This window comes from Channa argus, chromosome 9 (assembly GCF_033026475.1).
Source record: "Channa argus isolate prfri chromosome 9, Channa argus male v1.0, whole genome shotgun sequence".
In the NCBI taxonomy this organism is placed as follows: Eukaryota; Metazoa; Chordata; class Actinopteri; order Anabantiformes; family Channidae; genus Channa; species Channa argus.
The window spans coordinates 8,922,149-9,065,871 of record NC_090205.1 but is presented as its reverse complement, the minus strand read 5'-3'; the positions used below and the strand labels follow the sequence as shown (position 1 = coordinate 9,065,871).

General features: G+C 40.1%; 8 protein-coding genes across 13 annotated transcripts; 3 read left to right on the top strand and 5 right to left on the bottom strand.

The window, feature by feature from the left end:
* Positions 1–25,092: 25,092 nt before the first annotated feature.
* Positions 25,093–27,341, bottom strand: LOC137133071 (protein DVR-1-like). Its single transcript, XM_067516210.1, has 2 exons — positions 26,708–27,341; positions 25,093–26,171 (listed from the first exon to the last, which is right to left on the bottom strand). The coding sequence occupies exons 1-2, from the start codon at positions 26,996–26,998 to the stop codon at positions 25,329–25,331; spliced, it is 1,134 nt and encodes a 377-aa protein (XP_067372311.1). The 5' UTR covers positions 26,999–27,341; the 3' UTR covers positions 25,093–25,328.
* Positions 27,342–29,928: 2,587 nt separating this feature from the next.
* On the bottom strand, positions 29,929–34,243 carry LOC137133028 (protein DVR-1-like). Its single transcript, XM_067516134.1, has 2 exons — positions 31,970–34,243; positions 29,929–31,218 (listed from the first exon to the last, which is right to left on the bottom strand). The coding sequence occupies exons 1-2, from the start codon at positions 32,268–32,270 to the stop codon at positions 30,365–30,367; spliced, it is 1,155 nt and encodes a 384-aa protein (XP_067372235.1). The 5' UTR covers positions 32,271–34,243; the 3' UTR covers positions 29,929–30,364.
* Positions 34,244–34,392: 149 nt separating this feature from the next.
* Positions 34,393–54,173, bottom strand: trappc10 (trafficking protein particle complex subunit 10). The gene is made up of 23 exons (XM_067516133.1): positions 54,000–54,173; positions 50,732–50,813; positions 49,536–49,671; positions 46,349–46,548; positions 45,875–46,070; positions 45,388–45,499; positions 45,022–45,269; positions 43,875–44,021; positions 43,573–43,687; positions 42,231–42,307; positions 41,933–42,024; positions 41,186–41,326; positions 40,767–40,876; positions 40,137–40,666; positions 39,870–40,011; positions 38,931–39,089; positions 38,284–38,513; positions 37,704–37,804; positions 37,286–37,409; positions 36,342–36,506; positions 36,027–36,186; positions 35,495–35,689; positions 34,393–35,099 (listed from the first exon to the last, which is right to left on the bottom strand). Exons 1-23 carry the CDS (start codon positions 54,058–54,060, stop codon positions 34,852–34,854), a joined length of 3,771 nt encoding a protein of 1,256 aa, XP_067372234.1. The 5' UTR covers positions 54,061–54,173; the 3' UTR covers positions 34,393–34,851.
* A 777-nt stretch (positions 54,174–54,950) lies between these two features.
* Positions 54,951–60,541, bottom strand: cnga4 (cyclic nucleotide gated channel subunit alpha 4). The gene is made up of 8 exons (XM_067515665.1): positions 60,440–60,541; positions 60,125–60,158; positions 59,888–59,989; positions 59,686–59,792; positions 58,365–58,945; positions 58,009–58,254; positions 57,512–57,677; positions 54,951–55,988 (listed from the first exon to the last, which is right to left on the bottom strand). Exons 3-8 carry the CDS (start codon positions 59,929–59,931, stop codon positions 55,249–55,251), a joined length of 1,884 nt encoding a protein of 627 aa, XP_067371766.1. The 5' UTR covers positions 59,932–59,989; positions 60,125–60,158; positions 60,440–60,541; the 3' UTR covers positions 54,951–55,248.
* A 1,751-nt stretch (positions 60,542–62,292) lies between these two features.
* fhip1b (FHF complex subunit HOOK interacting protein 1B) lies at positions 62,293–84,024 on the top strand. Of its 4 annotated transcripts, none has more exons than XM_067515664.1 (13): positions 62,293–62,837; positions 66,790–66,962; positions 67,093–67,284; positions 70,212–70,616; positions 70,781–71,011; positions 73,393–73,638; positions 74,277–74,444; positions 75,002–75,081; positions 76,123–76,292; positions 76,479–77,834; positions 78,418–78,596; positions 79,052–79,214; positions 79,606–84,024. In XM_067515664.1, the coding sequence occupies exons 3-13, from the start codon at positions 67,156–67,158 to the stop codon at positions 79,902–79,904; spliced, it is 3,426 nt and encodes a 1,141-aa protein (XP_067371765.1). In that variant the 5' UTR covers positions 62,293–62,837; positions 66,790–66,962; positions 67,093–67,155; the 3' UTR covers positions 79,905–84,024. The 4 variants fall into 4 exon arrangements, with proteins under 4 accessions (XP_067371765.1, XP_067371764.1, XP_067371763.1 ...); XM_067515663.1 differs by adding an exon at positions 64,016–64,128 and having other exon boundaries at positions 62,294–62,837; positions 66,790–67,284; XM_067515662.1 differs by adding an exon at positions 64,004–64,128 and having other exon boundaries at positions 62,294–62,837; positions 66,790–67,284.
* Positions 84,025–98,894: 14,870 nt separating this feature from the next.
* ankrd50l (ankyrin repeat domain 50-like) lies at positions 98,895–114,616 on the bottom strand. Of its 3 annotated transcripts, none has more exons than XM_067516379.1 (4): positions 114,413–114,616; positions 109,921–110,746; positions 104,122–104,339; positions 98,895–103,896 (listed from the first exon to the last, which is right to left on the bottom strand). In XM_067516379.1, the coding sequence occupies exons 2-4, from the start codon at positions 110,346–110,348 to the stop codon at positions 100,379–100,381; spliced, it is 4,164 nt and encodes a 1,387-aa protein (XP_067372480.1). In that variant the 5' UTR covers positions 110,349–110,746; positions 114,413–114,616; the 3' UTR covers positions 98,895–100,378. The 3 variants fall into 3 exon arrangements, with proteins under 3 accessions (XP_067372480.1, XP_067372479.1, XP_067372481.1); XM_067516378.1 differs by lacking the exon at positions 114,413–114,616 and adding an exon at positions 110,836–111,640; XM_067516380.1 differs by lacking the exons at positions 109,921–110,746; positions 114,413–114,616 and adding an exon at positions 108,421–108,733.
* A 7,008-nt stretch (positions 114,617–121,624) lies between these two features.
* On the top strand, positions 121,625–125,780 carry LOC137133454 (hemopexin-like). The gene is made up of 10 exons (XM_067517116.1): positions 121,625–121,683; positions 122,659–122,798; positions 122,895–122,972; positions 123,143–123,300; positions 123,702–123,855; positions 123,950–124,156; positions 124,427–124,522; positions 124,683–124,813; positions 124,892–125,039; positions 125,536–125,780. The coding sequence occupies exons 1-10, from the start codon at positions 121,625–121,627 to the stop codon at positions 125,763–125,765; spliced, it is 1,401 nt and encodes a 466-aa protein (XP_067373217.1). The 3' UTR covers positions 125,766–125,780.
* A 5,817-nt stretch (positions 125,781–131,597) lies between these two features.
* Positions 131,598–136,633, top strand: LOC137133376 (hemopexin-like). The gene is made up of 10 exons (XM_067516924.1): positions 131,598–131,756; positions 132,301–132,386; positions 132,483–132,560; positions 132,731–132,888; positions 133,289–133,442; positions 133,537–133,749; positions 134,049–134,144; positions 134,272–134,402; positions 134,490–134,637; positions 136,122–136,633. The coding sequence occupies exons 1-10, from the start codon at positions 131,698–131,700 to the stop codon at positions 136,349–136,351; spliced, it is 1,353 nt and encodes a 450-aa protein (XP_067373025.1). The 5' UTR covers positions 131,598–131,697; the 3' UTR covers positions 136,352–136,633.
* The last annotated feature ends 7,090 nt before the right edge of the window (positions 136,634–143,723 follow it).

Here is a 143,723-nt window from a genome sequence, read left to right as displayed (position 1 = left end):
TCTGGGAACGTATATTAAGTGACCTTTCAGGCTGGTAGAAAAGAAACCAGCAGCCTATTCATGTCATTTTTTATTGTGTGAGACATATTATGTCTTTCTTCTTTTATTGTTAGTTGACATTTGGCTGTGTTCCTCTTAAGAGGTCAGGTCTTAAGTGGCCTCAGTGTTCCCTGTGAAAATCTGAACCACTGAAAAGATTTTTTTTTTTCTCGTTCTATTCAACTCTTTAACTCAAATCTTTGTTACTCCGTTTTGCCAAAAAAAAAAAAAAAAAAAAATACAGGCAAGCTGTGATTTATTGTGCCCTGTAGTCCCACAAAATTTGTTTTAGACTGTTTAAAGACGGCAGTGGTGGAAATATATGTGCCACTGTTCGTTAGTAAAGTGAAGACAATTGTGTCGTATAGTTACATAGTCACATAGTTAGTACTCGCCCTTACACTTAAACTTAGGCAATTAACAATTACATGTTCTAATTGTCTTTTGCATATTAATGTGAAAATCCCAGCTCTTAGACCAGAGTCTATCATGAAAATCTTCCTTAAGCCCTTAAACTCTCTGCAGGAAAAAGCCCGGGGCATCCTCAGTCATAACCACTTCTTATTAGACGAAGTCAAGTGTGAAGAGGGTGTAAATGTCAGGACGCAGATTTCAGAAAGTTGCTGTAATAATCTGACACTGGCGTCAATAATATGACGGCTTTTTAATATGAGTCCTGTGTGTTTAACTAAAAACATCCATAACAGCCTGATGATGATCTGAGCTGCAGTTTCAGCACGATAAATTTAAAAAATGTGTGCACCCTCCAGTGTTTTAAATTACACAGCGAGCACAGCATTAAATTCTTTTAAAAGGTTGAGTAATCTGGTTGGCAGCCAGTCTCCATGAACAGGTTGATGAGTGTGTTTTACTGTTTTTTAAATTAATTGGTAATTGCTCATCCAGCCCTCCAATCTTCTCAGTGCAGTCTGCTGCTGTTGGATCTAGATGTTTCCCTTGATGCTCTTTCGCTCGGCACATTTTACATCATCTAGCCTTCCCTTTGACTTCTACACCGCAGACCGTTACTTTAAGTGACTATGGTCATAAAAAGAGGAAGTACACGGTCCGACCTACCACGTAATTTCAGGCTTACGCTTTCTTCTGATAAACGATTTCATTTCAGTTTATCAAAATATTTAAAACCCAGTAATTTATGCCTTTTCATTATACTATATGAAAGTAACCATGGGGCCTATCTGTTATTGTTCAGACTTCCCTTGTAAATGTTACTAGGCCCGACATAGTAAGATCCCAACATTTACTGAAAAGTAACCAAGGAGGTCATTTGGACATAAAGCCAACACGTTCAGATGCTGTCAGATTAATGCTAAGCACTGTGAATTTGAAAGGGACCGTAGTTATAAGTTATGTTTCAATCAAACCTGACTGTCTAATTGTTTGATTTCTGAATAAAAATTATTCATGGAAATTATAAAGCACCTCTACTAGAGCCAAAACATTAGTTCACGTTTAGTGACAGACCATTAAAAGTAAAATCCAATCAAAATGTAACAGATTGGACATGCTGCAAGATGTAACCAATTCCAAATCCTTACAATAACTAAGCCGTCTTTCCTCTATGTGGTTGAGATGAAAGACAATGTTCTATATGTGAATCAAACAGTCTATACTTGTCGAGCCCTTTAGTGAACACACTTCAAGAGATCTTTGCTCAGAGAGTCGTGTTCATGATGAAGGTTGGTGAAATAGCATTAGATGGACACCTGGAGTGCAGCGCGTTCTTTCATGACACCATTAACATAATGCTGATCATTAATGTGGAAGACTTGAAGAGGCAACAAGCAATAAAGCAATGAATCAAAATGACCTTGAGCTGTGCTGCTCAGACTTTTTTCATTGATGCATCTCATAACACAAGGTCTGAGCTGGCTACCTGTAGCTGGCTACACCCCCCCACCCCCCTCCCCTTGAGAAATCCTTTTCATTAATTCGTTAGAAAGGTCTCTTCTCTGAGGTGTGATTATTTGGTTTGCTGTTCAGTCTTCTGCAAACGAGTTGCTGAAAATTTCACTACAACTTCTTTGATTAGACTAGAGACCACACTACAGACAAATCCATGTGACCCTTGAGTGATAACTGAAGCCACAACAGTTAGTCAGGTGGGAATCTGATACTTTATACTTTATCAACATGACACATGGACACTCGCTGTGTTCAGTGGGCTTAGCTGAGACTACACCCCTCTGTGTAAAGTCTGCTGGTGTTGGTCCGTCAAATTCACCTTTATCCTCTTTGTGACTTTGAAAAAAAATTAAAAATTCTACACCCGATTATTAGATTTGTGCAAGTAATATAACCTTGCAAAATCATTTTAAAGACCACAAAACCAGGGTCAACAGTTAAACAGCAGACACTGGAGCTTTGGCAGAGGAACACAAATTCAACTTTTTTTCTGCCACTGCCATTTGCAGTTTCTCAGTCCCTGTAGATTTTTAACATTTTGCCCCTGACCTTTACAAAATGACCAGCAAATGGGAGGTGTATTCATTTCCCTCTTCTCATTGTTGCTTCTTCTCCAAATTATCATTTGACCTTCACTGCTGTCCGACGGCTCTACACACAAAGTTGAAAGACCGGGCACCAGGAACAACAACTAGTAAGCGTATACACTTATAAAATGCATATATTCTACACTTTATTTAATTATGTTTTATTGCAGGCATTACTTTGTGGTATTTTACAAGAATTTAAATATTTGATGTTACTCTAATAAACCTGCCTGGGCTTTACAGTATTTTTACATGAACATAAACTGATCATTGTCCTGTTTAAAAGGGGAACTCCCGACTGTTGGGTGTGGTCAGTTCCGTCATGTACATGTGGACACACACACAGTCACAGTGTACTGTTGTACTGTGATGTACTTGTGAAGTTCTTTAATGGCACAGGGTGTGTCCAGAAACAAGCAGGATTATCATCCCAGGTGTGGTTGCACAATAAATCCATTATGATCCCCAAACAAACAAAAGGCCTACGCCCAGCTCAAACACTAAAACACCGCGGCAGCAATAGTTCTAACTTACAGTACTGACCATGCTTTCTCGCAGATCTGTGGAGATTAAACATCTGTCATTCAGGAAACAACCGACTTGTCCAACAGGGTTGCAGCAGAGGTAACAGATAAAAAAAATAAAATAACACTAAACTAACACTCAGTAAGATTGGTAAGATGCTTCATTGACTTTGTGCACGTCAACGCTGTTTTGATAAACAGAGCAGTTTGAAGTATTGTGAAAAAAATGTATCCTGTACAATATGGGGGGGGGGGGGGGGGGGGTACAACAGTACAACATCATGATACTTATTTTCTTATTTTCACTATTGTAGCTGTGAGCACTGACCCGGAGATGTAAAAACAGCTGCTTTTTGTAACAAATGTTGTTCTCTTGAAGCTGCTAAAGCAAAGTTATTTGGTTTTCAGCTAAATATTTTTGCCTAACCTGGAATTACATTGATTGAAAAATACAGCCATAAAATAAGCTCTAAGTGTTTCTGGGTTTAGCTTCACCTTGAAAAGTAGTTCCCCATCCCCACAATTAACCAAGTTATGAGACAGCCATTGGCTACTGTTCAGTCAGAGCTTTCAGACATGTCTGCAATTTCATTAACTTTTTTTGATCTGTAATCCATTAATTATCACACAGTGTAAAGGTAACTTCATTCTTTTGTTAGTTACTAGAAAAACTGTGTTACATGACTTTTATTGTTATTATACATTTCTTACTCAGCCGTCAGCTCTGTCAAAGGTACCTTTGAATAATTAACCTAAAAATAGAAACCAAAACAGGCTCTAGCATTTCAGTGATACTTTTTTTTTATCGCGGTGATCTAGCTGCTGGTTGGAGAGTGAATCCTGCCTGGTGAACCCATGCTTTGTTTTCTACAGCCTTGTGTGAGCAGAAGCCACGTAGACTCAGTTTACTACCAACGTGAAGGAATTATGAACTAAGAGGACAAAAAGGTTGAGGTGTCAATTTACCCATTATTAACCACACATTTAACGCTTTAGGTAACATAAGTTACCAGGACAAAAAAAACAAAACAAGAACCACTTTATCGTTGGTGTCGCGTGGTGGCAGTTGGGTCCGACAACACCTGCCTAGTCAGAGCAGAGCATGTAAATATTGTGCTCAACACACCCACAGAACTGCAGCTTTGCCAAATCGGAGCTACAGGCAAATAATTGGTCTTTGTATGTGTGAACACCACGTCAGAGGATACTGCACTAAGCTGAGCTTTTCTCCCGTTTCCTTGTAGTGTAGCTCGGCTCTTTTTGAATCTTATTGCCATGCCAGTCTTCTGAATTGGTTCTATTATGCTTTATAATTTTAGTTATTGTCAAAAAGAAAAAATGACTCCTGGATGTCCAAATACTTATGGCAACCATCTGCCACATCATTCACCCAAGAAAGCACATCATCTAAATAGGACTAGTTAACTGTAACACGTCGTGTTGCCTTACTGCCTCAAGCTGGTAAAGAAACACCACAGGCAATGCCGCATTCCTCTGTGAATACACATACCGGCACCCACAAATGCATGCATGCAACATGCACACATCTCCACGGCAACTGTCGGGCTACTCTTCTCTGTCTTGTTCTGCCTCCTCTAATATCTGTTCAGGCTGTTGTGTCTGCACCCACAGGAATCATGTAATAACAGCTTGTCAAGGCTTTTTGTGCCAGGAAACATTTGCATATTCAAATGTGCTGAAGAGTGAAGCTTGCCATGGCTGATTCTCTAATGTGCATAATCACATACTGGGTTTGTGTATATGCTCCGCTCAGCTAATAAACGCATCAGACGCGTTGTTTTTTCTTTTTGTAATTCACAATAAAATAAAAGAGAGAGCTTCCCTGCATTTTTTGGGTTCTTACCTACATATTTATGCTTATGCTTGTGCATGTCTGAATTCCCTCATACCCTTGCACAAACACAGTTCTGATTTACAACCGATTTATTCTTTGCCAAAAGACACTATCGGCCTACAAATAAAAGATAATGGACGCCAAGTAAACACTGAGTGCACCGAGGCCAGTCCAACTCTGCCGCTTTATCACATCCACACACACAGATGGAAAGATTTCCTTTAAGGGCTTCTAAAAATCACAACAAAAACATTTCCCCCACTTAGTCTTAGTGGTATCCAGCCAAGCATATATGTTTAGTTTTATTTGCAGTTCTCAGATAACCATCTGTGAGGCTTCTGCCACTTCCCCAATACATTGGCCCTAAAGAGATTGTTATTTTTAGCATTCAAATTCAACAATTCTTTAAAAATGACATCTACAAACAGGACAGCAATGTCTCTTTCAAAAAAACTATAATTAACCTAGGTTTTCAACTATACATGAGATACTACTTCTGGAATCACAAGTTGTTTTTCTTATTGTTTTTCTTTTAACAACATGAAATTGTGCATTATGTGTACAACTGCACTGCTTCTTAAGCCCGTTTTCCACTGCACTTTGCCTTTTTTGCTTTTCTATTGGACAAAAGTTGTGCAAAGCACCTGCTGCCTGTTCCTTTTTTGCATCAACTCCGCCACAGAACCAAGCAAGCTGAGGCAACACACAGGAGATGTGAAAACACTGCAGACTCTCAAAGGGTCAAAGAGAAGCTTCCCTACCACTTTGTCCATGTTCACAATGTTTCTAAAACTCTTCTGTTCTGTGTTGCTGGCTTCAGCCTCTTCTGAAACATAGTCTCCTTGCTGTGACAAACAGGCACATACAGAGTAATGGATTTAACAGGATTCCTTTTAAAATTCGCCTTTTCGCTTTGTGTCACATTGACATCGTTGTCAATGTGACACACTTCAGACAGAGACTTCATGCAGAAGTAATGCATCTACATTACGACCATGTGGTAACTCTAATGTGGAGTGGAGAATGAGCAGAGTTGAGCTGAGTTGAGCCAAACTGAGCTTGTACTATTGCAAAAGCAGCTAAAGATTCACCTCAACTGGAACATTTCTTTATAGATTTATCAGAAATAGTCTATTAAAATACAATTTCAACTTTGCTTTGTGTCATCACTTACACAACCTTACTAAAAGATGAACACTTTAGCTTCCAACTTGTATCAAGGGTTTTGTTGAATTATCTTTCTCGTTTCCACATGACAACAGTCTCATTCATGTCTTGCAATAATTGAGAAACAGAAAGGGGGGAAACATTAGCACAATACTCCTCATGGATTATTAGCAGAAAAATCATTATAGTTTTGAAATGAATGAATTCACATAATTTATACATTTTGTGTTAATTTTGGACGTCCACATACATCTGGCCACAGAGTGTGTCAAACACCATTATACAAAGAGCCCAGTGTGTCATTCTAACCCTGGTGGGGAGCTGCTTCAGAGAATTAGTTGTGGCCTGTCAGGTCTTTGGAAGCAGCTTTAAATGGATTTGTCAATGAGAAAACACATAAACATTTATACTGCTTAAGGCTGAAATATGGAAAGCAATGAGCCTTTCATAAGCCCAATTGCTCTCCTAGTGTTGAGTCATCACACACATGACGGTTTCAATACTTTCATTAGCACAAGCGTGTGTGCACAGACACACACACACACACACACACACACACACACACACACACACACACACACACACACACACACACACACACACACACACACTAACAGTAATGACCGTACAATAGCAGCAGCTCTAATATTTCGACCCTAATTTTAATGGGTGATGTGACTTGTGGCAGTTTAGAGCTATTGACTGGCACTAAAGACACACTGTTTGTTTAAGTCATCATTAACACAGCCTTCAATAAAGGTCACCGGCAGCGAGCATAACACTGATTAGTGTGCGTGTAGAGTGCGCTTGAGTAAGAGAGCGCATGAAAGAGAGAGAGCGCTTAAAGCACGCATGGCTTTGTCTCTGTGTGGCTGTAATGCAATTCAACTTGGTTGCATTCATGTAAAAAAGAGGTTTTATAAGTTTTAACAACGATTTTAAAGTTTTCTTCAAATACCATGTGAGACACGAAACCTGCAGGAAAACAGTGCGAACTGTCCTCACTGTCCTCGCAGAAGTGTATTTAGTGCCCCAACCTGATAAACAGACATGCCCCTGCATACTACGCTTATCTTCAGCAGGTCCAACCTCAGAGCTGTCCTACTCTACCCTGTGTGAGCCATTTTGTTGTTTCAAGGCAAATGCACAAATACAAAAGTGTTAATATTTTCATATTTAAATTAATGGAAACGTAAGACTGTGTGAAGTGGCCGCTGGACAGAAATGTCAACAATCTATATAGGACAGGCCGCCTATGTAAGGGATAGAACTTTACATGCATCTGACATACACTATACTGAAAATGGGATAATGTCAGGTTGTAAATGATGTATGGGATGCAGTGCACGGGATTATATATATAGGCAACTGTAAGCCGATCAATACTTATGGTTTCATATGGAGGACCTTGAGCTAAATTGATCCAGTGACATTTTTATTGCGTCCTACTCACAATGCATTAATGTTGTAGGATTGTAGTATGCTGAAATAATTGAGGGGAAATGAAGTGAGGTTAGTAGCTCAGCATCAGTTCCAATGACTTATAACTGGAAAAAAATCAAATGTTGTTTCAATTAGAACACGACTATGCTGAACTACTTTTTCCTCTTCATTACTGTACAGCTTCAGTGCTACAAAGTCAGTGTAATGTCTGATTGAAATAATATATAGTAATCAAGTGCCTGTGCTGATGACATCATGTTACTGGCACAAAACCAACGTGCAAACTTTTTGGTCCTGTCCTGCTTCTTGCATGCTCTAAACAAATGCCACCCAAACAAAACAGAGGATTGTCAGTAGGTGAGGAAGCATCTGGCACAGACAGCTTAATGCTGTGTGTTTTTATATAAGCAAAAGGCTTTTCACTTAAAGCCCTTTACTATCACGGGGACCTTTTTGATCATTTTGTGATGACAAGTAAGCGGGAGAGTTTCATGATCACCTACTGTAAGACTCCCCATGTGATCCAGCTCCTAGTCACTTAGTATAGTCTATATCACAAATGAAGTCCTACTGTAGATTCTTGGATACCTGAAATAACTCCTGCTCCTTTCCCTCCACAGAGTAAGTTAAATCAAATAAAAGCCTCTCAATCTCTGCTGTGTCCTCACTCTGGATGTGCTGTTTTCTGCCCAATGAACTTCTTTCAGCCTCCTTGCCTCCTCTGTCATTATTCTTCTCCCTCTCCTTGTCCCAATTCTCTCTCCGTAGCTCTGCTCTCCATTCCCTCCCTCCCTCTGTCGCCTCAGGAAGAATTCAGCACCAACTGACAGTCTGATTTAGTTCCAATAGCAACCTCCAATCTCTCTTTCTCTCTCTATGTCTCTCCCTCTCCATTCCTCTCTAGAGAGAAGGTGTCGCACATAAATCTCTTCTGTAGCCATCTATTACCTTCTACATTCAAGCCTTGACCTAATTCCTCCCTGTCTCCAATGTGTCAGCAGGTTCAGGATAGAGAGGCCCTGATGTAGTCCATCTCCTCTCTCTGATCCAGACTAAGTCTCCTTAGTTCTTTATGGTTAATAATTTTACTAACACTATGTAATATTACCTCACGGCAGTCATATAATAAGATGAATGGACTATATATATTCATTTTATTTCAATAATGACCCTTTTTTTCTTCAGAAGCACTATGGCGCATATGTATTTCACTCCTACTGAAGATGGCATTATTGAAGAAACAACATTATCCATTTTAAAAGAGCTCAATTGATCAAGATTTATTAACTTCTTCCACCTTCCTCTGGGATCCATTGGTGTGTAGCAAAACTATTTGAACCTCTGGGGTTGTTCATTTTAAGGGGAAATTAGAGTTGGGTGTTTCAATCAATGGGATGACAATCAGGTGTGAGTCTGGGAGGCCCTGCTTCATTTAACGATGAGAGAAATCTGGCTCTTGAATATCAAACTCTGATCTTGACGACACAGGTGTGTGGAGGCACATCGTGTCTCAAACAAAGCAGATTTTCTTAAAAGGCATTAGAGGAAGAGCTGTTGTATACCAGGCTGGAGAGGGACACATAATAAGAATGAAGATTTTGATTCAGATCAAGTACAAATGAAGAACATTCAACACCAGTTACCCTCCTAATCAACCAAACAATAGTCCTGGGGGGTTACAGGAAATCACAGGGTAACATGTAGAAAACTAAAGATCTCGATTACGTTGCCTAATATCAGTGTTGAGATGGTCGTGTCTCTGCCATGCAAGCAAGGAGGAAGTCTGCTGCCCATCTTCAGTTTGCATAAGAATGGTTTACAAACGGATGACACCAAAGCAGAACTTAATCTACAGCAACTACCAAATTCTCCAGTGCATCGTATAAGTTCCAGCTTTATCCCACCTGTGAATCATGGTAGTTGTAGTATCATCATTTATACCTGCTTACTGCCTCTGGACCTCGGCTGTCTTTGACTAATACGAATCCTGAATTTTCCATGCAAATTGCACAGGAAAATGCCCATGGTATTCATTTGTGAACTGAAGCTAATCAGAAGGAGGTCCATGCAAAAAGACAAGCCTAAACATACAAGTCATTCTACCAGACAAAGAGTGAAATGCTGTAAGAAAATGGAGTGATTTAGAATCAGCAAGTTAAAGTCCTAACCTTAAAGCAACAGAAATGCTGTGGATGGACCTGAAAGTCAGCAGTTCACGCCAGGAAACCAAGCATCAACTTTTAGTTGAAGATGTTCTGTAAGAAAAACAAAAGTTCTTAAAAGAGGTTGTCATACTTTAGCAACACAAGAATCATCGAGAATGGATCATTTAAAGATTAATGTGCAATGTTGTGTCCAAATAGTTTAGCTGGGTTCACTTTATCTAGTTCTTAGTTCTAGGACTTGTGAATACCTGTTCACAATTTATGCAGTTGTGGTAAATCAGTATTTATTGCAGGATCTGGCAACCCATACCCCAAACAGATCTTGTGGTAAAAGCCTTTTCTTACCTATTTGGACACACACACACACACACAAAATAGTTGTGCTGAATTAGTGATAGCAGCCCTTCCCTCGTGATGACTTTTCTTGTACTTCAGAGACTGCGTACACAGTCTACTACAATTTTACTTAATTAGACTATTAATTTTAATTAACAAGTAATCATCAGTTAATAAGAGGAATGCAGTGGATCAGTGGTTGAAACTGTCCTCTCGCTGCTAAAGTGGATAGTGTTACTTACTCAGGGGAAGATGATAGAAGTTGTTACCAGCTATAAATACCTTAGTGTTTGGCAGGATGTTTTTTTCTTTAAAGCAACATGCAGAAAATCCTGAGAATAAACTGAGAGCGAAGTTGTATTTTAGACCCAGGTTGTGCTTTACCTTTAAAGCCAGTAAAGGACCGGTTGCTGCCGCTTTCATGCACCTGCACATTGTCCTCTCACGCAACACTCTGTCTACCACAGTGCATTAAACATGTCACCATTTCTGTCCCTAAGCTACAAACAGGAACAGCAACACAAACTTTATGATTTGTGTAGCAACCCCTTGTAAGAAGCTATGAAGGGAAACTGGAGAATCTGACAGCTGAAATCAAGATTATTCTATGATCCCTTGTAAATTACTACACGAAATAAAATAGTTTCAGGTTGACAAATCCTTGGATATTGTTCTACAAAGGTTTTGTCAAAGGTGTTCGTCAAGTAAGCAGCCTGTCTGACCTCCATAAAAACAACTACTAAACAAAGTACAGCGCATCTTGTCTCCCATCTCCTGTATTTAGACTTCCATGTCTCACCTTAGCTCTCTCTTGCCACTTGGCGAATACATTCTTTCATACCATCTGCCATCACTGGTGAATTTAGAGAGGATACGGTGACGTAAGTTTCATGGACCATATCCACACAACAGCAATGTTCATTTGTGGTGGGAAGTTTATCACACCAATAATGTGCTAGTGCTGGGTTTCAGGTTTGAAGTCCTATGAGACGGACCAGACATCACCACCCGCCAACCCGTCAAATGCGGGTGGATTTTCAAGCAGTAACACAGTCGTTCCCACCAGCCACTGTGGCGGGTTGAATTTTATACCATTATTTTACAGTGTTGTCTCATAAGCCATCTGAAATCATTTCAATGTGACACTAAAACACAAAAACTACCATGAGCACTACCTGCACACAGTGCTTGCTCATTGGTCCATGATGAAGCATATTATTGATCTAGTGACCGATGCCAGACAACACTGTAAACAAGACGTCCCTCTGGACAACATGGTGGAGATGTAAACCAGAGGAGATAGATGGTGGCACATAAAATGTCTAACAAATCCCAGAAATAGTCCTGTCAAAATAATTATGTTTTCAACCTATCATACAATATATGAACATGTTTGATATTAGGGCACAACAGTGGTGGAGTGGTGAGCACTATAGAGTCACGACTAGAAGGTCCCCAGTTCGAATCCCTGCCAGCTGTGGCCTTTCTGTGTGGAGTTTGAACAGGCTAAGTGGTTAAAGACAATGGATGGATGGATCTTTGATAATGGTTTTGTGGAGCACCTCAAGCCAAATGATGTTAATCAGCAAGTTGATCAAACAGCAGAGTGAATGTTTAGCTGTACTTTAAACCCAAGAAGATAGTTGGAGTGGACTTTTCCTCTTCTATTGTTGTGACCGGACTGTAACTGAGCCACTTCTCTTTGTGCATGGAGTTCACATTAAAGAAACACTGTGCAGCATCTGCTTGCATGTTTAGTGACACTGTGTTTCATCAGAGAAACAGCTTTGTGGGACGTGTTCTCCTCCCTCACTACAAATTGTTCTGCAACGATTGCAGGATGTAAGATGATGAACAAGGAAACGGGGTCTCCTTTGAGGTGGGGTTTTATATCCGAAAAATCTCCATCCAATTGCTGAGTGGGTAATAACACTGGAAAACTCCCTGCCAAAGTTAATGTTCAGCTCTGCCGCAAAAACATGGTAAATCTGACAAAACGTTATAATTTTCCTACTATATGAATGATCACAAGCTAGAGGAGACAGGAGTGCAAAAATCGCGCCGCAATTTAAAGTAGTGCAACATATTTTAAAAGGTATTTGGTATCTTCCAAGGTATTGTATGTTGCTTTGTCCAGTTTTTAAGTAGCGCCAAACTTAATACTACAGTTTGATAGTCTTACTAAATTTGATGAGAAAGATGTTAGTTTCATTCTAAATTATTATTGATCATGATATGCATAGATGTCTTGGTGTCTCTTCAATCAAACTTAAACTCAAATTTAAACGTGTTCCGGTAAAGTCAGTAACTTTACGTGACATTAGACGCATTGGAATCACACAGACATGAGGGCTTGAACGAAAAAATACATTTTGCCTCTAACTTTTAATCTAGTTTTAAACTTGGCCAAATCAATTACAGTGTGAAGAGGATCTAGACACATGTGTACAGCCACTGGACTAAAGGATATAATCACAACATTGGAGGTAAGAGGCTGATTATGTCAATATCTGGCCAAAAGTAATGTTAGGTTTTTGAACTAAATTAGCTATTGGTTACATTGTTTTACAATACAAATGTTGACCAATTGTCTCTCCACTATCATCTTAGTGATTTTTTGCAAAGCTGTAAAATTATAAAGTTTTGTCGTATTTACATTAACATTTATCGGACTAACAACCTGGAACACAGCTCTGATAAATTATGCTTATCAAAACCTTTCCACCCCGTCGTAACATTTGAAGAAGCACAAGTATCTCAAGGGGGATCCTTCCATCCCTTATCCACTGCACACCACCCAGGTTTTTAAGGACTGCTGGAGCTGACGGCTCTGTCCAGAGTGTACTCTGCCTCTCGCCCACTGACAGCAGAGGCCTCAAGAAAGAGTACTGCAAAAATCATCACATCTTTTATGATCTTTTCACACATTTCAGTTTTTTATCAACTGTCTGATATGTTTTTACGCTTGAACTGATAATATCCATAAATGCGGGGGTAAACATGGCGTGTGAATTTTAGTTAGCGGTAGTATCAGTGGTGACAGGTGGTATGTCAGAGGATGGGTTGGACGATGGGGCATATTTCTGGACTTTCTGGGGAAAAGTGCAGAGATGGTTGTAAAGTGGCAGATTAGAGGACAAAAAAATGGGTGGACAGATACAGAAGATTAGGTAGATAGGAAAAAGGACAGATAAGAGGATCTGGGGTGAAATAGGAAGCAGGGAAATGAGAATTCCCAGTGTGGAGAATAATGAGGGTAAAAAGGGAAAACAAATTACTTTTGTACTTTATATTACCATATTGGTTTGAATATGAGATGATCCTGATTCTTATAATTTCTAAAACTGCATGACCATCGCATTTATGCACTTTCTAATATTAACATTTGAATGTTAGAGCAATTAATTACTATAAATGTAATCTTAGCAAATACTATAATCCCTCATCCAAAAAAGGGCATCTAAATGCCAATTCACATTTTTAGACATGTTTTAATATCTGCAAATCACCTCTCGCATCAGATTTAATTGATACAATTTTGATGCGTTAATCTCCACTGCATGTGACACGTGCTCACTACATGCCCTGTGCACGTTGTACCCTCCATTCTTGTTGCAACTCTTGTTTGTGGTGCAAAGAGGAGCATAAACATGGGTTTATTCAACAGTGAACTCACGGCGAATTTCTTGGCAAATAATCTGCTGTTATAACTATGTAATGAGGTTTCACCCGCGGTAGATTCAGGGCGACAAAATTTATTAATTTAATTTTTGACTATACTATGACCCCCATCTTTTGGAAAATGTAATTTGTGAAAACAAATATGCTCTTGTTCTGTGACCGTTTTAGCTTTAGACCCTGATGGCAAAAATTGCATTCACACTTTGCTCTTACAGATGAAGGTATGGTTAATTTTAACATTTAGGTTTGAGGTGGTGACAGAGCTCAGAAGAATACAAGTACAAACACAGCTTTTAATAAGTAGTATTGGGATTAAGCAAAAGTGACAGTTTCTAATTTCATTCACTTCTACTTATTTTTGTTTTCCATTTTCTCTCCTTTTCCCCCTTATTTTGTCCTCACCTCTCTGTTTCCTTTCTTCTCTCCTCTCAGCAGGATTATTGATAGCCCCCTATTCTCTGTGGCTGGGCAAACAGGAAACAGAGACCCCTGCAAAAAGTGAAACAACATCACAACCCCTCAGGCAGGTGACCAGGTGAGTGACTCTGTGTGTGTGTGTGTGTGTGTGTGTGTCTGTTTGTGAGTGAGAGAGACAGAGACAGAAAAAGAGAGAGAGAGAGATGGGTTTTCGCCCATGTTGGAGGCATAGCATTCGCGCTGACAGAGGCAAAAAGAGGGGAAAAAGAGGAAAAGAATTCATTTTCTTCTGTAGGATGAGAGGGCCTGTGTGTGTGTGTGTGTGTGTGTGTGTGTGTGTGTGTGTAGAATAACAGTGGACTCCTGCTACCTCCAGCCCCGCAGGCCTCTCAGAATAAATGGATTTTCTTTTTCTATTCTAGGACGCACTGGACCCTATTTCCTTCTCATTCTCCTCTCTCTTTCAATCTCTGTCTCCATCTCTGTTCTCCCCAAGCTACAAGAACATGCTCACAGATGTTTCAAGTCCTCAGCTTAACTGTATTATCTCATAAAGCACCATTAATAGACTTTAATTGAATTGAATAATACTTCATTACAGTTGGCTATAAAAAGGAGGAACAAAAGCATGTATCTCACTAAACCAGAAACTTAAGTAAGTACATAAAAGAGCAAAGGGGGCTAACCATAATATTAGCAATCAACAACACTACCATTACATCAAGTGCCTCAAATGTCCAATTTTATTTTGAAAGGCCATTTTTTATTCCCTCTTTCCCACCATTATAGGTGTGTTATAAACCACGATTGTTTATTAAAGGTTTGGATTAGAAAAATAATGCTGCAGTGAATCATTGTGGAGGTCAAAGGCCAAATTGGCAAATTGGCTTTTTGCATTTTTGGGTCTGCAGCTGTTGAATTTTGTAATGTTGTGACAAGATGAATGTTAAAAACGGTTATTAGTGATGACTTTTAAAAACATTTTCATTTGAATAAAATGCAACAACAGTATGGCTCTGACGTCCTTTTGCAGCTGTCTCTATCTGTTATGTTGGATTTTTCTTTTCACACTGAAACTGGTCTGGGACTGGTCACGATATAGTGGCGAAGCAAAATCATTTGTGTGCTGTTGACGCAAATATAGGAAGTAAAACCGACTAGTAACAAATAGTTAAAAACAAATGAACACATATTGTAAAACTAAAAGAGGGTACGACAACGTACGTCAACAGCTACGTTTAAATTAACACTAAGCTAAAGCTAAAAGTTGGTTATATTTTTGCTAACAGTGAGCTACGGCTAACAGCTAAATTTAAAATAACAGTAAGCTACTGTTTGCTATGTTTGAACTAATAGCAAAATCCTCCTCGTGTCAGGAACCTGATACACTTCCAAACAACATATTTTGAACCTTGGTGGCTGCTGCTTGTTTTTTATTTATCCACAAAATGGAACATTTTAATCAGTAACAACAGTATGCAGGTTTATTAATTTTATTGTTTTTTATATCTTAAATTATTTATCTTAAGATAATTTACTTCATACTCGCTCTAAGGTTATATGCTTCTCCAACATACAGTATATTAGTACAGTATATTCTTTTAAGACACTCTCTTGAAATGTCTGGCCCTGAATGTGACTAATGAAATTCTCATGTAGTTGTGTCCCATCTGCTTCTGCAGAGACGCTGACATTGTCCAGAGTAAAAACTGCACCCTGTTACCTCTTACAGCAGTGAGGAAAGCTGTTTAAATTCACCAGAGGGATCATAGAAATTCAGTGCAATGAACAAGGAAGCAAATGATCATGTAAGTTTAATTTGTGCATATCATTAGCCTCCTGCTAGGTAATATCATGAATTTTAATGAGATTGTTGTGGAAAGCTGATATGTTTTTCCGTAGATTTCAGAGGTGTAAATATGTGGGGTTTGGACGTCTAGGTGAGATATTGGTTACAGTATCGTTTATGTAAAATGTAAGAAACAGTTTCCGTCTGTGGTACATTTAAGTCTTCATATCAAGGCACTTGACTTTTGTATTTTTATTGCTGCAACTTTAATAAGAGATTAAAAAAACCTTCCATATCTTTCAATTCAATTGTATTCTGTAATTTACGGTAAAACTTAGTTTCGAAAATACTCACATGGGTGTAAAATACAGTTTCTTCCCCTTTAATTCTGACTGCATCATGATGGTTGGTCCAGTCACTGCCGCCTTTCTTTACTGAACCCCATGTACATTTCTTGGTGTTCATTGTATGAGCTCATTATTTCAGTGAATCAACCCTATCAGACACACACATACAATTTTATCTTAAAGGGTGGTGGGAAAAAACATCCCATATGCTGGTTGATGATAGCATTTTGTCCTTAGTGTGAGAGCTTAGTGTGTACAGAAAAGAAAAATAAAGGACAACATTTAATGGGGTAATAACATTACAAGTCAGTGGGTCATAAATGTGGTCAAGGGTGTTTCTGTAAAACAGCTTTGTCAATATTCCCTGGAGAAATAAAAAAAAAAGTAAAAACTACAATAACCTTTAAAAAGTGTGGACGGGTGATCATCCCCTGCTGCAATTTTTCAGGAGTCTACAAACTAGATAAAACTTGGGTCTCACGGCGAGAAAGGAGACGTGACAGATAAATTAAGCTGCAGAAATTACAGTGTTTTGTTTAAAGCACATCGTATATGACTGAGCCTCTCGTGAATTTGCTTCCCAATTTCAATGTCTAACCTAACTGACAGAAGTTCACAAATTTCATCGTCTCTCTCCAATAAGCCATTGCTGTAATCGTCTTCGGATGTTCGCCCACTCACCCACATTGAAGTATTTACTTGCTCTATTCAAACATGTGGGCCATCGGATATTATCCTGGCTTTGTACTATAAGGAGCTGTCCGGGTAAAATATCTGACTGAACGATACATGTGCGTTCTCACATGCAGCCCCTCTGGATGATATCAAGGATAAACTCAGGATTCCAGTGCATAGCAGAAAGGAGCTTTAGTTGAACTTGGTATCACTGCAACCTGAATATGGATAAGTAGAAGATGTGGCTGAATGAACTAAAGCTGTATTTACTGTGTGATTTCATAGTAAGCAAACTGTCAAACCAAACCAAAAATGTGCCTAAAAATGGCTGTAACCTGCCGCCGGTCAGTGACCTGAAGATTTTGATGTGTCTGGATATGTGATAGTTATTAGGTGCTCGTTAAAATCATATTTACATAAGAATAGCTGAGAATTGGTGGAAATGAGTGTGAAGCAGGAGCCCAGACATATGGTTTGTAATTAAACACTCTAACTGCGGAGACCTGTCCAGCTATGAACGCACCCACCTGGACGCGCACACACAGATGCAGGTTGGCGGGTCAGGGGTAATGGTGTCACCTCTGTCCGCTGTGTGTCCATTTGAGGTATTAAAGTGTGTGTTGGGAGAACCTGCTGTCACCTCATTACAGGACACCGTTGGCCACAACTCACACTGACATCCAGGGGACATATTCAGAGAGTATTTTATTTCACCACCAGGAGTTCTTCTAAATGGCACAGAAAAGTTCTGAGCTAAGAGTTTCTCCTCTTAAGACCCATTCACGAAGCTGCTGGGAGCAGTTTTTTACTGAGGAATGGGGAGAACTGTTAAAGACGCTGCAATAAAAAAAAGTATTTTTTATGTTCTTAAGCTCCTATTCTTGCAAAAGTGTCAAAAAACATTTTAGCGTATTTAAATAGCAAAGGCAGTGTCTTTTTACCGTCGGTAAAAGGTTACAAATGAGACACGTCCAACACTCAAAGTGATGTACAGCACATTAAAATTGGCTTGTCTTATGGTTTAACCAGACTTCCACTCGTTCGTTTCTGCCTATAGCAGAGTGATGTCATTGGCTAGAAACTTGTGTTGTGTGTTCACATAGGAGTTTCACAGGTTTTAGATCTGATTAGAAGCTGCGTGCAGTATTCTGTTCCACTGCAGCTGGCCTCTAATAAGCGTGTGTGTGAGTGTGTGTCAATACGAAAGACATCAGTGCTGAACTGGGTGTGGACTGTGGCGTCCATGCAGAAGCAGTAGAAATACATAACCTCAATACTCAAAAAAAGTGCGAGTGCCGAAAAGAATACCCCAGTACAATTGGAAGTACAACATCAAATTCTTTATTCAAGCTGAAGTACTAAGTCTAAAATTGACTTTGGTTAGCTTAGCACACAAAAATACGAAGGTTAGGGTTAAGGGAATATTCTAATCGAATGAGCTTCAATACAGAAATAACATTAACTCACAACATCAAACAGGACACAAACTGGTGTCGCTTGTTTGAAAGTCCTGTGTTTCTTTTTAACCACCCATCCACCTCAACCTCTTCTCTACAAACACTTTCAGCTCTAATTTCCTGGAACAAAGTAAGGTCTAAACCCAAGCCCAAAGTCCCTCGTCACAAATGCGCGCCCCAATGAACATTTTGCGATTTTTGTGACCATTGGCATCATTGCATACCGAGCGTAAGCAGGTACTGCAACACTGAGGGAGGGAATACATATCATTACTGCACTTTATCATCATGACCTAATTGCACTGTTTCCACACTGAATCGTCCAATAAAGCACTACAAATTTGTACTTGGTTTTAGTATTTGTGTAAATGTTCTTCTCCTCTACCTGCAGGAAAAAATATATGTTGCTGTTCGGTGCTGTCAGCTGCATTCGTATCAGAATTTGGATTGTGGAGACTTTTGAGAGAATTTACACATGACAGGATGTGCTGGAAATCCAGCAGCCATCTTTTGTACTATATTTCAATTACATTTTTTAAACCTAAGAAGAACTTTATTTTTGGTTTCAGTCTACAAACTGTCATCTCACACCAAGAAACAGCAAAGTAAATTCACTGCACACGCTTCCACAAAATATAAGTGGTGCTGACACAGTGACTAATTGTGGGTTGTACAGCACAGTTAATATGCCAGCCACTTCCATTTCAGCATCTCAAGTAAATCCACTGATCATGATGATGATGTTGAAGGTAATTGATTTGAGCAAAGAGATTTGCTGTTATGAAGGCTGCTGTGACCAAGCTATAAATGACTGGAATTTTTTTTTAATTTCTTCCTCCTGCACCAGGTTTGATCCAAAAACATAGATGCGAAACACCACAGTTGGAGGCAAATGCCTTGAAAATGTCTGACTGTACATACGCATTCTGATGCTCCGCCACGCGTACATGTGTGACCAAAAGTACTGGTTAGCATGTTAATGAAACTGAAGCTTGTGTTACCAGGCAGGATACACTATGATTCCATTATCATTGATTAGGAGACTCTGTGTGTGTGTGTGTGCATGTGTGTGTGTGTGTGTGTGTGTGTGTGTCTGTGGACGTGTGTGTGTGAGTGAGTGAGAGACAATGACTAAAAGCATTAGAAATGTGGGAGCCAAGAACTGTGTGTGTGTGTGTGTGTGTGTGTGTGTAAGTGCTTGTCATATCAGATGTTGTATTGCATACTTCACTCTGGAGGTCAATGGAACAATGAGTTGCTGTGTGTTTAGAGAGAATAAGTGTCCCCCTGTTATAATCACCTGCTGACTGTAAATTGTGACTCGTTAGTAACATCTAGTGGCGGAAGTGCACCGACATTTGCACATATTCTGAGATTCGTGGGACCTGATACATTTTAATGTCGCCACCTATTAATTAGCATAATAACACATGTGGCTGCGTGTGAGAACAACGTTGATGTCGTTTGTGCTTTGTGAATAGTAAAATAGCTTAACAACCAACACACCAGCAGCATGCTCATTTCTATTTTGATATACAGTATGTTGGTGTTAAAGTGTTTGTTTTCCCTTTTGGTGCTGTCTATTTTTATTATGCTGCAGGTGTTTTGTCTATCACACTTATATTAACCACTGCATGAGACAACAGACACACCTCTCTCTCTCTATATATATATATATATATATATAGTGCAGCAGAGTTCAAGGTTTATTGCAGGACTGTTCTATTAGACCGTGTTAGTTTTAGCGAGCCGTACCTAATAAAATGATAACCTAGTGCATGTTTTTGTTATTTTTTTCCAAAAACCTCCTTTTAGGCATGTTTGGGTTTGTCTTTTCGATAAAATATCCGAATAATTTTCATTTAAAAATATATTTGCATGCCTGCTGTAACAAACACTAAAGCTAACAGTTCCGCTCTGCTCTGTCCAGCCTTCGCTCTCCCTGCTTCACTATGCGTTTCGACTGTCTGCACAGTCAGCACAAATGCTGGTTAATTTCCAGGGGTAAGGCTTCCCCAAAAACTTTTAGAAGAGAACATTTCTTTACTGCAGACGCTTTTATCTAAAATCCCAGTTAATTTAGTTCACCTCAAGTTGCTCTTGTTTGTCCCTCGCTAGTAAATTGCTTTGGATTTCTTACAAAGTGACTTACTTACTTGTAATTCGACTAAAAACTTAACAAGCTACAGATGCAACCAAAGGTTCAGAGTCTTGACATGTGGATTGGAAGAGCTAGGGATGGACCTGTTCTCTCTCCTGAGCCATGGGCCTGAAAAAGTGACATACTGCAGCTTTAATTATGATGTTTCTCAACATTGTATTTATGTGTATGATGTGTCAGTCATTTTTAAATGATGATAGGATTAAATCTTCTGTTATTCTATTGTATCAATAGAACACATTTTAAGTTTGATTGTGTTTTGACTAACTCTTGAATCAAATTACGAGTAATTAAAAACTTGCCATTTTGGTAACCACAAAAGTACACATCCCCACATACACATCCTCCCTCACAACTGAGCTCTCTACAGCTCAACAGCAGCCACCTCATGCTGAGAGGACACACACACACACACACACACACACACACACACACACACACACACACACACACACAAAATAACTGCTGGACATTGAGCTGATGCCACATTGCCCCCTGCTGGTTGACAGAAAAAAGTTTTCTCAGAAACCTCTAAATCCCTGTCTACAATAAGATCTTGTCTGAGATGAGTCTGAACGTTGCTTCCTGTGGGTTTTTTGAAATCTATTTATAATCTAAGTGAGAGAGAATTTTTCCTTCAAATGCAAAATGCCTGTTTATGCTGGCGAAATGCTACATTCGCACCTCAGTAGATCTTTAGACCAGAGCTTCATCAGGAAGCTGTCCCAGCAGGGAACACATAGGAGACGAGTGGTCTCAGATACTTGCTAATTCGATTCCTGAACAGTGTGTGTATGTTCTGTAAGGTTGATTTGCATTGAGTCATTCCTTTGTGCTTTTATGTAAATTCAGCTGCTGAGCTGAGCCATAACCTGTAAAACCTTGTCAATCTGATTGACCCACTCATGAGTGTAGTTCTGTTCTGCTCTTCATGTTTCTCTTGGTGATTAAACTCACCATGACCAAGACTTTGAGCTGCCTTTTGCCTCCTTAACTTGCCTTACAGTTTTTTGCCAGGACACTAAGCTCATTCAGACCTCCCTACTTACAAAATTTTTATTTGTGAAGTAAAAGTATAGATTTGAAAAATGCATTGTTGTTGAATAAAAGATGCAATATTCTCCTCTGAATTGTAGCAAAGTTGAAATAAAAACATAAAATGGATGCATCAAGAAAAAAGTACAAGTATCTTAAAGTTCTTTTATGTTTCAGTATCTTGGTTTTATAGCAAGTGGGAGCAGCAGTGTCCAGTCACTCCATCAGTTAATTCAGCTCTTTTCTTAACAATATGGTGTGTTGGTGCAGAAAAATCAGCTAAACATTACTAAATAGTTTCTGCCACAAAATCAAAAACAAAGTTATTCTTCTAACGTAATTGTGATTTTTACATCTGAACGTTTAAAGATCACATTTAAGCTTTGGAAATAAACCACTGATTTTAGTAAATAAATTTCGATGATGAGACTTCAAAAGCTCAAGTAGGAAAGAATACATTCTCACATGCAGTGAATTTTCGCAACTTGGTTGCAGGTTGTTGCTCCCATTCAGCCACGTAAGATCAGGCCTCCCGCAAAGTGTTACTGCAAGTTGCACTTACACCGTTATCTCATACATGCATTAAAACGACATGGAGAGAGGAGAACGGAGACAGAAGCAGACAGCAATTGGAGGAAGAGGCCACATGCAGTCAGTATGGCTGAGTCACTCTGGCTCCGTAGCCTCCAGCTAGACTGGTATTGATTATTAATTTCTCAGTGACTGTGTAGATGTGGGAGAGTGAAACTGCAGCAGCAGGAAGAGAGAGAGACGGCTGTTATCCACTGTGTCCAATAACTGAGCTATGGCTATTAGTTCTTTTATTCTCTTTTCTCTAGTTAGTCAGCTGTGAGTTGTTTTTTGTTATGTTTTTTGTTTTTTGCTGAAAAGCTTGTTAAGTATGAAAATCTATGTATCTAATGATCAAGTTTTTAAAAAGGTAACAAACCCTTATGAAAGATTTGTTTTCTGTGAGTGGAGGCTGGTTTTATATAATAACAATAATAATTTTGAGTGAATGCTGCCATCTTTACTATTTTTTTTTATATTTATATAAACAATGACAGTAGAACATTGATGCCATGTACTCACCTCATTTATCTCAATGTCAGCGCATCATAATACCACAGTACATTAGTTTATTAATCAATGTTGTTGAGGTCTGCCTCAGTGTAAAAAAGAGGCTGGCAGCTGTGTGAGGCTGTCCTTTGGCTAAATGTCACATATGTCAACGTCATGGTCCTTCAGATAAAGTAGGGATAACTGAAGTGGTCAAAAGGTGTCACTATCTTGTTTTCTGAGAGGGCTTCAGCAGCTCAGGACGTCCCCAGCCTTAGTTAGAGAACAACTCATCTAACGCTTAATAAAGATCATTTGGCTCTGTGTCTCATCTGTAACTGAGTGAAGACTCACTTGGGAGGAGGAGAGAGAGAGATCTAGTTTTAGAGACAGGAAGAAAAACACTTCTATGAGTCTGACTGTTAGAGATAGAGAGCGTATTGTTGGCCCCAGAGAGTAAAGCGGAAATGACTTTGCCTTTGACAGCAAAGTACTGTTGAAGTGCCTGAGGCTTCTTCCTTTCCCTGCCTATCTCTCCTCTAGCTTTCATTCGTCTTCTGTTTCCGTTCTGTGATGTTACACACCACAGAAGAATGAGAAAACAATACGATTCCAAAAACTGGCAAAACAAAAAAACAGACATGTCATTTGGATTACTATATTTTAATGTGAGGTAACACCAAATACAAACGGAAATTATAGAATTTAAATGCTACTAAATAATTCTTTAGTATGTGTAAAATAATTGTTACACTTAGTGTGTGAATTCACTACTGCTCTATTAATTTTTTTCTTATGCTCTGACGTGTCCATTGTCAACACTTCGTTTAGTTTCCTAAAACCTGAAATAAAAGACACGTGTTCTATTTTTGCAAATGTGATTTTGTCCTTCATACACAGCGGGACTTAAATTACATTTTGAATACCAAATACCAAAGCTATGAAAATAATCGGAAGTTGTACTTCGGGGAAAATTTGCATAAATTTATGCAATCTGCAATATTTCAATTTGACTTTGTGATGTAGTAATAAACAACATCCTGATTATCAGTGACCAAACAGAAGACATTTATGGCTTTTTTTGGACCCATTGGGAGCATTAGGGCCACATGCTGAGATTAAAAACCTGCTCTCTGGGTCTGCTTCTTCTTCACAACCCAAACTCTCTCACAGCATCTCCCACTAATTATTACAACCTGTCAGCCTCGCCCGGTTGCTGTGGCGACCAGACGTTGTCGTGGCAACCGCCAGTGACCTGTCTGGCTCAGTGGAGGAGGGGCGGGAGTGTTATCAGAAGGTGACATAACAGTTAATTTCTCATTGAGTAGATTAAAGAGTAGCTGGTCTCTTTCAGCAGAGATATTTAAATCACAGGAAAGCACATGTCTCTCATACAGATGGTTAGTTTTGTTAATATTTCCCAGTGCACGGTCAATATATAGCACTTACCAAAAAATTGGACCAATCTACCGAGTACTATGAGTAGAATATCACCCAACAGAAGGGGTCACTAGACCCAGTGACAAATTACACCAACTCAAGTATTTTGTAGGTATTATAGCAGCACAACACTGAATACATTTCAACCCAGGAATTAGTGTCTTTACTGTCTCACGTCTTATACCACATCTTATTAATAATAATCATCATTGTAATAATTGGGGCAATTTGTCCACAAGATGTCATAAATGTCCCCCACAGTATAGCCATATCTGTTTTTATATAGAAATCAGGAACATGTAGATATGGACAGTTGCACAATGTAAATAATGAGGCTAAGGGTGAAGCTTCAGTAACATTCTGCCTTGGTTCTTATCGGACAGAGCAGGCTGTATACTGTGATCTAATTTATCTCCATCACATCTTTTTTCTCACGCTGTCAAATCCTTTCATTCATTGTATCTAGCCAGTGACCAGTTTGCCAGCGTCCCACAAGACAATCAACCACTGGATGCATGGTTGCAATATGAGTATCAACTCCCAGTCTCTTTCAGAGACACCACTGCACTATCCACACCAAGAGACACCCGTCTAAAGGTTTACATCTACCTGCAGGCTCTGCTCCACCACCACTGTCCTGTCAAATCTGTCTTTACATAGACCAACACTTAGTGAAGATGATTCATGTTGATGAAGACTAATTACCAGAAATCTCTGAGTTGATTACTTCCATAGTCACTGTCTTCCAACTGATCTCTCACGATTGAAATGTATCACAATCCGACACGTCAGCTGTAATTTGAGTCATTTTACATCAAGGTGCATAGTGTAGAAAAATTAATCTAAGATTTCATGACCACAGAGGATTCACTATAAAGTATACATTATAGTATAATAGAATACAATAATAGAATAATTGACTAATAACTAATAATAAAGCAGGCTGAGGTCAGCAGAAGCAACAGCAGAACCTGAACCGGTGGAGTAGCATTTGGTTTCGGGTCACTAAGTTTATGTCAAACTAAGTTTCACACAAACTGGGGACAGTGCTTTTTATTGATGCTTTCATATACAAAAACATATTTCCTGAGGAAAATAAAGTAATAAAACAGTTCACTCATAAATCAGTGATAACAATTTAAAGATTCTAATCCTTGAAAAGGAGGTCAAATAAAAACTTGTGTATATCTGACAGCCAGGACCCCATCAGAAATGTCCGACGACTTCATCGACACCCACACTCGTCCACTACCATGTCCTGATAATGGCGAAGCACCACGTTGTCGTTGTTGTCGTAGTAGAGCATGGAGATTGGGGAGAGGCTAATGGGGACACAGCAGGGCTGAGGTGTGCCGTGGGGGTCCAGGGAGTGAACCAGGGTCTGCAGGATGGCGTGGTTGGTACCGTTCAGGCTCTCGCTCAGCGGGAACGGGCACTCGCCGTGGCAGTAGTTGGCCATGTAGCCCTGTGGAGCAATGATCCAGTCCTGCCAGCCCACATCTCTGAAATCGATGTAGAGACTTCGGGCTTTGCAAACATTGCTGCGTATCATGGGAAGACGGACGGCACTTCTCTTTTGTCTGGAACGACACTGGTGGGGGTTGAGGGACACGACCACCAGGGAGGCTTGGATCAGTGGCAGGGGGACGGCCGGTGCAAATGGGAGGGAGTTTCCAGGATGGAACAGTAGAAGCTCCCCTGGTTCTGAGCTGTGAGGCAGCAGCTCTAAAACCAAACCGTAGTTGCGTCCTGGTTTGCGCCAGTTCTCTGCCAGCAGGGTGAGGTCTATGGTAATGGAGGTGGACTCAGGCTGCAGCTGGACGGACTGGGACACCAGGAGTCTGCGGTTGACTTGGGGATTGGCTCCCGTCAGTGTGAATCTGATCACTTTATACAGAGACAGTCTGAGGGGCTTGGGCTGCTGCAGAAGGTCCACAGGTCTGAAGGGCTTCCAGTGGAGCTTGAGTTCCAGCTGAGCGAGAGTCAGCAGCTCCACATCCTGTAGGACGGACATGTTGAAGAAAAGCTTCTTCTCCAGACAGGCCTGACAGCTGCTGCTCCGTCCAGACTCCAGGCTGCCTGCAAAATATTAGCAGTGAGATCAGGTTTCAGGGCTTCATTTCAGATTTGTATTTAATTAGAGACAAGGTGCATGATCCTAAATCACAGAGAAGATAATTTGATTTACTGAAGCACAGTATGCAGCAGGATCTAGTAAAAACACTTTAGAACAAGTCTTGCACTGAGTTGTTATAAGCTTATAAGCTTTTGCTTTTGACTTTAACAAGTACCAAACAGAACCACATCCACTGAATGTGCACATCTTTGCCACTAAATGGCCAATTACACTAAATTGCAGGCATGAAAACTAATGTTACTACTCATAGTAATTGCATCCATTCAGATGGTCCTAAACTAATCCTTCCCTTGCATTTAACTGTTATTTTCTAAACAGATCTACAGAGGCTTTCAACATTTCTTTCTTTGTGATGTGAAGTCTTATTTTAGTGCTGGTGATATACAGTGATACTGCATTTTCAGTCAAGTTTTTTTTCCTTTACCCTAAACTAAATGTGGGTTTAGGAGAAACCAGTTCACCCTGACAGTCTGCCTACCTTGGTCTTGTACATGTCGGATGATGTTACCGCGGACTCCGTACTCGGTCACCATGCAGGCATCGCTCTCCTGGATCTGGATCTTCTCTGACCTCTGGAACATCCTCCAGAGCTCAGACGGGACAGGGCGCCGCAGCTGGTGGCCCCGTGGCCGCACGGTGAGGCCCAAAGAACTGAGAAAGAGCCGCTCCTGAGTCTTCGTGTCCTCCGTGTTTGAGAGGGCGCAGACGCCGTACAAACACACTGCTAACAACGCCAGAGGAGTCATGTCTGGAATCATGTAGGACAGAACTCTGCTGTGTTGTCTGTGAAGTTTCTCAATGAGTAAGATTACGGTTTTCCTAAAGGTGCTGTTGCTTGTAGTGTCTCCTCTTATCAGAAAGGCAGCTCAGTGAGGCAGGCATATAAACTCTGGGGGTGTTAGGTCATTAACACTTCATCTGGGGGTTGTTGTCCCACCCTGCTTCCATGTGTGTTGTTCTGTTGTGAGTCACATGCTTTAGAGTGTGAACGATGGTGAAACCACCTTAGGAGTGAAGAACTGCATTGTAAGCATTTGCTGTGGCATAGCAGACCACCTCCTCTGATGAGAGAGGGTTGTTCCAATCAATTGATTCCATAACATGTTGTTTGAAAAAACTTCCCTGTGCAGACTTATGGACACAGCGGTCTTTAAAGAAGTGTGAACTGCTGAGTCTTGTTGTCCTGGTCTTTCCTGTCCGTTGTGGACGTGCTCCTATGATTTGGGGACTTGACGAAGGGACCACTTTGGGCGGCAGCAGGTTTTGTGTGCTCCCTTGATGTCATTGTGTTCCTTCTGCTTTCCCTCCACCCTTGTTGGCACACTCCCAGCCTGGTCATGTGGGGTTCTTGTGTTGTGGGGCTGGGTGTTGGTTCCATAAATGACTTTGGGTCTCTGTTCCTCACTTCTTCCATGTAGAGTTTGAACACAGGTGACCCCATATCACAGTCTGTATAAAACCTTTGTAAAGTGTAATATATACGGTATATATGTATACACACTCTGACCAGGCATAACATTATGAACACCTGTACAGTTTAATCCAATCCAATACAGCAGCTGTGCCATGAATTCTACTTTTACCAGGATTTAAATTCTCGGTTTCTAGTCTGAAACTCTCAGAAAGGTTATTGAGGCCAAAGTGGGCAGTGGAGTAGTACTGGAGTGCATTATAAGAAGAGGTGGCTTTAAGGTTTTGTCCACCCTATTTAGAATGAATGAGGTGGCCAAAAGATTAGAACCACCTCTTCTTATTATGCACTCCAGTACAATTTGAATTGCACAGATGGTCATAAAGTTATGACTCACTGGTCTATGGGCTGTTTTGTAGTAGCTGTTTCTTCAGTCTTGACTCCTTCAATAGTGGGAATGCATTGGAAAAGTGTTGTTGAGATCGCGGGACATAATGGTTTCATCCTGATCCGGGGTGAGTTTTTGAACCTTGTTGAAAATTTCCTGTGAGTCATTGATGATATGGTGGACAGAGTTGCCAGCCAGGGGAACTCGCATGGTTGATGGTGCAGACTGTAAGTCTGAGGATGTGTCCCCCTGTAGACCTTGTGTATTTTTGGGGAGTCCGTATAGTCCTCACCTGTCCTGCTGCTTCCAGAGCATACAGGGCATTTGTTTTATCCTGTCAAACCTCACAGTGTCCACCTAATCAAACAGCTGACTGAATATTTCTCTGTAGTTTAAAGTCAGGATGGCATTTGGATGTGACATTTCCTCTCTTCTTCTAGTAACCAGACTGTAACTGAGTTATGTCCCTTTGTGTGGTGGCACAGAGTATTGTGTCTTTTGCTTAATTGATTGATTGTCTGAGTTTCACTGTGTGTGTGTGTTTTCACACCTCCCTTCAGTACTTTAGGAGACAGCTCTTAAGTTTAACTAACCACAGGTGAAAGCCCCTCCCCCCTGAGGATTAACTTATATTGTTTTACCCCCTGAGGGAGGATCGGTACTGAACCCCGGTATTAAACAAGCTCCAAATCATTGAAGCCAATAGGATCAATACGTTTTGATGTTAGCAGTGCTGCTATCTCTACTGGAGAAATTAAGAAAGTACATTTCCTATTTATTATTGCTAAATCTCGCAGACGGGACGTGGCGCCGCAGCTGGTGGCTCCGCAGCTGGTGGCTCCCCGCGGGCCGCGGCCGCCCGCTGATCCCCAGAGAACTGAGGAAGAGCCGCTCTTAAGTCTTCATCTCCTCCATGCGTGAGACAACGTGCGCACACACCGAACAAACACACTGCTAACAACACCAGAGGAGTCATGTCTGGCCTCATGTAGGACAGTTGTCCGCTGTGCTGTTAGTCGTCACCTGTCCTGCTGCGCACGGAGCGTTTGTTTGAACTTGTGAAACCTCCCGCTGTGCAGCTGCGTAATTATGTTAATGAGGGGCGGGGACACAGGCAGACTGACTCAAGCACAGCGAGACAGCAGAAAGCCACAAAATAAAAGCCCACTTACTGCTTTAGTCAGTACTAAATAATGATTTTGTAAATACTGACTTAACATTTGTTTTACCACAAAAGTGTAAGGAAGCCATTTTATAGTTTAAACGGCCACTTTATCCAAATAACACATTAAAATATTTCCTTATGAATTAAATAACTTAGTGGAATGGGGACTGATATCTGCCACAGAGTCTTGTTCCTGCTTGACTACAGTCTTATTTTAAAATGCAAAAGGAGAGTCTACCTTCATTTCTGGATGATCCAAACACATACTGTCTAATGGATGAATAGCCTCAAACACCAGAATCTAAACATACTTGGTAATGCACGAACAGTCAAGAGACTCCAGAAACATCAGGACACACAACTTATCACAATTTTGTAGCATTTTTTTTAATCATTTTGATTTTACAACATTTTATGACTGGGGTCTGCTATGTGCTCCTGCAATGAATTCATTCCACCATCTAGTGTTCAGTTGATGTAATTCTGCAAACCCTCAAGAAGTGCTTTTCCCAGTTTGGTGCAGAGGAACCCAGTCCCAACGGTGTCAGGCCTCATCATCCAACATCAGGGTTGGAACTCACTTATGCTTGTCACCTGCAGCCAGGTTCCAAAAGTCCTGTGGGAAACCTGAAACCCAGAAGTTGGTTACTGTATCCACATATAGACACACGAAAAAGTGCATCAATTCCAATTATTTTTTAAAAAATAAAGTTTGCCATCGAAGATGATTTTAATTTTTATTCACAGATCACTATGTACAGTGGTGAAACATGGAAAGGGGCCTGTAATTAGACTGTGGGCACAATGTTCAGTGGGAAAATATGGGGGTAGAAAGGGCAGAAGAAGCCAACGTTCATCCTTTTCAATATATGAAAGTAGGCTGAGGTCAGCAGAAACAACAGCAGAACCTGAACCGGTGGAGTAGCATTTGGTTTCCTCACTAAGTTTATGTCAAACTAAGTTTTACACAAACTGGGGACAGTGCTTTTTATTGATGCTATCATATACAAAAACATATTTTGTGAGGAAAATAAAGTAATAAAACAGTTCACTCATAAATCAGTGACAACAATTTAAAGATTCTAATCCTTGAAAAGGAGGTCGAATAAAAACTGGTGTATATCTGACAGCCAGGACCCCATCAGAAATGTCCGGCGACTTCATCGACACCCACACTCGTCCACTACCATGTCGTGATAATGGCGAAGCACCACGTTGTCGTTGTTGTCGTAGTAGAGCATGGAGATTGGGGAGAGGCTAATGGGGACACAGCAGGGCTGAGGTGTGCCGTGGGGGTCCAGGGAGTGAACCAGGGTCTGCAGGATGGCGTGGTTGGTACCGTTCAGGCTCTCGCTCAGCGGGAACGGGCACTCGCCGTGGCAGTAGTTGGCCATGTAGCCCTGTGGAGCAATGATCCAGTCCTGCCAGCCCACATCTCTGAAATCGATGTAGAGACTTCGGGCTTTGCAAACATTGCTGCGTATCATGGGAAGACGGACGGCACTTCTCTTTTGTCTGGAACGACACTGGTGGGGGTTGAGGGACACGACCACCAGGGAGGCTTGGATCAGTGGCAGGGGGACGGCCGGTGCAAATGGGAGGGAGTTTCCAGGATGGAACAGTAGAAGCTCCCCTGGTTCTGAGCTGTGAGGCAGCAGCTCTAAAACCAAACCGTAGTTGCGTCCTGGTTTGCGCCAGTTCTCTGCCAGCAGGGTGAGGTCTATGGTAATGGAGGTGGACTCAGGCTGCAGCTGGACGGACTGGGACACCAGGAGTCTGCGGTTGACCTGGGGATTGGCTCCCGTCAGTGTGAGTCTGATCACTTTATACAGAGACAGTCTGAGGGGCTTGGGCTGCTGCAGAAGGTCCACAGGTCTGAAGGGCTTCCAGTGGAGCTTGAGTTCCAGCTGAGCGAGAGTCAGCAGCTCCACATCCTGTAGGACGGACATGTTGAAGAAAAGCTCCTTCTCCAGACAGGCCTGACAGCTGCTGCTCCGTCCAGACTCCAGGCTGCCTGAGAAACAGTGAGATCAGGTTTCAGGGCTTCATTTCAGATTTGTATTTAAGTAGAGACAAGGTGCATGATCCTAAATCACAGAGAAGATAATTTGTCATGAGCAATTACTTCCCTATCAAATATATGCTGTGGTAGTACTAAGTCTGTTTGCTGTATACTGAAGTTTTACTGAAGCACAGTATGCAGCAGGATCTAGTACAAACACTATAGAACAAGTCTTGCACTGAGTTGTTATAAGCTTTTGTTTTTCCATTAAAAATACATTCTGACAGAAAATTAAACTGACATGTTTGGATTCTTCAGTTTTTGGATTAATAAATAATATCTTTTATCCTCTGTCTCATACCTGTGTCAACATCATGGGAGGCTGCTATTATATTATACAAAGAGGTGCCAAGTACCAAACAGAACCACATCATCCACGGAATGTGCTGATTGCCACTAATTTACACTAAACTGGATATTTCTAAAACTAAATTGATAAAAATCCTACATTTGTGCTACAGGCATGAAAACTTATTATGTTAGTACATGAGAAATATGACACCACAGTCACGTAAATCCAAATGGTTAAAATTACCCTATTACTTTTTAACTGATTTTTTTTTTAACAATTTTAAAATTTTTCTACAGGAGTGGTCAACATTTATTTCAAGTCTAATCTGCATTTACTTATACTCCATTTTTACGCACTGGTTTTTTTAATGTGGGTTTAGGAGAAACCAGTTCACCCTGACAGTCTGCCTACCTTGGTCTTGCACGTATCGGATGATGTTACCGCGGACTCCGTATTCCGTCACCATGCAGTCGTCGCTCTCCTGGATCTGGATCTTCTCTGAACTCTGGAACATCCTCCAGAGCGCAGACGGGACGTGGTGCCGCAGCTGGTGGCTCCCTGCGGGCCGCGGCCGCCCGGTGAGACCCAGTGAACCGAGGAAGAGCCGCTCCTGAGTCTTCTTCTCCTCCATGCGTGAGACAGCGTGCACACCGAACAAACACACTGCTAAAAACACCAGAGGAGTCATGTGAGGAGTCATGTCTGGCCTCATGTTGGACAGTTGTCCGCTGTGTTGCTAGTCCTCACTTGTCCTGCTGCGCACAGACTGTTTATTTGAACCTGTGAAACCTCCCGCTGTGCAGCTGTGTAATTGTGTTAATGAAGAAGTCAGACAGGTCGGAGATAAGGTGATGGGCGGGGACAGAGAAAGACTAATTCCAATTCAGGTGCTCTGATGTAGGCATGCAAAGCCAGGCAAGAGATTGGAACCAGGGTCATAAAGTCCAACCTGCAGTTTTCATTTCATCCACCAGCCATCGTCTCCAGTCCTGAATCCTGTCTGTGGTGGACACGAACACAAAGCTGCGTTGATTTTTTATTTTTTTTTTTAGATGATGTGATGACACAAGATTTCCTACAGGTTGTGTCTGGTTTTCATACACGTCCAGACGTTCTGTCGCCTAAAAGCTTCCTAAGAAACTTAGCATGAAGGAGAAAATCATCTTGTAGGGAAGATTTGATCTTTGGGTTGTAGCACACTGTGACATGTCTTCACCTACACACATGTAGACTGGAGGTTTACACAGCACTGCACTTAAATACCAGAGATTTGACTCCAACATTGTTCCAGGAGGCTCTGTGAAGTTTGTTTTCTTTCTAAGTATTAACCAGAAATCCAGCTTTAAAGGATTTTCATGACTTATTCGATTAGTTCCCTTCTCTTCCTCTAGTTGTAACCACAGTCCTGCAGCTCACCACGGTGGGACAAAGCACACAAATGGTCGCAGGTGGAAATTTTGCACACTGTGTGTAAATATTGTTAAACGTTACGTTTATTACTTTGATTTGTGGGCTAAAATTAATTTCAGTCCCAACCGTGTCAGGCCTCATCATCCAACATCAGGGTTGGAACTCACTTGCAAATCCCCGCAGCCAGGCTCCAAAGTCCTGAGGAAAACCTGAAACCAAAGAGTTGTTTATTGTATCAACTGTTATACGCACAAAACAGTAAATTCCAGTTCCAATGAATTTTTTTTTTTAATATAGTTGGCAATCAAAGATGATTTGATTTGAATTATTATTTACAGATCACTATGTACAGTGGTCAAACATGAGGAGGCTGTAGTTGGACTGTGGGCACACACTGTTCCAATGGGAAAGAAATGGGAGAAAGAAGCTGACATTCGTCCTTTTAAATAAATGAACAAATAAATCCAATAAGGACTCCCTTCATTCATCTATTCAACATCTAAACGGTATGTGTGCATAGCTCAGGAACAAATTTGGCGAAGCACATAACATCCCCCCACACACACACAGAATAAATATACACACACACACACACACACACTGTATATGAACAATCCAAGGATCAGTAAGACCACAGACAATAATGTGCACTGGCTGACGCTTATTTTAAAGTCTCACCTGATCACACACACTCACACAGACACAAACCCTCACATGTACAAAGCTACAGCTGAACAGATACGCACAACACACACCAGCTAAACTCAGTCTGTGTCTCTCACATTACCGATACTTTTATATTTGAGAGTTAGTGCTGTTTGCATTCAACCATACATTTATCAAATGAAGCTGCAGATGTAAAAACAGTTATAATCAACACTCTTCAGTGATGTCACTACAAAAACTATTCTTTGCTGTTAACCTGTAATGATTGCACAATTTAAATGCTTTATCTACATAAAATCTTATTAGGGTTGAAAGCGGATGATAAAGAATGTAACGGAACTTGTCTTAAAAGACAAATAAAATGTGTTTTTGTGTCAAAAAATATTGATTGATTCTGTTCATCAATGAAAAAGCAATAATAACCTTAAATGCATCTATTAGGAACTTTTTTTTTTTTTTATTTATGCAGTTGTTACAGAAGCAATTAAAAAAAACGAATGTGCTGACTATATATAATATTTCTGCTTTGTGTGTCAGATTACGTGATCAAAGAATCACAAACTCTTGATGCTACTTAGCTCAGACTCCATGTGGGACAATTAGAGCTTGCAGTCCAACACAGCTGAACCGAAGAGTCTGGGAGATTTATGGATATGTCAGAAGTTTGATAGCATGACGTTTTGATGTCTATCATATGTATATCCAAATAAAAGAAGCAGCTTATTTCACCAACTTGAATGCAATCATTGAGACAAAAATCATCAAATATAAAAATATTTACTGCTTGAGAGACACAGGAACAGCTGGACAGACTCAGCCACAGTTACAGTACTTGCTGATCGAGGCGTACACACATCTAGGGCTTTGGTGCATCACGGGGCAATTGAGTGTTTATCTTCAGGTCGAACGAGCATGACAGGTGTCGATCTGATTGATCAGTCATATATATTTATAGCTATAAATCCATCCAGTGAGCTATATACAAAGTATGGCAAAGAAAATTCTTTATTTTAATTTATCAGCAGATCTCATTGGGTCTTCATTGTGTCAAGTTCATAATGTCTCATGCTTAGTGGTGAGTCCCATCCTAGCAACCTGTAGCAGTTTTTGACATGGACTCAGGGGCATGATCCGCTGCAGAGCAAAAGCTCAGCAAAGTCCATCCAGGGCCTGGGTTCAGTCCTAGAAGAATGAGGTGGGCAGTGTCGCCACCAGGGTCATGTAGCATTGACCTCCATGATGTGGTCGTCTGTAGTGGGCAGCACCAGGACCTGCTGTGCGTAGCTGTGGTTGAACACCTGCCCAGGGCAGAAGGGCTCCAGTCGCGGCATGGCCACGCCCTTCTGCTGCTGGTCGCCGCTGCCCACAGAGTGGACGCTGCCCCGGCTGCGGATACTCGCCGTGTCCGCCTGGTCGTCCAGCGTTTTGTCTAGCAGGGACAGGCTGTCGTTCTCCACGCAGCTGTCTGAGGTTGGCAGAAAACACATTACTGAGCGAAACTGATGAATGGAAATTTCCTAAAAATGTGGCAATGATTCATTTTTGTTAAAAATACCTTTCTTTGGATTCCCTGATGCTTTACTTACTGTACAACATTTATTTACAAATTCAACAGTGGTTTAGCAACCTGATATTTAGCCACTCTTTTGGGACATACTAATACAATCCTCATCGCTGCAGCGACACCACCTGCTCTTGACCGTGGTTCACGGTCATACTTGTTTGTCAGCAAAGTGCTTTTCCTGCCCTTACTGCAACATTACCATCTGGAATGAATTCAAGGGCAGGGCATCTACTGTTTTCCATAAAGTGTGAATTTCTTTCTGTGGAAGAAATATTTGCAGACATCCATGGTCTTACCAGGGTCTGGTTGAATTGCCACTGCTGCGGTGTGAGGAAGGTACTTCGACACTTTGATCTTGGGGAAGGGCAGGTGTCCTGCAAACAGAGGCATCACCTCGATCTGCACCTTGTGGGTAGCGTTTGCCTTCAAAGGCATCGACACCAACCCTGAGCTCTTCCCACACACCGCCCAGTTACTGCTGCTGTCAGCCACTTTGGGGACACATACACAAAAACTGAAGTCACAAATCACAGATGTTTTGTCTTTTGTGGAGAATTGCTTGAAAATATCTATAAGTGACCAAGATACCTGGGTATCGATAAAAACTCACACTAATAATCCTTAAAACAATAATTATTTTTCACATTGGTCACATATTAGTAAGCATGTAATTATTGGCACCCAATGAACCATTAATATATTTATGGAACAATTATTTTAACATTTTACTCAAATCTAACTAACTTCAAGTTAATTTCATTTAAATCACATAAATTTCACATAAAATTAGTATTACCCCCAGATAAATGGCTTCTTCTCCAGACATACCTTCATACATGAGTTTGATGGTTCGGGGGCCATCAGTGTCGGTCTCCTCTGCAGGCTCAGTAAGTCGTGTTATACACACCTCCAGTCCACAGAGGAAACCAGAGCGACAATGTTGCTCACCAGCAGGAGGCAGGATCTCAGCCTTCACACTGTACAAAGTCTGACAACAGAAAAACTGTGGTCAATGATCTGATCTGGTGGAACTATCGGACTAAAGCAGGAATTTGTAGGTGTACATGTTTACTGTAGTGGTCTAAGAACGGTGTTGTAACATTTAGAGCAAATGAAGAAAAAGAAATGTTTAAGTACTCTTACAGTGACTCTCTCGAGCTGGAACTGGTAGTGAAAGGGTTTGAAGGCAGAGCTCTCTTGGTTGAGCAGGGAGAAGTTGGCAGAGAAAACACATTGAAGGCAGGAGGGCAGGTCATCCTTCCACCTCACTTCCCACAAGCAGAACACACTGTGCTTACTGCACAGAAGCTAGACACAAGGACACACACACACACACACCAGATATCAATATGAAGTTGTGGTTGATGTAGTGTTGACATTCTATAAGATGTCATTAACACATGGGAAACATTGATGGTCACATCATTCATTAACTTTTTAAAAAGGAAACAATCCAAAAATTTACAATGTCATATTTTTTAGTATTCGTTTCCAAAACCAAAATGAATAATGACACATTCTATTTTAAGGTTATTGCTCATGATAAATTACTTAATATTGTAATCGCTGTGATAAAAAAAAAAAAAAATTTAAAAAATGTAATAACATAAGTTATATACATAGTTGTTCTTATATAATATCCCATCATTTTCAAGTTCATACAATTTAGATAGGAATTTTTATGTGATAAATGATTATTCACCGATCAGTCTTATGTCAGATGTAACAGAAAATGTTTGAATTCAGTGAACTGACAGTTGTTTTAATGTCCACAGTGTCATAGTATTGGAAAAAGGTACAGTGAGGATTTTATTGAGCTGAGGAAGGCTACGCACTGCATAATATTCATATTTCAAAAGGACACTGTTGGTTAAAATTATTTCCTGGGAAAAGTTAAGGGTTGTTCAATTTCATAAAGCTGTTAATAATTTTGACCCTACATGTATTTATCCTCATTAGTCTGCCTTTGTAATGTGCTCCTCTTAAACACAATTATAAAATGGAGGAGACTTTTACAAACAGAAGGTACTGGACGCTATCTGCTGACCCATCCTGTGGTCGCTGACATTTGCTTTGTCTCTGCTCACCTGTTGGGTTTTAGTGTTGAGGGACTGTAGCTCCAGTGATGCATGCTGCTTCTCTGTCAGGTTCACTTCTGCCAGCATGAAGTTCACATCTGACACATTCTGCACACACACCTGGATGTACTTCCTATGGTATACGGTCAAAGGTCATAGGTCAGATGTGTATAGGTACACAGAAAAATGCTGGTCCTACATTTTAAAAAAAAATGAACTACAGGTTCCCATATTTTAAAGATTGTAGGTTAAATAAACATTTACACAGACTCTTGCTGGCTTAACAACAGGAAATAAAACCAATGAATAGGCGTCATGTGGTCTCATGAGATCTTCATTTTCCTTATAGGATCTCAAAATGAAACTTTATATGTAAACATTTCTGTTGGTGACACATTTGAGAATTTCTATGAGAATGGACGCTCACCTGTTATCAGCAGAAAGCAGTGAGTGTTTGGTTTTAAAGGGGATGTAGAAAGTTAGGGCAAGCAGTGTGGAGTAGATTGACCATGGACAGTCAATAGACATCTGTGGAAAGACATAAGAATGACCGTTTATCTGGCTTTTTATTGTTTGACAGGCTAATTCTATTTTGTTTTTCATTACAAATGTTATTTCCATTAGTCTTTGATTCAGCATATTACTCAAATAATTGTTTAGAGTAGAAAAAAGTAAAAAATAAAATAAAAATAGCCTGTTTCAAAATCCCAGAGCCCAAAGTGTCTTCATGTAATTTCTATTTTTAATTAAGACATGAAAACAGCAACTCACATTACATCCGGAAATTATCATATGTTTGGCCTTTTTGTTTGAAAATAAATTAGCAAAATCTGGCGTTCACTTATTGCCTACTAATTGGAGCTTTAGCAAACTAATATTCCAACACTAAACTTCACATTATAGCTGTAAACAAACTGAGATGAAGCTTCAAGAATGTGAAATGGCTTCTTTAGTGTTTCCACTATTTCCACAGTATTAGTTGTGACTCATCCTTAAAGGGGCCTCACCCTCTGGTCAATGGCGGTCATGGGGGTGTCAGGATGGCTGTAGCTGCGTGGTCGGTGGCGGACCTCCCCATTGGTCAGCCTCTCGTTAGCAGCCCGGTCAGAACCAGATGGAATGATGCACAAAACCTCCAGCTGGAACTCCAGGGTGTGGTAGGGAGGAGTGGGGGGCAAGCTGATGCTGGTCACCTTCTCGGATGACTGGATGGAGAGGACGCTTTCACCCACCAACTCTGAACACATGGGGAGTACAGCGAAAGATGAGGAGAACAGAGGACAGAGAAGAAAGAAGAAGAAATAAAAGTTGCAGCTTTTATTGTCAGCACTGTATGCATATGCATTTACACATACATGTGACAATTAAATTTGTCATCTGCATTTAATCCATCCCCCTGGGGGAGCAGTCGGCAGCCTCACGTGGCGCCCACATAGCTAGCACTGAGTGTCTTGCTCAAGGACACACCTGCTGTGTGGGCTGGGATAGATGTAAATGGGATAGATGTCTGGATGCAAGCCTGATGTCATACACATAGAGTCACCAAGGCACCAAGAAAACCATGAGAACTTCAAAAGGTGTATGTGTGTCAGTCAGTGTGTTTATGTAAAGACACTGACTAGTTATTTTCACAAAAAACAGAAGGTGCACTAACCAGCAGCAGGGTTGCTGATGCGGGCGATGCAGCTTGTGGAGGGCAGGATAGGCATGGTGTCTGTGTTGCTGAGCTGCAGAGCAACTCCTTTCTTCACAGTGTAGTGACCAGTCAACAAAGTGAACTTCACCAACTGAGGCAGACCAGCTAACAGCGGCTCTAAAAACACAAAAACATTTTGACATTTACATAAAACTGGTTGCAGCTCATCGTTAAAAAACATAATTATGTTTTACAATTATTTTTTTAATCTAAATCAGTGTATTTATTTAATTGTTTTATGTACTAATCAGTAGGTGGAAGTTGAACTGCTTCCAAAAGTAAACATCATGCATGGTGAGGGAAGTAAGAACTTCACTCACTTTCTAATCTCCACATCGAAAACAATGCAGACAGAAAACATTACATAATGTTACACTAACAGGTTGACAGATCTGAATAATGACGCGAATCCAGAACCAACTACTGATTTGCTGTATGCACAAATATGTAAAGACTATAGAGCTGTTACAGGTGCCCAACCATTTCTTTCTAGATGTTGTGGCCTGAACAATTAATTCTGAACAATGCCTTTATGCACAGTGTGCTTCAGCTGCGATACACGAGAAATAACAATTAAAAACATAAATACATTTACATACTAAAGAAAAATTGCAATGTTGTCAAAAATTTCGATTTACATTTTCCCCTATTGTTCTGTCTTACTAGACCATCACATATACACTCATAATATGATAAGACAGAAAAGTCTTGTGTATCGAATATTTTGTTTTACCATTTTTGGTCTGTTCAACAAAAGAAACGTGTTAGGAGCAGCTCATATTTTAGGAAATGTAATGTAAGTATAAATTCATGTAGACAAGTGCTTAGTACAAGCAAGCAAAACCTTAACATTGTGCCATAATGTTAAATATCACTAATCATGTAAAACATACAGACCTGAGAGAGGCTCCACAGTGAGCTGGGGCTCCTGAGAATACACTTCATACTGGACCGATGGGTAAATATGAGGCAGCACAAACTGCACTTGACCCACTGTGGCACACAGCTGACGCAAAGTGTAAGTACCCGGTTGATCACTCTAAAGATAAAAGACAGCATCGAAGATAAGAGGTAAGAAAATAAACATTTTGCGAACAACAAAGGTTAACAGATAGAATAAAAGAAAAAGGTTATTTAGTAATCTGGAAGCAATGTGAATCTTACTGGTGCTGTAAATATAATGCTGTTATCTCCAGGCTCTAATGTTGTATCCTGCACTTTGAGCATCTGTGCTCCTTCCGTCATTGTTACAGGGGGACTGAGGCAGTTGGGTGTGTCCGTCGGAGAGTTACTCTCATGAAGACGCAGCAGCAGATGAGTGTTTTTACACACCACTCCAGCAGAGTTAAGAGAATTGTCCGAAGGACTCCTGTCGTGCATCTCGTCCAGCTCTAAAGCAGGACCTGCGGATGAGGAGGAGGGGTGGCCTCCTGATGAGTTACCCTGGTTAAACTCTACTGTCCCTGGGTGTGTTTGTCTCTGAGCTCCTTTGGATCTGCCATGAGTCCCTCCATGATCCACATCAAAATGAATGCTAGCAGCCACTTGCTGTATGTGCACAGACTTGGGCATCAAACTTCGCAGCGTCAGCTCCACCTGCAGCTTAGCTCCAGAATGCACAGAGGCTGTCGCTGGGTGGAACTGTAGGCGTAGGAGCTGGGCAAAAACGGACATGCTCAGTGTCACTTTGTGAGCTGTGGGTAGAAAACAATAAAAAGTGTTGAGGCTAAATCATACAAAATTGTGTTTAAATGAATGGCAATATAAAGTGGAGTCACATGAACATATACTTACATTCCTCTCCAGACTTGGCAGCAAACGTCAGAATTTCCTGACAAAAATGCTTCCTCTCCTCCGTGGTCAGATTCACATCACCAGCCAACAAGGCACTGGTCTGCAGGTAGCTGTGGTGGGTTGTAAAGGAAGCCACCAACTTTGTCAGCAGCACATTGGACTTAGAATTTAACCAAGGAATAATAATTTGCTAATCTTTGTGAAGTTCTTAACTTTGAAAATGTGCAATCATATAAAAGATTTCCATCTAATTCTTCTGGTACCAAAGTAGCGAAAGTAAGTAGTAAAATACTTGCACTGCAAACTGAGTGCAGATATTTATACAAAAGTATGTGCACCTCAGGAAAGTTGACTTATTTGGCCCTTAAATAGCTATGTGTGACCTTTGTGAGATTGTCAGACTGCAGTATAAAGGATACTCTTCAGTTTTCCCCAACAGTTTCTGACACTCTGCAATCTGTTTCCTTGTGTGAGTGACAGGGAGGCTCCACCCCTCTGATACATAGGACTTCAGGGCTTCCCGTAGGAAAGTTTCAGCATTCTCTGGTTCTCCCTTCCTCCTAATAGACATAGACACACACACTTGCCGTGCTTACAACAATACATTTGAAAAGCTACAAACAGCTGTGTAAACTCAAAGTACACAAGATTAAAGAGAATATGAACTAATAACAGAGAATATGAACTAATAACATTTCATCACTATAGTTTAATAAGTAAAAACAATAATTGCATCACTGCACATAACAGTTTTTTTTGCCTAATTTTAAGCAAGTTCAAACCTTTATTTATTTGAAACCTATTATCTACCTGTAAACTTCTGTTGCTGACTGGTGTCAAGCTCTGTATTTAGAGAACGTGATAATACCTCACATCAAGATTACACTTATAGCCCATTCTGTGTCTCCACAATGAGTTAGCAGTCTGTGAAATATGTTTGAAATATTAATTTTAACTTTACTGACTTTGCTATTATATTTAAGCCCAACAGACTCGTCCAAACCACAGCTGCTTGTAAACACCCACACAGTGGGCCAATTGACCGATTCAAGAGAAGAGAACTCTGGCAGAAAGACTGAAACCATCTGTGTTGACAGGTACTGTTGTTACGACAACTTCAAGAGCTGCAGATACATAATTAAACAAGCAGTTTGAATATCCCTTACATGTAGAACTCAGCCAGACTTTTCCCCACCAGCCTGGCAGACCTCAAACGGCCGATGGCCGTGTACATCTCCATAGCAGCATGAGAGAGCTCCTGATGCAAGAAGTGGCCAACAGGGTGGTGGAGGAGAGAAGAGAAATAATTAAATGAAATGCTTGAAGTTTCCCGGAGATTGCATAAGAAAAATTATTAAAAAAAAAAAAGAAAAAGAAAAAAAAAAGGACAGGAATTTTGAGAATGTGTGTTAACTTCCTGTTTTGTCAACTACAGCACCGAACTGTGACAAGGAATTTACTTACAAGATAGTGCCTTTCAAAAGCTTCCACAGATGACAGAGCTTCTTTCAACTTTTTGTAAGGGCTCTGCAAACTGTGGACTGTGGAGGAAGACAAAGAAAACAAGCTGTGGGATTATCATTTTTAAATAAGAATACATCTGGATTAAACTTGTGTCATTGCATCTCTCTTTCACTCTGTTTTGGCTGAAACTGCAGTTTAGTTTTCTTCCCCTAAACCAGAGCTTTTAAAAACCAGCATGTGGAGTGCAGAAATCACAGTGAATTGGTAAAAACCCTTTCATATAACACTTTAGCCAGAAACTTTTTATAGCTAAACAGGTGGTGGTGCAGCATTTTATTTTAAATGCAGTTTGACTTATTTGGCAGGACGGACAAAGCAGTTCAATTTGCTTGTTCCCCGATGGTGGTCTCAATTTGTTCTGGGGCAAAGCCATAACTCCTATGTTCTTGTAGTCAGCTTAATATAAACAGTCCATGGAGCAGAACACCATTTCTTATTCATATGCTTTCTGAGGATAGATTGGTTTTAAGTCCTCCATACCTGCTCTGTAGGAGGAAAGTCACTCATTTTCCCAATCTATTGCTGTTTTAATGTGGACAAAGGTTAATTCAGAAACAACACCAGCATCCCGGTACATTTTAGAATGTGTCAACTTTAATCAAAATGAATGGCCGGGCAAGCACACACTCGTTCTAGTGAAGAAGCAATTTGTACCCCAAAGGCACTGAAACACTACAGCAAATTGTGTTCACATACACTGACTGACTCATGTCAGCACTTGAACACAATGCAAAGACTACAATTTACAGTTGACATCCACAGTCATGATGTACTTATTTTGCTACCATACAACTACATAAAGTGATAGTCAGCTATTATTCAGAAGATGCATGTCTAATAAAAAAAAAAAAAAAAAAAAAGGGAACTGGCACTTTCAGCGAATGCTCGTCCGCATGTGGAAGAACAACGGAACAAAGACATGGGCTAAAAAATAAATAAATAATGGGAATCTGCACTAAATGGGTGAACCAATCAGGTTGGAAAACTAATTACACATCTGTCAGTCCTGAGTCAGCTGAAGTACTGCTCATTAGGGAAAATCAGAGAGGAGTAAGACTAGCGATACAGGATGTGTTAAAAAAGATTACAAGAAACAGCAGGGGAACAAGACAACCACAGGAGCCTCAAAGAGAAAACTGTTAGCCTGGTTGAGTGAGCACCCTTTACTATAATCTATTTGTTAATGCAATCAATCAGGATGGTTGGGATTTGGACCTGTAAACTTGTCCCCCAGCAGGACTTGAAAATATTAATAAAAACCACTCTGGCTATGAAAACTCACCAGTCTCAGGCCTCTCATCCCCAAGTCCAGCCAGCAGATCTACAGTCCTGTTCAGGTCCTCAGATGTAGGTCCTTTCTCTGATACCAGGCCACAGAGTTCCCCCAGGGACTTGAGCTATAGGAGGTTGACAGGAAAAACAACAAAAATAGTATTTGACTACAGTTATGATATTTGGAGTACATCTTTTTTTTAAACCAGATATGGTAACATTTGTAAGTAGTGAGTTACAACACCATCAGTATTAGTTCTAATTAAACAAGTTTCAAATAACCCTGATAACTTGAACATGTCAGGTTGTTACCTTGTCGGTGGCATAAGCCCAGAGGCCGACAGTATGGGAGCAGTTTGCAGCTAACTGAGCTTGGTCGCAACAGCCCTCAATCCTGTGCAGCACCTCCAAGCAGCTGAGAAAAACCCAGCAGTCCAGCGCCCCCTCCAGCACTGAAACCTGAGCAATAACACCAGCAGTGTACAGTTTTATGGTGAGGGAAACATTCGAATGACTCCTCCAGGCTTTCAATGTATGTCTGCTCTACATTCATCCCAGTGTAAATAATCACGTTACATTCTATTTTTCATTCAAATAAACTGTCAGCATTTAGGTTGCTTTGGTTTTAAAGGATGACTTCACTTATTTTGAACTTGCTTCTTTTGGTAGTAGTTTGAGTAGTAATAGTATAACCCCAACTCCAAAAAAGTTGGGAAGATGTGAAAATGTAAATAAAAACAGAATGGAATGATTTGCAAATCTCACTAATGCATATTTTATTCAAAATAGAACATAAACAACATATCAAAGGTTGAACTTGACAAAGTTTACAATTTCTTGGAAAATATTAGCTCATTTTGAATTTGATGGCAGCAACACATCTCAAAAAGGTGGAGGGAGGGGATGTTTGTTTTATGATGCATCATGAACATCATTAAACTTCCCATTGACTTCTTATATCTAAATATATCTATATGTAGCTGAAAAATGCCTCCAGGTGACATCAGTTCAGATGATGTCATCTTGGTGCTTAAACTATGGAGTTTGTAATTGTGGTCAGCAAGCTTCCCCAGAGAGGTGACATCATCTGAACTCAGAATGATTAATGTACATTTTCCCCCCTTTAATAATAATAATAAAAGTTTCCGTTTAAAAATTTCAATTTAATTTAAATGTAATAATTATATTTTCTCTCATTTAATGAGCTACTCTATAATGTTTCTACATATCCCCGGCAACTGGCAGTGAAGTTTTACATTTTCTGTTAAAAAGTCTGAATAGGGATCAGCCCAAACTGCTATCTTTTTGGCTCCACAGGAGAACTATATATAAAGGTACTTTTTTTTCCTGATAGTAAGGTTAGGTGACTTAAGCCAGGCTTTGAAAAGCCTACATTCTGGTATTTCACATGCACAAACTACATGCTGTCTGAAGAATAGCTCTGTAAGAGTTAATGTACCTCCAGCAGGCGTAACTCTTGGACACAGTTGTGCAGGAGCTCCAGGGCTCTCTGGGTGACCTCCCAGGGCCTCTGGAGGAAGATAAGTAAGGTGCATTGGCGAGAGAACAGGTAGCTCCTCAGATCCAACAGGCTGGCCTCCCCTCGCTGGATCCCATCTCTCTTTTCCATGTCAATTGGCCGCCGAAGCAGCAAACCGCTCCAGTTTTGCACCGGGGCACAGAATGAGCCAAGCCAGTTAGCAGTATCTGTGGAGAGAGAGACTTGTGAACTAAACAGAGAAGCTTCAATTCGTGCATAAAATGCCCATGTTTATTTTAACTAAGTCAACTACCACATTGAAAGCAGTACTGCGTCATATTTTACCTCCAGCTCCAAAGTTAAGGACATATTGTGTAAAGAGAGCATCTAGTTCATCATACTGGACCAAAGCATCTTCAAACTGCTGCAACATCTCAAAAACAAAGGCCAGCTCCTCCTGCACAAATTATACAGTTATCATACACGAGACACAACTGTGACACTTAATGAATATTGGTAGTGAAGTGTAAACAAGACAGAGTTAGGACAAAATCCCATGAATGTACAGTCTCTCTACATCACAGTGACCAAGTTTTATTTATTCATTTATTTTAAATGAGCTGCACTGAGCATCCTCGGGTTAGTATAAGACCATTTTCTGTTTATAAAGATACAGAAACACAGAATATGTAGTTAAATGGAGGGGCTTGCCCTCTCAGTTTTTATGCCCTCTCAGTCCAGTCAGCTTCAGTCATGATACACAGCCTACTTCTTTTGTTGCACAGAATTCAGAATCAAAATCAAAATCCACATTGCAGATTCATTTATTCACCTGCACCATGAAGTATTCACAGAAGCTCCAGCCTGGCTGAGTGCGCTTCTCTCGGAGCGTTCGCATGTCGTCTTCGAAGTGGCCCAAGTTTTTGGTAAAAGACATGAGGAGGAGGGTTCGCAACTTGAGCAACAAGGAATTCCAGGATTCTTGAGACCGAGATGAGTCCTTCAGAGGATCGGATAACACCACACACCTGCATCACAGAAGAATGATCTTCATTTACTGAGAGAAGGTTCATTCTCTCTTTTTTAAGTAGTGACTTTTGGTTGCAAGCTAATGTAATTATTTGCTTCTTAAAAATGAAAAGAAATGTGGGCTTAGCAAAAGTCTCCCAGCTTGTCTTTTTCAGTGACAGTTCACAGCTACAAAGTATTTCATACAGTATCATATTTTTTTATGCAGTTTTGAGAAATTTGAGAAATCTTCTGTGACCCATTATTTTTTCATAAAACAGAATTAGTGTACGCTCACCTGTCGTTCTGCTTGTTGCAAAAATCACTACGGATCTTGTCCACTATTGATGACCTAGGCAGGATGTTGGTTTTGTTCTTCTTCTTAGTATCATTGGTCTCCACGACGATGATGACCCAGTCTGGTGAGCTGTGAGCCCGCAAACTGTTGTGCCAGCGCATCATGTCCTCCTTTACAGAGCTTTTATATGCCTCTGTATCCTACAATAAAGCAATCCACTCATTATTCAGAGATTATGATGACAATTAGTATGCTTCACATGTAAAAAATTAACAAATTAATTTGAAATGGTGCCAGGTGTTAACAATTAGTGTGGATCCTGTGTGTGAACTCTGATTGACTGCTGAGTGAGAGTAGTATTTTAAATTCATTTGAGTTGAGTGGAGGTGGGATATAATTTGTTGAGACAGTTATTATGTAATATTGTCCACAGGCAGAGAGAGGAACTGGAGTCCTAGTTTTACACAATGCTGTGGAAGTGAACTCAGAAATAATTTGTCAGCTAATTTTAGGGCGATAAATCTTGCAATAAGTTGAAGCACACCACAATCACAACCTGGTTTAAAGCAATTTAATTAGTTTGCAAGTAGCCTTGTCATTTGTATTAGTCTGTTCACACCCACCTTCTCAATTCATTCTGTTTGACCATTCTCCAAATGGGCACTAACACTAAGCTGGCGCAGGTCTCACTGCCTCTGAATGAATCTACTGTTAATGTTTATTTCCTCGGTTTCTACAATGTATCTAACAATGAAATTATCATTATTACTTAGATACAAATACCAACATTAAAAGTCACAAGATTGTGTACTGTGGCTTTACAGCCTGTGCAGGCTAAGGCTCGCTGTTTGATCTTTGTGATATTGTCATGTTGTGTGCATAGGATTTATTGTTCCTTTTAGAAAAAGAAGAGGAAGCAGCAGCCCTGCCTATCCACCACATTCAGCCAGCTTGTAATGTTGAGACTGTGTGGGCGTGTGCTTGACTGAAATCTCCACTATGGATTTAGCTTCGACAGGATCAACCTATACCTTTTTATATTTCTAAGGTTTCTCTTCATTTACAGCTTTCCTTTTAAAGCAGGGGAAACTCTACTGCTGCAACTGTGATGTCATGTTTGTGAAACTTTTCATGCTTGAAAAAAGAAATCATAAAAAGGACTGGTCAGGGATACCAGCTAATTTAGTGTAATAAACACTTTACTGCCTGTTGGCAGGAGAAGTGTGAGAAATGTTATGTTATTTCATTTTGCAATGTGAAACCTTATAAAACTTAAAAAAAAAAAATGGCAGCTAGAATGTGTCTAAAATAAACACTATAACAAACATGAGAAAGCACTAAGTACATTCACAAGAATGTATTTGAGGTACTATTTAAACACATCTGGTTTCAGTGATAGATAACACATTACACTGGAAGGATGTGGCAATAAAAAAAAAAAAAAAACGGGTTAACAAACATAAGACATCTGTTGCTATTTTTGCTTCTTTTATGGTTTGGCAGTTATGTAGCGATTCATTCTCTAAATAAACTGGGTGACTGTAGAAAACTGTGTAGGCCTCACACAGGTAGTTTGTACTGTGAGTCTACCTAGTAACACTGCACAGGTATTCATGTTCCATTGCAAATACTGCATAAAAACTAAAGCTCACTGCTCCCAGACTATTGACACTGTCCATGTCAATAGTAACATGCTGTTGACTACACTTCCTTAAACGAAGCAGCTCCTTGGTTCGCAGCAGCAGGTTCCTGCTTCTCTTCTTGTTTTTATCGTCACCTATTAGCAGGCCTGCAAAGTACATGTTGTGTTCAGTTTATGCTGATGACTGTGCTAAAAGTGTATCCAGCGAGGTCATAGGCAAAACTATGTTGATATGTGAGACAAATGCCAAAAAATTTAACTAAAACACATACTCTGTAAGTAGGATAAATTTGAAAATATAGGGATTAAACATCATCTCAAAAACACTGTGGAAAGAGATGATCTTAACATGGTGCACATGCATACAGCATTCAGGTATCTCACATTTGGAGTTTGCATAAACACACAAAAGATAAACAAGCAGTCTTTAATATTCCTGCAAACACAAACATTTTGCTCAGCTTTGTCAACTTCCTGGACAGAGTATTTCCACCTGAAGTCAGCTTTGAACTGACTTAATTTTTAATTCCCATCTTTGTATGTCAACACAACTAATCACGCAGTACAAGTGTTCTCGTTGATTTGTCTAGATCAGTGTTTCCCACAAATAACATACTTAAAGAACACGCCCAAGTATATTTACTGCCACCTAAGTATATCTGACCACACGTTTTTAGATTGTCAGAGTGAGCGATAACATCTGAAATCTATTAACTAGAAGAATATTTCCTCACTCTACTGGACCCGTAAACTACTTGTTAGTGGCTCAAATGTCAAACAGTAGCTCAGATCAGATGTAATATTATCCCATCATTCATCAAAAATGAGGACAGGACAAACGAAATAATTTGCAGGTGAGTCTCCTTTTCACATACATTATATGTATGCTGTGAAAGGTATCAATTAACTCTGAACAACCAGAGTGAACTAAAGGTCTTCGTGGTCCCCAAAACTCTAGTAAAACCATCAGCTGGGTTTGCATCAGAATATCCCAGTTTAAAAAGTTCAAACCACATCTCTAAATAATATTTTTTTTTTTTAATCGAATTATAGTTTTGATTCAAGGCCTTCAGTAGTCTATTTGAAGCATGTAGTAGTGAACAAGAACGAAAGTCAGTAGCCTGTTAATGGTAAGCAAATTATCAGTGTCCTCAGTTAACATGTAGCAATTATGACCAGACATCTATTCATAAGGTTATACTTATACAAATCACAGACAACAAAAAATACAAACAACAACAACTGTAATTTGTGTTTGGCCGAGGTTTGTACCGAGGCACAAAATAAATGGTCGTGACAGTGAGAAAGACTAAAATGGAGCTTTAATTCCTTTTTGAACAGACATATTTGACAAAATGGATATGATTCAGCCTCACGTTTTCCCAAAGTGTGTGCAGTAATATTGCTGAAAAAGACTTGAAAAGGCTGACTGGGGGTTTGTTTATGTGCTCTCACTGCACTTGATCAAACAGTCTAAAATGCACGATATGACACCTCCCTGTGTGTGTGTGTGTGTGTGTCTCGTTTTGCTTTTAAGGCACTTACACAGCAGTCAGTCCAGTAGATGTGAAGAAAGGGGAAGGTGAGGAGAGCCTTGTTGCCTTCCTTAGGGAGAAGTTCCTCTTTAAACTGGACAAAATTAGCTTCAAGGTGGATCATTTTTGGTGCACGGCCATACGTCCTGCATATAAAAGAAAGCAAAAGAACGTTTTTACAATCACCATCATTTTTATGGCCCCATGACACAAGCTGACTATATGAAATCTATATCTCACTATGTCATTTAGGGTCAATTTAAAAGTATTTAGCTGAAAATATGACCTTTATAGTTTTGACCAATATTGTCATTTATCAAATCCTATAAAAATAGGTCACACACCACCTTTCTTTGAGCCAAGCTATCATGCATTTCTTTAAAATTGCACTCTTCATTTCTACCTTTATAGTAAGAATCCCCAAGTCTGGGTTTATTCACCATTCAGGCTAAACATTATCTTATCCAGAATACAGCAAAAGACACAAGCTTCAGATCTCATCTCTTGGCAAACTTTTTTTATACCTTAAATTAAATACGAGTGTACATATTATACAAGAAATTTCAAGAACGACTTTTTATGTCAGCTCATAAAAATAAAAGTGAGGCAACATTTCCTGCTCCATTTTATGGTAGAAATCATCATTATATTGTAAAGAGCAGTGTACTGTAGCAATTCCAGATTGTCAAACCACCATTGAACTCCAGCACAAGTCATACAACAGGAAGGGGACGAAGCACACAGTCTCTGACTCTGTTCATTCACATAACTTACACATCATCTACTAACCCGTAGACTCTAATGAACAGTTTTAGATTTATTTAGATTTTGCACTCAATACTTCATTTAGCATAGTCAATCACCCAATCAACATATAATCAACACACACATGCAGATATACAATTACCAGTATTACGTGAATGCACTTTGTTGTTTCTTGTAAATGTCTTACAGATGCAGAGTTATGGCATTTAATATAGTGGCTATGAAAGTAAATAAAATGCTTAAAGTAATAATATTGTTGGATGGTGTACTGGCAACAAGCCCACTAACATCAATGCAAGTTGATGAATAAAATAAATCAAAAGCAAACCATAAGCAATAATCCATCCGCCAACATTTTTCTAGACTTCTAACACAGTGTCAGCAGCTTAAAATGACAGGCAGTGATTTGATCTATCATTTACTCAGCAGGCCAGTACTCACCTCCTCCACTCCATTGGCTCCCTGGGAAGCTGCTGAGCCAATGAGGTATACAGTGATGTGAACAAGCCCTGGTCTCCAGCACCTGAGAAAAATCACAATAAAATAAAAGAGCTCTCATTCTCTCTATAAAAAAAAAAACATGTTTGCCATCATAATAATTTAAATTGTACGAAAACAAGTGAAAGGTATCAAATGCTTAGTCTATGGAAATATCAGATATGTTAATCTCCTATAAAAAAAGGACTTATCACCCTGTCATACCAAATCAACATGTTGGCTGATTTTCAACTTGGTTGAGCAATGAGCCTGGAGGAAATTACAAAATAGTTTTGCATTACTGGGCAATGTATAAATAAAAGTGCATCATGAAAAACAGGAGAACCTCTTCTTCTCATATCACAAATTTAAACACACAACTCCAGTAAACAAGGGGAGGCAGCAAAAATGTCAAATCAGTTTAATTGCTGTTAGAGTTGATCAAATCTCAGTAGGGTCAGTGTCCTCTAGTGCTCTGTGCTTTAGCTGCTCTGTCCTGTTTAACAGCCTTGTGATTCTACATCCTGATCTTCTATGAATGAGCAAACTTGTTTTGCAGGTGCCTCATCTCTTGCCAAAAACAACACACTTTTCCACAAACATTTCTGGCTCTTTTAGTAGGTTTCCTTGGCAGTTTTGTGATGCTAATTAATTAAAATCACATTGCAAGCAGCAGTTACTTAGCAGAACATGATTATGATATTTTTCATCTTAATCATATTTTAAGATATATTTCTGTCCTTTTGGTCCTGAATAGTGCTTCGGAAATTGGCTCTGTGTTGCAATTGATTCATATGTTCCTGCACTTTTCATGCTTTCTTCTGTCAATGTGCCTCAGAATCTGTCAGTGAAAAGAAATGTGTGGCAGAAGTGACAAACTGTTTTCTGCGCAGCTATTTTAAACCACCAAGAATGGAACACAGCAACACATGTGTGATGTAATATGTCTCAACATCTATGTTTCCATCCAAAAAGTACGAATCAAACTCTTACTGTCTAATGTATTAATTGCATGACAGAGAGTTTTCAGTTTCAAAGCTCTACAGACAGCTCTACTCAACTCCTGTTCTTTCTGCATCCCAAAATCACACGATTATTCCAGAGGGTATTACAATTCAAACAGCATCTAACACCCTCTACCCTTCGACCAACGTAGTTCATTTTTCAGCATTCACTATAACCAAAGTGCACAAAGTCTGAATCATTTTAAAAAAAACACAGCAAACGTTATAAAATGGTATAACGGCCAGAAAGTAGAAAATATGCCTTCAAATGTCTACAGGCAAAGAAATGTAGAAGGCGGCTGTGACATCAATTCTTTGTAACCACCACACAGACACACACAGCATGTTTTTTTTTTTAAATAATCAATTCTCATTTGGTTAACACAAAGCAAATACATTTACATAACAAGGCAATTCTATAAATCACAACAAAAGTATTTGAAAAGAAAACTGGATACCAACGACTATAGTGTCAATTTGACACCTCTGATCAAACACATGGCATTTTATAATTAAATATGACCAGGAAAAGAAAAAAAACACAATACTACAAATGCTCAAATTGTCATTCACAATACACAATATGTGTATTATAAACAAAACTATGTGGACACTAGTCAAAGCTAAATTGGGCCAAGGATCTACATCTAATTAAATCTTTTGAAAAATATCCAAAGGCTAACAGGACCACCAGTATGTGTTCATCCAGTCTGGATTTAAGCAAACTCAGAAAACCTGCAGTGAAGAGTGAAGGCTAATTGTCAATTATGTTTGGATCCAGTGTACCACAGCTGGGGCACGTGATTGCACCGTAAATTAATTAGTCATTAGGTACAGCTACAATCAACACAGTGAAAAAATATGAAATTGTCATTCTTACAGATTATGGCTCTGATCTTGAGCTGGAAGCTGAATGCTGCTGTGAAATTTCAGCCACAGTAGGCCTATATACATCAATGGACATGTGTGCTTCAAGTAATGGCATCTGTAATTGCAGAGTCTCAAAGTTCAAATACTCCTAACAAAACTTAGCCTTGACTGGTCACAAAACCATCTTGAAAACAAAGACCAGTATAATGCCTGCAGCTGCATGTGTCAATCAGGGTAAAACGAAATGGCAACGTTAGTAGGAATGTTCCACACTACGATGCACGTGCTCTGCCGGTGATTTTAAGCACTGATCTCACAGCACAGGTATCATACATTTCAAAGGAAAGTGTACTAAAAACCAATCAAGTTGCATTGTCAAATATTGTGTTCTATTGGTCCAATCCACAATGGTGTTAACGTTTATCTTCAATTTGACAAATCAAGTTTAATTAATCTGTTTGCTGATGATTTCTCTTTTGATGAACTGACTAATCGTCATGGCTCTAATGTTAACAGCCATTTTAGAAAATACAAATGTGCCCTAATAATAAAAATTAAAAAAAATCTCTAATATAGCCAAGTCGCATATGCATATGACCCTAATCCAAAATGCAAAAATCCTCAATGTAAGAACTTTCATTTCAGAAGCAGTTGGGACACCTGTAAATCCGCCAGGAAACACAGGTGTTCGTTCCCTGGATCCCACTCTAAGTAACTTATGACTTAGATATGAAATCTACCAACACTGGTAACAAGCTGTAACACCTATTACACCTTTCATTCCTACTTCTCAATGCTCCACTCCTGTCGCTACTGGGGCACCTCTGTGTCGCTGTCCCATAAATGGAGCAGCCTGAGGTTTGAAGTGAAGTAGGCATCTATCAACACAGTCAGCACCCAAAATAACCCTTACAAGACGCTTCCATAAGCCTCTAAGGAATTTATGAATGGCAAATAGATCCCATGGCCCAAAAGCCATGTGGCGGCCCCTGTGTTTGCTTTTAGCGCAAGGAAACGATAATTGTCCTGCAAAGAACAAAGTGATATTCTTCCCAAAATTGCACCAACTAGCCGTGAGGTGATCATCGTTAACAAGGCCTGTTAAACAACGTAGCAGTTAGCTAGCTGGAGAGCGACATCAATTCCTCTATGAATATAAAGCACAAAGCCCACAGTAGTACAAAAGTATGGAAATATAACAAGCTTGACTAATAGAAATAAGCCACCCGACAGCACATACACGCAGCGTAATATGTGTACTTGTTAGCTTAGCTAAAACAAGCTAATGAATGTAGCTACCAGGCTAACTGTCAAAACGAGAATAAAGGAGTAAACGTCTCCTCTTACGAAACACTCACATGTCACAATCGGCTTGTTTTCCATAGTATAGATGATTGGCTTTTCCTCTTGACACTCCATATGTGTTAGCGCGAAAACTCCATGCAGATGACATATAAGCAGAGCTTTATTATTAGTAAGTGCCTATGTATGCAGTTGTGTTGTATCGACGGGGCCTCTATCCCCCACTGCACTTCCGGGAAGTACGTAGACTGTGCGTCATTAAAGGGCCGACTCGTGATTTTTAGAGTATTCCTTTTTTTTTAAGCGTAAGGAAATAGTAAGAAATTCCATCATACTTACCCATAGTTTCTTTGGCTTATTTTTGTTTTCTGTCTGACCATCAATCCCAACAGTTCACAGAAATTTAAAAGGACGAAAAACGTTGATTTGGAAAAGCTAAAACTGTGCAATGTTTGACAATTTTACATTGAAAATGACTTATGGTTATTAAAACTAAGTGTAATGCTGATTGTTGCTGATGAAGATTGTTAAAATTCTTTTGTGTATTTGAAATGGTGGTATGTCATTTTTTGAGAGTTCTTAAAAAATGTTGAACTGATATGTAAAGTATTAGAAATATCAATGTTGAAAATTACTTGTAAAGTACAATACCTAAAATTGTATAGATGTTACAGTATTTGGGTATATCTACTTATGTAATTTCTGTGTTTTCCACTTCCACAGATCAGTTTAACATTGAGGCATTTTGTGGTGATATCTGTAATATGGAGGAAGTGTTACAGTAACAGTACTAAAATTATTTCTAAAAAAATTTTTATCAGTAAGTGAAGCATTCTAATATGTATGTATGTAAACAAAGTATATAAACATAATTAATAATGTGTACACTGAAGTATGAAGTAGTCATCATACAAAGAAATGGCTGCTGTCAGCCTGGGGTTATGCTCATCACAGTTTCATTTTTTGAGTTAAGAAAATACATTTACATTTCATAAGAGTCTCTTTTATGTCTTTATAGGTTGTGCGTAGCAGGTGGGAGGCTGGGAAACTAGCAGAGCAGTGGTCGTTGAGGACCAGAGCTGAGAACCACTGATCAAGAGAATACTATGCTGTCATCTAGAGGCATAAAGTTGTAATGCAAACAGTGTTTCCAAAAAGTAAAATGAACTTTTTTAATTCATAAAAACACACAAATGACTACAGAAAAACACACATAGGTTTTTATAACTCTATTCTCTTATTGTTATTTTAACCCAATCCCCCTTTTCCTGAGTCTCCTCCAGCCTTTTCTGTGCCTTTTTCAGATTATCTCTTTCCACTTTTCTCTTCAGTTTTAGAGTCAGGTTCAATTTCAGCTCCATCTCCTTTACCAGGTCTGTCATCTCCTTTTTCTTGTTTTTTTTCTCCATCATCTTCATTTTTCTTTTCCTGATTATCTGGGTCCTTTTGGCCAAAACCATCTCCCTCTACCAGCCTTTCTATATGTTCCTTTGTACTTTTTGTGCTCTCACCATCTCCTTCTTTAATTACCTCATTCCCATCCTCTCTCTGCTCCTGTTTCTTTATCTTTGCATCTGAACCCTCCTCTTCCTCTCCCTCTGCCTCCTCTCGTTCCCACTCAGCCACTCCTCCCACCCCTTCACCTCTTCCCTGTGCTCCTCCTCCATCCTCCTCCTCAGCTCCTCGCAACTGATTATTCAATGCTGCTGCCTCCCACTCCAGCTGCTCCACCCTTGCCTGCATCTTACAGTTGCTCGACTCTAACTCCATCATAAGCCGAGCTAGTTTTGTTTGCAGGATGTCCAAGGTGTCCTCCAACCTTTTTATCTTGGTTTCAAGTTTCTCTTCTTCCTTTTCTTCTCCATCTTGAGTGTTCTCCAGCATTCCCATCTTGATGAGAATCTGTTTGCCTTTCTCCTCCAGGTGCCGTTTGGCTGCAGGGAACTCAGATAAAACATTTGTCAGGTCTTCTTTGGACAAGCTGAATAGGTCAGAATAGCCAGTACTCCGGATGTTGGCAGTGCGACGATTGCCTAATTTGTTACCTAAAAGGAAGCAGTTTGAGATTCCTTAATTCCAAAATTTTGATTAGATTAAAAATATATCAATATCAATGGTAGTGATGTGACCAACACACATATTATTAATAGTTCTGAATGTGTGCAAAGCTTCACAAATTTCAACTTGTTTCCTATGGTTTTAGTTTGGGGAACACATGTGTACGAATGGTATTAAACATCCCACGACCTTCCCCATATTAATATACAGTTGAAACCAGATGTTTACATACACTGTTTAAAAAGACACATAACCATTTTTTCTCACTGTCTTACATTAAATCAGACTCAACGATGGCTAGATATCTATTAGTGCTTATACTTGCGTAAAATAGTTTGAACAGATGCATATGGCACCTTCAGGCATCTGGAAATTGTACCCAAGGTTGAACCAGACTTGTGGAGGTCCACAATCCTCTTCCTGATATCTTGGCTGATTTCCTTTGATTTTTTTCATGATGTCACAAAAGATGTTTTAGGTGTGCCCTAAAAATACATCCATGTGTGTGCCTCCAATTAACTCAAATGCTGTCAATTAACATATCAGAAGCTTTTCAAAGCCATCACATAATCATTTAGGCATTTGGAAATTGTTTAAAAGCATAGTGATGTTAGTGCATGTAAACCTCTGAATTTGAAGAAAGTAATAAAAAAATCTCACATTATTCTGGCATTTAGCATCAGGAAATGCATTTAATAATTCTAACTGACCTAAAACAGGAAATGTTTAGTCTGATTTAATGTCAGACATTGAGAAAAAAAAGGTTATGTGTCTTTTTATACAGTGTATGTAAACATCTGGTTTCAACTATATTTCTTTGCATCTAGGTGAAAAGCGTTCCCACCTATGTCATCTGGAGGAGTTTTTTTGTTCAGATGATGTCATATGGAGGAGTTCTAGCAAGACAGGTACACCTCTGTAGTATGAACAGCAAGATAACTGAAAGGTTGATGGTGAAAACCCCTTCAGGTGATGTCATATAGAGGAGCTTTTAGGTTTTGTTTTTAGCCAGGAAATCAGGATGGCAAAGGAAGGGTTAATATCACTGATATTAATTTTTCCAATTCTTCTATATGCCCAATAATTAAATTCTGTGGGACTATTTCATCTGCATTTTGGCTTCCCAGTGCCATGTCATTTTTTACTTTTATGGACATATAATTTTCTTTCATTAGCATCTTCTAAAGGATCCTCCCGTCTTGCACAGAAACAGCCTACCAAATGTTCCAGTCTTGATCATCTCACAGTAAGTATATTTCAAACTGATAGACCCAATAGCAAGCTCCAAAAGCACCACTGAAAGACATATTTTTTCTGTTAGCTCATGTGTGTGTGTGTGTTGTTAGTCAGCAGGGTATTTCTGAGTGTTTGTTTTTCCAAAAGAAATGAGCAATTCAGATTTTCAGTTTTCAGTTTTTAACCTATTGTGTCCAAAATGTGCCCATTTCCTCCCTTGTCTATTGAACATGAGGTAATACATGTTGTATGAGCATACTGTATCTCACTGTACCTTTGATGTTGAGGATACTAATTTCCCCAAAGAAATTCCCTGCACCCAGCACGGCAAACTCAGTGATCCCATCATCCGCTACAACAGCAAGTTTTCCCTCTTTGATGATGTACATTTCGTGGCCCACATCTCCTTTCCTGCAGACGTACTCTCCAGGACTGAACACCTGCAAGAAAAAAAGTGTGACCAGTTTTTCATCTTGAAACAATTATTGTCTGCAACCATTTCTAAAGAAAAATGAAGTAGGCAAAGCATTAAGGTTGATTTTGACTTAAACACTGGATTTGCAGCAATAAGATCTAGTATCTTCTCAATTAAGGTTAAAGAAGGAATGATCATAATGCTCAAACTGCTGCAGCATATGTGAATGGATGTACAGGTTTTTTCACTTCCCGGTTATTTTTTGTTATCCCATGGATACACACCCTTATGCGCTGGACGCTTGCTGAGGACCCTGATATGCCTACCTTAACCCTTTGAATTGTCCTTTCCCCTACCTGAGGTGTTAGTTTAAGCACCAGCTCCTCCAGCAGACTTTTCTCACAGTTCTGGAAGATGGTAACTTTGGAAAGTATGGGAAGGTGAACACTAACAGCGATCTCAGTCCTCAGGTGTATGGGCAGCTGCTCCAGAATTTCATTCTCTCGTATGATCTTCTTGTTGATGTGAAGATGCTGATACCAGTTGTTGATACGCTGTTGAAGCTCCTTGCTAACCTGATGGCTGCGCAGGTATGCCTTCACCTGAAAACAAGAAAGTTGTTTTTTATACAGCTAATGAAACCAACACAGCTAAAAATGTAATTAAACATAAAACCATTTCCAATTCAGTTCTGTGAGTTATCCTGACTTACTAGCTCATGGTTAGGGAAGAAGATATTATCACGGTCTCTTAGGCTTGAGACAACATTACCAACATTTCCAACAACTGATGCAAACACCAGCACGGCAATGAGCAGGTCAGCAATCATAAACAAGAACTCCTCTTCTGTGTTTGGCAGGGGAATGTCTCCTACTGTGGTGAGAATCTTGCTTGAGAACCAGAAGCAGTGAAAGTACTGACGACGCATGGAGGCAAACTCTTCAGTGATGTTGGGGTAAACCCACTCATCACTTCCAAAACCAATTTGGCTGGACAGTGCAAAGTAAAGACAGGCATTCCAGTGGATTAACACAAAGATGTAGATCATTAGTTTAGAGAGGCGGAACGTGTTAGGGTAGGACGTTCTCGTCTCCATGCGATCCAGGGCCTCACTCAGACGTGGAAAACGCAGAAAGCGGTTGATCCTCACCAATGGAGTTTGAGTGCCACAAACAAAATAGAGGAGGTCTGTGGGTAGCAGGGAAGCCAGATCCCTCAAGAAACATTTAGAGCCCAGGTAGCGCTTCCTCAGCAGAGTAAGGTCCTTTATCAGGATGCCCTGATCCAAGTAACCTGGAGAAGGAAGAACAAGACAAAAGTGACTTGTGAGCTTAATCATTATCTGACAATTCAATATGATTATTTCGTTACACAGCTGCTCTTGTAATAGATGGATTATCAAACGGGCCGTTGAGCCACAAGACAGAGGTGCCCTGGGAATTTGTCTGATTTGGTTGTTAAAATGTTAATCCCTTTTTAAAGGGACATGGGCTTAGGACAAAAAGGAAAAAAACATCCACATTAAAACATAAAAAAATCATCAAACACACACAGACAAAACATGTATTACAGTATTTATCACAAAATCAAGAAAAATCTTGATCTTGAAGTTACAATTTGAAGTTGATGTGAAGAAGATAAATTCTCACCTGACATAAAAGCAGGCTCAACCCATTTATGACCAACAATGAATCACGACTAACAAAACCACCTGCTGATTAATTTAATCAAAACTAGGCTGAAATATTCATGTATAAATGAATATTCAGGAGTCATAACTTTGAACAACACAAAAAGTTTACAATGTAAAAGACATTAGATCTTTTCCGATAAATATACCTTTGAGTTAACCAGAATCTTATGAAGCAGCAGAACATGGTATTTATATAATATAGCTGTTTGGGTTTTTTTTTAGCTTGCTTCTAGCTTTAGCTTCACTTTCACTTTTTTGAATTTTCTATAGTTTTTTAAATACATTTTTGCCTCTAATGTTTCTTGATTTTTCACTATTATAACAACAAAATGAGATTTACCTGTGTGAGCAGTGATGACCATGTCGAGCATATACATGAGGTCTGAAATGTAGTCCAGTGTGAACCACAGAGGCAGGTAGCTCAGTGCAATTGTTGTGAAGCATGTTCTGAGAAAATATGAGCATGAAGTTTCAAGTGATGTCAAAGCATTGAAGGTGAATTCCTTAAATATATGATATCTTTCTTATTGCTATAATTGTACCTCAAAATGATGATCACCAAATTGTAGACAATAGGAAAAATCATGAACTGTAGCCAGATATAATAAAACTGCTCTGCTGGATCAACCGCCCACCCTTTCCAACTTAAAAGAAATTGATGATGGAGAGAAATGAAGAGGGAAATGAGAAAGATTAACTATGTGATCAGTCATACACATGATAAATACAGTAATACTTAAAGGTTTCATTTTATTTGACCAAAAATTATAAATACATACTTGAAATAATATCCATGTTCATTTGTTTCTTGTTCTTAAAAAAATCCATATAAAGACAATATGATAGTAATTATTAGAATATTTTCATTTTTCTATATCACCTGCCTACATACTTAAAACATAAATGCCTAAAATTTAAAGTAATACTTTGGCTCTATATGGGATAATTTCATATCTCTATGCAGTGTTCTGCATATATTTACTGCTAAAGTTACTACTGTCATCACATTTACTACATGATTGCGACTCCTCGTTGTGATCAAAAGGTCGTTTTTGCTTTTGAACCAATGTCTTGTCCAACAATTAATTACTTACTTAACTTTGAATTTCACTTTCAGATTGGTTTGATGTTTCCCTTCATCCTTGACTCCATCTTGTCCTCCTTCATTCACCTTCTGTGTCCGCTGCCACCTGAACAGTCTCTGCCATTTATTTCCGCTAATAAAAAAATCACCTGTTTTATCCATTCTCCAAATGTCTGCCTTGGATTAGAGACACATTTTTTTCTAAATGAGGATGACCTCTGTGTGTGTCGCAACTACTTGAAGACTTGCCCCAGGCAGTACTGTGTGGTTCACCTGATGACAAACCAGCTGTACCTGAGCATTGCTTGGTGATGATGGTCTCTATGGAAGAAAACCACAACAGATGTCAAATGTCCTTTGGGAATTCTTCTTTCCCTTAGAAGTCAGTGCATCTCAGAAGCTGCACTGACTGCAGAGCCCAAACAACAAAGAATATGTTATAAATACGTTATAAATACACACATTTGTAAATTTTCAAAGAAACTAGTATATTTGTATTCCAATTAAAATAAAATCTGGTCAAAGTAGAAAGTTTACCAAGAAAATAATTAAAACAAACAGTAAGTTAATTGCAGGTGTTAATAGGGTTGACAAGGTTCGGTATTTTGGTTGTGTATCGAATTAGGGAAAATATATAATCCATTGTCTTTAGAACTAGTGAAAAAAAAGGTATTTGACTTTAATAATTTCTTTCAAAATTTGCCTTTTGAGTCTCCTAACAATGGAAGTACAATATGTCCACTTTACTGTAGTGCTGCTTTAACCCGACGCAGAATGAGTCTGGTTAAAATCACAAGAGCTGCTGAGCTCACGACAACATCTGTTTATTGCCATGACAGCTAAACAAACTGATACAGCTGAAACAGCAAAAAGAGTGGACTAGGGTGGTGTGGCCTGCTGAAAAGTTTGTGTGTGTTGCAGCCTTTTATTTATATGGAATCCAAGAATGGCCATGGATGCAATATTTTTTTAATGCCAATATCCTGTGATAATGGGCAAATTATCTCACTATCTAAAGAAAAAATAGTTTTCTTGTGATAACAAAAATAGATTATTTTTCCCCCAGTCCATCTAGTAGATGGGCACGTTCCAGGAGTTCACAACAAGAAAGACCTGCTGCTCTTTCAGTACTACAGTGACCAGGAAGAGAGAAAGAGAGCGACTAGGGAGGAGCCCTGCTTATCTCACTAACCTATGAACTTGAAAACTATAGTAAAATGAAATCCACAAAATCATGCAGAAGATCAAATATATTTACTGACGAACCACAGCAAAATCCAATTTTTAATATACAAACATCGAAGGATTTGGCATCATGTGTCATTTTCATTCTGTTGAATTTTCTCGTTAACATGAGTACAAATCACTTTGTTTTCCTGGCAAAACCTAAAGCAGAACTGGTATAATAATTTCAAATGGAACCCATTTACAAGTTGCTGGGGTATTTAAATACTTGGCTTTTATTGTTCAGTAATTTTTTTCTGACTTGATGATAGAGCTATTCTGCACTGCCATGCTGCCCCGTTATTGGCTGAACCCTGTTTATCATAGTGCACTAGTAATGATAAATTATTTACTCATCTGTGCTCTCTGAACTCAGGTGGACTTCTATGCTGACAAGAGGGACAAGTCTATAAACAAATTAAAATAACAAGGCCCGAACTTACCACATTTTTGTAAACCTCATTTGAGGCACATGTGGAACAAATCTGAACGGGACTTTTCCATGTATTTAATGAACCACCTCTTTGTTTTTATTTTTGTCAGTAAGTCAGTTTTATGAGTGTTTCCTTTCCTCAGGTCTTTCTTGAAAACAGTCCATGACCTCAGTGAGACTAACAAAGTAAAAAGTGATGCTCAATCACCCCGAGCTATAATCTAGCACTTTGTCACCAGTTTCATCGGTCTTCTTTGGCAAAAATTGTAATCATGTCAAGCTTAGTACAAAGTGCAAACCTGTCAGCAGATGTATGGAAATGGGTCAAGGTTTTTAAAGTGCTTTATTTCGGCACTTTTAACCCCCCATACAGCGCTGCCGAGCAGCTCTTACTGTGGGTGTGAGTCACACAAGTCGTGTGGGAGGAGTTAAAGTAAGATGGCTGCGGGAAAGGGAACAGTGTTTGAGAAATCCTCTAATGGGATGTTTATCTATCGCTAACAGGATGCACAGCAGCCTCAATGAAGGAGTGGTTCATTTATTAGCTTCCCCGACTCACTATGGTGTAGCTCCCCAGTTGTCTCCGGCTTATTTTACCGCTGGCCAGCTGTTTACAGCTCTGACATTGTGGAATTCATTAGCGGCTAGCCGTTAGCAACATACCAGCGCTAACTTAATAGCAGCCAGCTAGCAGGTTTTCGTGGAAATCATTACCTCTCAGCAGCTGTTGAAACAAATACAAACATTAAAGGTAAGTAATTTCAGAATGATCTCATATTAAACTACACAAGCTCCTTCAGCTCGATATATGAGCGGTATGCATGGTTGGTATTTCTAAGGGTAGCTAATTATTTTTGCAGTAACAACTAGCCTGCTACATCATCTCACCGTTGACATGCATTGATTGTTGTTTTCCGGCGGAGCCCATCGTAAGCCGCCTCGCATGGAGATCATGAGATCCGTTGCAGGGTGGTGACAACAACACCATGCAAAGCCCAAATGCTGCTGAGAGAACGTGAATTATCCAACCTTGCCAAGTGTCCGCCTAAATGGTTAGAGTCGAGTTCACTAGATGCGCTAGCAGCTCATCAGACTGAAGGGGACACAAAACCCAAACACTGCAGTGATTGATGTGCATGTGATTTTTCCGGCGCCCTAAATAATCGAAACCTCCAAACCTTTTTAGGAGTGAAAACCAAGCCATGACAGATTACTAGTTTTCTTTTACTTATTCTCAGATCAGATTTTTTAAAATGTATTGTTTTTAGTTTTTATTTTTTATTTTTTCTTCTTCTTAACTCCCCTTTAGCCATAGGTCCACATCTCGCAAGCCTCAGTCAGCACTGGTTCTAAACTCAAAAATAAGCTTTTGAATGCATCGACTTTTTTCTTTATTTTACAAGCAAAAATTATATTGATTCATTGGTTTAGGATTTGAAATTTGTATAATTTTAAAATGTGTTATATTTGAGCTGTTTGTCTGCATCTAAAATATAAAATTGTATACATTTAAAAAATATAAAATGGGTTATCAAGTGATAACTGTCAAAACAGAATATAATGTCAAGCATAAAGACATTTTGAAAAGTATCCCAGTTTAGATGTCTGTTATATGCCATAGCAGTGGGCTTTATTGTATAGATGTACTATCTGAGAACAAGTTTAAATGGGAAAACAAAAGTGGCATTTACTTTTGAAAGTGGTTGAAGATGCTGGTTGTCATAGTGAGGGGTGGTGGTTACAGAGAGTGGAGGTATATGTTGGTACAAGAAATGAGTACACATGCTGCAGGAAGAAAGTCTTATAATCACACTTTCTGGTTAAATACTAGCTTTGCCACTGCGATGTTGAGAAATAAATAACAACTGTCTGTATTGGCTGAGCTGTTTTTGCCTGACTTGCTACTGTAAAACTCAGTGTCTCCCACAGATAATGAAAAAAGTAGAAATGTGAGGAACGTCAAGGGCAGCATCTGCAGACACCTGTGAACGCTCCCTGCATTTATACCTGTGCACCCACGTTCAGTTCCTCCAAAAATACAGGTGTGGCTCTCCGTTTGTTTCAAAAAACTGAAAGTGCGATTTTCTCTACTGTCAGGCTGTCTGAAGTTGTGGCAGAGTATATGTTGACCTTTAGACAATCAAGGAGAACTGTGCAATGTTGTTTGATTACTTATCTTTGACAAACTCCCTTGTCTTTATGAAAGCAGCCTCCCTTTAGTGGAATCTGTAGCTGAACCTTGAACCCATTTTATGCATGTTTTTATGATGCTCAGTATGTGACCTGAAAATATAAAAAAACAAAAGAACAGTCCTGAATGTCAGGAACGGAAAGTTTTCTCTAAAATGTTGAGACAGACTGGCTGATGGGTAATTAAGGTATAGTTACATTTATGGTTAATCATAGAGAGGATGTATTTTCAGTGAGGCTATTTTCAAACATATTTTTACTGTAAATATCTCTGTTTGACTCTTAAATGTATATTTCTATTTATATGTTCATCCACGGCCATTTAAAGAACAGAATGACTTCTCTGAATAAGAAGTATATCAGTATCTTTGATGCCGACAACTTGCGAATCACAAAAAAGTGCGGACAATACATTTTAACGGGCTTTACCAGTGCTGTTTGTTTATACACAGCTGCTGTGTAAGAAATTCAGTAAAGAAAAGCAGAGTCATAAAGTCATAAAATCTTGTGTCCTTTTATGCAAACACTTTCTCAGAAATCAATTGAAGTATGATTTTCACATTAACTTCAAACTAAATGCATCATGTTGAAATCTGTTTTTTTTTTCCCCAAAGAAATCTAAGTCTGACATCCTAATCTCTTAAAGTATTACGCCACAGAAAATCAGTGTGTTTAATATCAAATAGTCTGGTTTTGCTTAAAATGTGGAAATGTTTGCAGCTTTCTCCTTCGTGGAGGACATCAGCTGTGACTTAGAGTAAACCCGAAAGCATATAAAAATCACATGAAAACCACTCTTGCAACATAATCCACTGTTGACACTGTGATCCATCTGTTCAGTCACTTCCAAATAATCTGCACAAAAAACATCCCTAAGTGCACAACTGTCAGAAATTTTTGGAGCAGTCCAGATGGGATAGCACAACACAAAAGCTTTGAATTTAGCTTTATTATGTGATGTAAAAGTTGAAAATTCAACAGTTTAAGGAACCAATGAATTGTTAACATAACATTTAAAAAATTGCGATTACAAAACATATACTGCATCTATTAGATGAAATGTGAAAGCAGTGGGATGAGGATATAGTAATGTTAATAATTAGGGGATTAAGAATGAACCTTTATGCACAGACAGTGCACAAGGATAAAGCACTAGGGTTTGTGAATCCCTTCATCATTGGCTAAAACCATGCAGGTGCTGTTAGACTGCTAAACTACATGCAGGATTTCCAACTCTTTTTTATATAAAAAAGTGTCATGACACTGATAAACAATTATGTGTTGGATGTTTAAGTGAACAAAATGTTTGATTTTAACGGAGTCACAGTGAACACTCTTGATATAGAACGTAGCTCAGATCACACTAACTTGTTTACATTGTCCAAAACATCTACTGACTGATAAAATATTTTTTTTGTGTGTGTTTTTTTTTTTTTTTTTTTTTTTTGGTTAACCTTTATAAAGAATACATAACACTTTGCTTTAAGTGTCTACATATATTGTATAGTCTTGTCAAACATATGTATCAATAGAGCCCCTAAATCGTGCAAACATCTATGTCAAATGTTAGTTAAATAAAGCTTTACGTTTCTAATGATTAAGATGTCACTAACTTGGATTTTTTTAAATGAAGCTAGACAATTTATAGGCTGTATTCTCAATGTTAAGCAGGAGGTGGACTGGCTGTAGGTGGACTGAAGGGTTTCCCTGGAAACAACATACTGTACAGGCTGATTTGTTTGTTTTGGGGAAAAAAACAGAGAAGCTCTGCAGTACAAATTGTTTTTCAATCAATACATTTTTTTGTAGGGTAGGAGGGTGGGAAAAAAAGGATGCTCACAGAGATTTGGTCATTCACTTTAAACTAGTGTCACTTTATTGTCTGGCTGTGTGGGACATCTTGATGGCATTTTGCAAATTAAGTCCTTCCCTGAAAAGCTATGTTAATTGACATAATGATGAATGGAATGTAATATGATAGGACATTTTATTTGTAGTGCCACTTTTAAGAGATTCCTGTTCATGGTGTGATTCAAAAAAATCCTTTAATCAATTGTATTTACCTTATCACCCTCATAATTATGGGTCAAAACACTACATTGGCCCATAGTAATACAGATTCCTTTTTAATCTCTAGTGTAAGACCCAGTTTAAATGGACTAAGTAGGCTAATGTAATGTGTTGGTTCAGAGTAACTTATGGTGTCTTCATCTATTCACCCACCTCACTTGCCTAACAAAAGCAGCTCAGTTCATTGTCTTGACCTGATGAGCCCAGATGCCCTGTATTTTAGGAATATTTGAATCCACTGTAGGCTTAATACATAAATGAAGTAGTTATTTTATTACTACTTATTAGTACACACTAATGGAAGGACTTATATAAACGTTCAAAAACACTTTCAATTCAGAGCTTTAAAAAAAACCCTGATTTTGAAAGGCTATGAAGAGATGGTATGGATTCAGGTTAACATGTTGAAGTGTAAATTGTGCATTGTTTATTTTTGCTTGCAGAGTTCCCGCCCTGACTGGCTATGGAGTGGTGTTGGCTTCAGACTGGATGACAGGGTCTAAAGGGAGGACAGGGTCACACATTTTCTGAGACAGCACTGGACTTTTCCTAGGCATCTACTTACTGGCAACGTCAGCCTGTTCGGCAAACCGTCTTTGCCTTTGTCCGTCTTTTTGTATGCACTTTCTGTTCTCTTTATCCTCCCTTTCTCCTCCCCCTCGCCGCCTCCTCACCACATCATCTTTTCCTCTGCTTCACTCTCTTTCTTTCTGCTTTTTGTTGCCCTTGTACTCTGACCTCTCAAGTGGAACTACATCTCTCTTCTTTGAGTTCCTGTGACTTTTGACCTGCCTCTCACTTGGTCCAGTATGAGCTGGCTGAGCAGGTTGAAACCACCGGGTTCTGGCAGTCGGTCTGGCCGGAGCACCGCCCCTTCCAGTCCCTGCACTGCTGACCCCGAGACCTGCCTTATGGTGTTTGAAAACCACTGGAGACAGGTAATCTGTACATCTTCTCTGGGATTTTGATGAAAGTAAATGCTTTATTGTGATAACGAATTTATACATTCATTTTATACATTTGTTTTGAAAATCTAGACCCAGTTTAGCTTTTTTCTTTCACCAACTTTAAATGTGAGATATGGAGACACAGCACCTCTGCTGTATTTACATTTAAGCATAATGTGTACAGAGCAACAACACAGAAAGTTTTAGAAAGTCCACACTCTAAAATCTTCCCAGGAACTTAAAACTTAATAAAATACTTACTGTCCTTGTGTGATCACGCAGTAGAACATGGTGTCACCTGTGCTTCCCTTCACTTGAAACCTTAGCAGCTGAATGCAGCAATTTGCCTCCAAAATTTCACTACTTATTCCAAAAAGCAAACCTCAATCAGCAGAACACACAGACATGATAACATTTATTTATAGAATGCTGTTAATTGACATACACACTGTGAAGTAATCATGAAACCACCACCAGAATAAATAATAGAAATAAAGATTCCCTTCATAACTCTAGAACTTGAACTGAGAACTGACAATTGTTGTAAATTTCCTATTTTAAGTTTAAAGTTTTCGTGAAACTCAAAATGACAATGTTTTAACATCATGGCTGAATTCTAAAAGCTGAAGAAGGTACATGGCATAGCTTTTTAAAGATTAACTAATTTTACGTGTGTGTGTTTCTTTTTTAATCATCATTTTTGTATTGCTAGTGGAAATATGCTTAGTCCAATTACCTAGAGCTTAGAGCGACTTCCCCCCAATTTTTCTGTTTAATCAACTGGCCACAATTTTTGTTTAAAATAATTTAAGATGGAGAGTCCGCCACACCCAATGTTCACAATTAAGAAGCTAGAACCACCTTTTTTGTTTGCTTTAGTGATCTATTTAACAACTTTAGAAAACCTTTTTTCCCCCAACCTAAGTTTGATTTCATGTTGATGAAATGTATCTGCAAAGTTTCATCACCAAATCTGTTAAACCCCTGGACCATCAACATTATTTGCTATGGTTAAAACACATATCTTGATTGTTTGTGATTTGAACAGCAAACAGGTAAAAATCTAACCATAAACTATAGAGTCCAGTTACAATGTAAAGGCTCTGTCTTTGTTTTAGTAAATGATTGTGGATGTGGATGTTCATACATTCACGTGGCAGTGCCATTGCTGACAAGTATAATCGGTCTAACAGTATGACTGGCTCATGTCCACTGATTGAATGGTTTATAGGTTACAGTCTCTTTACTGCGTAACAGTTGAGTTTGCCATGAGGCAATAACAAACATCTAAGTGATTCCTATTGGTCTGTTGTTGAAGAGTGCCTAAGGTTTGTGACCCGTTTTCTAAACCAGACATGGATGACTTGGATACTAATACTAATTTTATGTATCCAGGAAAGTTTATTTTAGAACGAGTACACAGTTGTAGCTCTGTTGCAACATTTTCACATCTTAAAGTGCTTCTACAGGTAGGTGCATGATCAGGTTTGTACCTAACATGCAGTTGTTTAGGGTGGAGGGTAACTGGAATGAACAGAAATTTATATCCGCTATGATTTTTAGTCTCTAAGAAGAGGAGAGAGATGTTTGTGTTCAAGGCCGAGTTGCACATTAAGACACATTTGAAAATAAAGAACAGTTAGCAAGTGGTTTTAAGGGGAAAGAATATGTGCGCAAATACAAAGTTGCTTTTCATTGGGGTCTGGTTTTCAGTTTTTTTCACCACACATTTCAAGAGCAATGTGCTACAGTACAAAATAGCACATCTCTTATCAGCACGAGCTTCTTGCAAATCTGCGAATTCAACATTGCCATGGTCATGCTGACTGGTAGACCTCTTCATAAATGTTATGAAACCCTGGCTTGTCATTGTGTTCATTTCTACACCACGGTTATGCAATACATTCTATCTACATCCCACCAGCAAAGACCAAGTTTCCCTCTACTGACACATCCACTTGCCACACAGTCTACTACTACTACTGTAATGCAACTTTTACAGTGCTGCTCCCTTTTAATATTGGAAGTCTCAGGCCATGCCTCTGTACTTTCTATATTTATGGCCTGATTTTATTATAAATTCCTTCTATGTGAAGTCAGATACATTTTTGTTTATGTTAATGTTTCTTGGTTTAAAAATGTGGTGCAGTTCCAGTTATTACTTTTTATAGCATTGATAATATCTGTCAATGTATTCACAAATTACAAAATGTATTCACAAGTTGTAATTATAAATTAATCATTTGCAAATAACAATTCTGAATAAATTGAATGATAAGTAAAATATTTAAGGTAGGAATTTTTAATCACATCCATATGGCCATATTATGTCCAATCAATCAGTTAACCTGCAAACATTGTTATTTGTCTCAGTAGGAAGAGCACAAGTGATAGTAACTAAGTATTACAGGAGGTTTCGAGCTATTGAAGTGTCCATATTTGCAATGTTGGCTGTGTCTCAGATTTACTACTACACATTGATGTTAGACACATCCACTGTGACAGTGAGCACTGGGACCCTGAAAACAAAGCAGCTAAATGAATTCAGCCATCATTAGTTTTGGTTTACACACCTTTGTTTCTCCTTTGTGACATAGTGGTTGTCCTTTTGCTCACAATGCTCTTCCACTGTCTGCTCTGCTTCACCATGCAAAGCCCAATTAGATGTGATCAAATTATAATAAAAGAATGAAACAATACTTAATAATCGAGAAGAAATTACCCTGATGGTTAGATGTATGCTTCAGAGGCGTTGTCGACAGAATCGCAATAAGAGCATATTTCAGCTAAATAATCTTAAAAGTTACACACTGTGTTTTCAATTTAAAACTTGGGGCCACACTTGTTTTGACATTTTATTGAAAGGAAAAAATGCTGAGCGTTAAATATTACACTATAAGACTTGTTTGTTTGCTCAGGTCTCATGGGTCTTGGAGCAGCACGAACCTTCATCATCCAGCGATGACCTGACTGCAGTGAGGAATCACACCGACCAGATGTTATGTCTACTGGCAGAAGAGCGGCTTGGAGAAAGCCCAGATGGCGGCGCCACCGCGCCGCCCATAGGCCCCATTTTAGAGCTGGTTATCACAGAGAATATCCTTGAACGCCTGGTTAAGTGGCATCTCTGCCGTGGCCTGGACCCAGACAGCCAGGGGGCACTGCTCAAGCTGTTTGAGATGCTCATTGGCCAGTCCCAGCAGCCTTTGCTGCAGCACACAGCCATTCTTCACCCCCTGCTGAGGCTGCTGGGAGCTTGCACTGACACAGAACTTGGTTGTCCTTCAGCCCTAGAGAACAGCCTGGTACTGCTGCTCAATCAGGTACACAGGCAGTTAAAGTCCTTTCTAGTGTCTACATGTAGAGGCTATACTCGAAATACTTGTTTTTTTGTATAGGTAAACAGCTTCAGTAGAGTGAAGCATATTACTTAGTACTTTGCACAGTTTTAAAAATGTATTTATTGTGTCTGTAAAATCCCCACCAGATCTGCGTGTCCATGTCCCGGCAGCCTGTAGTTCTAGAGATGCTGTTCCATGCAGCACCGGCCCAGCAGGGGTCCACCAATCTGCTGATCTTTTCCCTCCTTGTGCCATTCATTCATCGGGATGGATCTATTGGGCAGCAGGCCAGAGATGCACTGCTGCTGGTCATGTCGGCATCAGCCAGCCATGAGGCTGTGGCACGTTATATTGCTGAGAACTCCTACTTCTGCCCAGTAAGTGGTGATGCTCATGAAAACCATGTTGCTGTGAAAATTATTTAGACGATAATTGGATCACAGGTGATCTTGAATGTGGACCCGTGGACGTGCATCTTTTGTATATACTCAATGCTACAATAATGAAGTAATCCAGGTTTCTTTCCTGTCCTGAGCTTTTTTTTTTTACATACCATGGTGCTTGTCCTTTGGAAGATTATTAACTAGAAGTTGTTGCTCTTGTGGTTCTGGTCTATACTTTTAGTATTGGATCTGTTTTATTTTTTCAACCTTAGCTAGTGTGAAAGCCAGTGATGTAGATTATATTTATTCATAGTCATTATTGACCTTGTTATGTCATTAATAACTCTTAATTCTTATTTTAATTTACCACTATGCTAGGTTAGCTGGCTTAACTCTAAATTCAGTTTTCTGTGCACTACCATGCATATAAAATGTAACCCAACTCTTTTATTTATAGTCAGTTCTGGCTCTTACAGAAAAGGCCATCAGTATGATATACACATGAATATGACCTACCCCTTAAATGATGAGATAGTCAAGGATGGATTACAATGTGGGACCCTGGCTCGATTTTGACACCGCTTTTAAGACAGATGGGTGTGTGTTTTCTAATTCTGATGTGTCAGAACGGTTTGATGGTGTGTGATAATATAAGGGGAAGGAGATGGAGATGCACTCTGACTGACAATTTAGCCTTATCTACATCCCAACAGCTCTGTCACAACTTAGAAAGCTTCCTGTTAGCTCCCTTACTGCTGTTGCTGCTGCTGCTTTTCACACATAACTGTTCACAGAGCTAAGGAGATATAAGTATCAAGGGATCTTTCATGAAATTATGATAATTATTTTTTTTTAGAAATGTGATTATATAAAACAAGATGTGAAGATCGAACAAAACACTCTTTTCTTTCACTAGTTTGCCAACTAAAAACCAGGGTTCAGGGTTTGTGAAAGGAGCCATTAGGCTATGTTGTACTTTCTTTCAGCTCCCACTAGATGTAATTAAAGAGCTGTATTTTACTGATTGCACTTCAGGAAGTGTATTTTCTAAACCAGGTTGTGTTTACTCAATGAATTTCATTTCGATTATGAATCCTTGCAGTCATAATCAGTGCATACATTTGAATGTCAGGGCCATGTTTCTAAATCTAATTTTGGCTTTTGAGTTTGTGTAATTCTTCCACCTCTGCACAAAGTTTATCACAATTTGCTGCACATGTGATGTTGTTTAGTCACAGGCTGCTCAAAATAGCCATGCTGATCTTTGTCCTCTATGACATTAGGAAGATTGTGGCAGATGGGTGTATTCATGTACATATATCATATTTTTATGCTGTGGTCAACACACTCCTCTTTTTCTCCAAATGTTGATACTGGTGTTGAAGAGCTCCGCTATTTTCTGCTTGTCCTACTTCCAGCAGCTTCAGTCTGCCCTACTTACTGGTTAGAGTGACCAGTGAAGATGTTATCAAGAACCAAATGCTTCTCTCTGCCTGGGTCTCACCACTTGCTGTCCATTCTCACACATTTTCTTTGTTGGGTTAGGAGTCCAGTTTATGCCACACAAGTATTTTTGGTCTTATTATGAATATTGCAAGAATACTGTTGCATGAAGATTTTGTCAAAAGCCTGACTTAATCAGAGCTTTTACCTAGATTGTAAAATGCTAACATTTTTATACTGTGAAGTAATTTAGCATTCAACAACGTTTTTGATAATACAGTATGCACTGTACATTCAGCGGCCACTTCATTACGTACCTGTAAACTCTAATGCAACAATAGCTCTGCCATGAATTCTGCTTTTAAAGTGTTAGAATTTCTGGTTTTCTTTAGGTAATCGCCAGAAAGCTGATATTACTACTGTATGTTTTATTACTAAGGTCATGTGGGTGTAAAATGAACCATTTAAATGAGCAGGGCGGCCAATACATTATAACAACTGTTAATAAAATGCACTCCGCTACCAACTATGACCTATGTCTTCTGCAGGGCACTTTGTTGTTTCTATTTTAGCTGTATTTTGGCCAGATGTCATCTAAAATAAAAACAAGGTAAGAAATTATTTTAGTTGAGAAATTTAACTATAACCTGGTTACTTAACAGAGACGTTTACTGAATGACAAAGTGAGAATAGCATATGGATTTAGAATGTATTAAAAGCCAAACCTGAAATCTCACATTTACTGTACAAAAGTATTAAAACACTATTAAAGCACTCACAGGCACACCTAAAAGACAGAGGTGGATATCTTTTAGATTTTTATAAAATATATTTAAAAAAAACATTTTCTAAAAGCTTGTTTTGTCTTTATGGGGCTCATCAGCAGTCTAACTAAAAAAGTGTCTAACTGAAGTGTTTTTGTCTCCACCCAGGTGTTGGCGACAGGCCTCAGCGGTCTCTACTCCTCTCTGCCCAGGAAAATTGAGGTTCGAGGAGACGACTGGCATGCGCTGCGGAGGGAGGACTGGATGGGTGTGTCGTCACTCATGTTGTTCATGAACTCACTGGAATTCTGCAATGCAGTTGTACAGGTCGCTCATCCCTTGGTCCAATCCCAGCTTCTAGACTACCTCCACAACGGCTTCCTTGTACCCGTCATGGGCCCTGCCCTGCATAAGGTAGCAAAAGAATGGATTACAGCAACAAGACCATGTTTGCTCCGCTTACAGACGACCATGTTGGGGGTTCATATAAACTGTTTAATTTAGAAAATAATTTCCAAGGTTCTGTTTTGCATTTGGCAATCATTCATCATAACTATTTGCTTGACTGGAGAACAGTGGCAGTGTTTTTGAGTGTGTGTGTGTGTGTGTGTGTGTGTGTGTGTGTGTGTGTGTGTGTGTGTGTGTGTGTGTGTGTGTGTGTGTGTGTGTGTGTGTGTGTGTGTGTGTGTGTGTGTGTGTGTGTGTGTGTGTGTGTGTGTGTGTGTGTGTCTGAATATGAGAGGTTTGAGTAAAACAAGTACCTGATTGAAAAGAAACAAATGCTGTACGAGATGAAAACAGACATCAGTTATAGTTCCATAATTTACTGAAAGATTTTTTTTTGGTTTAGATAAATTAACAGTAGACTTTTGTGTGGACTGATTTGTTTGCTTGACTTTCTTCAACAGATGAGTCAGCATCTAAGGCTAATCAGTTATTTTACAGAGTTAAAGAACATTTTCTTTTTTTTTTATGTTAGTTGAAATTATTAACATGATGCTTCCCTTGCTGCCCTATTTTGTTTTTTGATATAAATATTGTGTTTGTTGTAGTCGTCGGTGGATGAGATGATTGCCAGCACTGCCTATCTGGACCTCTTCCTGCGCAGTGTGACGGAGACTTCACTGCTCAAAACCTTCCTGCGCTTCATCCTGTTGCATCACCATGATAATGATACAATCCTGGATACACTTCTTACTCGCATCAGCAGCAATTCAAGGGTCTGTACAAACACACACACACATTATATGTACACATATACATACACACTACAGTATAGATGGATATATGTATGGCTGTGTAATAGAAGCTTGAGGCTCTCATATGAACCCAGCAGTGTGGGTGGTGAGTGGGCTGAGAGCAAAAATTGATTAAATGTGCCTCCAGCAGAACACGGAGGTATTTGTTTTTTTCAGAACAAACATGAAGTAAATGTCATCTAGTCTATAGTGTCTATTGACTGTTTTACTGTATATTGTTTGTAGTTGGTAAAGATTCGTACACCCCGATTCCTGAAATAAGCAAGTCTCAAATTCTGATCTTCAGGAGACAAGAAAAAGAATCTAAGACTAAGATTCTTAAGACTTCATTTCTAAAATCACATTGCATACGTTCTCCCTTTGAAAGGCAGTTTGAATGTCTCTAGTAGAAACCACAGTCTATCACGATGACTAATTTTTCTCATATGTAAATCATGCACATTACTATTGATATTGTATTTCCTGTCTCCTCCTAATACTGATCATTGTGTAAAGTGCTTGTAATGCATATGTTGTAGCTCTGCATGGTATCATTGAGCCTCTTCAGAACTCTTCTTTCCCTGCATTGTGAAGACATCATGCTGCAGCTAGTTCTCAGGTATGTCGCCATGTCTGAGTATTTCTGTGCAGCTCATATAATATGAATATCACAATGTGTCTTTATACTCATTCTTATTAAAATAATCAGAGTTTACATGCACCAAAATAACCAGGTTACAGTCGACTTTCTTGCAAAAGTCATGTAAACGGGAAACCTGCTAACCTTTATGGGGATAAGATATAATAGAAACCCGATTTCCCCAGATAGATTTTTCTTGCAGAACACCGTTTTCCGTTACCATGTATACCTCTTACCAGGTTTCTAATAAGCCTTCTCCAACAGCACATGTGCAAGCTGTGGAGTAAAAGGCTGAATAAGAGGAGATGTCAGTACAGAGCAATAAAATATTTTATAATCTACGCCCACCCAAAGTCTGACTGAAACGAAAGCTGACACAAAGTGGCCTGTATTAGTTCACTTTGTACAGCGGCTTTCTGGTGCATCTCTCTCTCTTTGTCTAACTGCTCTGTCACTCTGCCCCAAAATATGCAGATTTCCAATAACTCTGTTATAAGTAGTTGTTATTGGATGGTACAGCAAAGTATTGTATTTCCTTAGTACTTTTGAAAGAGCAATTTTACATTATCAATGGACTGATTTATGTATTTGCAAATAAGCACTGCGTTTGTGTCACTGCCGTGTTTGTTCTCATTTCCGAATGTTAAAAATTAAAGAAGGTGGGAGTTCTTTTTGTTTTTTTTTAGTTCCCAACGGACTTTAAAATTATTGTTGCCAGAGTTTTGTGAATATTCAAGGCCAGTTTTGCCTTTGTGATTTTGCTTTCAGGACTAGAGCAGAACATTCAGTTGCTTGTGGCTTTGTACTTCTTGCTAGTGTAACTATACTATGCGACGTGGTGCCTTGTCACAACAAGATAAATTGGGCAACATTGCCCAAGGAAAGATAGCATCAATATGGCTGAATTTATATTGATTTCACAACAACACAAACATTTCCAAGTCAAAACTTGGGTCTTATAGTCTAAATAGGGGTTAACTATGTAAAGCCAGATAAATTGGGTTGTGTTTTGGCTTTCAGGTATCTACTGCCCTGTACCCATGTAATGCTGAGTCAACGCCGTGCCATCAGGGAAACGGACATTTATGGGAAGTCAGCAGATAAGTTCTTGTCGCTGATCCCAGAGTGTTGCCGGATGAATGCAGCCCCCTCTGGTGAGCGGGACGAGGACGGTGCATTCTGGAGCAAAGGTGAGAAACAAAGATCTGTTGAAATGAAACATTTCAGTTTTTAGCAAGTTATGTTCGGTATATTTTAATCTCTTTTTCCCCTTGTATATACAAGTTATGTTTATAATAAGTTTCCCCAATTAGCACGTATGTTTTTAAAAAAAAAAATTGTAAAACTGTTTACATTTATATTTTGCTATGCTACAGTACTGAACAGTCCCAGCACAGAGTCTCCAGCCCCACCCAGACCCAGCACTCCCTCCCGCTTAGGTTTCTTCATCCGTCAACAGAGCAGTGGAGGAGGATCAGGAGGAGGGGCTTCCTTAACCCCCACCAGCACAGAGCCGCTGCAGTCGGGCCCTTCCATTTCCCACTCCCTGTCTCCTGACAGCCCGATTCACCAGCAGCACACACAAACGGAGTGTCTGGACTGGGACTCTGGCTACCTGGAGTACCTCAGAGATGCCCGTCGGGGTATTGAATTCTGCTCCTGGGCTTGCCGTAACTGGTCGGCTCCCTATGACGGGGAAAATCCCTCTCCAAACACAGCCCCTCCACCCCCACCTCCACCTACCTCCAACCCTTCCATGGCTATGTTTCCTGAGCACTTCTCATTGCAGCATGGTGGAAGTACTAACACACCACCGGGCCAGAAGAGGGCAGCGATTGTGGCTGCAGCAAGGTCTGAGTGGAGCAGCTCAGAGCGGGACAGTGGAGAGTGGGATGTTACAATAGGCAAAAACAACAGCATCAGCCTCACACCACGCTCCAAGAAACGTAGTCTGCAAAGAGAGGAGCACCTGCCAAAGCCTATGCCTCCTCTCATCCCGTCCTCCTCATCTTCAACTACTCCTTTATCGACTTCCCACCCCATCTCATCCCCAGCGCCTCACATTCCCACCTCTGCCATCACTGTTAGCTACCAGGCCATGTATAATGGAACAATGGGACAGGGCGATGGATCCTCAGACAGTCGTGATAGAGGCCTAGAGGTCAAAAAAGTGAAGAGAGACTTAGGGGAGCAGCAATATTTAGATGAAAATGCCAATCAAAATGGATCCCTTGTCGCCTGCCCCTCACAAAGCCGCGCCCCTCTTCCACCGTCCATTTTTAACAGTGACCCCAATGACGCAATCTCTCTTTGCCCTAAGCAGATTCCATCTCAGAGCTCTATCACGCAGGCAGTGTCTGACACCTCAAACCCACACGCTGCATTGTCACATCTCACAGAAGCTAATCAAATGCAACAATCTGTAGAGAGTCTCATTGAGGAACTGCTCGAACAGGCACCAGGGGACCCTCAGCTCCCCGGAGACTCAAACAGTCAGGGCATCAGCATCGAGGCCTTCAGGCAGGAGTTGAGCGAGCTGGAAGACCGGGTAAAGGAGCGCAGTAAAGCAGCATGCCAGCAAGAGGAACCTGCCAGAGAGTCCATGACAGCGGAGCAGCAGGAGGAGGAACAGCTGTCCTCAGCTGTGGAATCCAAACTAATGGCTGAAGCCAAGGGAGACCTCTGTAGTCCTGCAATACCACTAAATCAGGCACTTTCTCAACCATACACAGGTGAGACTTGAAAAGTGGATGTCGTTCTGATGTCCACCTGTGCGGCATCAGGTGATCATTAAATAGTATTATATTTTTGAGTGCATATTTCCTTTATGCACATGTAGGATAAATTTGTATCATGACACTACAGTTCACAGTGGCTCCGTTGGTAGAGTGGCCTCCTACTGACTATAGTGTCCCTGGGCAACACACTGAACCCATCCTAATCCCTGCCCCGTCCCAAGCCTGGTAGAAATTGGGGATGATTGCATCAGGACAAAAAAAATGAATCAATTCACAGTCTGACTGAAATAAATGATTTTAATCATAGCCATTGAAAATAATCATTAATACCCCAGAAAATTTCGCCACAGCAGCACCAGTGCAGAATGGCAGGGAGTTCATAGTACTCTTTCAACTTGCTGTAAAGAAACGCTATTGTTTGTTTTACAGTTTGCCAGTTTCTGCACCCACTCAATTTAAAAAAAATAAAATAAAAATTGGCAAACATGTCTTCAGTTTCACCCTCCGTTTGTCCACATCCAGGTCAGATTTTATGTTGCATTTTTCCCACTTGATTACTCATTCTTTCCCTCTGCAGGTCCATTCATTGTGGTCCTGTTTGCCAAGCTGGAGAACATGCTCCAAAATTCACTGTACGTCAACATCCTGCTCACAGGCATTGTGGCCCAGCTGGCCTCCTATCCACAACCTCTCCTACGCTCCTTCCTGCTTAACACCAACATGGTCTTCCAGCCCAGTGTCAAGTCACTGATCCAGGTAAACTGCATAGTGCACCTTGCAATATTTATTACATAAAAAGGTGGAGGAATGCCCTCATTTGAGCCAAAGTGCCTAAAATTTCTTAAGCTCAGGCCAAAATGGACTGATGACAGTTTTTAAGTTCTTGGTTTTAGGCGTAGTTGTCCTTTACCGGCCCACTTTACTTCTGTGCCTGCTTTTGTTCCAAAAGCATCAAACCCACAGTCTTATTTGCATAGACTTTCCATATTCCATTTATGACCATGTCCTAATCTACTGTAAAAGAATTTTTGATACTGCAGTAGAAGGTAAAAAATGTATGATTTCAGTTTTAGTAGAGTGGCTCTTGGCACTGATCACACTTAAGGAAATAAAGCATGTTAATGATGGAGGGTAATGAACTTTGTAGCCTGTAGCTTATGTTAAAAATAAATGCTACATTTGAAGAAACTGTGTTCCTCAACTCTCTTCAGGTTCTAGGTTCTGTGAAGAACCGCATTGAGGCATTTGCCGCCTCCCATGAGGACTTCCCTTTCATGCTGAAGAAAGCCCAGCAGTACCTGGTGGCTCGAGGTAAAGTGGACTGGACTGATTCACCTGCAGCTGTTCCCACACTGCGGCGCTCTGACTCACTAGGCGAGTACAAAAACTGATGAAACTACATGTAGACATACAGGTCTGGGTTTAGGTGGTGCCAATTTCTGCTCAGACAAATACAGGTTAAAGTTGAGTTCTGAGGGTTATATTTGTGATTCAGCAAATTAGTGATGCCTTAAAATGTGAAATGTTTAGTTACTGGTACTTAATTACTGTTGAAACCATAAACATGGGAGGTTTTAGCAGTGTTGACAAGTAAAATAAATAGCTAGATCTCTAAATTTAAACTTGAGTAGGAAAAAGTAGTTAAAATGAATCTGAACCCAGTGTCCTCATGGTGGCTTTTTTCAGTCATCTGTGTAAGCTCTGGAAAAAGGTGTTGGACATATTCTTGATTCTGCTGTGATGACTCAAATGCTTGTTCTTCTAGTGAAGAGTCGTAAGCCATCTCTCGGAGATCTGATCCTTCGTCACGCCAACAGCCCGACCCGAGCTCGACACGCTGCTCAGTTGGCTCTCGCTCACGTACGGGATGGCGGCCAATCTCTGCACAGCGCCCTGTTCAAGGGTGTAGGCAGCGGAGGGGCGTCTAGCCTGGAGAAGCAAGCTGAGGCACTGCGAGTGAAAAATGCCGTTTACTGTGCCGTTATCTTCTCCGAGTTCCTCAAGGAGCTGGCAGCCCTGGCTCAAGAGCACACGGTCAACCTGCCCTTCCCCACAGAGGAATAGACAGTAAACACAGACTCCTCACATTTAGACCCCAGCCTCAGTTTTATTTTGGTTAGGTTGTAAAAACAGTTGTGACTCTCCCATCACCAGAGGACAGACTACAGCACTGAGACCTTGCTGTCACTGAAGTAGGTTGTCTGCAGACATGCAAAAATGAGGGGAAAACTGTGGCATTTTTGTACCAAAATCATTATAGGATACCTATAGGACTGAGAATTTCCCTCATCTGTAAACTTATATTGTGCATATCATGTACTATATTTGCATTCTATATACAGAAAATCTCAGTTAACTCGAGATTTTTGGACTTGTACAGTACATGCATATACCATGTCATGGTATAGTGTGACAGTGAAGCCACAGATAAAAGAAATAGGTGCACATATTTGGTGCTAGTCAATACTCTTTTAAGTTGAAAGGGTGCTGTCAGCTGACATAAAGCAGAAGCAAATTTATGACAGACATCAAAAACACTGAAAGTGCAGGTTGGTTAATCAGATACAAAGTAAATCCAGCTTTGGTTTTATCTGCACAACCAGGTCATTTTTGCTTTTCATCACAGAGTTTGTTGATTTCTAACAAAGACTGCAACACCTCAAGTGTCCGTTTTTGTTTTAAAGGCTGCACTGCTGCAAGGACTAGTTATTAATGAACATGATGAAAACTGGAAAACAGAAGAGAACGAGAGCGGCACCTTCTCTCCTGTGTAATCAGCATGACCATCACCAATGTACTGGAAAACTTGGAGGGATTAATGCCATTTGAAAATATTGTTTTATATGTGTTTGTCCTTTATACGCTCTATCTACCGTAATCTAGACATATCAGCAACATATTGGAGCAGGTGTGTTTTCAAAACGACTCCTTTAACTAAGGCCAACTCACCAATACTGATCTGTCACCATAAAATAGGCATTAAAAGGCAACTATGCTTTATAGTTCATACCTTTTAGTGTGGCATCTAGTTTGTATTTTTTTTGTAAAGACTTAAAAGTCTGTAAGAAGGGAAGTGTTTTTTCTTGGGAGTGCTAGCATTACTGACATTTGACAAAGACCCTCATGAAGAATTCACTGATTTTTCTGTGCACAACTTAACATGCTGCTATTGTTTTTCTTTTTGGTTGCATAAACCCATTTTAATTAGTGTTATAGATATATTTTTCATTTAATTGTTAGGTAACAAGTATGCAAGGATGCGGAGCAGTCAGTGCCATTTAAGTTATTTTCTTGTGTCTGAGGTTAAATGTTGCAGCTACAGTGTTAAAAGCTTTTGCCAAGACAAAATATTACTTCAATTTGTTTCCCAAATTTGTTAGGCTGGGAATTTCATTTTTTTCTATTTTAATTTTTAAACAGGTCTGTAGTTTCTTGGTAATTTTATGCATCAGGAAATTATACTATTGGAAATGAAAAACTTGTAAAAATACGTATTACTGTACCTGTATGAATGCATTGTACAATCCATCTACCCATGACTCAGTTTTTGTTAAATAGTTATAGTTTGGTTTTTGTTTTTTTATTTTTGCACAAAACTAGCGATTTTGTTTCAACTATTAGGAGTAGATAAACTTCCTGGCAACCTGCAACATCTTTTCTCTAATACAGATAAAAATTATAAACAGGACTTTTAGACAGTTTTCTTCTTGTCCAATCTTGCCAAAGCCATAACCATGGTCCTCCTGTCGTAAATGTAGTACTTCATTATTGCTCCGAGTCACTTTTCTATGGAATTTGTAGAAACGTTTCGTAACACCTAGCAGTTTATTTCTAAATAACATTAGGAGTTTCTGCATCTCAGTTAAGGCCAGGTTAATAATTATGTAATCTCATAGTGCCGTTAGGCATTAGGTTGTGTGCAGTCTTGTTGAGCTTAGCAGTAGGTTTTAGCGATAAGTTTCATCCTGGTGCCCGCAGGGGTCAGCAGCGACAATAAGAGACTGAAATAACCTGTTATAGAAATTATTTAGTAAAAAAAAACACAAATCACTTCTTTACCCACTGCTGTCCTTACATACAGTTCGTTCCTCGTTTCCAACTCATGCATGTGTTAATAATGTGACTGTTTTCTTTGTACACAAAAAAAGGCTGAAAGGTCTTACTGATCACCAGTTTTCACTTTTACACTTAAGATTGTAGTTTTCAACCAACCAGTTTTTACAAATACTTCTTGTGAAGACGAGTCATGTTTTGAGCATGATGGTAAGTGCTCACTTTCTAAGAACATTATTATTACTTGGTCACATTCTAACTAACTTGGTGAACATGTATTTCTGTATTTCTGTGATGCATTCATGGACACCAAAGACAATCTCTCAGATAGCGGTTACTGTGTTTAAGCAATCACAAAGTTTCACAAAGCAATTTTTCTTTTAAATGTTCAAAGTGCTTTCAAATAACCCCACAAAAAGAAAGATGCCAATACCTAACCTAATACAGCCAACTGTAAAAAAAAAAAAGATTTACTGTCAAGATTTCCCACAGTCACTGCTCACAGTTTGCATTCATTTGTATAAATACACAGAAATAGATGTGGCATTTGTAATAGGGTGTTTTTTGCAAGGCATTAATTCGACTGTAAAAAGAGCTTTGAAAATAATATTATGAAGGCATCATGGTTAGCGATATGGATGTTAACAAAAATGGCAGCAAATGGCTTCCTCTGGCCTCCAGCTGTAGGACACCAGTAGGAATCATGAACAGGGGGACAACCTGTTTAACACACAAATAGTGGTTTCAATGTATGTGTTGTAAAGGGAGTTTAGATTTATCTGTGCAGCGATGAACACAGCTGGGTAAAGAATAATCATTAGTTTGGCCATAAAGTAAAACCAAAAGCATCTTTTTGTTTAAAAAAAAAAATTGGTTTTATGTAATCTACACGTTTCTGCATGTGTTGGCTTGAAAGACGGGTGTCTCAGCTCTGGTAGTTGTGGATTCCTTGTCTCACCTCAGCTGTGCTCAGACTGCAAATTATAGTTGTTTGATCACATTTAGATTTTACTTGACTGTTAACTGACAAAGATGGTCGTGAGCGGCGAACCCAAAGCTAAGCTTTAGAAAATTGTTGTCACATTTTTTCCTTCTTTGTTTTATGCAGTTGAACAGTGCCATTTTTTTTTTTTAAATGGGAGAAAAACTGACTTTTGTTTGGTTAAACTCAGAGCGTGTTAATTGTTAAATTTCAGTTTTGTACATCAAAGAAGACATTGAACCATAGTGCAAGCTAAAATGTTTCAATGGTAGGTATAAGACGAAGGGCGGGTTATGTTTGCTTCATCTATTGCCCCATCAAAACTTCAACGTGGTCAAAATGCATCTTTTCACATCACAACCAGTAACACTACAAAGAGCAGCTGAGCTTTATTTTTTTTTGCAGCATATTTCACATGATTACAAATGTGTGTGCATTTAGTAATCTTGACTGTATAAAGATTACATGTCAAATAGTTCTTGGTAGCACATAGTTCATCTGCAGAACTAGAGTTTCTGTTTTCACTTTGTGCCATGTTTGATGTTGATTTTTCATGTATTGATTTGTAATGCTTATCACGGGATGTACAGCATGTACAGTTTTTTTTTTTTTTTCTCCCCCCACACTTTTGCTTTGGAAAGATTTTCACTAAGATCTATCCCCTGTGATCTATGCAAACATGCTCTAATGTCCCCCGTTTGAGGCAGAAAAGATGATGGGCTGATTTAATGTGTAAATACTGTAAAAAAAGTAATGGGTCAGAAATGCAGAGGTATGTGAAATAACCAACAGGACAGAATGAAAATTATGCTAAAATTATGTAATGATGAATGTCAAATATTTTTCTATATTTTGAAATCATCAGAAAATGGACAAAAATACAAAGTGGGAAAGAAATGTCATAGGAACACTACAAAGGGAATGTTTTTATTAATTTATAAATTCTTTGCCTAGCAATATGAACTTGGTCCTGGTGTCTTTTCTTTTTGTCTGTGAGCTCAACGCTGTGGTGAAACTGTTCTGTTCCATGGAAAAACCATAACTCCAGGAGGAAAAGAATAGTGGTTCTCAAACCAGGCCAGAACCTGATCTAATACACTGTTGCCCATAAAGTTGAAATAAAATGTTTTTTTACCTCTTCTCATGAAATTATTGTGACAATGTGATTTATTCTTGATAGATAAAAGTATATATCTTAAAAACAGCACAGTAAAAATGAAAACACAAACTTTGCAAAAAAGAAGAATATGTTTGAAACTAAACTAATTTCAACTTTATGGACAACAGTGCAAGTACTTTTGCCCTTTCGGGTTGTTTATGTCTTTACTGTAGACAGAAGTCCAACCAGTAGAGATTAAGTGTTTGAACACGGGGAAACTACAGCCAACACTTTATATCCTGAATGATCTGGTCATCCTCTCTCATTATAGTTTTCTTAAGAGTTGCATCGAGTAACATGATGACCATGGGCCACAAAAGTAAAAAAAAAAAAAACATAAATTAATGGGCATATATTAATGGGTCTAAAAAGAGCTCCCCTGAGTCTTACAGAAGTAATGATGGGATGAGATTCAGCACTGTTCATAAATAAAAGCTATAGAAAGTATGTGCACATGGAGCTGAAAACTAATACTGAATGGCTGTGATGGTCGGAGCCTCAGGTGGCCCTGCATTACGTGCGAACATGGTTCTGTAGTGGAAATCACTGCTCAGACAAACCTCTGAAAAACAGTGAACAGTTTGTCTCTGCTTTAGTTAAGGAAATCAAAAACTTTACCATGCATGAGTTCTTTTAAACTGAGAAGACGATTACCGTCTTATGGTGTGAAGATTCTAAATAAATTCTATTTGGAAATCATGGATCTCATGCTGAAGAGCTGGCTCTTCAATTAGTGTGCTGTTCAAGAGCCAGCGTCCGAGATGCATCAATCTATCCCTCTAGCATTTCTCTCACGACACCTTTTCTAAAAAGTTGTGAGGCATTTTGCGGTGTTCTCATGGGGTTTTATATTCAAAGCTTGTGAAGAATGTATGGGGGGTTGGATTCATTGTGGCTATTGCACCATTGCAAATTCCTGGATGTAGCATGGAATAATTGCTGGAGGTATTATTAATACTGAAAGATATCTACAGGTTTTGGAGCACCATACTATATACGCAATGCTAGTAACATTCTACATACTGTATATTACAACAGCATGGCTCAGTACTAAAAGAGTCCTACCTGCAGTCCACTGAAAACGTTCGGAGCATTATAGAGGTGAAAAATATGACAATGGAAGCTCCGAACTAAACAGTTGAAATCCTATGGTAAAAAAAGAATGGAGAGAATAAAAGTACATTGTAAAAAAATAAATACAGTCACTGAGTAAAAAAGACTTACACTTTTACTTAAGTAATGTGTACTTTTACTACCTCTGCTGATTTAAAAAAAAAAAAAAAAAAAGACACCACACCAAGTGACACATTCGGGTTATTGTCTCAGATTCCATTACTTATGAAAAAGCACAGCACAGAGATAAAGGCAGCAGTGTTCACATACCTATTAAAAAGGAGAGAAAGGCTGCATGTGAGCTGATATACAAACCGTATGAGCAGAGACCTGAAACATTTTTTACAGCTCAAATGATTGAAACAGACAGTTTGCATTCAGAGTGGAAACTTGAGTTGGCTTGGCAGTCTCCTAGCAACAGCCAACAGGAAGGGAGGTGGTGCAGAGGGAGGGCCACAGGTTGATGGTTAAAGTGAGTGAAAAGAAGGGGGGCCGTGGTTTAGAAGAGTGGAGCATGGGGTCATAGCAGCACTGGTACATCACTGAAGGTAAGAAACAATAAGTGTGTTTTTAATTCATCTTTCTACAAAATAAAAATTCCATGTTTTGATAAAGTACGTGTTTATAGTTTGGTCAATCTCTAGATTAGTTCTGATGTTAATCCTTTGAGATAGACATGAAGTAGTCTCTGATCCTATGTATTTATACGAAGCACTCGAAAGATGAGCAACTGGATCCTTCTCATCTATAATTTAATTGTGTAATGAGTGGAAACCTGGCCCGTGACACACGGAGATGAGACTGGCCCTGTGCCTCAAATACGTGAAACATTTATCTGCAACATCAGTTTACTAGCAGTGCTGCTGGAAAAAGTACTTTCAGTTCTTCAATACAAGTGGCTGCACCATAGCGAGAAAAAAAAAAAAGATTGCAAGTAAAAGTTCTACATTCATTGCTTTTAACCAATTCATCTACATGTTCTCAGTTGTCAATCGTGGAGAATAGTTTCTTTCAGTATTTTTAATTTTTAATGTGCCAAGTAACTTATACAGCAGCCAGTAGACCTACTGTAGACTACTTGAATATCTAAATTATTCATGGCCCATGCAGTTACAAAGTCCCACTAATTTCAATATATTAAACACACTCCCTCGAGTACTGCTTCATCTGGTACAGCTTCTCCAAGTTTCTGGTATTACCCAAAATACTCCTCCCCAGTACTGCAAGTCAACCTACTTCTACTAAAATGACCAAAATCAAGTTAAACATACCAACTGTTACTATTACAGTATTGTGATCACCGAAGCCTCTACATACGTATGCAGATTTTTAAAAAAATACCACAATTAAAAGTGCTATAGCTACTATAATTCAAGTTTCTGGACATGCAGTACAAGTATCACATGGATGTGTATAATTGTTATCAATCATTTGTGTTACTCTCCATAAGTCCCATTAAAAGACTAAAATGTGCTAAGTCTGTCTCTCTGTACTTTCAGACTCATCCAATCCGTCCTTCTCAAACTCAAACAGGTTTATTGCTCCTCAAATGCAAATGCTTAACATATGGTTGTGTTTCAGTATCTCAGTCAGATGGGTACTGCAGTTTATAGGTTATTCAAACAATAGATTCATGGATTGTAGCTGCTCGGTGTATGTGGGACTGAGGTCAAATAAACTACAATGTGTGGGTTCGTGGGCATGAAGGGGCTATGCAGTGCAACAGTGTGACTCATTAACCTGTTTTTTAATCAAAGTTTTTGCAAAGCAAAGGTCTATGGCTTTCACGTGGCAAAAGCTATAATATGATAAGTCAGTGACATTAGAGGGTCAACTGCTGGTAAAAAGACATCACTAAAATAAGTTACCACCACAAGAATAATGAGTTACTAAAGTTCTTTTCTTGGTGTAGAGTAGTGTAAAAATCACCACAGTGGTGATCCTCATAATCAAAACACCCAAACCTGGAGGCCCCCCATGATTTAAACAAGTGCTATTCCTTTGCTAAATACCTCAACAAGAAGAAGGTTAAACAAGGCCCAGACTTGACCTACAAGAACATGTCAGCAGCATTTTAGTGTGTAGTTTGACATTTTACATCCCTGATGATGTATTTTCTGCATTACAATTCATTTAAAGCTATAAAAATGAATTGCTTCATATACTTGTTTTTATTTTAACTTCTCCTCTAACATCTCCGAAAATGTCCTGTGTTGCCAATTTGGGCTTTGGTTATAGTTCGGAAGTGTTATTTACCGACAGCAACAATTATGCCGAGCAGACAGCATTAGCACTGGTGGTCTTAATGTCATGAAGGACGAGGGTCAGCACGGCCACTCAGCAGTCCGCAGTACACAGCAAGAGGAAATAAGCCGTGTGCAGATCTGGTAAAAGTACACAAACTCAGTACTGAAGTAAATTGGTCTAAATACATCCACTCCACTACAAGTACCACTTCAAATGTTTTACTCAAGTACTACATCGAGTAGTTTTTATGTACAAAAAAACAAAAGTAAAAGTACCCCAGTAAGAAAATAGTATATTTTAAACAATACTGATAATGTTAATTATGGCAATTATGTACAGTAAATAAAAACTAAAAAGGTCATAGGTCACTGTTAGGAAAGGTAGAGCTGATTTTAATGTGGTTAAACCATAATTATACAGCAGCATGTATTAGTTCATAATACATAAAAAAAACAACATATATTTAGATTAAAACCACCGGGTCGGTGTGCAGTGCAGTAAAAACACACAAGCCCTCAGTAGCCGTTTGGTCGGGTCTATGTTTAATAATAATAATTTTAAAAAGGCAAACAAAATGTGTAATATAGAAAAAGTTAATGTATGTTTTCTCTGTTCAAGAATGTATTAATTAGTGGAAAGATCATTGTAATTGTGTAAATTGCTTAATAATTGAATTTCTTTCTATTTTGGAAAATCCTGGTAAAAAAAAAAATAAAGATAGCAAAAAGCGCAATGCAGAATTTATGCATAGGACTGTAACCACACCATTGCTCGCGATTATTTAGGGCCATACATTTCCTAATCTCAGCAAGAATGATACTTTCTTTTTGTTATATGATGATTCCCTGGGGTTCCAGTATCGTCACAATACATCACCCAGAGCACAGACATCTTTCATCGCCGTTTCTCCACATCACTTTGTTCTGCTCATGAATAAAATATCAAAGCGGGGTCTATTTGCAGAGCTGGGGAGTTGAAAAGTATTGTTGCGTTGTCACCCGGGCTGTCTCTGTACCTCCCACTCTCGCCCTCACTCTGGATGCTGCTGGCTGTCTGCCACCATTTGAAATGCTAATAGATTTCTCTGTGCAAACCTCAAAACTTTCCTTCACCTCTGTGCTATAGTTCTTTCTGCCCACGTCATTGTCTCTCATGGCCCCCCCTTCCCAACTGTATGACCCATCTATAAGCAGCTGTTTACTCGGCACCAAAAACATAACTCATTAAATAGATCCGGTTAAAAAAAATCTGCAACTGAGCTGAAAAAAAAAGGATTGTGACTCATTTCAATAATTATCAAATAGTTATTTTTGACTGTGGCACCTTTACTCACACAGTAGATGCACGTATGATGATCGTCTCCTTCATTGTACTGAAAAGCTTCGTATTTGTGTGTCACTACCACGGTGGTCCGCACAGCTGCACCAGATAATACTGTAAGCGCTGAATTACTCTACAGCAGCACAAGTTACAGCCTGAAAAGACATTTCAGGTCTCGTTCTGAGGACACACAAAGTGTATTTCACAGTTTCAGAATGAGAACAGGAGTAGTGGCGTAATAAGACAATACATGCATATATGGATAATGAACAGATAAAACACCACGTCTGAAAACTTGAAAACTAGCATTTTCATTCAAGCGATCTGCTCATATTAATATTAGGAGGCTTACTACTGTACCTACAGTTGCAAAAAGAGTTTACGTATCATCTTCAGGCTTTAAATGATTTCTTTGGATGATCTTGGAATCTACCAGTAATTTGAGGTTATTTTGAAGAATTCACTCTTTGCAATGCAGCAGGTTTAGTGGCAGCAAAATGACTTCTCCAAACATACCTCTGGTCATTGTAGCCAAACCACTCAATCTTTGTCTCGTTCCATCAAGGTGCGGATTATGGGAGTGGGGCTTCTTTCTTGCAACGCAGCCCTTTAGTACATGGAAATGTAAAAAGTCACCTAAATGTAGACACCAGCGTTCCAGCTGTAGTCAGTTCATAGGAGATTCATAGGAGATTTTTAGGGGAGACCAAAGTCCCCTGACCAAGAATCAAACGGCAGGCTCGATGGGGAAGAGTGCCGAATCCTAGCCACTACACCATTAGGAAGAGACGTCCTCTCAGCTAAGGGGGACAGTTCAGGTCACCTAACAATTACTTGTATTTATATACATCTGTTTGAACTGATGATCTTGGAATCTTTTTTTTTTTTTAATTGTTCTTAGTGACATTCCTGATCTGCTTAAATCTACCATCTTCTTTCTCAGATCTGCACTAAGCTCCTTCCTGTAGTACTGTGAGTTGATCAATCCAATCAGAGCTGTCAAACCCTCCTTGCGTTGAGAAGAGGCCACAAGCTGTGGTCAAACATGATCAGCACCACTGATTTGATGATGTGTGTGAGTTTGACCCGATAGTTTTGAGCCCAAATATTTGTATTTTTGAGCATATGTTGACATTTTCTTAATACCTTTTAAAATACATATTAAAATAAATATTACATTCATGATCTAATAAGTAATTGGTTATGTGTCATGAAAGGCGTATCTGTTGAAAAATGTTTTGGAGTCTGCACAAAAACAGACGTTGCCAGTTTACAGCAAAGCTTAAAACACAGGCTGTTACACTGAAAGTTCTCAGTGAAAATCAGCGACGCCCCTTTTCTGCAGGAGCAGTTGCTCCTATTTTTGACTGGTTTGGTTGCAGTACTTTAGCATTAAGTTGAAATTGACTAAATTACCGGCATTCATTAGGTATTTATTATGTTCATGATTTATTTTTTTTATATTTGTATTTATCCTTCCTGTTCTTTTTTTTTAGGAACTTTTTCCGAAAAAGAAGTAAAGATTAATCTTTTCATAATGATGTTTGAGGGAACCCCTTTTGGTAGTAATCCCACCTCCCCTTTCCAAGACTGCAGCCCCACCCCTGATCAGTCAGATGCCTTTTCCCCTGCTCTCCTGCCTCACACCCTTCCATGCTGGGCAACACAAGCACTGTGTGACCTTGCCCAAGCTGAAGCTGAGCTGCATAAACTACAAGAGCGTCATACAAATGAGACAGAATCTGTGAAGCGGGGTGTAGAGCGGGCCATCCTGGGGGCACACAGAGAAGAGCGACGCCTGCTGGAGAGGGTGGAGCAGGACCATCGGGACACTCAGCAGCATCTGGAGCAGGTCAGGAGGGAAAACACAGCAGCAGCCCGGGTTAGTCAGTCCCTGTTAGAACAAAGGCTCAGCAAGCTCATTCAGCTTCAGCAACAAATCCAAGAAATGGGTCAGAAGTCGCGTCAGGATCAAAGTGGACCAAACCAGAACCTGCTTCTGAAGGAGGTCACAGAGTTCCTCCAACCCTGGGAAATATCGATTTCCCTTAAGAAAGTGAACTTCAAGCCTAGTTCCCAGCCTAACACTGTCACCTTTGGAGAAATCCGTGTACAAGAGCAAAACCTGTGCTTGCATGTTGGAGATTTTGGACCACAGGGGCAGATGTGTGCTCTACATTCACGGGAGATGCAAATTGACACAACTCATCAAAATGCCAGAGGACAGAAAAGCCACCCAGGACAGGGGTTGACCTCGCCAACAGGCAGGGTCATCAAAAAGATTAGCCTCTCCACCCAGAGTGATCTAGAATCAGAAGAGAAACAAAAAATGTCCTCATCAAAAATATATAGCTGGCTGCCGAAGTGTGAACAGTCGGAGTGGGAATTACCGCAAAACGATGAGATGGAATCAGCTTTGTTTAAGCCACAAGCAGAGGATGTGTTTCAGGCTGTTACTACCACACATGAAAATGTGGATGTTCAAGGCAACGAGCGCAAGATCAATAGTAATGGAAAACACTACTCTCCCAGGAACCAGAGAGAGTCACTTAGTGTGGTCTCTGGCAGGAAGCTGTCCCCCACACCTAAACGAAGACGGGACCACAGTATGCCGATTTTAGCAAGTCACGAAGGTGATGAAGGAAAATTGAGTCAAGATTCCACCAGCAAACTTTTAAAACAGAGTGTATCTACCAGGATGACTCCAAGAGAGCCTGTCACCAGCCAAAGTTGCCTTGATCTCTCTTCCAGAGGCTGCTCTCACTCTCACCTCAGCCAGTCTTCTGATGAACACTCTCTGGGGACGCTGGGTGACTCTGGCCGAGCTCCATCCCCATCAGACAGCCTTGACTCTAGCTATACGTTCATTATTAGCCCATCTCATGACTACAGTATGAGCAGAGGTTCTCTGAATTACAATTGCCGTCGATCTAAGTCTGCGGTGGACTTGACACACAAAGCCCACCCTTTGTTCAGCAGTGGGACAAATGAGGATATTGGCATCTGGAGCATGAAATGTTGTAACTTCAACTCAATGTCAAGCTCCACATCAACCTCGCCAGCTCTCAGCAAGGGGTCCAGGGTCCCTGACATGGGACACGTCCTTTCATATCCTACTTATAGAGGTCATAATGTTCGGCACCAGCCACAGAAAGAAATCCTGGTGGCTGCCTCAAAACAATCCCATGTGGCTAGGTCTTTATCCATGTCTGTCATAGATGGGTCCTCCCCAGAGCCAAAGAGAGGAAGAGGAGAGAGAGGAGAGTCAGCCCTGGTGGAGATGGAAGAGGAGGGAGACATGACAGTGTTTAACCCCAGAGGTGTCCATCTGATCAGACAGTTTGGGAAGCAGGGTTCAGGTCGGGCTGACTTCACCTTGCCAAGTGGTATACATGCCACACCACAGGGCCAACTCTTTATTGTGGACTGTGGAAATGCACGTGTCCAGGTATGTGTTGTGATTAATGTCTTTCCGACACAAACAGCATCTAATACACTATCTACTATAGCAAAAGAGCTCATCAATTACATTAAAACTGAATTAAAACTTTCAAACAGGTGACTGACCCTCGGGGCAACGTCCTCCAGCAAGTGACCTCCCCAACTTCTGATGGCTCGGCCAGACGATGTCGGAACTACTTTGACATTGCTGTAAATGCTAAAGGTCTGATTGCACTAAGCTGTGCAGCAGAGAGAGCCCTGCTTGTGTTCAGCCGACACGGTCGCCTGCTGCAGACTTTTGGAGGGTCAGGGTTGGGATCTAGAAAAGATGACCTTGAGGCTCCCAGGGGGGTGACGGTAACCAGGATAGACGAGTTCCTGGTAGCCGATATCCGTAAAGGTACTCTCATTGCACTGAAGCTTGACCCAAAGACAGGCTCTCGTCTTGAGCGCACAGTGGTGACTGGATTTCACCGCCCCTACTTAGTAGCAGCTTGTTTGACCTCAGGCATGGTAGCCGTGTCCGAACGAGGCAACGAAACAGGTCGTGTGCCTTGCATCAAAGTTCTGGAGCCAGGCTGGAACACAGTGAGAGTTCTTGGTGTATGCGCTGGTATGGGACCGATCCTGGCCTGCCCCTGGGGCATCTGTATAGATACAGATGGTAATGTGCTAGTAGCAGACTGGGGGGAGCAGCACAGAGTCCTTTTATATCCAGCACAGGGAGTGGGGTGGCCCATATTAACTCAGGGTTTGAGTAGTCCACGTGGCCTGACGCTGCTCCCTGAGGGCCAAGTAGCTGTGTCAGACAGCATGAACCACTGCATTAAGATTTACCAATACAAGGGAGTCCAGGACTAGAAAGACTTGTTGGAAAACTGTGGCAAGGTAACCGATCACACCTCATACCTGGTGTTTATTTATTCCTAATAAAATGGATCTTGGTGATTTTACTGCAGCTACAATCAGATACAGCTCCTGTGCTGACATAACATACTGCCATGTAGTCTTTTTGTACTATAAAGCAGGGTCAGGAGTCCACTGTAAACATAACGATACTGTAATTAAAAAGCCCACAGAGATGTGCAGATTAGAGTTTAATTACAATGAGTGAAATTTCTGTTATGATCATTGCGTTGCCTTCAATTTTAGTTTGTACCTATTCACAAATGAATAGTTTTTGTTGTGTCGTTTTTAAACATTTAACAAGTTCACAAGCGTTCAAACAAATCTGAACGCACAGATTAAAAGGGAAATTCAAGCTGTTCTATTTCGTGTCGAACTTTTTGGTGTGTTGAATACGAGGTTGGAGTTTTTTGACTGAATCTTGTCACAAGTGGATCCTGCAAATTCCACATTTTTCTCACATTGTCACTGATCTTCACTGACAACAAGCGGAGCTTAGTGGCTTCTTTCAGTCCTCCCACGCCCTTCTTTTGCCAGCGGCGTCTTCGCCACTATACGATGGATTTTCTGTATTTAACACATGAATCCACTGCTGCCAGAAAGTACAGAGTGGGTGAATCATCTCCACTCGAACACATCTAAATTCATTCTGGTGAAACGTGTCTGTTCATTGCAGATGTTTAATTCAGGAGGCCATAGCTTATTTGGGAAGAAGCAGAGGTGTGAAGTTATTACACACATTTACACAAATAAGCTATATTTGCAGTAATGGTACTTTAATTTCCTTTTGGAGGATACTCGTGCATCAGTTTTTTGTCTGCCTTGTATGACAAAAACTGCATGCCGTTGTAGTTGAACCTCATCCCCACACTGAAAATCCTGTTGCTTAAATATCACTTAGATATTGATGTACAGGATTTACACACATTAACACGATGACAGAGAACATTCCTCACAGTCAAATTTCAAAGACCTACACGAGTTTTGTATATTTGTATTCCTGTAGTATAGCAGGACTGCTACACTTTTCTACCACTTGGTTTGCATCCAGAATGTTCCAGTGCTCTCATGCTCTTAGATTAAGTCATTTACAGAGTTGATATCTTAATAACATGTGCAGCAGTGGGAGTGAGATAAAAAGACAAGCTGCTGGTTTCATGTTTTATTTTTGTTTCCATGACTATAGAATAAAGAGATTATTAGGTCACGGAAAAATAAAAATAGATTTATTCCTGGAAAATGTATTTATGTGATAGCTTGCGTACTAACAGTAAATTTTAAAAGGTAGGCTGATGGCTGGTCTTGGCTCTTGTGTGTATTTATTTTGATATTTTCCTTGGATTAGATTTTCTTTGAATAAATTGGATTATTTTTACTTAGGAAACAAAACCTAATGATGATATTATCAAATCCAGAAATGCAATGGTGGCACCGCTATAGCATAAAAATAACAATAAAATATCATATATACACTATACACGTTTTCAATACATTTGGGACTATTTGAAAAAAAAAACATACACAGAGACTTTCTAATATTACAGTGTCATCAAAGAAGTTTTCAACTTGTGTTATTGCATTGCACTGCTCATCTCGAGTTTATTAGTAAGCTTTCAGCCACCAGGCGTTTAAATTTTGGGAGATTTGTCTTGAGACCGACATACTTCACACCCGAAAACATATCTCTGCAAATGAATTCAAATTATTTAAAAATATAAAACATTAAAGTTTTAGTACGTCTAAGGATTCCCACCTTTTAAAACTAACTCACCTAAATCGTAACTGGTGCATCAGTTGTAGAACTCACACAGTTTGCTCAATGGACATGAATGCAGTGAACATATTTATGCCAATATTCCCTGGTGGTACAACTGGAAACATCTTTAGTGATACTGAGTATGGTTAAATCCATCTATTCGAAATAGTAGGAACGTGGCACATGCTTAAATCTGCTTAGAGCAGGTCACCCTAAAAACTGAGTGACCTGCCAAGACCACCAGGACACCTGTGAACCCGCTGAACAAGTTACAAGCTTCAGCAGCTAAAATGGGAGAGACCGTACATAAAACAGAGAAAGGTCACTTGGGTTTTTAAATGTGGGATTCATCAATCCTTTGGTAAGTTTCTTAATGATGGGTTCAACTGTAATCCAAGAGATGTGCAGAGAATTGGACATTGTCTTGTATCCATCCACTGACTTCTGCTTCCCATAACATTTTTGTTGATTCGTATGAAGCTCTGCTTCATCTTCATGCTGCACCAATGGATTTTTGGCCAGGACACTGGTAACTGTGCCTTACAGATACAGGTCAACTCGCAATCCTTTAAACACATTCCCTGCACTATGGGGTCCTGTAAAACTACTTGGCTGCAAAAGAATGATGCCTTCCTATAACTTACTGTATCTTCTGATTCCTTCCTATAATGAAAAAACAACCACAGCTAGAAGAAAATTAATATTCAACAACAAACAAATCCTCAACACACAAAGAACTGAAGAATAGGTATCTCTTAGTTCTACCACCACCCACTTTCACATATCTGTTGCCAAGTGAAGAAAAAGATCAGAGCTTTGTTTGTATTTAAGGTCAATTTCCCTTCACGTCTGAGAGATTCATACATCCTCGTCACAGATCACACTCCTAGCCACACAACCCCCCCCCAGCCATAGAGACAGCTGTTAATCACCAGTTATTTCACTTCCCTCCAGCTTCACAGCTTGAAGACATGCTGTGATTCCCTTAGCAGAACATGACAATGACACAGTCTGTTGCAAAAATATTTAGTGCAGAATAAAAACGATTGTAAAGAAAGACAATCTTTTTATGTTTTTTGGCCTGGAAGCCTGATGACGACATACAATTATTAATGCATGGTAAAATACTGGCAAAAGGTGAAGCCCAGTGTCCAAGTTTGTATGTAGAGTGTATATGTTTGCTCATTTGAATGAATATCTGGTTACACAGAACCTACCAACACAGCAACCCCAAGATAAAAAAAAAAAAAAAACATGGCATGGAGAGTGAGACTGAGGGCAAATCAGTGGGCTCAGCAGGTGAAAACCCTCTGTGTGGGGGCAGACAGAGACTTGTCTTGATGCGATTCCAGTTTCAGATCACGTGGACCCTGGAGCAGGTTTTCTTTACCCTTCCTCTAATTCCTTGGACTAGCTCGGTGGATCACCTGACCTGAATGCAGTTGAGCAAGGATTTCACTCACTTGCCGAAGGCAAAACTGAAGGTAAACAAGAGCAAATTGAAGAAGGTTCCAGTAAATGTTCTTTAAAGAGCACTGCCAGTAAGTGATTAGTGAATATCAGACCTCAGTGATGATAAAGAATTATTAAAACTAAATCTGACCAAATGTTTCTGAGCTACTGAGCCTGGGGGTTAATTTATAAATTCCTTCACAGTTCACACGAATATTTTAAAACAAATTCTATCCAAGCACATCTTCAATGTTACATTTTAAATCTACAGCGTGTGGCTTACAGAGCCACAATGATGAAGAGAAATGAAGAAATGATGAAGAGATGAAAAGAAGATGCACTATTGCACAAATGTTAATAGATCTGCAGTTGCTGTAAAAGGAAATTAAATTCACTACAGTCAGATAAGTTAAACAGTCTGATGTAACAAGCAGCTCACAGGTAGCAAGTTTAGCAAGTTCAAAAAGAGGTCGACCCCCACCCGTTTAAAATGTGGTGAAAAAAAATGGGCTGCCACTGATCCACTAAAGCCTAAAGCTACAGCCAGGTAGTTTTGAAAGATACAACCATGAATGGATCACTGAATGGGTTGAGCAGGGATCGATCTATCACAGGCATGTGGGCCTAAAAGGTCAGGGGCTCCAAAGGCCACTGACTTAGTGTGAAGTGATTGTTCATATTTTTTGTTTGAAAGAGTTCAGTTAAAAAAAAAAAAAAAGCAACACACACTGAGGACAAATATCAACATGGAGATGCAGAATAACCACAAAAAGAATCATTGCAGTGTAAAAGTACCACAGACACATCTGAAAAGAAATTCTGTTGGTTAGGTCCCATATAGTGGAGGGGTGGGGTTCGTTTCGTCATAATGGATCCATGAATACAAGAAGAAATGTTACTGTTTCTTTGCACAAAGCACAGTGACATGTTAGCGGAGCAGGAGATTCCAGACCTCTCACCTGACTGTGTCTAATTACTGGGAATACTCCACATTTCTCAGCGGTGTTGTACTGTGCTGCAACTGCCACTAGATGCTCCTAAAGAGACATTTCAGTCGTTGCCATCTGCAGTAAATCAGTCCTCACTTTTATCAGGGATCTTGCATCCGCAGACTTGCTCTTCTGGCAGTGAGTGGCATCTCCTTCTCTGCAGAGCAAATCTTCCTGTTTCCATCTCAGCAGGCCCACTTCCCATCAGCTGTTTCCTATAGCTGATGAACTATCCTGTTTCTCTATTGTTCTCCGGTCAGCCAGCCTTCTTGTTTTCCAGCCAGCTGCTCAGTGTGTCTGTTGTCCAGATTTCCGTTTCCTCGGTGAACTGACCCCTTTTCCCAGGTCAGCAACCCTCTATTCGACCTTTCACTTCACCAGTGAGCTCTGCTAGAGAACAAGTTAAAAATGATCTACGCCAAGAAGAGCAGCAGCAGTCGTAGCCTTCTCATATTCTGCCTAAATAATTTAAGATACAATGAAATCAGGCCTTGTTTTCATTACAGATTAACGCATTTATATAAGAACATCATCACCTTGTGGTATCCATTGATGCTGTAGCTTTAATTCACACTTGAGCAATGGAGGTAGAATTATGGAAATGATTGGGCTCCTACGCACGAACACACATTTACCACATTATTAACAGAGTAAAGCTCATTTGCAAAATATGAGTCTGTCCGAGTCAACTGAATTTCCACCAGCTCCTGTTGAGTCCCTGTTTGCACCTGGCATTTACCTGTAAGGTCCTGTCTGCTAAGCAGGGCATGTGATCCTTTTAATAAATATTATGCAAACACATTTTCCCAAACAAGTTTCATTATGTACTTAGGTTTTTTCCAGAGACTGAAGAGAGGCAGAGTGGTTGAAAGGCACTGCTGACCTTCCACGCTTGTTCTTGGCTTGTCCCTGCACACGAGCAGGCAGCACTTTTTCTTGGTGACAGTGCTGATTGTGGCATTATTAAGTGAAGTACACTTTGCCTCCACATCCTGCCGTACAAAACCGACACTTTCCACCACTGAAAATGCTCTTCTTTAAAATTCTGCTCTTTGAAGTGCAAAACTGATGTACGGCTGTCCATCTTTGCAAGCTTAGCTGAGAATTCAGAGGAACAAACAGCAGCATGTTGCTTCCAGTCCTCTGGAAATTGTCATTTGTGCAGGCGTCTGAGAGCAGAAACACTAAGATACTGTATGTGAAAGGGTTTTGTTGTAGAGGGCTGAAGTCCCACCATCTGTGTCCTATTGTGTTCTTTGTTCCCTTACATGTGCTCACATTCCTAGGGTTTCTATCCGTACTGGAAGCTAAATGGGTTTCTACTAGTACTAGATATAAAAATCTAAAATAAAATTTGCACACGAGTAACGAGACTGGACTAACTTCTCACGCACACGCTCAAAATAGGGTCCAAATTTGGAAAATGATTTGAAAACTTTTAAACTCAAATTTAAAAACCTTTTAAGGTTTAAGTAAAGTATTTAATTACTACAATGAAAGTTCTTTCACCTTCCTACCATGAGAAATGTTTTGGCTTTATTTTACACCCTTTGAAAACACAGTAGAGAGAAATAATAGAGACAAGCTTTCATTACTTAATGAGAGCAAATGTTTAACAAGAGTGTCATCAAATCAAGCACACGTGAGGGGGATGCAGTTTATTCATGTAATGCAGATGCCAAAATGTTTAGGGGAATTGAATATGTTACAAAAAGTGGGGGCAAATCACCAGTGGCCCCTGTCTGTGGAGCTTTTCCCCCCAGTTGTAAAATAGTGCTCGTCTCTGAAAGTCCCAGCTGGCCACCATCAGCCTACAGCCAGACTTTCATCTCTGCACGATGCCACCACATCAGACGGTACGTATGACATTTAGTCTTTAAAGTGAAGGAGTGCACACCTACCACATGCACATCAACAAAACAGAAGACAGAGAAGTTTATGGCACAGTTTACCATTTTAATTAATGAATGTAATTTAATATTAATTACAGTGAAAAGTCATGAAATAGAAATTTCTTCAGGCCACAAACAGGTTTGAATTTAACAACCCTCCAACATCCTCCCTCAGTTTTTATGGTCCAATTTTCATTTTCCTTCCTGCTTGCTCACACACACTCACTGTGGGCAAGCCAAGTAAGTTCCCCAAATTGTTTGTCTTTTATCGTTTGTATCATAAACTCGGCCCGGGGTCACACTTTGGCAGGCTTGTTTTTCAGCAAAATGCTTTTGGTTATCCTATGGGGGATGCAGGACAGTTTAAAGCAAATATTAAAGGCTGCAGTACAGATCAAGGCCACAAACTTAAAGCTCCTAAAACACGGTTGTTTACTGCTTAAAATGGGGATAGAAGTCAAAAAATCTAAAACATAACTTACCTAAACATTTACACGTTATAGCAGAAGTTTTTACTCTAGAGCAGTATTTTTTTTAATCCATGCATTGCTCTAATCTTACTCCTATAGAGCACAATAAATTAAAATAAAATAATAAAAAGCCATTTTTGTCCGACTGGTGGTAACACTTAAGACTACAATTGGAAAATAAGGTTAAAACTGAAAATGAACACAGTTGTGCTTTACGCTGTGTGTGTTTATGTGTGTGCATAGCCTGCTCTGCACACACACACACACACACACACACACACAAACACACAATGGAAAGGCAGGAATCGCAGCTCTGATGTCATTCAGTTAGCTGATCCTCTGATTTTCTGAAGGGGGTGGAGAAAGAAATCACTTCCTCTCTCATCTGAACCCAGAAAAGTCATTGTACATGATGAAAAGCATTTTCTACTTGAACTGCAAAACTGTCTTCAACTAAAAAAAGATGCTGTTGTAATAATTCGGATTTATGTGAAATCTCTTTGACAATATTGTGACAATACATTTCGAAATAACTAAAGCCTAATAGAATAAAAGACAAGCAGCAACATTTGAGATGCTGGAACCAGAGTGTATTTGGCAGTTTTGCTTGATGAATGACTTTCTCTACCATTGTGCTGAACTATTGTATTTACTGTTAATTACCTGCTTCGGCACCGGCTCACGTACTGCAACAGTAAAAAAAAGAAAGTGAGGAAAGTGTAGCAAAAGTTAACTTTAGTTTCTTATCTGCATATCAGTCACAGGGGTGTCTCTCGCTTGTATAAGGCTGCACTGGTGGGACCCTCAAACTGCAGTTTGATAGCCTGTTTCAAATTGAGCTGGGGGTCTGTGGTGGTCATAACATCCATGACATCCTCTGGCAAGGCACTGCAAGGTGGGACTGGGCTAAAACTGTAGCAAGCAGGTGATATAATGTTTTTCTGGGTTAGAGAATCCCAAGCATCTCCTTGAAGTGGGCTCTGTAGCCTATATGGGTAGCCCAAAGGAGGGCTCTCCCTGTTTTTAGCACCTGATGCAGGACTGTCTTGGCCTGGCATTATCCCAAGGGAAGCCATGACTGAGTACCATTTATCTCCAACATAAGTTGTCTTGTCATTTTTTTTAAAGTTTGAGTTTAGATTGATCATTTGGTCGTGATATTCAAGTCCGGATGACAAGCCTTTCTGAGGCAGTTCACAGTTGTGAACCATGGCAGTGACTGTGCAAACTGTGGGTGGGGGGCTGGCTTTGGGACGCCTCTGGTTACTTCCATGGAAGCTTCCCAGGCCTGAGCTTCCTGGTGGTGGGAGGGTGGAGGGACGGCTACGACTGCGAGGCAGTGAGTGCTGTTGGATCTGCTGAATAAAGCTGAGGTTGTCCGCCGGCACAGTCTGCACTGTGGCCAGTGAGTGACAGGTAGATGAGGTCTGGGAGCTCTCCATGGAGTGGAATCGTTCTGCAGAGGAGCCAGGAGAAGATACCGAAGAGGAGGACGTAGCGGCTGTGACGTCACCTCCATTACTCTCCGAGATGCCTGAGAAGATCGTGTTGGGTTTTGCAGGGGAGACAGTACTAGAGTTAGGCAACAGGCCTAGGAATGGCTTGGCTCCATAGCTCTCCAATAGCCTGACAATATTAAAGTGACCATTTTTCCCAGCCACTTTGACTGGACTTCGACCATATTTATCAATGTGATCAGGATTTGCACCTCTTTGCAGAAGCATTCCAACAATATTGGCATGTCCCTCCTGGGCAGCAATGCTTAGAGCTGTTGCCCCCTGGTGACAAGCAAGGTCTATGTTGACACCGCTGGCTTGTAGGAGACAATGTCCTACTTCAGCATGTCCTGTCCAAGCCACTGAATGGATTGGTGGTCTCCCAGCTGTGTCCTGTGCATTGATGTTTGCCCCGTGCTTTAAAAGTAGATCTACCATCTCTATGCATCCCTGCCAAGAAGCCACATGAAGTGCTGTGCGGCCCTCAGAGTCTCGGGACTCCAGAGGCACCCCCCCTTTTTCAATGAGAAGAGTAGCCATGTCAAGGCGACCATCCAAGACAAGGAGGTACAGCAAAGGCCTTCCTTCTGCATCCTTTACATTGGTATCAGCCCCTCGCCTCATAAGTAGGTCCGCAACTTCAGCATGGCCCTCCAGAAGGGCAGCACTCAAGGCAGAATGGCCATCGTATGCCCTGTGGTCAATAGGAGACCGTCTGTCCAACAACAATCTGACAGTGCTCCAGTGACCTTCCTGGGCAGCCAATATAAGAGGGGTGCGTCCTTCAATATCCATCTCTCCAACACGTGCCATGCTGCCTTGCTCCGTCAAAGCAGCACAAACTGCCCGGTGGCCTTCACAGGCAGCAGCGTGCAGTGGGGTCCAGCCGAGATCATCCCTGTGGTTCTCATCCAGGCCTCGGTCCAGCAGGGCACGTACTACATCAACGCTGCCTCTTGCAGCTGCTAAGCATAGTGCAGTCCTTCCTTCACAATCAATGGCATCCACAGCTGCTCCCCAGAAAAGCAATCGGGACACTGTTTTCATGTGGCCCATTGCTGCAGCTGCCAGCAAGGGAGTAACAGCAGCGGCAGCAGTGATGCTGCCATCCGGGCCAGCAGTCTCATCTACATCAGCACCAGCTTCTAGCAAAAGTTCAACTACATCATCATTCCCCTCATAAGCTGCAAGAAGAAGTGGAGTCATGCCATCATTGTCCCTGTGTCCTGGATCAGCTTTATGTTCCAGTAACAGACTCGCAACCTCACCATAACCTTTGACCCCAGCTGCTGTGGGGACACAGAGGGCAGTGACTGACAAAGCGGTGCGACCATCGTCATCAGCTAAGTCAACCTCTGCGCTGTGGTCCAGCAAAATCTCCACAACTTCATGATGTCCCATATAAGCAGCAGCAATAAGTGGTGTGCGGCCTTTGCTGTCAGCTCTGTCAACCTGGGCCCCATAGTTGAGCAGGGTCAGAACTACTTCTTCATGACCGCCCCATGCTGCGGCTCTGAGAGCAGTCCGGCCCTGACTATCGCATCCATCCACATCTGCTCCTGCATTCAGCAGACTCTGTACAGCATCCTTATGTCCTCCCCAAGCTGCAGAACGCAGTGCTGTCCAGCCTTCACTGTCAACGTGCTCCATCATTCGCACTGCTGTTTCTCTCTCTTGGCTTTTGGCCCATTTCAGGAGCACAGCCAACACTTTCACGTGGCCCTGCCTGGAAGCCAAAGTCAGTGGTGTTTGTCCCTGATGATCACTGGTTAGTGCATCAGATCCATGTGACAAGAGAAGTTCAACTATTTTTGCAGACCCTTCCTGGGCAGCACTGAGAAGCAGAGTCTGTCCATCAGTGAAACCAACCTGAGACACATCTCTTTTAAACGTCTGTTGTAAATTAGTGCCTTCTTCACCTATATGTTCAACTCCAACACTAGTGTCTTCATCCGGGAAACAGGCACCAGAGACAATCCCACTTCTTACTAGCAGCTGATGGACCGCCGGACTTACTGGAACAGGCGGCTGACATAATATCATGGCGAGGGCATAACTGCAGCTGGGAGTAAGAGTGGGCACACCTGCCCATAGCATCCACAGTGCCAACAGTGAGGGGTTCTCTTTATGATGACCTGAACAAACTAAATGTGCGGCTAACTGGCAAGTGTTCTCGATGTCCAGGTGAGGTCCCTGCAGAGTCAGAGCCATAGACAGCATGCTGTGACCTTCTGTTCTGCTACACAGGTACTTCTGTGTGCAGTACTTAACATCTATTAGCCACTCTGCAAAGCTGGCATGAAAAAGCAGTTTGGTGCCACCAGGACCATCTATTAAGAGCGGACAAAGTGTTTGGAGCTTGTCCTGGAAGTCCTGGAAACTGAGCAAGGTGTCTTGAGTCCAGACTGCAGTAAACAGCTGCTCAGTTGTGAGTGGCCTTGGGGCAGCTAAGAGCACATTAAGGAGAGGCTTGACGTAGATGAAGAGTCCCCGGGGGAACAATCTTTGGCACAGCCAGAGGTAAAGTCCATTGAGAGTTCCGGGGATGTCTCGGATCTCCCGCAGACCTACCAGGGCAGCTGCCACCCCATCCAGCACACGCTCGAGGAAGAGAAAGCACCCACCACTCTTGATGTGGAGCAGATTCAGCATGTCAGCGGTGTCAGGGGTGAGCTGACGACGAAGCACTGCTTCTTCATCCAGCCGGCAGAGGATGTACTGCTGCACATCACGCACTGGCAGGGGCTTTCGCAGATCGTCCAGACAGAGCTTACGAAAACCTACAACACAAATATGTTTTTTTATATGCCAATAACCTTTATCAGTCTTAAATTATGTTAAGTTAGTTCTTGTATTTCTGTGCCTCCCACTGATAATCACCATGTGAGAGTTCTTTTGTTTATAATCACGATGCTAAACCAGCCATGTTCTATTGGTGCAAACTAGAACAGTCTCTCTACAGCCTATTTTAGAAACGCCGTGTTAGGTCTCTGTTTTTTTTATACCTGAGAACATCTTGCACACAGCCTTGTTGTGTCGACGGACGGAGCAGACCAGCAGCAGCCAGCCAGGCAGCAGGTGTTGATTAGTTGCCAGAAGCTCTGCAATAGAGCCACTCTTCTCATTTCCTTCACCCAATCCATATCCAACATCCAGGGAGTCCACCACCACCATCACAGTCTGGGCAGGAGGAGGGAGGTCCAACAGGGGTCTTAACACTGCCCTACAAGAGAGAGACAGACACACAAAGAGAGAAATTAAATTCAGCACAGAAATGTTAAACTGCAGGAGTTGTAGGTGGGTGAGGGAGTTGAATGAAAGTTAAACAGTGAGAGCATTTTGTTTTATGTGGACTCCAGTGTAATTATATCACCAATAAATACAGCGTTTCCAGCTATTTTGCAATGGCTGGAAACTGTGCCAATTCAAGAACGCAAATGCTTTAAGTTTTTACTTACTGTTTTCCAATTCACATGGCTGGACATATTTCAGAAACAATTTTACTATATTATAGATTCAACCTCAGTTGAAAACTATGAAACTGTTATTATAAATTCTCAAAAGAAATTACATCCAGATGGAACACATGTCTATGTGGATGCTGCCAAAACATTAAAGTTGACAGTGAACTGAACAAGATGCTTCTACATTATTGACTCAAACCACTGTAATATTAGAGCAGCATTTATCTCAAACCTTTAGCTCTGGGAAGCAGCTGGAAACAAAAGGAAATAAAAATGGAAAACTGAATCTCCTGCTTTGAAGAAACACCGGAATATGTCGTAAAACAGTAAAACAATTCAAAGACTAAATCACAGTATAACAGTCTTTTAAAGATCTTAGTCAGCACCCACACCCTGCTGTGATCCGCCAGTGACTCAGGTTAAATAAAATTTCCTACTCCGCCCTCGGCACGCTCACTCACTCACCCACCCCCACACACTCACACACACACACACGGGTTTGTACTTGTACATGCACAACAGTAACATAGCCACACATCTCTCTCCTTACTGTGAGGTGCCTGAAGCTTAGGTTGAACATAAAATACAGCATTAATCCAGAGGAAGATCAAACAGACAGAAAATGTCAAAAAGTCACATGCTTATACCAAAGCTTTCCCACAATCAAACAGAAGGTGTAAAACTTAAACCACAAAAAACCACGAATCAGTAAAATCACCCCAAAAATAATCAAAAGAAGGTTAACAGTGTTGCATTCCATGCTGGCGATGAACATAATGTGCCCGTCTACTACATTAACATTACATCAACTAAAAGATGGAAGAGAAAGTGGTAAGCTCGTATTAAACACGCATATCTAGAAGCACAGTTTAAACCACTTTTTTCCTGAATGGCATCATTTCTGCAACAGCTCCTCTCACGCAGACATTCAGCCTTCATGGGTTAAAACATCAACAATGCATCAAACAGTGCCCAGCATGGCAGCAAAGAGAGATTTTATTTTATTTTTTTTTGTCTTTTTCCTCTTATTCTTAAATCTAGACTTAAGAGGCCTGAGGCACGTGGGTGTGAGAAGAATGAAATTCTACTGTCAACATGAGGCACGGAGCTGATGGATGAATAAAACTTCCTAAAGAAAGTGAACATTTCATAACTACATAGTAATCCTACGTTTATGAAACTTGTGTTTGTCCAGGCCAATCAGAGCCAGTTTAAGGGTGAGGGGGTTTAAGACTTCCTGGAGTAAAATGTACTGGATACTAACAACTACTCTCAGCATTGTTAACAATAAACCTTATTCAAACTTGTGTTACGTGTAGCTGGTCTCCCAGCAGGAGTCTACGGATGGAGATCTAAGTGCGCCACTTTGGTTCAGACTGAAAAGTCTTAACGGCAATTTGACGGATTGGCACAAGCATTTGTGCAGATACTCAGGATTGTCAGAGAATGTTCTTTAGTGGTCCACTGACATTTCCTACAAAAACCCCATGGGACAGTTTATGGACAAATGCAATAAAAGTTAACTTACATGTTAAATGCTTAAATGCACTGAGGATGTTGTTAAACACATTTAATAACCAAACATTTAACAACATATTGAGCAAATATATTTGTACCAGCTCTGGTTCAAATCCGTGATTTGTACTGAACAACACAGGGATCTCGTTTTGAAGGTGACAAACAGTGATTATCCTGTATGAACGGGTCACACAGAGGCTGAACTCAATTATCCTGGAACAAATACAGGGTGTGCGTTTGTGTGGTCTGTTATTAGTGTTAATGTCTATGTTCAAGAATGACCACAAGGTCCAGTAACCTTTTGTCATCAAAGATGCTTCAAAAAAACATAAAATAAAATTCGGACTCTTTTCAGCCTTAAAACTGTCAACAGTCTGTGGGCATGATGTGCTGTGTTGTGCTTCTTGGACCTAATATTAGCAGCCTGAGTGTTTTCACTGTTGTAACAGCAGAATAAGCTGCTACCAAGGAGGAAACAGCTCCAGGAGTGTTGATAAAAACACACACGGGGGTCATCCAAGCTGTAAACAGACAATGTGACAGAAATGCATCAACGTTTCAGTTATTTGAGAAGCCAGTGAAGCTAAATGAAAAACTGAAAGCAGCAGGGCCATAAACTGAAAGCGTTGGGGTAAACAACATCATATCAGTGGGGGGTTGGGGGGAGGGGGGGCTGACATTTATTCATAACGATCAGACTTTAGTAAATAATGCACGTCCACCAAATGTCCTGAAAACACACGTTTGGAACCGTGCGATACTGTTTTCAAACACACATTAACTGGTGGCACTTTCATGTGTCCATACATTTGTCTCCATTGTTTATTACTGAGGACGTGTACATCAGATCAGATCCTAGGAAACTGATGGTAACACACCTTTTCTTATAACAAATCGGTTATTAGGTAACAGCATTGACAGTTCTGAGACGCAATCTACAGGCTTTTAGAAGATTAAAAAACTGCAAAAGACTGAAATGTGGGAGGCTGGAAGGAGAAAATGTTTTTGCTACTCTTTGTTTATCAGACACACGCTGCAATTCATATTTTAAAAAAGTAATTATCATACCCAGTACATTATGTCAGTCAGTGTTTTACATCCAACTTATGTAATTATTGTAGGATATTTATAGACAAAGCCTTTATATGTGTGTGTGAATTATGTCTCTAACTACACAGTATCCTTATCCTTCACATCAAGACTATCCTGCAAATAAAAGCAGCTTGTAACTCTGCCCTGGGTGACAGCTACATTTTGGTTATGACAGTCTTATCTTACCTCTGTGTGCTTTAGTCATCTGATTAAAGCTAGAGTGGAGGAGGAAGTGGAATGGACCTTTTTATTGCTGCTTAAAGTGTTGCGCTTCATTCAGCCCACACACTGCCGCCCTGGACACAAGTCTGTGGGCGACCGTTGACCCTTAAGTTTGCAGGTACACTTACTCCAAACCAACATCAATCACTGACTTCCTGAACTGCTCATCCAGTGCTGAATTCTTTGGACCTGGAGAGGTGACTTAGCATATTTTGGTCCCATTCTCTAAAACGCTGCCACTGCCCAATGACCACAATCAAAGGGAAACTAGTTTCTCCAAGTGACTGTGCTATAAAAAAAAAAGTGGGCCAATGACATAGATATGAGATAGATATGAGATATTATCCTGAAAACAAGAGCTAAACTACTTTCTTGCGTCTATTTTTTAAACCATTAGCTCACTGTAAACCCATCGGGCTGTGCATTACACACATTATAGTAGATGTACTCTGTGACTCTGTGATATGCAGAGTTTTTGCAAATATCAAAGATAATTAAGTAAACAGGGTGGAAAAAGCATTAAGATGTTTGGCCTAAATAATATTAGCAACACCACAGAGTAGATATACTCCAGTAAAAGTACCAAGGGAAATAATATTTAAAACTAAAAACAGCTGAAGTACTTTTTATGCATAAAGACTTTTCAGAATAGTGCACATTATATTATTGGATTATAATAATTGATGTATTTAAAAGTTATTGCCTATGCCAAGACATGGTAAAATCAATGTAGCAGAGTTAAATTACAAATTCATAACCTGTACTTTTGTCAGTAAATTTACTGACAAGCGATTTAAAAAGCAACAGAGACTTTATTCATTATTCGTCCTGTTTGCACCTGCTTGTCATATGTTCCACGTATAAATTCTTTTTGCAGCCTTCACTCACACAAGTAAAGACAGAGCAGCAGTGGAGCAATATGTCAGCCCGCATGACTCATGTGATGCATTTATTCATCTCTGCATGTCTGTAAGAAACTAGTGTGAACATAAAAGTGACCAAAAATACCAGGCAACAATGGCCGATCTATTCTGAGGCGAAGTGAACTGAAGCACAGGTGTGCACATGTCCACATGGGTTTCTTCAGCGTGCTGCGATTTAAATTCCCAGATTGTGAGCAATTTATCAACTTTAAATCTGTCTGCAGACGTTTCCAATCGGAGGGAGCAGCACTATTAAAGTTCAATGAAGACGACTTGCTGACTGATGTGTCCTTTCACTGCCCATCGAAGCCCATGTTTCAGTAGATTGTCGGCAGGTAAACTCGCACGGCGATGCCGCATCTCTGGCTGTGAGCCAGTCTGAGGGGAGTGTGGAATCCAGCTCAGTACTTGACACAAAGCAAACACAGGAGGAGTGTAACAGGGTCAGACTCACTGCTGAGTAAACACACCAGGAGAGTTAAAAAAAAAAAAAAAAAAAGTTCCGGGTGAGGAGAGTGACCTCGCCGGCTGGTGCCGAGACGGTCACCCAGGGTGCTGGATACATTTTTCACGTCTTTGTTCTTTTTTCATTCCCTCTCTGAAAGGATGTTGTGTTGTAAATAACACTGTAGCATTCATTCCCACTGGAGGCCCTTTGTGTGTGCTGTGAATGGGCAGCATTATGAGAGGAGAAATAAATATAACACGAGGAAGAATGGCTACTGCTTTCACTTTCCTGTGACGGTCCTGGCTTCTCTTCAGTCAGGGCTACATGCATTTCTATTCACAGCTTTCAGACACTCAGTCTGTCAACAGCCTAAACACCGATAGACATTCACTTCTATTTAAGAGAAAACCCACTCACTCTTTTTCTGCTCAGAGTCTGCAGCTTTTTTTCTGATTCACTGTTCTACTCAGTTATAATTCACATCATCATTTATTATTATTTTTGACCACTGTCCAGATTCACCGTTTATTTTGTAGTGCTAACGGTTGGAAGGTGTCAGTGTACACATCCCCAACTGTAGCATATATAATAGTGCGAGCACGTGTCTGCTGGAGCGTGAATTATGCATAATTCTGCCTTTAGCCTCTAAAAATCTAATGTCAAAACATTAGGGGAGAAACACAGAATGTAAAAATGTGGTTTCAAACCTAATGTTGTGGCTGATTGAAGGTGACGACAACTACATTTTAAAAACCATTTTCAAACCAAAAGCAACTTGTGACACAGGTTTTCCCCGAGTTGTCGTCGCTGATCTGATAAACCACCTTTTGCCCGCTGCTCCTGCTTTCATTAACAATATTACCACTTACAGTTTGTAGATACCCCACATAAATCTTGCTGTGTTGAGCCTGGAATTGAGCCACACTCTTGAACATGCACACACTCGCCAAAAGCCTGCCTTTCAACACCTCTCCTCCCCCTCTCAATTGGCAAACTTGAAATTTCCCTTGAATCTGGCTGCATAAATAGCTACTGCCTTCAGTTCAAGTGTGTGACTTTCCCATCAGAAAACTGCCAGGACATCCTCACTTTGAGAATTCTCAAAATAAAACTTAGTAAGACAAATGTGAAACAAACCTTTTGAAGGTATCATCAGGGTTTCTCTGACAGGTGAGAGGCTCCAGAGCTGACGATACAGACGGGCTGTTGAGAATCTCTTTGTACCCAGGAGAGAGTAGAGGTGAGGCCCTCAGCTGCTCCACCAGGCCCAGCACAAACCTCCAAAGCACCGTACTCCTCTGGTCCTCCCTCTGGCAGAAGTGGGAGGCCAGGCAGCGTGGTGCCAGCCCGACGGCCACCCCGGCTTTCGAAGTGGGCCACACCGCCTCGGTGCACAAAGCGGTCTTCCCAGCGCCGGGACCGCCTACCACCAGCAGCCCCGGTGGCTGTCCCGGCACGGAGCGGGCATCCAGGCAGCGACGCAGCTTATCCAGGGCCCATTCCCGGCAGTAGAAAGGACGGCCCTGCAGCAAGCTGGAGCTGCTGCCAATTCTACTGCTGCTCATTTGTTCCTCGTGGTGTGACACCCAGAGGACAACTCACCACTCTGAACCCCACGTTCCATGCTCCTCCACAAATCTCACTCCGACTCTTAGGTGGAGCTGCAGCTGATGACAGCTCGAGTTGGTGATAGCTCTGGGCAATGCCCGGGTATCTCCTCACACTGCCAGTTCCTGAAAGTGTTGCATCAGGTGATTATTATCAGTTGGCGTCCTCCCCCCCTGCGGGTCTTGAGGCGTGAGACTGACAAGAGGAGCCAGAGAAAGGATAAGTCAGCTAGTGCTCCTGCTCATCATTTTCTTCACTCATCCTTATCGTTTTGTTGCTGGGTTTAAAACAGCAATGCGGAGAAGAGGATCTATGATCACCTCGGCTCATCGTACATCTCCTGGAGATCGTGGAGCTGTGAAAAATCAAAAAGACGAAGAAGGCATGAGTCAGGAAAAGAAGTGACAGCATGTTTTTCACAGATATAATGACACTGTATCTCACCCTTCCACTGAGTCGTCATCCGTCCCCCAATTACAGCTACAGTCTTTCCTCCTCTCAGCTTCTCTGCTGCTTTTTCTGAAGATTTAAATCCTAAACTGCAGCTTTAGAATGAAAGTCCCTTTTTCTTTCACACACTCTCAGCTCTTTCCAACCCTCCGTTCATACCTCACACCTCCCTCTTATCTCATTCCCGTCTCCGTGTCTCTCATGCTCTCTGGTTTTTCTTGTTTTAAGTCTCCTCCCTCCCCTGGTGCTTCTCTTGGCATGTCAAGACATGCACAAGAGAGTGAGGGAGGGAGAGAGAGAGAGAGAGAGGGAGAGAGAGAGAGAGAGGGAGGGCTTGTGGCTGCCAGCGTATCCTGTTGACAGGTGGGAGGGGTTACCTGGGGTCAAGGTTCAGTCTCAGGGCAATACAAACACCACAAGCTTTAGTTTTAGATTATTAATCTGCCTACAGGCAAATTTAACACCAGCTTGGTGTCACGAAAAGTACTTTTGAAATCTTCTGAGGAGTTGGTGTGATCACAGCCTGAGCTCAGGAAAGTTTGCTTATCAAAAACAATTAACAGAGACACTGTGAATCTCTGATTAATAATGAAATCATTCCCCCCTGCTTTAAATCATTACAAATGAACTGTCTCTGAGTTTGGGGCTAGTGGTTAGAAGAAACTATTTAAAAATATCAACCTGAACTTTGGAAAGGTGTGATAAGCATTTTTCACAATTAACATAATGTGAACTAAATTATTAATAAATACACAAACTTATTATTTAACTTTGAAAACAATCATGGCATAGTGAATATGTACTACGTTAATTAGCAATTATTTTTAAGTTGAGGATTTCTGTTGTTATTGTGAACAATTACAATAGTTTTTTAAAATGTGGTCTCATTTGCATTTGAATAGATCAAAACGTATGAACCTTTTGTCTAAATTTGGTGTTTACGTATAGTTTATTATACTGTCCAACAGTTCAGACTTTGTAGTACATTTCTCTTTAAAATCCAGTGTACAAAGAAAGTAGTGATTTATGGTTATATATAAATTGAAGAGATGTGACAACCTGTTTTTTTTTAATCATTTTATTATTTATTGAGAGGATTTAGAAAAAATAAACTGGTTTTCCCCCTTCTGTTAAACAAATGATACATTTGAACCTCTGATATGCAACTTACAACAATTCAGACGAGGAACGTTAAAGTCTTCTGTTGACAGCAGCATTTCTAGTCAATGTCTTATCAAACATCAGCCACAACAAGACAAACAGGAACATATTTTAACACTTCGAGCTGAGCAGAAACCAACCTGCTGACCATATCAGCCCCAAAATGACAGCTTGACTAAAAATAAGAAAAGAAAAACACAACTAGCTGATTTCCTTCCGACCTAATGTGTTGCATTTCGTCCACAGTTTTAGGAGTATCAGACCACGATGTATCCTCCTACAGACGGATGACATGTGTTGTAAGCTTCTACTATCAGATGCCAACAGCCACGTACTGAAAATGAGGAGATGTTGTTCTTTTCGCAGGTCAGTGGTGACAGTAATGAGGAGAAGCGGCACCAAGCTGTGAAGATGTCTACATTCTCATCATTACTTGTGGTATTTACAAAGCACTGTAAACCTGGCGAGCAGCCTGTAAAGACACTGAGGCAGCAAACAGAGCCGTATCAAATCAAGTTAAGTCGGTTTCATTTCCATAGTCCAAACAACTGTCACAGCGTGTGAGTTTACATGATGCACAAAGGAAAACAGGGCATCAAGTTAAACAGGAAATCACACATTTACATAATCTACTACACTACAATTCAGAAGGGCAGGAGCTACACTGCCCCCCTGTTATAGACAATTCTAAATAGTCAGATAGTCAAATGTTCAATGTTGGAGGATGACGTACTTAAACTTCCAGACGCTAAGTCAGACTCTAGCTGTTTATTGCACCGTGTATAGCTTCATGATATTCAGCCACCCTGCCTCCACAGTAACACAAAGAGCCGAGGACCACTCATTCTGCAGGAAACATCTAGATGGAGATCTAAGGCTTCTCCAATCTGTCTTCCTGAAAACATGCCCTCTTATTCCCATGTTTAATAAATCATCTTAATAGAGAAATCTGACTGTAAATTTACTGTAAAATGCATTTAAATGCACAGCATGAAGTTGCTAGGCAACCATTAAAGACCCGGAGTAGTACAGTAGTACTAAAAGATGGATAAACTGTTTTCAACAGGAAAATGTTTCAGTTTTACCACCAACTCCCTCTGAACGCACAAGTTATCTTTTTCTTTATTACTGGCTTTATTGACGCTATTGAGACCATGTTCATGGAGCTGGGGCCAGGAGCAGTTTAGAATAACATCAGATACACTCCAGAGGTGGGTGGGCTGGGTTTCTATTCTACATGTCTTGTCCTGTCCAAAGGTAACAGCCCCCCTAACAACAGATAATAGCGTATTTCTTTATTTTGTGAGGAAACAGTGACAAAACATTTATGGTTAAAAGGACAAGAAATGGAATATCTGCAGGTTTTATCTCCGTCAGCTTGGGCTAGTCAGAGCTATCATTGCATGTCTCACAAGTTTCCAACATTTTGGTGGAAAAAAAATCAATTACAAACTATTCAAAAGATAAATCCAGTGTTAATGGAAATAATGAATTAATGGACATAATTAGATGTCTTAGGTGAGATGCCACCCAAGACTGAGTAACAACACAAAACAACGGATTAGGGGACAAACAAACGACTAAAATGCCTTAATGGGGACAGAAATATTTCTCAAGTACTTGGCCATTCTTTGGCCTCTTTTTAAAGATGGCCAAAATGCTGAGAGCAGCAACCATTTGGACAAAGTATCAATGCAACAGCGCCTCCTGTGGCTAAACTTTGCAGTCCACATAATATGATAATAATAATAATAATAATAATAATAATAATGCACTAAAATGAGAGGGTGAAAAACTGGAATCTAAAGAAAAAAAGCTAGAAAGACTGACAGTATCGATTCTGAGGTAATTAACTGATGGTATTGCTGCATTTCACCGCTTCCATAAACAAACAAATTAATTATAATTTGGTTGTTTTCATGGTTAAATATGAATGGAGACTTGCATGTTGTATGCAGACATGATGCCTTAAAGTTCTGAGTTTGCAAGGGGCCACCAGCAGAAACTGTACACCAACAGAACCAGAAACTCCGGTATATTTCCCCAGAAATATACAAATGGGAAAAAATTACGAATCCTACTGAGGGGTGTGTTTGTAATGATACTGCAGTATTTATTACGGGTTTGTTAAAACCGTATTTTTCCTGTCTCATCTTTTAATTCACCGTTGCTTTTCAGCATGAACACATTGACAGTAGTTTGCAGCCTGTGAGCGCACACGGCAGAAATGTGACCAACCAACCCGTGCGTGTGCGTGCGTGTTTTAAACTCACTGACCTCCTTAAACGGACGCAGTTGTCGACGCTTCCATAAACAGAAACACAGCTTGTTTCCCACTATTAGCTCCCAAAGTCTGACATAACCCAAAATTCTGCGGCCGAGCTTTGCTGCCTTGCGAACGCGATCTTACCTGACAGACACGCTCCCCAGCTCGGTCCCCTCGTCCAAAACCGGATTGAATCACGTGCGTCCTCCCCTACCAGCCGTCATACCATCACAGTAAAGGTGAACTTATTATTTCTGCTACAGATGTTTTGCACATGTGCCAATTGTTCCTCTCTCATTCCGTCTCTCAGAGGTCTCTTTTCTCGGCTTTCTTTCTCCACCTCAGAGAGGATGTTGTGGAGGGGGGGGGGGGGGGGGGGCGTAAGGATGGGACATCCTCTGCAGGGCCGGTTTAACACAGTTAGGCTGGACTACAGATTTGGACTAAAGTCTGTTAGACGGGAGTATGGAAACCCAGTGGTGCCAGAAAAGGACGGGAATACAGAAAGAGACAAACAAAAAATTATCTGTGAACATCTATTTTCAACATCTATGATCTATGATCCATGAATAATAAATAATTTCTTTTTTTAAATTTTATTTTACTGAGTAAGTATTTAAGACAAATTAAATCATAGAACTGTGTCCGAATTAAACATCCAAAAAGTAGTTACGTTTCCATGAAAACATGTCAGTGTATTGCATAGAGAAACAACTTGTACTAAAACTAAAGTACGTACTTTATGCCCACACATAAAACGATGTGACATGCAATGTGGAAAAATTATTTGATGTCACCTGTTAAATAGCTGACAGAGTAAAGTCCCATGAGTGCTTATCTGTACATGTTGTGTGTTTTGTCCATATCAAAGAATCCCGGCCTAAAGCCACCAGGGGTCACGAGCTGTCCCACAGCCACGACTGAACTCACACTGAGATGAGAAATGACCTTTTCACCCTGTGGCCAATTCTGCACATTCTAGCAAACTCTTACAACAGACCAAAAAACCTTTTATTTTCTTAAATAGTTCTAACCTCCCACTGCATCTTTTCCCTTCCTGGCCTCCGTAATAATTGTGTTACACTTTGTAGCTGCTGTGACACACTTTAAAATAAACCATCACAGAGCTGCCCACTAGATTTACTTGCGTGAGATCTACTGCCGGGTCGTGGTAATTTGCACTTTAGTAAAGGGCTGGCAAACAATATATTGGCCAGTTTTAGATCTAATAATCGTTAAAAGAAGCAGCAATTAAACCCTGAACATCATTTGTTGTGACTGACTCTTCTAGATCATTAGTTCTCATTCCTGTTCCTTAACGCCCCCGGCTCTGCTTGTTTTCCAACTAACCCTGCAATACCCACGTGTGATCACCTGAATCAGGTGTGTGCAGTCGTCAGAAGCTGGAACATACCATCTTAGATGGGGATGGAGTGGGGGAAGACATTGTTAAATGGTATCTTCCAGCTTCCCTTCACTGGCCGGCACCTGGTTTAGTGAAGCGATTCCTGAGTTGCTAGTGTTTGATTCTTAAATAAATGTGACTGTAACAAGTAACACATCTTTGATTAGAAGTGTAGAGAAATGAAAAGTGCAGATATTTGCTCTTAAATACATTTCTCTTTACCTTTCTTGACTGTGATGAGGCAGCTTGTGGTGGTAAAATTGAAAATTTCTGCAACAGGTTAGAGCACGTTTGACAGTCTCCACTTCTCCAGACTTTTCCACAACATGCCTGACGTGAATCTGCTCCCAGACTTTGTGCCAGCTACCTACATAAAACTGCTTGTTCTCTGTTAAATGCTGCTCTTATCTTTGCTGTTGGACTCTTCTGACATATAATTTGAATTTTATTTAACCACTATGAGGCATGAGTGTAATTCAAAAAACAGCCCACAAATACAAAAAGTCTAGCATTGAGTCCTCAACCAAATAAAACTACACTTATTAATAAAATGTTTGAAATCTTTCACATCAGCTATTTAAAAAGTACATAAACAAGTCTTTAAGGAAACAACTTTGCATTGCACACACTGGCAAAGATGACACTTGTTACTGATGGTTTTTGTTTGTTCCTGAATGTGAGCAGCATTCAAGGCCATTGATCCAGGCTGAGCCAAGTTTAGAGTTGCACCCAGAAATATCGCGAATATATTGGATGACTAGTAGATATAATATGAGGAGATCACTTAGTAATTACATGCAGAGATTCAGGACAGCAACACTAATATTCTTGTTTTCAAAGAAAGAGATGCCAAATCGGTGGTATTTCTTCTGCTTTTTGTGATTTTATAACTCTGTATTTAATGGCTTGTGAACCTGTGAACCAATTCTTTATAATTTCTTTATAAATTCTGTAATGCTTTTCTTAATTCTTTCAAGTATTTTGAAATGGTTGTTTTGATAAATGCAGTAAATATAGCTGATCTGTCATAACTATTGTCACATAACATAACACGTCTTTAAGTAGCACAAATGCAACAAAGCAAAAGATCTTCAAGTGATACAGAAAACAAATAGTATGTAATACTATAGAAATGATCAAAGAAATGATCCATAACGGAAATGATCCATAACGGAATTACTGTGTGCATAAAAAGCACCGTTATGTTTCAGCAAGTAACATAAATGTATTAAGATATGTAACCACAGGAGGGCGTCATTAGCAACCAATCTATAATTTACTGCATCCGGAAAAAGCTTCAACAAGATTGATCATTAATACAGACAGAGTCCAAAAAATAGGAGAGACAAAGAGTACTATAGAATATGTGGGTAAAATTGTTAGCATAAAAATTGGAAAACAACCATATTGTTAAAAAAACAGTTATGAACACTTATCATTTATGAAAACTGCCAGTTACTACACAAATAAGCATACGTTACGCAAAAGATAAATACAGATAAAGAGGCAATGCAGATAAGAAAAAAAAGCAGTTTACGTGACCTTGGTTTAAAAAAATATATTTAGTGATGCAAAAAAATATATATATTGAAAAAATCCAATCCTGGTAGATTCCCAAAAGTCCAACGCTGACAAAAACAGGCACTCAGAGTACAGTAATTAGACCTACTTAAAAAAAGACAGACAATATGTAAAGTGTGTGTTGCTAGTCGGCTGTTGGCAGGCTGACTGGGGAGGAAGAACAGGTGTGACGGCAGGTGATGACTGTTCAGCTACAGGAAGAACTGTTGTAGTCCCCTCCCCAAGCAGTGACGGTCCAATCACAGTTGCAACTAGGCACAATAGTCAAAACCAATCAAAGTGGAAACTCTAACTTCAAAGCCTCCAAATCTTGGGTGCCCTGAAAATATTATATTCTTCCTATGTTAAAAAATTACAATAAACAAACTGCATATTAATATTTATGAGCACTGAATAGGTTACAAATACTGCTTCTATAGACTCTCAGTGACTTATCAGTGATGTTCCTGCTCACAATGTTTGAGAGAACTTTCATCCGAAGCACCTTTGTAATCATGTAAACTCAGATGAAGCTACATTAACCAGTGGAAGTTTCTTCTCATAATCATTAGTAAAATAACAATAAAGGCCTCTATGCAGAATTTTTGCAACTGCAGCAACAGCCCTTTACAGACCTGTATCAGGTCTGTGACCATGTGGCCTGATAGGTCCCATGAAGGATACTGCCCAAGTTTCTATAGACCGAGACAAGCTCCTCTGTCACGAGTCAGCCAGCACCTACTCCTTCACTGGACTTTGGCAGGTTTGTGTCCCGGTCCCAACCATCTTCAGCAAGTCCACTAAGATTAAGAAGTAGAACTTCTCTCTTCCGTTTGTTACCTGAAATGCAGCGTCATAACTGTACTAAGGAACTGCATGCTTGTCTCAAGACTCCTTTCCCCAAAAAGCAGCACCATGCTTCTCCATTTTACACACATTTTTCAGATAGCAGAGAAATCTACAGTTTTTTTTAAGGCAGCTAGAATAAAATTCTATTAATAACTCTTATTAATAACTGTACTTACTCTGGTACTTCTCAAAATGAGAGTAACATTATAGACTACTGTGACATTATAGACTATTGTTTGAATTAATCCTTTTGTACATGTACTTACATGAACCCTTATGTATTTATTATTAATCTATGTATTTGTACACTGTGGCATTGCTCCTTTACTTATTTACTGAACTATTCTGAGCACTTTCTTCACTGTTGGCAAGAAGTAAACATTTAATTCAGCAAAGTGCAGTTTGCAAGAATTAATCAAAATAATGCACAAAAGAAACAAACCCCCAAAATTAATTTAAAAAATTAAATCTGTATTAAATGTGACAGGAATATTAAAGGATATATCTGATTTATCTAATAGTAGTTACCAAAAATAATATATAACAAATGAGTTAAAAAAACTAACAAACAATAATCACGTTAAAGGGAAACCTGTGTCCTGGGGTGACTTTGCAAATATTACCATAAATGGAAGCAAAAGACAGTGTTGCTGTTTATTAAAGGTTCACTTTCAAACCTTTGCTTTTCAGTACGTGCACAACGTGATTCTCTTGGAGTATTGTATGACTCAGTCAAGGTTAAGGCCTCGAGCGCCAGTTAATACACTGATTGCTTCTGTGTACAGACCTCTTAACACTATCATTGCTCAACAGTTGCTCACTAAATGTTTGTGTAGTTTTTTCTCCCTCGACATGGCTGTTTGTAACCACTGACAGCTACAATAAATAAAAGAAAGATCTTTATGAATAATCAAAATATAAAAAAAAAAAGGTTTTTACTCTGTCTCTATATAAGTATACACACTATTCAGTTTTTAGACACCAATTAGCCTCCTTTGGATATTCCTCGTGGAAAAAAAACGTATGCTGGTTTCCAAATGGAGATGGAGAGATGGAATTGAAATAACCAATAAAAGGAAGCTCTTATTTCAGGGGTGGGACATATTTGGCAGCAAGTGAACACTTCAATCTAATCTATCATCTGTAGAATGTGCTGGAAAAACACGCTTGATCCATTGAGGCCATTCGGGGTGGGGGTGGAGGTGAGTAGTTTTATAATTTAACCACTAGGGTAAAACATCAACAAAACACATGGAGCATCAAATAGCCTATATTCACTGTTGAACCAAAGCAAAATGCAATTTTATTAAATCAACTTTGAAGAGTAAAATGTTAGCTGAGACAATCATTTGGTTATTGCTAAATTTACCATTATTATTATACCAAGGAAACAAACTTAGTTATGTTCAGATAACGAGACAAATATCATGGTATCATGAGATAACAGCCCAAACAACAACAACAAGTAACGAGTTCTCCTCCTTTTTCTCAAATAATCTGCATGTGCTGCATGTTTTCTGTCTCCGTAGATGACTGTACATCTGTCAATAGTGCTCATGGCACAATCGCACTGTGTCGCTTGTGTTTATTGATGACTTGACTGCTGATAATAGTAGCAGGATGAATCGGAAGTGTCGATATTCTCTGCTCACATTTCGCCAAATACTGCAAAATTCAAGGATCGTCAACCGAGTATTAACGGCAATTGTTATGGTACTACCAAAAATACGTGTGTGTGTGTGTATTTAAATGGCTGTAATTCCTGGATTGTTTGTTCCGCCCCTTGAATTAAAGCTGAATGTCCTGACTTTGCTCATATCTTGAGTGTTTCATTTCAGATTTAATGTGGTGCTGTACAGAGTCCAAATACCAAAACACTTATCATCGTTCCAATATTTATGAACCCAACTGTACACAGGCCGCCCAAAGTGGAGAACTTCTAAATTCAGTGTGTGTTCAGCCACTATTCTCTGTTAATGTTCACCATACAAATGTTAAGTGCAATGTTCAGCAGTTTTTATTTATTTTTTATGGTCCACTGGGATATAGAATATCCACTAGAATATTTGTGTTATAGATTAAAATAAATAAAGGAATTCCTACAGTTGCACTTTACCAAAATTGGGTATTTGGTAAAATGTAAAGACTTTCAGTTGATGGCAATAAAAAAATAAAACAAGAAGAATTTAATTAGCTCAAAACAACTAATGTCACAAGTGGTTCCTCCAAAGTCAACACAAAATGCAATTATACACTAAAGAAGCTGAAGTAGCGAAATGTTTCTGACCAAGAAGAAAGAAGTCCAGTCAACATGGAAGTCTTTAGATATCCAAAACTGTTTGGCTGAGAATCTTCACAGACAAAATGCAACCGTTACTGACTTTGTCAAGATCATCAATGTCCAACTGGAAGGTCCACTGACGCCCGAGCTTCCGCTTCCTCACAAAGAACATGACGTTTCCTACTACGATGTCCTGATACTTGAATGAATCCATCTTGCCTTCCACACGATGCATGTTTCCAGAGCCAGAAGAAGCAAAGCAGCCCCTGGGTCTCACCGAGCCACCATCGTGCTTCCGGTGGGTGGGGGTGGGGGTGGGGGTGGGTTTTCCTTTTTGCATACGCTTCATTCTTCTTCTGCCACTCTGGACATACTACTGATCCAAAGGCCTGAAAAGTTCCAGTTTTGTTTTATTGCTCCACAGATCAGAATCTCAAACGGTCTGTGGCTTATTTATTATTTGGAGATTATTGGAAGTGACTTTTCTGGTGCCTTCAGTGCTTTTTTTACTCCAACTGCCACAGACATTGATAGCTTAGTTTGTCTGCCACACTAGTGAAGCTGTTGTTCCTTTAGCTTTGAACTTGTGAACTCTGCTGTGATGAGTCTCTAGAAACATTCAGTGCCTTCGCTACCTTCTTGTTTCCTTTTCCTTGTTTAGAAAAGGCAGCGATCTTTACTCTTACATTTTTTGATAACTGTTTTGACTTATTTTATTGTATTTCTAACATAAAATGGTTGTGCTGAGCTATTTAAAATGTATGTTTATTGCAAAGAGTTGAAAGTGCGCTTGTTTTGCCAATCTAAAGCTTATGCACATTATCATTCTTTCAACTGCAGCAGATATATTTAATGTTTATGTTTATATGTGAGAGCAGCAGAATGAGTCCACAGTAAAAATCAGTGCTGCATCAACAGCTGCTGTATGTTAAGCCAAGTGTGAATGTAAAAAGTGTATACATCACAGAATGCTATGTAAGGGGCATGAGATACACATCTATTGATTGGATTTTCATGGAAAGCCTTCTGAATTCTGTGAAATGTGAGTGAATGCCCCTCAACTCACCTTGCTGGTAGCTTGACTGGAGTAAAGCTGAGGATATAAGTACTTTGATGAACCCAGTGCTTCTGTCCCCTGTCCACTCCTCCTTGGGTGCTCATTGTCACTCCTATAAACTGGGCTATAGTATAAATGCTTGCAGCAGCAGCAGCAGGTAGGATACCTTTGTCCAGACTCTCCTGGGCCAGAGGACACCTTACCATGAAGCTGCTCACCCACATCCTGTATCTCAGCCTGGCCCTGTCTCTGTCATGGGCTGAGTAAGTAATATTGTATGTTACTTAAAGGATGACACACATGAAGTTGAAAATTAAATGCTTAAAAGTAGTTGTTCTGACTTTCAGGCTGGTTTCAATTTGTTCAATCTAAAGTGCATATTTAAAAGAAGTACTGCAGTTCTGCATACTCATTCTAACAGTAAATGCATATCTGATTCTCCCTGCAAATATATATCTGGTAAAGTACATGGAAAGCAAAAGTTGCCTTGATGGAAGAAAAAAATATAATAGAAAGAAGAAGAAGAATGCTAATAATAGTAGTGGTTTGGAACTTGGTCTATATTAATCTGAATAGATTTTGTAGAAAATAGGCTATAAATGGAAATGCTTTTCTACAGACCTTTATCGTCATCAGGCCAGTCCGACCTTCCAGTGGAAGCTCCATCTAATCACATTTCTTTTAAACTTATTTGAGATCTCTGCAGGTCACATTTGGGAGGTGATTGCACTGGTGCATGATTTTAAATAACTCACTTAGCATCATCTCAGTGCTGGAAAATGTAATCTCACCAAATGCATCTAGGTAATCAGATTACTCATAGAAACCAACTTTCTCAGGTAATTGGGGAATGAGTTCAGAGTCATGTAAGAAACTGGGTTACTGAACAATCTGCATTTACATGCGACAGAAGAGTAACTAGGTTTCTCCTCCACCTTACGCTTACTTAGGAAGCCTGGAGCCCAAATAGATTATAACTGTGTAGTGAAATCAAATGCTGAGGCGTAGACATCTACATTCTCCAGGAGAAATGCACCTGGAATAGTCACATTTTCCCAATGCCCTACATTAATTTAAACCAGCTTCTCCGTTTACGCGACAGTTAAGAAATTAACTTCTCGGAGAAAGCTGATTATAACCTGTAGCCTAACCAGCATTTCTGGTTTTATTTTTTAGAAAGACATTAGGATACCTGGTAAAACAAATGAGAGCACATGTCTTCTATTCTGTTTATTCAGCCACCACGAACACGGACATGCACCAGGCTCACCAAGGCATAAAGACCATGCACACGGACATGGACATGGACATAGACAGGGACATGCCCATGCACAGGGACATGGACATGCCCATGGACATGATCATGGACATGCAGCAGGTGAGCTGATGGAAATCGTTCACACTCATATTGACAATGTTAGTTTACCATATAAATCTTACATCACTTGTTTCACTTTCTCACCATGATCTGCAGCCCTCCCTGATCGTTGTAAAGGCATTGAGATGGATGGTGCTGTAGTCACCGAAGAGGGAGTCCCATACTTTTTCAAGGGTACATCCATGTCCAGAGGAGTCACTGGTAGAATTAAACACGTGCTTTGTTTTGGTCTAACGCTCTACATGACGTGTTGCTCTCAGTAAATGATGTGACATTCAGTTTATTGTAGTGAACAAAAATGAGTGCGGTTCTTTCTGAAGGTTGGGTTTTGTATTTGATATCAGGTGACCATCTGTTCAAGGGCTTCCATGGCCAAGCAGAGCTGTCTAATGCATCCTTTGCGGAGTTGGATGACCATCACCACCTGGGCCATGTAGATGCTGCTTTCCGCATGCACTTTGAGGACAGTCCCAACGAACATGACCGCATATTCTTTTTCTTGGTACGCACATATCTATATAATATAAATGTTTGAATTATTGAAGTATTTCTTGAAAAAAAAAAAAACAAAGTAACAAAATTGGACGAATACCTGCAGTGATCCCTGAATTAAGAAAATGTCAGGAGCACAATGCAGCTTCTAATAACAGCTGTCAATCTCAGTTCACATAGCCAAAACCACAAATCACATATTTTGCCTTACATTTTGCAAATATCACATTCTCCTGCATACACTCTAATTATAAACCATGAACGATAGTGTCAACACAGTTAAATCGATTTCAGTATTTTGTTGTGCATACATCCTGGACCACTCCAACCAACAAACTATATACACAATGGAAGACCTTTAGTATGTGCACATGCTCGTTTGTTTGTGCTGATATTCCCTTTTTGATGCAGGACAACAAGGTGTTCAGCTTTTACAAACACAAGCTGGAGGAGGGCTACCCCAAGGACATCTCCCAGGCCTTCCCTGGAATCCCTGACCACCTGGATGCTGCTGTGGAGTGTCCCAAGCCAGAGTGTGATGAATACTCAGTTATCTTCTTCAAGGGTTAGTGCAGATTCTCACCTACCTCACAGTGGGAGGAAAATGACTAAAGGTGTCATATAGAGCTTTAATACTGTGTCATTTCCTTTTCCTGTAGGAAATGAAATCTTCCACTACAACGTTAGAACCAAGGCTGTGGAAAGGAAAGAGTTCACGTCCATGCCAAACTGCACATCTGTTTTTCGCAATAAAGAGCAATATCTCTGCTTCTATGGACGCATGTTCTCGAAGTTTGACCCAAAGACTGGCGAAGTGTATGGCAAATACCCCAAAGAGTACTTCATGAAATGCAGTAATATAGTAAGTAAAAAAAAAAATTTAAAAATCACATACTGGTATGACATTAAGTCAATGACAAAATGCTACTGTTCACTTTCTCCTTTGAGCCCTTTTATGAACAGTAATGATTTCGTTCATGGAATCCAGTTGATTTCCCTCAAACAACTAAGATGCAGGAATACAGTTTTCTAACTTGGCAGGACACTCATTGTTGCAGTATTTGGTTCCAAGTCTGTTTGGGAGAATTGGGAAACATTGACAAAGCTGATAAAGTTTATGTTTATTTGTTGTTTAGGTGATGATAGTGACCACGTGCAGAGAGAGCGCTGCAGCCGTGTTCATCTGGATGCCATCACATCTGACGATGCTGGGAACATTTACGCCTTCAGAGGTGAGGTGTTAAACGATGTTTTTTTAGAAATGGTATCCAATTGCTTTGGAATCAGACTTGCAGAATTATGAAACATAGTGCATGAACTGTTTTTTGAAGTGGCTGTTCCGGAATGTTTTTTTGCTGAATTTCTCACATCTCCATTCTATTGTTTTTGCAGGCCACCATTTCCTGCGTAAAGATGCGGGCAACGACACACTGAGGGCTGACACCATTGAGGAAGAGTTCAAGGAGCTGCACAACGAGGCTGATGCCGTTTTCTCCTATGAGGGTCACCTTCACATGATCAAGGTAAAGTACAAATGTGTACACACATATTGATTCTTTTCCTCAGGGCAAAACCATTTATGATTGATTTTTTTCCCTCAGGACAACCAGGTTTTTGTTTACAAAACTGGTGAGCCCCACACCCACCTGGAGGGTTACCCCAAGTCTGTGAAGGAGGAGCTGGGCATCGACGGCCCCATTGATGCCGCATTCGTCTGTCAGGATCATCATATTGCTCACATCATCAAAGGTAAAGACACAGTTTTTTATACAACAGGACAGTCAGAAACACTTTCATCTAATAAATTGAGCAGGAACAGCAAGCTCCCAGAAAGTCTGTCCTTACAACAATTGTCATAGATAACTTTACTCTAGTGCCTCCATGAGGCTGCATATATGGCTGTAAGGGAGAGGGATCGCCGCCACTGTTGGAGGGTTTTGTACATGACACATTTCAAGGATTGTTTTTTTTTTAACAATCAGATCATAAACACAGTGGTCAAAGTCCTATTGAAACAACAGTTTTGTGTCACTCAGAGGTCTGCAAGAGTCTCACTTTTCAAACAAAATCAGGTCAGTTTTGGTTTACAAGTTTAAAGCCTTTTGAGCAGAAAATCATGAATTAATCAGAAATTCTTACTAAGTAATATTAGAATTATATACACAAAAGAGCAGGTCAAAGCCTAATTTCTGGATAAATTGTGCACACACTGTTGAATACATAAATACTGCTTGCTATCTTCCAGGGCACGACATCTATGATGTGGAATTGAAGACAACTCCTCGTGTCGCAACCAACAAGCGCCCAATTGCCCTCTTCAAGAAGATTGATGCTGCAATGTGTGGTCCTGGGGGAGTGAAAGTGTTTGTGGGCAACCACTTCTACAACTTTGAAAGCACCATGATACTTGTTGTTGGCAGGGCCCTGCCTGTGCAGCACACAATAACTCGGGACCTGTTCGGCTATGATCACTAAGAGGTTTACTTGACAGGACTGACGGGATTGTGCAGAACTTCAAATACAATGGAATGAAATATGGAAAATCAACAGCGCCAGCAACATCATGCAGAAGGCCCTATGATAACAACTCGTGCCCACAGACAGACAGTCAGTGACGCAGTGACTCAAAAGTCATATTTTTTGTTTTATTTTGGAAAGTTTTCTTTTTTTCCTTAATTAGGATTAGTGGTCCTCTATGTAAAGTGCGCTTCGTTCATTGTTATGAATAAAGAGGAGAGACTATAATAATTTTTCCTTTGTCTATTTGAAAGTTTGTAATAAGAAATCATGATTAGGTGAAAGTTAGCCTCCTTTAGTGGTGAACCTTCAGTCTATGAACACTTGAACCTTTGGCTTCACAGAGGGGTTATAGTGAGTATCAGCTCATGTTTTGGTTCACTGTCATCACTCACATAGTGTTGTTAACAGCTACAAAGACATTGAACTGGTCAGGTTGCCAGAAACGATGTGATGAGGAGATGCTGTTTATCATGGTAACCATTGCAACACTTTGTTTTTTCACTCAGGTTTACAGCTGTGCTGTCCAGCAGAATAATGACCACCAGCTCCACATCACGAGGTTACCGTAAGCACCCTACTAAACGGGCATTTATATTTACAGCTACATGTGGTTAACAATAGATGCCACCTCAGGTCTCCCATATGGAAAACCCCCCTGGGCTGGGTCGGGGAAGGAAGAGGATTTTGACGTATACAGTATCGTCTCTGTAGCTTTTTTCCCTGGTTTGTGCAAAACTTTCAGAATAATATGAAACAAATCTGCACACCACCATCATGCTTGCCCAAATGTAAATATGAATAAAAAATTTTTTTATAAATACGTATAAATATAATTTGTGCTGAACAGTGTCCAATGCATATCTTCAAACTAAGGTAGAGCAGTTTTAATCAGCAAAATGTTTCTATTCAAGCACCTAAGTGTATGTATTCACTCAGAGCAGGCTTAGCAGTGAACCTTGAGGTTCTCCCTCTCATCCTGCTGTGCATCACGCAGCTCTGAACTGATGAAATGGGGTGATGTCAGCTTCATGACTGAGACTGAAGGGTCTGATAACAGCACGCTTCATTGGAGCAGACAATCCCCGACTTCACCCCACTGCCTGCTGGGATGACAATGGAGAGAGAAACACTAAGGCCCTTCAGCAGCCCTGCTATGATGCCACCAAAGACTACAGAGGCTGCCCAACAACATGCATACAATCTAATGTGTCCGATGAGAGGCACGTGTTTCAAGACAAGCTACCAAATAATCCAAAAGTGACGGAATGTTTTGGATATATTGAATTTGGATATATTTGAATATTGGATTAGTCCTGTTCTGGAACATTTGATATTGAAACATCGTCTTAACACCTGCTCTTTTATTGACCTGCACATAAGCATGTGTGCCCCACAAGACTTTCAAATGTATTAATCTGTGAGAAACAAACATTGCTACCAAATAAGCTACCAAATAATCCAATAGTGACAGAATGTTATTAGTGGTTTGGGAGGCTGTTTATGCAAAATAAAATAAAATCAAGTCCTGTTTCCTTCCTCTGATTTTGAGACACTGTGCCAACAGATGTCCCTTAATGAACAACACATGATCATGTGAGCGTCCCACAGGACTTTTAGATGTATCAATTTGTGAGCAACGAAAATTTCTGTTAAAAGCAGTAGTTACACTCCTATGATGTCAGTGCTCAAGGGGATGGAAACATTAACTTATAATGACAAAACTTTAATAAAAGTCATGTCTTAAACATTGTGTTTGAAAAACGTATTCTAACAAGGAACCTTTGTACTCCAATTCCAAAAAGTTTGAAGGATGTGTAAAACTAAATAAAAACAGAATGCAATGTCTTGCAAATCTCATCAAACCACATTTTATTCACAATAGAACATTATCAAGATATCAGATGTTGAAACTGAGATGTTTTATCATTTCATGGAAAATATTAGCTCCTTTTGAACTTGATGGCAGCAACACATCTCAAACAAGAAGAGGGGCAACAAAAAGCTGGAAAGTTAATTGCCACAAATCAAAAACAAATTAAGGAGCATTTGACAACTAATTAGGTTAATTGGTGCCAGGTCAGTAACATGACTGGATATGAGAGGCAGAACCTCTCAAATGTTCCACAGAATTCAGATCAAGCTACAGTAACTGCAGTCAACAGCTCTTTATAGACCTGAATCAGGCCTTTGTCCAAGTGGCCTAAGAGGTCTCATGAAGGATACTGATAACCCTTGAAATCCCACGTGGTCTAACGGATTTGCTCAAGTTTCTGTAAACCAACACAAGCTCCTCTGTCGCAAATCAACCAGCAGCTACTCCTTCACTATGAGATCAGGAAGAATGGACTTTGGCAGGGTTGTATGCTGGTCCAAACCAATCTTCAACACATCCACTGACTGAGTGATGAACCACACTGTAGCCTGTGCACTACCTGGAGTTCATCTGCTTCCACTGATGATATACTAATGAACGGCTGTGCTGTCTGAACTACTATGAGGGGTGTGGCTGCTGCTGGATGTGATGAAGCCTCCACGCCTCTTGACCAGCTGACATGACCAAGTTAGAGTGCCTAACACTCTCACCACGGATTAGGAAGTACAACATACGTCTTCCTTCTGTTACCTGGGAAGCTGCATTATAACTTTACAAGGAAGTGCATACTTGCTTCACGACTCCTTTCCCATGTTGCAGCACTATGCCTCTCCATTTCTACACACATTTGTTAAGATAACGTAATCTCAAGTTTCAAGTTTAAGCGGCTTAAAATATTCTACATCATAGTGCGCTGGGGGTTTCAAGAGGTGAGAAACCATTGCTTTGTGCATTTTGCAGCAGTGTCCTATTGTAGGCTGATGACTAATACCTAAAAGTCTGTGCTACAACTATTGTACTCTCTGTACTTTCCAATATTTTTTTTTTACTCTATTACATTTTTTTAATAATTGTACTAGGTACTTCTCAGAAGATGATTTATATTTTAAATTAGTTAATATTTATAGAACTGTTTGAAATATTTTGATCCCCAAACAATACTTGCTATTTTAAGCATTTTTTTTTTTACTTAAATATTATTTGGAATACAAGACATTTACTTAAGTAAATACTCTAAACACTTCTTCCCCCATTGGCAAGAAGTAAACATTCAATTCAACAAAGTGCAGTTTGCAAAAATGAAACAAAATAATGCATAAAAGTAACAAAAAAACAAAAATAAAATCAAAAATATTAATCTGCATTAAAGGAATATGTGAAAGGAATATTAAAGGATATATCTGATTTATCGAATAGTAGTTACCAAAAATAATATATAACAAATGAGTTAAAAAAACTAACAAACAATAATCACGTTAAAGGGAAACCTGTGTCCTGGGGTGACTTTGCAAATATTACCATAAATGGAAGCAAAAGACAGTGTTGCTGTTTATTAAAGGTTCACTTTCAAACCTTTGCTTTTCAGTACGTGCACAACGTGATTCTCTTGGAGTATTGTATGACTCAGTCAAGGTTAAGGCCTCGAGCGCCAGTTAATACACTGATTGCTTCTGTGTACAGACCTCTTAACACTATCATTGCTCAACAGTTGCTCACTAAATGTTTGTGTAGTTTTTTCTCCCTCGACATGGCTGTTTGTAACCACTGACAGCTACAATAAATAAAAGAAAGATCTTTATGAATAATCAAAATATATAAAAAAAAAGAGGTTTTTACTCTGTCTCTATATAAGTATACACACTATTCAGTTTTTAAGACACCAATTAGCCTCCTTTGTATATTCCTCGTGGAAAAAAAACGTATGCTGGTTTCCAAATGGAGATGGAGAGATGGAATTGAAATAACCAATAAAAGGAAGCTCTTATTTCAGGGGTGGGACATATTTGGCAGCAAGTGAACACTTCAATCTAATCTATCAGCTGTAGAATGTGCTGGAAAAACACGCTTGATCCATTGAGGCCCCAGTTCACAAGTTAAAGGATAAAGGATCTGTTATTGAGTGCTGGGTGCCAGATACAACAGCACACTTTCAGAGGTCAAGCGGAGCCCATGCCTCGACATGCCAGAGCTGTTTTGGTTGCAAAACGGGGACCTACTCATTATAAGGCAGATGGTCATGGTTATCGCTGATCACCGTTTTCTTGAGTATTATGAAAAACAATTGTGCATGAGAATGGGCCAGAACTCCTGTTATTTCATGTTTGCCAATGGCAGCGAGTTACAGTCATGTGTAAAAGTTACTGGATATTCTCAAAGTGTCATTGTTTATAAACTGATCATCAGCAGGTGTGTAGACCTTGATAAAAGCATAAAATTAAAAGGGGGGTACTAACTTTTGCAGATGATTGTACATTAATTTTTAGTAGTTTCTGCCTTTTCCTAATATAGCTGCTGACTCGTTTACTTTGAATGACTGGCAACAGGTGTTTTTAAAACTGCCATTGCAAATTACATGACATACATCCATCATCTTTAATGTACTGTAGAATTAACGCCCATAGTGCATCAAAGCCCAGAAATCAACATTATCAGTCACAATTAATTAAAATTAAGCAATATTATATAGAAACTATGCACAAGCAAGAAGGTTTATACAGTTGAAAATACACGACCAACATTTATTTTAAAAAATATTTTTGGTGCTATTTTCCAGCTCCAGCCAAGCACATGGGTGGATGAATGAGGATGCAACTGTGCACAGGATTGTCCCCAAGTCTTCTGTATATATTTCATAGTTTGTACTTGTACATAACAGGAAGTATACCAAGAACGACTTTTTATACTGCAAATGCAATCCAGCATGCAGAAACATATCTACAAACATATGTACTTGCAGGCCACACAAAGTGGAAAACAACTGTTTTATACAGTGACTCACTCTCAACCCACTATTCTCTGTTAATGTTCACCATACAGATGTTATACAACTGTTGCTTCGAGAAGTAAGTGCAGTGGTCAGCAGTTTTTTATTTATTTTTGATGGTTCACTAGGGTTGTTACCTTTCAGAGTTGGACCAGGTCCCAGTTACAGATCCAGCTTTGCTTGACATATGTCTGGAGGCTTCTAGAATAATAACATTCAAATAAATTGTAAAAGAAAAACTGTTTATGCATGATTTATTCTGTTTAGATGATTTTTGCACTTTTATATGTCAGATAGGCTAAAACTGTCACTCAGGCTTTGGTCATTCTTAACTACCAAAACCAAGTCCTTTGATTCGCCAAAACACTTCATTTCTAATGGGTGTTGACATTTATTTTTAAAAAATAACTACATTTAAAGATTTATACAAAAATCTAAAAGGGCTATGGATATTTTTATTCCTAAACTGCAGAAAAAAGTTCAACATGCCGCATCAGCTAAAACTGTCAGCCACACTTTGGGAAACAATGTTCTGTAGTAACAGCAAGTCTTTCGACTGCAGCACATACATTTGATGTTTGTGTTTGGCATTGAAAAGTGTTCACGGTGAAAATCAATGGTGCATCAACAGCTGCTGTATCTATTTGTTATGAAACTGTGAAAAGCGAAAAACAATAATGAAGATGGCATGTATTAGGACATAATGTCACGTAAGGGACATAAGGAACACATCTGTTGATGACATTTTCATGGTAAAAAGGGAGCCTTCTGAACTCTATGCAACAAAGCCCAATTTATATTCCTGGTACATGGCCTGAGGAGTGGGATGATGGGGGTAGAGCTCTCTGGGGCAAACATCATCAAACATCGTGGGCGTCTTTGACGAACTCAGTGCCTCTGCACATTGTCCACTCCTCCTTTGGTACCCAACGTGACATAGTCACGTAAACAGGGCTATAATATAAATACTTGTGGCAGCAGCAGACAACGTACCTTTGCCCAGTCTCTCGTGGTCTAGAGGACTGCTCACCATGAAGCTGCTCGCCCACATCCTGTGTCTCTGCCTGGCTCTGGCTCTGTCATGGGCTGAGTAAGTAGTCTTGACCTTTAACATGAAGGGATGACACAGAGTTTGAAAATGTTTTCAATGTTTTAAAGCAGCTTTTCTTCCTTTTTGGCTGGTTTCACTTTATTCAGTGGAGAGGCTTAAAACTTGGTTCTGTTATGTAACTGACCACAGTGAATATCATTTTATTCTGTCTGCCTGCAATTGCAGTGTGTAATGCACATATATATATATGTATATATATACATATATATATATGTCTGTGTGTGTGTGTGTGTATGTGTGTGTAAAAAACAGTACTGCAATTTGCAATTTTGCACCAATAGAAGCTCCATCAAATTTCTTTTAACCCCACCAGTACCTTATTTGAGTTACTACGTCAGGTTATACTTTGGGAGGTGATTGCACTGCTGTATGACTTTTAATATTGCACTTACTATAATTTGAATGTTGGGATATAAATGCACATTTAGAAAAAAGTTGAGGACAACATTTTGGTTTTAGCATTTTGGCTTTGGCTATGATACCAAAGCTAAATCAAGTTTCTCGTTCTATTCTATTTATCCAGCCACAATGGACATGGAGATGGAGATGGACATGGACACGGACACGATCATGGACATGATCATGGACATGATCATGGACATGCAGCAGGTGAGCTGATGGAAATCGTTCACACTCATATTGACAATGTTAGTTTACCATATAAATCTTACATCACTTGTTTCACTTTCTCACCATGATCTGCAGCCCTCCCTGATCGTTGTAAAGGCATTGAGATGGATGGTGCTGTAGTCACCGAAGAAGGAGTCCCATACTTTTTCAAGGGTACGTCCATGTCCAGAGGAGTCACTGGTAGAATTAAACACGTGCTTTGTTTTGGTCTAACGCTCTACATGACGTGTTGCTCTCAGTAAATGATGTGACATTCAGTTTATTGTAGTGAACAAAAATGAGTGCGGTTCTTTCTGAAGGTTGGGTTTTGTATTTGATATCAGGTGACCATCTGTTCAAGGGCTTCCATGGCCAAGCAGAGCTGTCTAATGCATCCTTTGCGGAGTTGGATGACCATCACCACCTGGGCCATGTAGATGCTGCTTTCCGCATGCACTTTGAGGACAGTCCCAACGAACATGACCGCATATTCTTTTTCTTGGTACGCACCAGTCCTTCAATAAACATTTTTAAGTATTTCATCCTAAAAAAAAGAAAACAAAACCTTTGGACTAGTAGCTGCAGTGATCTCTGAATTAAGAAAATGTCAGGAGCCCACTACTGGACAAAGAAAGAATCAGGTTCTGAATTAATAGTTGTTCATTTCAGACCAAAGTTTCAAATTTATTGTTTTAATAACAAATATTATAAATCACAAATTTTGCTTATGGGAGCTTTACGAGGCACACAGCATACAACATTCTCAGTTTTTATAGTCCCAGAACTGTAGACAAAATCAATTTCTATTTGCTTGTGCAAACATCCTTGATCGCTCCAACCAACCAACCCCCCCCCCATATACACCATCATTGATTTAAGCTGATATTCCCTTTTTGATGCAGGACAACAAGGTGTTCAGCTTTTACAAACACAAGCTGGAGGAGGGCTACCCCAAGGACATCTCCCAGGCCTTCCCTGGAATCCCTGACCACCTGGATGCTGCTGTGGAGTGTCCCAAGCCAGAGTGTGATGAAGACTCTGTTATCTTCTTCAAGGGTTAGTGCAGATTCTCACCTACCTCTCAGTGGGAGGAAAATGACTAAAGGTGTCATACAAAGCTTTAATACTGTGTTATTTCCTTTTCCTGTAGGAAATGAAATCTTCCACTTCAATGTCAGAACCAAGGCTGTGTACGAGAATGAGTTCAAATCCATGCCGAACTGCACATCTGCTTTACGCTTTATGGAGCATTATTACTGTTTCCATGGACACATGTTCTCCAAGTTTGACCCAAAGACAGGCGAAGTACATGGCAAATACCCCAAAGAGGCACGCGACTACTTCATGAGATGCTCCAAATTTAGTACGTGAAAAAAATTATATATTTGTTTCAAATTTTAAGATAATCACTGTAAAAACTTACAAGACAGTGTGTTACTGTGCACAATCTTTCTTGGGCCGTGCTGCGAAGAATAATTATTTTTGTCTTTAAAGTTTATTTCCAGTTGATTTCCCTCAAAATTCAAAAGGCTAAGATGCAAAAATAGAGTTCTCTGACCTGGCAGGACACTCAGGGTTGCAGTGATCAGCTTCCAAGTCTGCTTTGAAAAAATGCAGATAATTGACAAAGCCAATAAACTTTATGTTTATTTTGTTGTTTAGGTGATGACAGTGACCACGTGGAGAGAGAGCGCTGCAGCCGTGTTCATCTGGATGCCATCACATCTGACGATGCTGGGAACATTTATGCCTTCAGAGGTGAGATCTGACACTAAAGGATGTGACACAGATCTGACACTTTGGAATCAGACTGGCAGATATAAGTCAAGCCACGCGTGTTTTCATTTTGCTAATTTTCTCACGTCTCCATTCTATTGTTTTGCAGGCCATCATTTCCTGCGTAAAGATGAGGGCAATGACACACTGAAGGCTGACACCATTGAGCAAGATTTCAAGGAGCTGCACAGTGAGGTTGATGCTGTTTTCTCTTATGAGGGTCACCTTCACATGATCAAGGTAAAGTCCAGAAACTAGTGCACACATGTACTGATTCTCTACTGATACTCAGGGCAAAAACACGTATCTATTTATTTTTCTCCTCAGGACAACCAGGTTTTTGTTTACAAAACTGGTGAGCCCCACACACACCTGGAGGGTTACCCCAAGTCTGTGAAGGAGGAGCTGGGCATCGACGGCCCCATTGATGCCGCATTCGTCTGTCAGGATCATCATATTGCTCACATCATCAAAGGTAAACTAAAACTTAAAAAAAAAAAAAGGTTCTTGTAACACAGTCACATTATTACTGATTAAATAGCTCATTTTGTATAAATCATTTCCTTTGTGTAGTTGACTTAAATTGGTTAAATCCCACAAGATTAAATTAAAATAAATCCATGGTGTTCAACAATTCTCTTGCGACTTACACAAAAAAAACACAAAGTTTACAAGTCCACCTTATTCAAAAACAACCGCATTTAAATTTGACCTTCCGTTTATTGTTACTTCTGAATTAATTTGGCACTGCAGCTTGTATGTCAATGCTTATTATACACGACAACTGGTTTGATGATGAAAATCTCATTAATATTTTTAGCAATGTAAAAAATAACACAAAAAGGTAACCAAGCACTTTATCTTACTTTAATTAAAATGGAGGTTTCCGTTTAATCATCAAGTATTTCAGAAAAATTACAGCGAGACGTTGACAAATTAAGGTCACTGGCCGCTTTATTAGGTACACCTGAACAATCTAATGCAGTCCAATACAGCAGCTCTGTCATGAAGTCGACTTTTACAAGATTATAATTTCTCCGTTTTTTAAGTTCAAACTGTCAAAGAGGCGATAATTCTACTCTCTCATTATTATTGAGGTCGAAATTGCTAGTGCATTCATACGGCAGTGCATTATAAGAACAGGTGGTTTTAATGCTAAGGCTAATCTATTTAAAATAACTACATGCGTACATACATCAGTACGAAACGTTAATTGTCCTACATGAATTTATACGTTTACGACATTTAAAAGGTTGTTTAATACTTCAAAATACTTGGCATACATTTCCTGAAGTCACACATACAACACGCGCCGGGGGCTAATGGTGCGGACGGAATGAGTAATGCTAGCTAGCGGCTAGCGTTCGCTTCTTTAGCTACAGACAACTGCTTGTCCTGGAAAGCGTAAAAGCCCAAAACACAATATTACAAACCTGTTACAGCTCTCAGTTTATCGTTATAGCAATTTGACTTACTTTGAAAACATAGAAGCGAGGAAAGGCGGGAGTACGTCCCCTATCGCCAAATCCCTGCTACTGCTCTTCGGCATTATCACACAAACGTGATGACGCAACGTCGTGCACGCATACGTCATCTGTCAGAAGGTTGACGAATATTGCTAAGTGAACTTGGATCTTCAGGAACAGCAAGAACTATGATGAGAAACTTTTTATTGGCACCTCATTTTTTTACAGCTCCCACAAACTATGTCCTTACAATAATTGTCATAGAAGACTTTAATCTTGTCCCTATGTAACAATGAGCGAAATGTCTCAACAACTATTGGATGGTTTGGTACACAACACATTTCAAGGATTGTATTTTTATGAAGAATCACACCCTAACAACATAAATACACTCCTCAAAGGTCAAAAGGTCAAAATATAACTTCTGGATAAATTGTGCACAGAGTTTTGAATACATAAATAATCATATCTCTCTCTGCTTGCATTGTTCCAGGGCAGGACATCTATGATGTGGAATTGAAGACAACTCCTCGTGCCGCAACCAACAAGCGCCCAATTGCCCTCTTCAAGAAGATTGATGCTGCAATGTGTGGTCCTGGGGGAGTGAAAGTGTTTGTGGGCAACCACTTCTACCACTTTGAAAGCACCATGATATTTGTTGCTGGCAGGGCCCTGCCTGAGCAGCACAAGATATCCCTGGAGCTGTTTGGCTGCGATCACTAAGAGTATTACTTGAAAGGACTGACGGGATTGTGCAGAATTTCACATACAAAGCAATGAAACATGAAAAAACAACAGCACCAGCAACATCATGCACGAGGCCCTGTAATAACAAAGCGTGCTTACAGACAATGACGCAGATTTATTCCAGTTGTTTCCCTTTGAGCTAAAACGTTTTTCTTTCATTCTGGAAGGATTCCTCCTTTTCACAGTCCTCAATGTAAAATGTGCTTATGTGATTCATGTTATACCACGTTGTGAATAAAGCGGAGATACAGCACCATATATGGATTTCTTTGCCTATCTGGAAGATTATCTTATTAAAATTCCCTACAGAGTTTCCATCACATCTGCAAACATTTTCTAAATTAAAGAAGGCCTTTTGTAGTTACTGTATTAATTTATTAGATTGAATAAAATCATACATTTCCTGTGGAACTGTTTAACTGTTGTGGTGAGATACAAGTGCAAGAGCAAGAATACAAACATATACATACAAAATACATATTTAATGTTGCTATAATTAATATTAAATGATAACTTTAAACAATGCCTCAAATGAAAAATGTGATGCTCTATGAACACTTGAACCTTTGGCTTCATAGAGTGTTGTAGTGAGTATCAGCTTATTTTTTAGCTGCCCAGACCACAAAGAGTTTTGCTTGTCTTGTCAGGTGGCCGGAAATAGATATATCGCTTCACAGTGAGTAACTAAGCAGCAGTAAATGTGTAAGTGTCTAAATAAGTTTGCCAAAGCAACTTAAAAAGGCAATGATTTGGAAGTATTGTGTAACTGCAGGTTTCAAAATTAGCAATAGGTTCAAATATAATTTTGAAAAAAAGAGGAAACAGCTATTTACACAGTTTTCCTACAGTTGCAGCTTTTGACCAGTAGAGGGCACAAGACTTCCACTTCAGGCACCAGATGGCTCATGATGCCTATACAACCTTATTTTCTCTCCAACAGTACAACACACAAAATTCAGTGCAGGTGTGATATCATCTGATTCCTCTGAGTCATTAAAGTTAATCCCATGGAGCAGCGGTGTAACACTGATGTGTGATAGGTGTCTATTCTGCTTTATGTGAACCTCACAGACCCTCTGCTGATACATACATGTAGTTTTCTCTCTGGTGAACAAATCGTAGACTCTGTGCAGGCCTCATGCTAATAATGTAACTTCTTAAACTTTGAAATATTTGTCATTAATTCCATATTCACAAACAAAGTGTTCCAACCATAGATACTAAACATGCCAGGTAGCCCCAAATTCAACCAAGGTTCACACTGTAAGTAAAGATCTTTATTCATAATGCTGCAAAACATACAATACAATTTCCGTACATGACCTTTAATTGACAGGCCAAAAATTTTATTTGACAATCTTTGTTTTTCATGTAATTTTAGATTTTGCTGGCAAGATATGACTTCACCAGAGTATTTTTACCAGTTTGTCCTAAGACAAGTATTTCGAGAGAAAGTCCTCATTTTGTGACTAATTGTCCAATGCATATCTTCAAAGAAAGGTAAACATTTTTAATCAGCACAACTTTATTAAACATTTTTATTCAAGCACCTAAGTTTATGTATTCACTCAGAGCAGGCTTAGCAGTGAACCTTGAGGTTGTCCCTCTCGTCCTGCTGTGCATCACGCAGCTCTGAACTGATGCAATGGGATGATGTCAGCTTCATGACTGAGACTGAAGGGTCTGATAACAGCACGCTTCATTGGAGCAGACAATCCCCGACTTCACCCCACTGCCTGCTGGGATGACAATGGAGAGAGAAACACTAAGGCCCTTCAGCAGCCCTGCTATGATGCCACCAAAGACTACAGAGGCTGCCCAACAACATGCATACAATCTAATGTGTCCGATGAGAGGCACATGTTTTAGGACAAGCTACCAAATAATCCAAAAGTGACGGAATGTTATTCCGTCACTATTGGATTAGTCCTGTTCTGGAACATTTGATATTGAAACATTGTCCTAACACCTGCTCTTCTATTGACCTGCACATAAGCACGTGTGCCCGACACAACTTTCAAATGTATTAATCTGTGAAAACAAACATTTCATCTATCCATCTACTATCTGTATCCTGTGTAGTGTTGCAGAGGAGCTGGAGCAAACTGCATCCCTCTAGCAGTGAGCACCACATTTCAAACATGAGAGTGGATGTCAGTGCTCATGGGAATGGAGACATTAACAGAATAAAGTTTTTTGTCCGTTATGATTGGAAAGGCTTATAAGGTGCCAAATGATTGTTTTTATGGATTTTCATGCTCTTCTATAGTTTTCCACTCAGGACAACCTTTGGACTTTCCAGTTGTGGGTATGTACTGTGTGTGTGTGTGTGTGTGTGTCTGTGTGTGTGTGTGTGTGTGTGTGTGAGAGAGAGAGAGAGAGAGAGAGAGAGAGATAAAGAGTTGTCTTCTTGCTGTTTGTGATGCTGGTCTAATTAAGTGGACAGGGAGTGTTGATGGACATCTGCTCTCAGCCTGTCATTTAAGGTGGCTTGACCCGCAGTATGTATGCATCTGTATGTGTGTGTGTGCTGAACAAGCAGGTATGGACATTGGCCAAGACTCTGCCAGATAAACCTCGGATCTCATGACCAGATGGTGCCAGCTACCATCCCCTCTGTAGACTGGTGACCGCTAAAAACACTCCCTGAGATGTAACCCCAGTGCCCTGCATCAAACTGTCAGAGAGAGCAGTGAACCAGTCTGGTAAAAACACGCAGGGAGGACAAACAAACACACACACACCAAAATTATGTAGAGACAGCTCTGGAAAAGACTGTTTAGGATATTCTTGTTTAAATAATCCATATTGTGGTAATATGGCCTGCTGTTGTAAAAAGTCAGGGTTAAAAGATGCTTTCATAAATGGACAGAGAGCATCAAAAACCTAAAGTCAGTCTATTCCGCCTGATCTCACAGGCAAATGAAGCCCAACTCGATATTTAGCAGAAATCAATAAAGCACCAGCAGCACTCGGGTAATAATCTCTACTTTATTCTTCATAGTTCAGTCCACCACTTGTCCTGCCATTTGCTCCTGTACAAAGCTGATTAGACCCCTGGTTACTGAAAAAAGTTGATGCCTGAAATCCGACCAATTGGATGCTGATACTCTTTCCTTCTCTTTCCTACTTTGTCTTTACTGTGTCTTACAGGCTGTATTTGAACTGTGGTCCACAGGATGTTGTTTTTAATGTGCTATGTAAATACATGTAATTTGATTTGAATCATTCCTTTCTCCCTTTCTCCTCTCCTTCCCTTTTGCCTCCTTAATGTCTCCACTTTAAACCTTTTCTCTGCTCTACTTTCTGTCTCACCCTGCTTCTGTCTGCACTTGGCAATGTGCCTGGACTTTGCTCTGCCGCTGTATTCACTGTCTTGCTGTGAGCATTCTGCCCCCTCCGTTTCCACCCTCACTTAAGTCACCACCACCTCCACATCCCCTCTTATCACCTCTCTCCTCTTCTGCATGTCTAACCTTCCTGCCCCTCCTCTTCTTCCTCATCCTCCTCAGTGCGTCTTGTGGATTGGGTTGTGCAGAGCTGTCAGTCCCTGGCTGGGCCTGCCAAGCTGCACGTCCTGGTCAGAGGGGATGCCGGGGCAAATGGTTGGGGCCTCGTTGTGGGTCCGTCCAACCTCCAACCACTGAGCAGTGGACCCCTCAACAGATTGAGCCTCCAGCTGGCCGGCACGGGGCCCACTACTGCCCCATGCTGAGGGCACACATGCCGCAAAGCGCAAATTCCCACTTGCACACGTGCACTCGTACATTAACATGTGCATGTATGGAGACACATGCTTGCCTGCACACAGACACATGCAAACAGACATACAAACACCAATCTGTACTGTAATCACTCATTCACTTAAGGGTAAATCATAATCTCAACTTTGTAAACATTCTAATTCAAAAGCTGTGCAGACTTCATTGAAAATAATGTTTAATAAATTCAGGTGAGGGTAAAAAGAGGAATTATTTAGGATCTGTAATTGGCCTTGTTTAACAGGACAAGACAATTTCAGCAGAAGTTTCCACTCCTAGGTGGGAAACTAGAGGGAAACAAGAGGGAAGTCTGTGTGTGCAGATTCAAGTTTGACTTTTATTTAACTTTGAGTTGTAAAGGTGAATTTGTATTTTATTTTCATCACGATTATCTGTGATAAAAGAGACAAGAAATACATTTTTGAATCGTTCTTATTTCATATATTCTATTTTGTTGTGAGAGCAGCAGTTATGTGGTACAGCTATTGCAGTCACTGATTAAATTTGTGCTAATTATTGGCTTACAAAATTTTTTTAAATCCCCAGAAACATCTTCTCATTTGTTTTGCGTGTCAATTCAAACCTAACGTAGCTGAAAAAAAATCTAAATCCTTTTCATATCATGCTACACCGCACATACAAAAGCCTAATGGAGATTATTTATTTATATATATATATATATATATATATATATATATATATATATATATAACTTCTATGCCACTTTCCAATATACCAAGTTCACTCTGTTTTGTGCATAAAAAAATGCAAAAAGAATTCAAACATATTAGTGCGATTATATATAATTATATGCAACATAATTAAAGAAAACCTTAAACCTTCCCTCAGCTTGAAGCACATACTAAACACATTATGTGATACCTTAGATTTAAAAGGAATGTAAGAAGATATTAAAGATGAAAAAGCATGATTGCAGAGGTGTAGAATGAACACACAATGAGGCAGGTAACGATCGATGAACTTCAGTGAAAATGAGCTCTTCCCAATTTAGCTTTTCCCAAAGCTGTCTGGTTTTAACTCGGTAAATGTACAGAGACATGAAAAATATGAATAACTGCAGGAACAAATAAATCCAACAAAGGAAATTATCAACAGTGGGAAATATTCACCGTTAATTCTGTGTTGTTGTCGCAGCTCATTAAGCTGCCAGTGTAAGTGTATCTGTCTTTGCTCTCATTCACAGTTAATTCCCAGTTTGCCCCTGGTTGAGTTCACTGTGTCGCTCTCAGCCAGGTAAAATTCTCATCCCGTCTTCATTAGCTACACTTGCAGAGGGACCTTACCTGCCTGCCAAGGTCCTCGGGGCCCCCTGACACCAGTGCAGGGGCCTCCAGGGGCCAGAGGAGCCAGGCTGCACACTGTCGGTCTGCAGTCTGTTCTCCAGTTGTGACAGCGAACACATCCTTATGATGACAATTAGTCGCTGTTAGAGTGCGCAGATGCGCAGGGGAGACAAGCGGAGGTGGGGGGGTGGAGGAAAAAAGAGGCAGAGGTAGGGGGGAGGGGCAGGTGGTGCAAAACGCAGGACACAATTAACAAACATGGGAAAAATACCCACTAATGAGGATGGGCAAAGCTCAAGGGACCTGGTGAGAGGGATGAGGGAGGGATTATGACTTTAACTCCACATCAGGGAAGCAAGAGGGAAGGGGGGGGGGGGGGGGGATACTATGTGACAATACACGTGAAAGACTGGCAGACTGAAAATAGACAGAAAGTCTTCTTTAGGGGTCTTCAGAGCTCCGTACAGGCCTAAATTAAATCTAATTGTGTTGAATGAAGTGTAGTGCTGCAGGTCTCAGGTCTGTGTCAACATGTCTAAAATTTGAGTGGATCTCTCCCTATGTTGGCTCTGATGATGTGTTGTGATAGCGTGTTATTTTAGTGTGAGACAGAGAGCGAGGACAGTGAAGTGCCAAAGTGAAGACAGTCTCAGCAAGTGTCTCTCATCAATGTGGTAATTATGGTGCAAACAAAGGTGAAGGTGGGATGTTTTGCTATAGAGTTGGTAGATAAATAAAGGGTTGGGGGGTTAAGCATTATACATTTCTGCTCATAGTGCATAGTGAATCAATTCTATGCTTGACTACAGTGAGTATCATGTTAAACTGAAATGTTAATCAGATGCGGCTGCATCTGCGACATAAACAGAGTTTAAGTTCACACTTGTGGTAATATTTCTCTCAAGTTGTGAGGAATTATTTAGGAGAAGAGACTGCAAACCTTGTGTCCTGAGGCGTCACCAGTGTCATTAAGAAGGCACCTGTTAATAAAGGCTCATTACACACATTGTGAGCATCAACACACACATAATTATACACAAGCTGCACCGGTACTCAAGATTAAAATTTCCATGTGCAGTACTGTACTTAACCATGGATGTCTGACACAGGGGCAGCATGGTGGTGGAGTGGTTAGCTAGAAGCCCTGGTTTGAATCCCTGGTTTCCTCCCACAGTCCAAAGACATGCATGTTAGGCTAATTGGTGTCTCGAAACGCCTGTAGGTGTGAATGGTTGTCTGTCTGTGTGTGTCTGTCTGTGTTGGCCCTGAGAGAGACTGCAGATCTGTCCAGGGTGTACCTCATCTCTCACCCAATGACAGCTGGGATAGGCTCCAGCCCCCTGAGACCCTGAATAGGCTACAGTTACAGATAATGGATGGATCGACAGACGTCTGACACAGGTTCAGTATTTTAGAATTTAACAAGGCCCTCTTCTAAGATTGTGGATGTGCATAATATGTTTTTGAACATCTTGTCATGACCAAGGACCCTTTTTGGAGGTCAGTAGACTTATACAAAGGTGGCCTGAAATAAACATCAATAATTTAGTCTCAGTTACATTTACCCTTATGATGTACATTAGCTTGGTGCACTTTGTCCAATCCTAATCCAAATTACAGATTCCCTGCAATCCCACATCATACTTCTTCTTCCCATGACCCACTTACAGTCTGCGTATGAGCCACACACCAACACAAACTGCATCTATTGTCTCCCAGCCAACAATGTACGGATTAATAACCTTGAGAGACATGTAGCTAAAACAAAAATAACAACAACAACAACTCATAAAGAAGAAAAAAAAAGAAAAGCGACAATGATGCCATCCAGGGAGCACAAGCCCTCATTGTTGGGGGCTGACACGCCGTATTGTGCCTGGCAGACTACATTGCCTCATAGCAGCTGGGATGTGCTGGCAGGGGAAAGAGGCCTGACTGTCATCAGCTGGGGGAGATACAGTGTGATGCAAGCAGCATTACATCACATATGATCCCCAGGATCACTTTTACCCCCTCTCAGCACTGTTAGGAGTTCTGCCGCTGGACAGGAGAGAACTGAAACTACAACACACAAATATGTTTCTGAAAAAAATTCAGTTTGTGGCATTTTGGTGGGCTTTGAATTGCAAGTGTGCTTTAATTACTTTGTACCTAAAAATGGCTGCAGGATTTTCATTTTCAGGCCAAATCCAGTTGGTGCCATTGGAGTCGAAGAGGTTTATTATACATACATATGCTATTTCAAAAGCACCAGTCAAACTTAAAACATAGGAAACATGTCGA

Excerpts from the sequence above, each read along its gene's own strand:
- LOC137133071 (XM_067516210.1), bottom strand. The coding sequence starts at position 26,998 with ATGATTCCAGACATGACTCCTCTGGCGTTGTTAGCAGTGTGTTTGTAC. Across the intron at positions 26,172-26,707 it reads AAGACCAAGGTAGGCAGACT|TCTGGACGGAGCAGCAGCTG; the intron begins GTCAGGGTGAAC and ends GGCAGCCTGGAG.
- LOC137133028 (XM_067516134.1), bottom strand. The coding sequence starts at position 32,270 with ATGAGGCCAGACATGACTCCTCACATGACTCCTCTGGTGTTTTTAGCA. Across the intron at positions 31,219-31,969 it reads CCGATACGTGCAAGACCAAG|GCAGCCTGGAGTCTGGACGG; the intron begins GTAGGCAGACTG and ends ACTGTTTCTCAG.
- trappc10 (XM_067516133.1), bottom strand. The coding sequence starts at position 54,060 with ATGGAGTGTCAAGAGGAAAAGCCAATCATCTATACTATGGAAAACAAG. Across the intron at positions 50,814-53,999 it reads AAACAAGCCGATTGTGACAT|GTGCTGGAGACCAGGGCTTG; the intron begins GTGAGTGTTTCG and ends GATTTTTCTCAG. Across the intron at positions 45,270-45,387 it reads CCTTAACTTTGGAGCTGGAG|ATACTGCTAACTGGCTTGGC; the intron begins GTAAAATATGAC and ends CTCTCTCCACAG.
- cnga4 (XM_067515665.1), bottom strand. The coding sequence starts at position 59,931 with ATGATTTTTCCTATTGTCTACAATTTGGTGATCATCATTTTGAG. Across the intron at positions 58,946-59,685 it reads GGTCATCACTGCTCACACAG|GTTACTTGGATCAGGGCATC; the intron begins GTAAATCTCATT and ends TTCCTTCTCCAG. Across the intron at positions 58,255-58,364 it reads TCTTCCCTAACCATGAGCTA|GTGAAGGCATACCTGCGCAG; the intron begins GTAAGTCAGGAT and ends TCTTGTTTTCAG.
- fhip1b (XM_067515664.1), top strand. The coding sequence starts at position 67,156 with ATGAGCTGGCTGAGCAGGTTGAAACCACCGGGTTCTGGCAGTCGGTCT. Across the intron at positions 73,639-74,276 it reads TGGGCCCTGCCCTGCATAAG|TCGTCGGTGGATGAGATGAT; the intron begins GTAGCAAAAGAA and ends TGTTTGTTGTAG. Across the intron at positions 76,293-76,478 it reads CGGTGCATTCTGGAGCAAAG|TACTGAACAGTCCCAGCACA; the intron begins GTGAGAAACAAA and ends GCTATGCTACAG.
- ankrd50l (XM_067516379.1), bottom strand. The coding sequence starts at position 110,348 with ATGAGCAGCAGTAGAATTGGCAGCAGCTCCAGCTTGCTGCAGGGCCGT. Across the intron at positions 104,340-109,920 it reads CCTGATGATACCTTCAAAAG|GGCAGTGTTAAGACCCCTGT; the intron begins GTTTGTTTCACA and ends TCTCTCTTGTAG. Across the intron at positions 103,897-104,121 it reads TGTGTGCAAGATGTTCTCAG|GTTTTCGTAAGCTCTGTCTG; the intron begins GTATAAAAAAAA and ends TTTGTGTTGTAG.
- LOC137133454 (XM_067517116.1), top strand. The coding sequence starts at position 121,625 with ATGAAGCTGCTCACCCACATCCTGTATCTCAGCCTGGCCCTGTCTCTG. Across the intron at positions 121,684-122,658 it reads CTGTCTCTGTCATGGGCTGA|CCACCACGAACACGGACATG; the intron begins GTAAGTAATATT and ends CTGTTTATTCAG. Across the intron at positions 122,799-122,894 it reads TGATCATGGACATGCAGCAG|CCCTCCCTGATCGTTGTAAA; the intron begins GTGAGCTGATGG and ends CATGATCTGCAG.
- LOC137133376 (XM_067516924.1), top strand. The coding sequence starts at position 131,698 with ATGAAGCTGCTCGCCCACATCCTGTGTCTCTGCCTGGCTCTGGCTCTG. Across the intron at positions 132,561-132,730 it reads AGTCCCATACTTTTTCAAGG|GTGACCATCTGTTCAAGGGC; the intron begins GTACGTCCATGT and ends ATTTGATATCAG. Across the intron at positions 134,638-136,121 it reads TATTGCTCACATCATCAAAG|GGCAGGACATCTATGATGTG; the intron begins GTAAACTAAAAC and ends GCATTGTTCCAG.